At 41.3% G+C, this 141,062-nt stretch overlaps 12 protein-coding genes across 17 annotated transcripts in view; 7 read left to right on the top strand and 5 right to left on the bottom strand.

The window, feature by feature from the left end:
• The window catches only part of nfe2l3 (nfe2 like bZIP transcription factor 3), a 6,250-nt gene extending 4,895 nt beyond the window's left edge, over positions 1-1,355 (bottom strand). The window contains exon 1 of the mRNA XM_029514145.1: positions 487-1,355. Within this exon, the coding sequence (XP_029370005.1) occupies positions 487-1,002 (516 nt within the window). The 5' untranslated portion in view covers positions 1,003-1,355. The remainder of the gene's footprint in view (positions 1-486) is intronic.
• A 44,034-nt stretch (positions 1,356-45,389) lies between these two features.
• On the top strand, positions 45,390-46,519 carry npvf (neuropeptide VF precursor). The gene is made up of 3 exons (XM_029514845.1): positions 45,390-45,569; positions 45,809-46,185; positions 46,471-46,519. The coding sequence occupies exons 1-3, from the start codon at positions 45,390-45,392 to the stop codon at positions 46,517-46,519; spliced, it is 606 nt and encodes a 201-aa protein (XP_029370705.1).
• A 1,842-nt stretch (positions 46,520-48,361) lies between these two features.
• LOC115051055 (cytochrome c-a) lies at positions 48,362-50,739 on the top strand. Its single transcript, XM_029514324.1, has 3 exons — positions 48,362-48,521; positions 48,867-49,044; positions 49,994-50,739. Exons 2-3 carry the CDS (start codon positions 48,876-48,878, stop codon positions 50,137-50,139), a joined length of 315 nt encoding a protein of 104 aa, XP_029370184.1. The 5' UTR covers positions 48,362-48,521; positions 48,867-48,875; the 3' UTR covers positions 50,140-50,739.
• Positions 50,740-51,176: 437 nt separating this feature from the next.
• LOC115051054 (acetylcholinesterase collagenic tail peptide) lies at positions 51,177-58,709 on the top strand. The gene is made up of 18 exons (XM_029514323.1): positions 51,177-51,826; positions 52,362-52,481; positions 52,575-52,684; positions 52,804-52,923; positions 53,136-53,180; positions 53,316-53,342; positions 54,237-54,308; positions 54,455-54,517; positions 54,619-54,645; positions 54,748-54,792; positions 55,008-55,043; positions 55,112-55,192; positions 55,435-55,531; positions 55,649-55,785; positions 55,886-56,005; positions 56,509-56,638; positions 57,210-57,312; positions 57,828-58,709. Exons 2-18 carry the CDS (start codon positions 52,379-52,381, stop codon positions 57,895-57,897), a joined length of 1,386 nt encoding a protein of 461 aa, XP_029370183.1. The 5' UTR covers positions 51,177-51,826; positions 52,362-52,378; the 3' UTR covers positions 57,898-58,709.
• A 180-nt stretch (positions 58,710-58,889) lies between these two features.
• LOC115050714 (peptidyl-prolyl cis-trans isomerase FKBP14-like) lies at positions 58,890-61,402 on the top strand. The gene is made up of 4 exons (XM_029513709.1): positions 58,890-59,158; positions 59,740-59,891; positions 60,358-60,485; positions 60,810-61,402. The coding sequence occupies exons 1-4, from the start codon at positions 58,965-58,967 to the stop codon at positions 60,966-60,968; spliced, it is 633 nt and encodes a 210-aa protein (XP_029369569.1). The 5' UTR covers positions 58,890-58,964; the 3' UTR covers positions 60,969-61,402.
• A 267-nt stretch (positions 61,403-61,669) lies between these two features.
• wipf3 (WAS/WASL interacting protein family member 3) lies at positions 61,670-68,846 on the bottom strand. Its single transcript, XM_029513707.1, has 8 exons — positions 68,590-68,846; positions 66,966-67,060; positions 66,206-66,341; positions 65,140-65,301; positions 64,338-65,045; positions 63,058-63,201; positions 62,854-62,955; positions 61,670-62,760 (listed from the first exon to the last, which is right to left on the bottom strand). Exons 2-8 carry the CDS (start codon positions 67,041-67,043, stop codon positions 62,720-62,722), a joined length of 1,371 nt encoding a protein of 456 aa, XP_029369567.1. The 5' UTR covers positions 67,044-67,060; positions 68,590-68,846; the 3' UTR covers positions 61,670-62,719.
• Positions 68,847-70,505: 1,659 nt separating this feature from the next.
• On the bottom strand, positions 70,506-70,889 carry LOC115051447 (proline-rich protein 15-like protein A). Its single transcript, XM_029514844.1, has one exon. It carries the CDS (start codon positions 70,887-70,889, stop codon positions 70,506-70,508), a length of 384 nt encoding a protein of 127 aa, XP_029370704.1.
• A 3,459-nt stretch (positions 70,890-74,348) lies between these two features.
• On the top strand, positions 74,349-83,096 carry oxnad1 (oxidoreductase NAD-binding domain containing 1). The gene is made up of 9 exons (XM_029513708.1): positions 74,349-74,417; positions 75,967-76,177; positions 76,679-76,791; positions 77,232-77,298; positions 77,405-77,508; positions 79,208-79,349; positions 81,005-81,250; positions 81,408-81,516; positions 81,724-83,096. The coding sequence occupies exons 3-9, from the start codon at positions 76,685-76,687 to the stop codon at positions 81,879-81,881; spliced, it is 933 nt and encodes a 310-aa protein (XP_029369568.1). The 5' UTR covers positions 74,349-74,417; positions 75,967-76,177; positions 76,679-76,684; the 3' UTR covers positions 81,882-83,096.
• Positions 83,097-83,102: 6 nt separating this feature from the next.
• rftn1a (raftlin, lipid raft linker 1a) lies at positions 83,103-103,968 on the bottom strand. 3 transcript variants are annotated; one of them, XM_029513706.1, is made up of 11 exons: positions 103,769-103,968; positions 98,117-98,268; positions 91,596-91,779; positions 89,837-89,945; positions 87,031-87,439; positions 86,719-86,973; positions 86,413-86,616; positions 85,908-86,017; positions 85,571-85,674; positions 85,079-85,154; positions 83,103-84,780 (listed from the first exon to the last, which is right to left on the bottom strand). In XM_029513706.1, exons 2-11 carry the CDS (start codon positions 98,262-98,264, stop codon positions 84,364-84,366), a joined length of 2,016 nt encoding a protein of 671 aa, XP_029369566.1. In that variant the 5' UTR covers positions 98,265-98,268; positions 103,769-103,968; the 3' UTR covers positions 83,103-84,363. The 3 variants fall into 3 exon arrangements, with proteins under 3 accessions (XP_029369566.1, XP_029369564.1, XP_029369565.1); XM_029513704.1 differs by having other exon boundaries at positions 86,719-87,439; XM_029513705.1 differs by having other exon boundaries at positions 86,719-87,439; positions 98,117-98,289; positions 103,769-103,838.
• A 2,492-nt stretch (positions 103,969-106,460) lies between these two features.
• On the bottom strand, positions 106,461-109,345 carry dazl (deleted in azoospermia-like). The gene is made up of 9 exons (XM_029514843.1): positions 109,319-109,345; positions 109,096-109,218; positions 108,629-108,720; positions 108,326-108,377; positions 108,177-108,243; positions 107,924-108,063; positions 107,342-107,422; positions 107,031-107,081; positions 106,461-106,505 (listed from the first exon to the last, which is right to left on the bottom strand). The coding sequence occupies exons 1-9, from the start codon at positions 109,343-109,345 to the stop codon at positions 106,461-106,463; spliced, it is 678 nt and encodes a 225-aa protein (XP_029370703.1).
• A 2,395-nt stretch (positions 109,346-111,740) lies between these two features.
• dnah3 (dynein axonemal heavy chain 3) lies at positions 111,741-134,329 on the top strand. Its single transcript, XM_029514842.1, has 61 exons — positions 111,741-111,758; positions 112,016-112,117; positions 112,219-112,416; positions 112,744-112,872; positions 112,975-113,167; positions 113,334-113,529; positions 113,701-113,826; positions 114,760-114,955; positions 115,077-115,256; positions 115,337-115,467; positions 115,569-115,674; positions 115,776-115,954; positions 116,043-116,227; positions 117,271-117,394; positions 117,677-117,830; positions 118,039-118,183; positions 118,334-118,545; positions 118,697-118,788; positions 118,894-119,008; positions 119,223-119,339; positions 119,820-119,999; positions 120,094-120,230; positions 120,532-120,733; positions 120,879-120,971; positions 121,119-121,229; positions 121,357-121,471; positions 121,566-121,764; positions 121,918-122,026; positions 122,120-122,233; positions 122,815-122,991; positions 123,126-123,217; positions 123,329-123,548; positions 123,646-123,780; positions 123,862-123,973; positions 124,068-124,309; positions 124,469-124,569; positions 124,664-124,769; positions 124,899-125,028; positions 125,117-125,353; positions 125,448-125,551; positions 125,623-125,917; positions 126,000-126,179; positions 126,261-126,384; positions 126,480-126,636; positions 126,725-126,868; positions 127,008-127,674; positions 127,763-127,928; positions 128,017-128,233; positions 128,330-128,512; positions 128,627-128,825; positions 128,905-129,418; positions 129,529-131,156; positions 131,227-131,452; positions 131,551-131,795; positions 131,945-132,061; positions 132,276-132,433; positions 132,688-132,855; positions 132,987-133,129; positions 133,271-133,475; positions 133,742-133,879; positions 133,976-134,329. Exons 1-61 carry the CDS (start codon positions 111,741-111,743, stop codon positions 134,327-134,329), a joined length of 12,042 nt encoding a protein of 4,013 aa, XP_029370702.1.
• Positions 134,330-137,378: 3,049 nt separating this feature from the next.
• LOC115051363 (inactive phospholipase C-like protein 2) overlaps positions 137,379-141,062 on the top strand; it is a 19,838-nt gene continuing 16,154 nt past the window's right edge. Inside the window, exon 1 of one of the 4 annotated variants that reach the window (XR_003841271.1) lies at positions 137,379-137,820. Coding sequence is in view for 2 of the 4 variants with exons in the window: in XM_029514762.1 (XP_029370622.1) it covers positions 137,560-137,820 (261 nt within the window). In the remaining 2 variants the exon portion in view is untranslated. The remainder of the gene's footprint in view (positions 137,821-141,062) is intronic. The other 3 variants (XM_029514762.1, XM_029514761.1, XM_029514763.1) reach the window with 3 other exon arrangements.

Here is a 141,062-nt window from a genome sequence, read left to right as displayed (position 1 = left end):
GTGCTGTACATCAAACTTAACTGTCTCTTCAGCTGACTGTTTGGATAAGTCAGTTATTTAAAAGCAAGTTAGCTGTTTTTAAAACTGAACTGGCAACAATGCCATGGTGAATGGACATCCCCTAACTGAACTAGACAAGTGCAACCCATAGTAGACACAAAAATGTGAAAGTGAATGCGCTAGGTTTAGGCAGCGGGTAATGATGTTGTTCATGTACCAGGAAACTTAACAGCATAATAGGTTACCTGTTAAATGGACAGTCATCGTTGTATAGTATGAATCAGTGCTGCTATTTAGCAAATGAAGAGTATTAGCTGTTGAGGTGATTGTTTTAACTCTAGCTTAGCAAAGCCATAAGTCTGTACTTTACTTTAACTAGCCGGCCAACCTCTTTGGATAGTTGTCTTAAAGCCTGTTTAACTTTATATTGCATTGCACGCACGCACACGCACGCATACACACACACACACACACACACACACTTGCCTCTTTAGAAAAGCGACTGGCTCCAGCGCTACAAGGCCCTTGTCCCAGTTCAGGGGTTGTTTGGCACACCTCTTGGCCACTGTCAGGCAGGTGCTCACTGCCATCTCTGGCTCCTTCCCCAGGGCTTTCTAACCCTGAGCTGGTGTCAGTGTTGTTGCTGGTTGAAGGCCCACAGTCAGCCCGGTTAGAGGCAGACACTTGGTGCACCAGCCAGGCCGTCAACTGTGTGGGGAACCGCGGGGAGCCGAGGGTCCTCACCTCATCTAGCAGGCGGCGGCTCGCAAAGAAATAGTCCAACTCAGGACATTTTGGGTGCACACTGTATCCGTCAAGGGTGTCTCTCAGGTTATGAAATGGTGTCTGGATGTAGGCTGAGCTAGGACCCAAGTTAATCTCTATCAGAGGCGTGTAATAGCCGCTTAGGTAGCTGTCGATGTCTACACGAACTCCTATTAAACTGAGCAAGATCGTCAACTGAATCAGGCCTTCTGTGAAGTATTTTTTCGCGATTTGCATTTTCTAAATACTTTCAGAACTGCAGATAATTGTGAAATCCTGACCCAACAGTTCCTCTTTCCCCACCGGACAAAGGGAAAAGCCTAACAAAAGAGCACGCCTTCCCCTGTCAGACAAAGAGGTCCGCCTGGACCGGCGAAATTGTAGATAGCTATGCTAGCTGTTAGCAATTAGCTAGCCGCTTTAATTACCAGTTAACAGGAACTTCATAGCGAACCCGTTGCTCTTCAGTCCCTCACAATGGATGAGTTACTCATCGGCGATAGTTCGCAGTGAAAACCTCCCTTACGCTGTTACTTAAAAAGAAAATGAAACATGAGGGAAGCTAAATGCTGTCAGCCTAATGTGCTGCTACTGGGGAAACTTCGTTTGAGATTTGCATGGCTCATGCAGATTGGTCCAAAGCGTTCACCACAACGCAATATGATTGGACACAAGGGCCGTCAGTCAACATTCTGACCAATAAGAGCGGGATACATCCGTTATATACCACCAGCTCCCACCCCAATTACAACTGCAGACATTATTTTCAGGAAAAAATGCGAGGAATTGAGCTGATAAGTGCTCTAAAATACACATTACACTGAATTTTCTTTAATTAAACAGTATTTTCGCACAAACTGCATGTTATTGACCCCAAAGGGATCTTTCAGGAACACGGGTAAGCCGCAATTCCGGGATTGTGCTACTGACCTGCATTTCATGCCATGTTTGACCTACTGGTAAGTGACTGAATTACAGTTTGAACTTGTTCAGCAAATCCCCAGCAAAGGGGAATACAAGCAAAGGAATCCAGACAAAACACCGTACCTAAAATAAACTGCACTTTTCCTGAGCACCAGTTACACCAACTATGATGTGACTGGACAAGTTCATAGGTCATATATCTGGACACGAGTGGTAGTTTGTTGTGAAACACACTGGATTTTTTCTTTCCAGATTGAGTTTTCTGATCTGATTTTGATGGTAAAAGTTGGAGGGAGAAAAAACAACCTTAACCTACAAAAGGTCTGTAAGGTATTAAATGGGAATTGAAACATCAGTTCCTCTCAGATCAGTATGTACTATGGTTAGTCTTTGGCCGCTTGACTGCCCGAATTTTTTCACTGGTTTAATAGTCCAGAATTTGTCTATCTAATCTGGATCATAGTGTTTGATCAGAATTAGTGGCCTGTTAAGGGATTATAATTGCTTTGTATTATCATTGCTCACACTGCTCATATAGATTCCAGCTCTCCCCTCGAAACTGGTTAATCAAGATCAAGTTCCCCTTTCTAACTTTTTGAGGTTGTCTCCTCCAGCTAAAGAAGATTGATAACTACTAAATAGGTAAGGTACATACAGTATTTATGCAATACCTATAGGGGCCTGTACTTGCACTGCAACAGAGACACAAGAGGAATTAGGTTAGATAAAAAATGTAAAATGATGTGTGGTAATTTTGCTTCCTCCAAGACTTCAAGCATACACTATCATGCAGGTATCAAGACAACACAAGGGATTACATCAAACAAATGTCTTGATACACAAACACATGCACTACACAAATGTAGTGCATGTTCTCTATCTGTTCTGAATAAGACTTATTTGCTGATACCTTGTTATCCAAGATCTGTTTGTGCAGTCTTGTGCTGTATCAAAAGAACTGAACTAGGAAAATTAAACACAGATGCTGTTTTCATCTTTAGCAAACTTTTATTGTTACATAAATCAGTGAAGCACATACGGTACGTACTGTGAAGAAAGCAATGAAAAAATCATTCTTTTAGTTAGCCGAACTAAAAATTATAATACCACTATTCAAAATGACTTTGTTATATGCATTACTAAGAAGAGATAAAAGATGAAGTTATTCATTATGTGGAATCATATCTTCCAGAGTCCTTTGGTTATTTTTAGTCATGTTTTACTGTGTTACTGGTGATGACTTAATGCTGAAGCAGTACTTAAGTGATAACTCTTGGCCAAGGTTGTCCTAATTTCATACTGGATAGTTTCAACTATATCAATCTATGAGAAATCACATTGCACATCACCGTGGCTGTCAAGGACAGATGCAGACAAATGATCAGACGTATAAGCATTAGGTTAACATCAAATAATACACATATCTAATATACTTCCTTTACCGTGTATATTAAATATCTGCGGTTGTTTGCTTCAAGTCACTCTGGGTAGACTTTGCTAAAGGCTGATAAACATGACAAGCCAATATGGCTCAATTGCGACTCCTGGTGACGAATAATGGTAACAGACAGCTTTTCTAATACTGAAATTAAATCAAAATGGGTTTGAACGTGTCTGCTACTTCGTAAACAGTCTTTGGTCTTGTAGACTCATAAATCTATCTTTGCAAAAAATTGCATATCAAGCAGCTTATTTCAGATAGTTTCTTTCTTTTTTTTTGCGTTTAAGTGTGTTTTTGATGTAACTGTAACGAAGACTTTTTCTGCATATAGGTTGCATTTTACGTGTGGAATAACCAGGTTATATAGGCCTCTGATCTTTTTGATTGAAATACGATTGTTGATGAAATTTGCACATACCAAAGCCCATGCATTACTCCACCCTATAAAAAGAAAGGGATTCATGCTCACACGCCAATTCATGTTCATGCTCCATTGGATAAAAACACTTTTTATACTTTGCTGATCCATTTACTCCGGAATGTAGCTGCTGGGTACTGCAACTGTTCTGTGCAATGGAAATTCTCACAAGCACTACACAATTTTTATGTGCCTTTACACCGCCAAACTCGCATCAAATTACAGGAACAACAAGGAGTGGATGTAGTGAGTCTGGTTCAACACAACAAGTTCAACTCCCATTGCCTATGTCAGCCTGGCCGTCTCAGCGGCAGACAGTCCTTCCTCCTGAAGAATAACTAGAAATGTAGTGCATGGCAGTCAGGCGTGCTGTTATCTGACAACTGGCTGCACTGCACTTCATTTAGGAAGCAGCTGCTACATTGTTACAGACAAAGTGCATTAATGTAACATCCACAGGGTGAGCAACTCGAGACTGATATGGCTATTTCAGATTCAATAGGCTCGTCCGTCACTGGAGTGAGTGTTGTGTAATAGCGTCCTAAGCTGTTTATGCAGCACAAAGCTACAACAACAACAAAAAAATCTTATAAAAATAACAAGTGACACCGCTGTCCGCCTCATTCAAGATTCACAGATCGCGTTGGTGGCCCGACAAATCCAGAGTCTGAGCGCTCCAAATCGCTTCGCTTTAACAAAGTTGTGAAGAGTAATCTGCTCCAATTGATGTGACGCCAATACGCAACCACTTGATTAATCCATAAGTATTTTCATAACGATGTGAAACACATTTAAATCAACTTTGTGAAGTTCTGACAGATTTATTGGGGCAGAGCTCTTAAATCACCTTCTCGCACTCCTCTGAGGACGATGGTGATTGGTCGAATTATGCATGATGTGTGGGAGGCTAATGCGCATGCGCCCTTGTTTTGGTCCTCCCGCAAAGACTCACGGGTAAACCGAAAGGGCGAAGTGACTATCATGGGACTACTTTGTTGTCGTTTTCCTGTTTTTTACTGAAGGAATTAGAAAGATATTTAAAGGCATTCTTATACAACAGGGCCAGATTTAAGGTCGTGAATAGATTAAAGCTAATATAAAAGTAGTCTATTGTTAACATAGTCTTCAAGTTCTTGCCAATTCTGACTTAAGATACTTTTTAATTTAAAAATACAATATGAGGCAGATATGACTTCTATTCTTCATTAAAAGAGAATGAGAAATATTAACTGTGATCACAGGCTTAAGTATGGATTCATTAATATATATGTAGGGCATAATATATTAACAGTGAATCAACATATTTTTATCAAGTGATTATAAAGTGAGGTTTGAATAAGCAAACTAGACTCCATACTAAATATATTTTATCAGAGATTTTGCAGTTGTTGTAATTTACATTGTGTATCGTGTAATATTTTTAATATTAGCAATTATTTGAATTTTTTGGGATAAAAATTAAAAAACAAATTGAATTGTTTGTAAATAAGCCTGTACATAATTTCTAAAAAAAAAAAAAGACCCAGCCATGCTGGGTAAAATTGATTGTGAAAAAAAACCCTAATTAATGTGGGATGCAAATAAAAATATTTTTTTCATGACGTTTAAAATAATTATCCAAATTCCAATAAAATATCCAAACGATTTACATTCATTATGTTGGTACTTTTATTATTATTTGAAATATTACACAAATTGTGTTAATTCATTGCTAAAGGTTAATTCGTAGTCTGTCATTTGGAGTTCAATGAATAAAAGAAAAATATTGGAAATGTACCATAAATATCTTTAAATTAAAATTAGGGAGCAAATTTATATGGCTTTATATATGCATATCAAAAATATGGAAATATAATATGTAAGTTTTTCCACACATCAAGTGTAAAGTATTGCTTTGTGCAGTTTGTGTCTCAGTAATAATATGTGTGTGTGTGTGTGTGTGTGTGTGTGTGTGAGTGGATGAATGGGCTCAGGACCGGAGCTCCGCTCTCCAGAGAGAAAAACAACCGAATGGCTGCGCTCTGCCTTCAGACCCCGGTGCTCCTTGATTGACAGATGCGTGCAGCCAATCAAACCGATGAATCGCAATCCTCCTTTCCCATTGGTTCACTGGCTGCGGTTTGAGCGGCCCACACTGACCAATCACAGGACGTAAAGCATCATAAGGCGGTTTGGCAGACTCTGTGGCGCCCCGCAGCGGAGGCATATTGAAGTCATTTTAAATCGAAGTCGCTCTCTGTAAATTGAGTTGTAATAATGACAAATATGCCGCTCTTTCTGGGCTTTACGTCCGTTTTCCTTTTCAATGCCGTTTTTGTTTTAAGGCTGATTGAGCGAGCAGACTTGTCTGCCTTATGTGTCCCACAGGTCTACAGGAATCTGAAGGCTTTGTGCTTGTCCACTTAACACTGTTTCTGCCTCCATCCATCAGCAGTAATACTTCTCTTATTGACAGCATTATTAGGCGGCTGTTTTTATTACCACACTAAAACACGTAAAACACATTCATCTCGAACTTTAATTCCCGATTTCCTTACATATCAAACTATTTTTCATTGCTGTCGTTTTGTCCTAATATTGCTAAAGCAGCGTCGATCACAAGGGGGCGCTAATGTCTAAATTATGTTACAGATGTCATGTGGCCTGGCCTGTGGGATATTCACCACTCACAACTGGAATCCGTATTCACTAATTGCACCCTTGCTACCCCATAAGGCTCTGTGCTGCAGTGCTATACAGAGACATGAGTATGATAACGTATCACTATGAATTAAAACAAAGGAAAGCTGCTGAAACACTTTATATCACTGCTTCACTTTCCCTTCTCACCCTCTCCTATTCTCACAATATCCTTCAGAACCCAGGCTCTGAGGGGTCAGCAGCAGGGAAAGGCGCTCAATTTTTTTTTTTTTTTTTATGAGAAGCAGTCCTGAATTTGATGTCAGAGTCTGAGATGGCTGCCTTGATAAAGTTGGTCTGGCTTGCTGAGATTGGCAGCCATCTCCCTGGAAAAGAAAACAGAAAGGGCCTACATAAACAAAGGAAAATGGCCGTGGCCGAGCAGAAAAACAGCCATGTATGATGTGACCTGGTAAGTTTGGAATGATATCAGAATCAGATGTACACTGCCCACTCCTACTTTATGCACACACCATCTAATGCAGTGCTTCAAGGATGCTAAATGATCCTTACGTGCAACTTTGGAGAGGACAGTGTAAGGTTTAAGACTTTCTGTGCATATTATAAACAGGCCATTATCCAGGATGTGTGTTTCCAGGCCTATCATTCCTCTTGCATTTTTTTTTTATGCCTGAAGGAAACCTCCCTGTGTTTGCTCTGCTCCTGTATCTATTGTGTCTACTTCACTAATGGACTCCCCTCACCCTGTCTCCTTTTCCACCCTCTTTCTTCCCCTCCTTTTTCTCCCATATCATATCCATGTATCCCCTTGGGGGCTGATTAAAAGGCTTTCTAGCTGGGGTGAGGGGAGACAAGAGGAGAGAAGAGAGGAGATTGGGGGCGGTGGCACTGCAGAAGAGTGGTCGTTATTACCCCATATGTCTGGACAGGAGAGAGCAGAGAGGAGGTCCTCTTCCAGTTAATCAATAGAGATACCGTCCCTCTACTATCTGTGTATGTGTGTGTGTGTGTGTGTGTGTGTGTGTGTGTGTGTGTGTGTCTCCCTGTCTCCTTCCCTCTGTTTCCTTCCCGGTCTCCCTTTCCCTCCACCCACAGACTCTCCCATTAGAGATAATGTGTCTGGTATTGACACTGTGAGGTCTGGGTACTATGGCAGAAATACAGTTCTCCATGGTGAGGCCGAGTTCCACGTCAAATCTCTGTGGTCGACAAAGCAGCCTGAGTCATCGACTTGCTGTTTAACCTGGTTCACTGCATTACATCCTCTCATTGTTGGCCATTCACTGATTTACCACTGAATCAGTGCAATTGATTTCACAAGCAATTCTACATCTTGGTCTTCAATAGCTTTGTTAAAAATTAATGATAAATTCAAAGAGATGTAAAATGTTTACAAATAGCTAGAGACTCATACATTCAATATTGGGAATAACTCAGATTAATCTGAGAAAAAAAACACAAAACCGTCACAATTGACTGTATTGGCATTTTTTCTTAACAAGGTACCTAAGATATTTCAGTATTCCTTCCAAGAAACCCTTTGTAAACCTCTTATTCTATAAGCCACCAATTTATCATGATCACAGTCAATTTTTTCAATACTCTTGTCATGCTTGTCTGGTTGAAATATGAAGCTAAGCGTCAAATATGTACTTTTATGGTGACACACACCAATTCTGTATTAAAGTTATGGTGATGGCACACTGCAATTAGGAACCAAAATATAATTTTAATTTAAACAAAACTTTCACTGTAAAAAAAAAAAAAAGAAAGAAAAGGAAAGAAAGAGGGAATCCAGTTGCATAGGTAAAACTTTAACTGAATGATCCATTTAGTGAAGTTGCATTGTAACAGTAGAGCAGTCATATTGTAGAGCCTGTTATCTCTAATGCCTCCAACGTAATGAGAACTTGTTTTCTTCACTGCCATGATGCATAATTAACAAATGCAAAGATGCATGTGAAAATAATTCTTTGGAGAAACAATTAGCCTGATGAAGAACAATGACTGCAGCAGACTATCGTTGACTGTGAGGGGAATCCTGTCTCCCCTGGTTGCCAGAGGGCTGTGGGTGTTGCTCTGTAGGGCCGCAGGGCCTCAGACACAGAGCCGGAAACTTCATAGAGATGCCTGGGGTAACTGTGGGGAGAATGACCTTTGGCCTCTAACCCCCCAGCCCCCCCATCCTCAGGTCACAGAAGGAGGGGCTGGCACTACAGGGGATAGGCTGTAATTGATGTGGAGAGGGCGGGAGACCTGCAGGGCCTGCTGGAAACAGAGAGTGTTAGAGGGATCGAGGGGAAACCTGAGGCCCCAGAGAGAGGCAGGAGTGGGAGACCTGATGAGGGCTCTGGTCTGTGTTCAGGGGTCTGTGGTACTGGTCTGGATCCCATGGGAAGTAGAATTGCTGAAATAAGTATGCCTGAGTAGATTGGAGATTTGATAGTTTAAACAACCGACACATCTTGTTATCTGAACTGATTAAACAGGAATGATTAACACAAATTTTTAGGATTCAAAAATAATAATCTGTCTATTATATGCAACAGCTTGAATTTCCTTGCTGGCATATGCAATTAAAATTCTTTTTACAGCGGAGTTTTTGACAGATGAATATAGAGCAGAATCTGGTCATTTCTATGTATATATATTTATATAAATGTATAGATATATATATAGATATATATATATATAGATATATCTATATATATCTATATATAGGTATATATATAGATATATAAAGCTTTGAAAAGACTGAATAAGTGGCAACGTTTCCACTCAAATTCTGCAATAATCACTAATGTTCTCTTTCCTGGACTGTTAACCATAAGCCAACCAAGCATTTGTTGTTGTGTTAAGGCTGATTTATCCTTATACAGACATGTAGATAAATTAGGTCTCCTTTTTGTTGTCAAAGAATTTAAGTTTTGATGAATTTTTTGGCAGAAAGTCACAGTTGCTCTTTCTCCAGCTGAAGGTGAAAGAGCACAGTGAATTGCTGCGTCGGGGGAGGAGGGGTGAATCAGAGAGGCAATGGCTGACAGATGTTTACAGAGGCTGTACTCTGACCGTAAGAAGGGAAAAGGATTTTCTGTGTATGTATGTGCTTATGTTTGGCCATTGAAAAAATCCTTTGCTGTGCCACAGAAATCCAAGCTCAGTCTCCTTAGACCCCTACTATAACCAGATGGTCCAAGGCCTAGTGGGTCCTGTGTGGGCTTCCTACACCATTCATTCCATCGATTTCTGCCCACCCCAGCGTGGACTGCTTTCTGACTGCCTCTCTTTCACAGCCATGGGATTCCTCAGCACTCCGTGTTCTAGCAGGCTACTCTCAAGTTACTGGCAACCTGGCACAGATCGTGTCAAAGCTGTTATTTTAAAGAACTGGATGAGGTGAGGGGAAAATGTGTACAATGCTTGTAAGGGAGAGAGATTCAGAGTTTCCTGTACACATCGTAGCGCTCATGAGGATTCTAGACTTGTCATGGTGTCAAACATAAACATGTCCTCCCAAACTCATAAACACACATGCTCACAGAAAATCGTTTGGAGGTGTCTCAGTAAAAATCAGTGTTGCTAATCCGCTTTATGCTTTGCCATGTCAGCCTTAAAAATTTTAAAAGGAATTAATAATTGTTAAAGTTAATATTTCAAAACTTCCATTTGAGCCATCTCTTTTTTTTCTTTTTTTTTCTTTTTTTTCACCCTGTTACCACCAATGACCAAGGAGGTTGTTTGAAAAATCAAAGGGAAAGTTTGGTATACAGAGAGTTACATTTTAGCGTTGATAAATTCACATAACCTTAAATGGCCAGGAACTTGCGTGAAGACTTTGGAGAGGGACTTAGCATGCACAGATATTAATGATGATGACCCCTGATTGGCCATGCTTGACTGGAAGAAAGCAGATGGCGTTATGAGGGAAAAACAATTTGGCTCGCAGAGTATGTTCCTCACTCCAAGACCACTGGTTCGTTAGGCCACTGAGACAGTCCAGTTTGCATGTTTCCAACCCCTGAGTTTCAGGGTGGAAAAATGGCAAAACAAACAAGCAAACAAAACCTCTTTGGAAAATATAAGCCGTCAGCCAGTCTGGCCTGCTTAACACAGGACTTTCACTTTTTGTGTTGTACATTGGAAATTGATATAATTTCTTCTCCCTGAGATGGTAAAACAGGACCCCACAGTATAGCTGTAAAATGAAATGAAGTGGAGAGAGCGCTTTCCACTTACATAGAAAGGGGTGAGACCTAAGATGAAAATAAAACACAATTACAATATACACCTGGAGATGATTTAAATGCATTGAAATTGGGAAAGATGTTTCACGAGTGCAGGCAATTTAAAGTATTTGTGTTGTTACATTACTGTCCTTACAAGCCAATTTGAAAAGGAAATACATCCAATAAATGGAGACAAAACTTCAAAGGTATTCATCTGCAGTTGTTACATGATAGCACACCCTCCTGTCTCCTGTTTAAAGTAACTGATCCCCATAGCTAATATCCATGATGGGCCACTCTCTGTGTCTCCATGAGTGCCACAATTGTTGGAGAGGGGAGGAGGGATGTGTGTGCACAGGGGACAGGCTGCTGGTTTCACAGGACTGTGACCAGTGGAGTGTAACGCAGATGAAGTCTTCATCCAATCTGCTGTGTTCATGATAGGAGAGCAGAGAAAGTAACCCCTGTCATCCCCAGACCTCTCAACCCCACCGCACCATCTACTTTCTTCATTCATCTTCTTCTCCTCTGGTTCCCTCACCTCCTGCTTTAACCCAACATTATACACTTGTACAGTCAGTTTATGCATAGGACCTGCTCACAACTCTACCCAGCCTAAAGAAAGTTGCTCAGTCAATGTCATCACTCTGATTTTTAGTGTGTGTTCAGTCCCAGTGTGCTTTAATGACCTCAACGTTGTTGTGAGAGTTTTCTTGGCTGTAAAATATTAAAACTTTTGTGTTACATGCATATACTATATGCATGGGTGCAAACATGCCCACGTGCACCGATTATAACACTCATGCATTAACAGCATTTATGCAAACATAAAGCGTATCTCCACCTTTGTTTGTGAATAGTAATGGAGCAGCTCCTAAAGGGAGATGGAGGGGGAATAAATGGAGGATTTTCAGCTTGTTAAACGGGGCATTAGAGGGCTTGTGACTAGGAGTTGTAGGCTATAAAACCCAACAGTTCGGCTGCACTCATGTTTTAGTGCGCTGGCTCATGGGCTGACAGCTATGCTGTTTGGGTGTCGTTTTGGGCCGTGCCTTGGGGCATGCTTTACGCTGCTCATTTGGCACAAGGGCACTTTCAGGACCCACCGGAGACAGATTTAGGGAGAGACCAAGCCCCACATGGAGACCAGCTCCCCTCCACCAATCTGAGTGATATAAAACAGTGAGCAGAAGAGGAATGTAAAACATATATCTCACTCTTGTGGGTCATTTCTGCCTCGGAGACTTTGTGTCTCAGTTTGTCTTGTGTTTTTTATTTATCTCTATATTGTCACAGGATTTCAACGTCTAAGCCAGATGCAAAGCTAATTGAGTTAGCACAAGATATGATTTGCTATCAAGGTTTCTGAGAAACAGGCAGACATGTGTTTGAAATCTGCACATCTGAGTTTTCTACAAATGCAGAGGCATACATGTGAGCCTTCATGCATGTGCACACACATTTATTATTTTTCTCCACGAGGCCTGGAGGTAATTTTAGGGCTGCTTAAATGATCCAGGCCGCTATAATAATGTCCACATGCTGACATTTTTTCAGTGAAATATTCCTCTTGTCTGTTCTGAGACAAGAGACATGTAGGACAAAGCCATCTGGAATAACAACATCTTATAGCTAAAGAACCAAGGAGCAAAAAGAGACGAGGGAAAGAAAAGAAAGGAACAGAGACTTCTGTACAAAAGGCACCCTGCTATCTGCTTGTATCGGTGGTGGAACATTTCCACTCAGCAGTTCCTACAAGAAACTGCTGGTTGCGTCCGTGCCGTGCATCATTTTTATTACTTCAAAGGTCACCGTTGTAAGAGTACAAATTTACAGTCATCAGCTTGATTGCATTCAGCTAATATGTCAACGCATAAAATCCAAAAGTTGCATCAATCAATAGCAGCATAGGAATAGCAGGATGTCCTTTTGTGAGCAGAAACCTCATGTTATCCGAGTGGGATGTAGCTGTGAGCAACAGTGTCCTGGCAACTATTCTGAGCCCTCTGAGCATCCATGCAAGGCACTCAAAGAATCTTTGGACTGTCATGGTGTATGAACAGCCTCCTGGCTGCCTTCGACAATGGACAAAACTGTCAGCAGGCAACACATCACAGGCAGGCAGGACATTCAGCAGAGCAGCCTGTTCTTTCCAAAGAAGCTCTGCATCCCTGGATTTGATTGGAGTAGAGTGAAGACCAGTGGGGTTATACAAAGACAAGAAACATTTTTCATTCAACATCACTACTATGAAGAAATGGTTGGGTAAACTCCAATCAATGCTGAGATGAAATAAAAAAAATAATATAATCTGAGTGGGCCCAATCCCTGCAACATCACCCTGCTATGTTTAACATTTACACTTCAATCAGTTTATCTTAATACGGCCATGCCTGTTTATTTTCCTTCACCACCTTTCAAATGTCACCTTTTGAACCCAATACAGAAAATCAGACACAATCCAGTGAGACTGAGATAGAGAGTAGTCAGACCTCAGAAGATACAAGTGAGGAGAGAGAGGGATTTCCTCTCTAAGATGATACAGTCATCCATCACAATAGTTGTCACAATCATATGGTTCAACAGTTCCCATTTCCCATTTGCTGTGTCTGTTTGTGTATTTGTGTGTAACATGAGCCTGCTTGAACATATTTGTGCGCCTGCCTGTCTATGTCTATGAACACATGCCTGAGCTCATGGAATCTGAAATAACAAAAATATTTGAAAGAAACACAATATTACAGAGTTAGATCACACAATTCACCAATTTAATATTTGTATGTCATATATATGTAATATATTGCATGACATGGTTATTATATTCTAAATATTATATATGTATATCCTGATTTGTACTTTTGCAAGTTAACCTAATTGCATGCTTTTTAATAGTTAAGCACATTTCATTAAATTGTATTTTATAAGCTGATAACATTTGTTGCTTCTAAAAAAAAGGAAATAGATTACAAGGTGACAATTTGAGTTGTAGAGAAAATACAACATGTGGCATTTAAATGTTGGCAAGTACACATGAAATAAATTTAAACACTCATCATTGTGCTTTTGGGAAAATAATCTTTAAAATACTATGTTTTTTTTTAAGGCTGAATCTTTATCACAGACAAAGCTATACTTGTCAAATAAATTAAAGCAATGGAAAGCATGTAGCTGGTATTTCATTACTACTACATCAACTCCATTATATCTATTGGGCAGTTCCAGTTACAAGTTACTTTTCAGGTAAAAGTATTACACCATGGATAACATGAAAAGATTTTAAAATAGTGCAATGTTAAAGATTAAATCAGTATTTCTCCTCTATTTCTCTCCTGACTTCTGATGTCTTACAAAAACTTGTGTGCTGTCAGTGTATAATTATAACTATAGTAAAATTATAATTACTATAATTATCTATTAAATTGTTTACAGCACCACCACTTAGGTTTCATTCAACAATGATCTAGAAAAATTTGCCTGTTTTCTACAGTGAATCATCTCATGGCCTCTCAGATTTATATGGTGCCCCTGTATTAAACTAAATGTAAAGCAGTTAACACTTGTGCCACTTCCAGCAGCTACAATAATAACATGCTGTTTACACACTGATTCTTCAGCATTCATCATCTAAGGATATCGTATATAATTATAAGTCAGTCAGAGTCACTACTTGCACTTCATTATTTTAGCTGCTAAGACTTCTTCTTTAACAAGGACTCTTTTAATAGTGAAGTATTTCTATGTCGGTGTTTTGATAATGCACAGTGTCAAACTTCTTTCTCTATGAAGTCTGATGTCATGAAACAGCACGGGGTTATGGGAATTGTTTCGTGATTTTGATTCTTTCATCATCAGTCATAGTGGAAAGGAAGAGAATAAAGTATTCTCACATTTAAAATCACTGTTTCACCAACATTACATTGCAACACAGGACATCAGGGAAGGACTGGGAGTTAAGAATGTTAATTCAACTGGTAACTGCATACTTATGAACAGAGCCTCCGGAGGTTTTTACTGGCAGCCAAATTATCCAGTCTTCCTTTCCACAACAAACAGCCCAGTGGATTAAAACCAGTACAAATTAGAAATGAAAAAGTTTCCGTCTTCTGTGGACTCAGGACATCTTGGAGTGGGTGGAGGTGAGATACTGAACATTTGCCTGTATGCTCTCACTGATAATCTAATAATTAGATGTTTGATGATAAACTGCCTTCATCCAACTAAAATACGTAGTTCAAAAAGAAAATGAAATGTAATGTGTAAATGTGTACAAAGCAAGTCTTTGAGAATGAACATAGGGACTAGGATGCCACTGACAAGTGATCAAATGAAATAGACTGTTGCCATGGTTGAAATCATACATTATGCCGGGTTTGAGAATTTCCTCCAGGTACTCCGGTTTCCTCCCACCGTCCAAAGACTTCATGTTTGGATTAACTGGTGACTCTAAATTGTCCGTAGGTCTGAGTGTGAGTGTGAGTGGTTGTTGGTCTCTGTCTGTCTGTGTGAGTTGGCCCTGTCATGGACTGGTGACCTGTCCAGGCTGACCCCGCCCTCACCCAGAGTAAGCCGGGATTGGCTCCAGCACCCCCCACGACCCAGAAACGGATAAGCGTTAGAAGATGAATGAATGAACTGTGAAGCCGTTCTTTCTGTAGATGCTGTCACCAGAGCAAAGTGACATACAAAACCCCCTTTGAATGGTCCCCACACAAGACAACTGCACAACTGAAGATCACATTGCACTAGTTTATATGTTCCCATGTCCCAGCCAGTGTGAGCCAATAAAGGTGGACGGAGTAAATCATATACATGAGCACCAGAAGTGTTTTTCACTGGACAGTCACTTCATCATTATTCACAAGACGGGCCTTTGTCTCCTTTGTTTTAGTGTCCATGTTAAATTAGCTTGAAACAGATGGGTGCTGTCGCAATGCCAAGCCGTCACTTTGAGAGCTACGTGTGTGTCCTCTGTGTATGTAGTCCTAGTGTGTATGTGTGTGTGCCAGTCACTTAGGTAAGCAAGCCAGGGATTATTAATGTACTGGTTTCCTTCTGTTTTATGTATGTTGCTAATTGCTGCTAAGATGTATGCACAAATCTACTCTTTGCTCCTTGGCTGTCTAACTGTCCAGCTGTTGCACGTGTGTGTATTTGTGTTCTGGTGTGCAGATGTCCTATGGTTGTTGTCCTACCTTTAACAAGGGCTTTTGGAGAGCAAAGTGGAGGGGAGGACAGCCAGTAGACTGGCAATGCCATGGGGTACAGTCCAAGGAGGGAGAGCTGGGCGTCTGAATGCAAAAAAGTATTAATGGTATGTCATTTACATCGTCCAAATTTCCAAATTTAACATGTATGTGTGTATGACACGTAGTCTGCGCGTGCTCCAAGCCTGATCTTGGATGATGTCATGCGCAGCTGTTGCGTGGCTGACAGACAGTTTCCGCACCACAACATGGGGCCCTGTGGTCTGCCTGTCAGGCCGATTGGCAGGTGAATGACACCAATGAGAGCCAGCCATCCCTCCCCCTAGGAGCCAGGCACTGAGTGACAGCCAGTAAGCAGCCAGAAAGAGCCTCTCTGAACCTGAAAGTAATCTCTTTAACTCACCCTCTTTCTCTTTTTCTGTACTACTCACCACTCTTTCTCCTTCCTTTTGGCCTTCCCTTCCTTTTTTCTCTCTTTGGCTCCCTGTCACCTTCTCACCCTCTGTTCAGTCAAATCTCTTTTTCTTTCTCTCTCCCTGGGCATTTTTGCTTCAAGGCCTCTGAACTGAAGGCCTCTGTTTTTCCCCCTATCTCTCCTCCTCCCTCCTCTCCTCTCTTTCTCCCTTTCATTCTGTCTGTCACAGCTCTGAGCTGTTTTCTATCGCTGTGTCACCAAGTCTTAAGAGCAGCTTGACTGCCTCTCAGTCAGAACTGGGAAGAAAAGTGTTTTAAAACGAGTCAAAGTAACCGCACAGTTGAGTGAAAAAGACCTGCATTTGAATGTGTGTGTGTGTGTGTGGTGGTGGTGGTGCTTGTAATGCTTTGCCACCCAGACTCAGATTTTTCTGGGCAAAAACTTTACTGGAGCATCATTTTTTGGAAACATTACATGAGTAGGTTATTTTGATGCCGAGTCGGCTGTATCCCCACCCTTACCCACCGGACCACCTCCACCCCCAGCGCCATGCTCTTCTATCCCATCAAACCCACAGTGAACCCACCCAAGTGTCATTCAGCCTGGCACTATGCCCAAGACCCACACACCCGTCTGACCTCATAGCCACGGGCCCTTTGGCCCTTTTTGCATGCTGTGACCCTTCACCTCTTGACCGACTGTCCCACGCTCTCTCTGGCTTTTTTGCCACCTTTTTCAGCCCACCACTACCACCACCATCCCCACCAGACTTCAACCCCTAAATGCACAAAAAAAAAACCTTGTACAAGTCAATTTTGGCCGTGAATACATTTGTGTGTTGATTTGGTATTTTGGGTACATCTCTACATGTGTTAGAGAAAAATGGGTCTCTACAAATTTTTAATGAGGCCTGCTGGTATCATTATTGACAGGAGAAAGTCTGCTTCTCCTCTCTCTCCAGCTTCTCTGATGTTTGCCAATTCTTCTTCAACTTTGCCTCCCGACCTCTTAATGTCAATATGTTTCTGTCTCATTTGTCCATCACATCCTTTCAATCTATTTTTATCTGTGTGGCGTCTCTCACTCGTTCAGTCAGTCAATCTCCATGCTTCGCGAGAGTTGACGTGTCTCTCCATAAGTCCCTTGCTGTCTTTTTCTTTGTTGTTTTTCTCTGTGTGCCTTCCTTTTGCCTTGTGAGAAACTCTTAAGGGTCTTTGTCACAAGTTTGAGTCACTTCCATGGTGACCAGTATTGACTGACAGCTCTTAAAAGGGCTCTCTTCATTGCAGGGGCCAGGGAAGGTAGGGAGGAATGTGTGTGTGTGTGTGTGTGTTTGTGTGTTTGTGTGTAAAAAATAGAGTGTGTTTGCGGGTGCATTTTCACATCTGTCCATGTACAAGTAAACATGTGCGAGTAGTTTCTGCTTACCAGTTTGACTGTTCTTCCTCTCATGGGTTCATTTTTCTTGTCGAAGGGTTACTGTGATGTTTATCTCAGTGACATAGACAAATAAACCAGGGCAGAGTCAATCTAAGCCAGGCAATCAGTGCAAAGCCGTCTACGGTTCTGCAAGTCTGTTTGTTTATCCTCAGTGTTTCCTTTGAACCCCCCACCCCAAACACACACAGATATATGTGAACTTATATAACCCAAAGAAAAAAAGAAAACTCAGAAAAGAGGTTAGTGTGTGTATGACGCAGAACAGGGGATACACACAGAAAGACGGTTAATTGGGTTAAAAAGACTACAAAAACAGCCAAACTTTCATCTCATTACCATTCTGAGGTTCATCCAAAGTTAGGTCACCATCTAGCTTTTGTGGCTGTGGTTATTTCAGTCCCTCTCAGCTCCAATCCAGAGAGAAAACCCTGCAGGTACTATCTTGGAAATCTGACGAGGTGAAACAGAAGGAAGCTTTTATGTGAAAGTATTTTGGAGTAATTATTTCAATCTTCAAAATGCTCAAAACAGCAAAAGACTATGCTCCGCATTTTATGCACTTTATCTTGGCTGGACTTTTTCTGGAACAGGCCTCATTATTCTCTGTCAGCCATTAGAGCTGAATATCTGTGCAGTGATTTTAATCAAAACGATAACATCAATTGCTCTGTGGAATGGAAAACAGAATTGTTGAAATGAAAGGCCATGCTATAACTACCTTAAGTGGACTGAACGATAACAAGAGGCGGGACGGGACGTGGTCAGAGGTTGACCTTTTGACGGACAGGAGCCCCAAGGTCTGATGGACAAAGGCAACACAGCTCTGTATCTCACGAATGTCGGATTGAGTTCAACCTGAAGACCAGTTTAATTTTCCACATTTCGCCATGTCTGTAAAATGTCTAAAATCTGGAAACATGTGTCCGTGTACCTCAGCCCAAGTCAAACATCAACACCCATGCAGTCAGAAACTAAAATCCATACAATAACACAACCCATAGACATTCCATAGCACCCAGTGAGAGGGCTTGAACTATTGCAAAAACATTCAAAATATAGAGAAACCCCAGCAGATATATTTAAGAACTTTACTCTTGAAATAATCTGGAGTCAGGAATAAATGCAGGTCTTTCCTTCCTCTAACGTAGAGCTTGTGAACCACATTACCAAAATACCCAACCGTCAAAAGAGCGGATTGATTTGTGGTAAATGGCTGACAATCAAAGTGGTCTCACACGTCTTTGAAAAGCAGCAAAGGAAAACCATCTTGAACTGGCAGCGGTAAAGGCACACGTTTTCTTGAAAGTGACAGCCTGCTGCCCCATCTCACTGAGCTATCAATCTCCAGGGCATTCTAATTATCCATAATTGGTCATAATTGGATTTAATTGGCTTTGATTGGCCGTAATTGGAGCGATGGGCTAATCTGATTTGAGATCAGAGGGCTGAGGGTCCTGTGTGGTTCGTGAGTGAGTATTCCCTTGCCCCTGTGCTGACCCGAGATGCACACATCAAACGTATTCTTTTGTAACACAGCTGATTGCTACCGGTCATTGCCGTGTGATTTGTGTAGCTGAGCTACACAAGTTTTTATGTGTTTACATTGTTAAGCCCCCCCCCGCCCCCCTGGGCAGTGAGCTTATAGGACTTCAGATCAGAATAAATTCCTGCTGGGTAAGTGTGTACATCATGTGTGTAAGTGTATTCATGAATCCAAACATACACACACACACACACACACACACACACACACACAAGCTGGCCTCAAAGAGAAACTGAGAGGGTGTGAGATGGCAGGAGAGATCATAAGTAAACAGTAATGTAATACAGCACTAATTTGAATCACATTTTCTTGCCCAGAGCCGCTGAATTCCTAATTGTGCATGAAACTGTCCAGAAGTCATGCTGAATTATAATTTCCCGGGCAGAAAGAGCAAAGTGACTCTGCAGCATTTTGACTTTGTCTGACAAGGGACTTTGAGAGGAGGAGAGGGGAGGGAGCAGACATGTTTGTATTGGAGAAAAAATCTCTCCCGCCTTCTCTTTCTGACTCGCTCTCACTGTCTTTTGTTCCTGATCTCAGTCTACCCGGTGGCTTGACAGGCAGATGGAAGCGATTATACCGTAATAATAAACCATGGGAGGAAACCATGGGAGAGACGGAGAGATGACAGAATGGGAGAAGGAGGAGGAGAAGGGGGGAGAGATCTTCGGAGTGCTCACAGGCCAGCACACGTGTCGATCAGGCCCACGGATCAGCGCCTGTGCTCATTTCCATCACCTTGATGGCTCAGACCTACATTACTCCACAGGGAAGGAAATCAGGAATATATCCACCCAGTGTATGCAGCTCCTTTCCCAGAGATGTGAAATCTTTGATCACAGCCTGATTAGACTTGATTCAGTGTGCACATGTTTCATACTGTGACATGAGATCTTGAAAGATGAACTACTTTGCATTACAACAACAAAGTCATTTCTCCTTCCTTGCTCCTCTCATTCGCAGTGGCAGGTACTGCATTTTTTTGTCAGTTTTGCGCTGCGGCCGGGCTCTGACAGTAGCCCTGTCTCTTGCTCTGTCTCCCCTCAGTCACAGTGTGTTTAACATCTGGCCCCACAGGGTTGCACCTATCGCAACCTTTCAGCACCAGTTGTTTGGAATTTGGCAGAGACTGCAGCTCCATGATGCCCTGCAGTCATGCCGAGAGCAGTCCTTATCATTTCCAACTCCATTGACATGATTGCTGAGTGCTGCATCATCATCAAATATTGACCAGTGCTTGTTAAATATAATAGCGACAACAGTAGAATGAGTAAATGTCAAACTGCGACCTGTAACCTGGAAAAGATGTGTGAAAAAGAGGTGAATTTTACTGTGAAAAGTCTTTGTTTAAAACAGGGAAGGGAAGCTGGAGCTTTGAGGGACAGAGGTTGCGTGGGTTAATGTGCAGACTGTTTTCACGCACAGACATGGGTGTTCATGTATGCCTCAGGGGCAGCTGGTGTACGGATGAGGGAGTGGGCAGTTATCCACAGCCAGTCCCCACCCCCTGCAGCACCACAGCCTCCCCATAGCCTCTAACCTCTCACCCTTCACCCTAACAGCCGCATAATACGTCTGCTCAGGGAACAGGGTAGGCAAGGTTGTTTTCTGCTCACATCAGCATCCTCCCTGTCCTCCAAATTACCTTTGAAAACACTGAATGCCACCAGAGTGGATCAGTGGGCTGATATACCCTGTTTTGTTCTGTTTTGCATGGTTGCAGCATTTGCTTGGCTGAGACAACTACAACATGAAGTGTGGAATCTATTGTGTAATCCCACTGAGATCCTGATGATGTGGTCAGAGAGAGCAGAGCCAATTTTTGAGGTGATTTGCAGATTGTCAATGGAAAACCAAGAGTGGGCTCAAACAGCCACATATTGACTCTCAGTGGCATGATCTGAGTCAGAGATGTGTGCGTAAGATGTTGTAAGCGTTTCAACTCAAACTATAAAACCTGTATATTTTCTAAAGCTTCATGGTTCCCGATCAGGAAAATGAGAGAGGCCCTGGGTGATCTCAAGAAGAATTACATTTCTTTAAATCTATCTTCCCTCTCGCCTCATGAGCTACACAGTCATATGGTTAGTTACTTGTACAATTGGGACTGTTTGGAGACAGTAACCTAAGCTTCTAGATCAGCTTAAACACATTTCATCCAAGTTGGCGATTTAATGATGATTAGCTTTTAAGGATCACTAACTGCTGGCGTTGGCTTGTTTTCATGATTTCTCATCTGAAGGCAACAGGGTTCAGTCTTTTCCCTACATTCACACTCAGAGATGAAGTGAGACGTCTGCTGTCTTTGAGAGGAATCAGTTGTTGTAATGAGAAAATCGACAGTGGCTTTTATAGAACATGCACAGTGCTACCCTTGTTTTCCATTGGAAAAATCTTGAAGGACTCGAACATTTTGACATGACTTTGGAAGTATGTGGTGAGTGAGGACTTTCGATGTGACAAGCTAAGCACTTCACTGGCCAGCCAGTAGTAGAAAATAGTGAGGTCTCCCTCAGTAGTATGATAATTAATAATTGTATGGTTCTGAACTGAATGTGTCACTATTGATGATCATAAAAATCGACATTTGTGCTCCTGCCCTCTCCCAATCAGCTTTGTCTCTCAGGTCCAAGGAGTTGCTGCATTCATCACAGTAAAACAACCATGATTTCACTCAATATTCCTGTCATGTTTCAACAGGCTGTTTATTAAAAACCTTCAGTCGGCCAGCAACCACACTGCATGCTCTCAGCCACAGTGCCCAGAAACACTCTTTCACATCACAGCCGTCATCTCCAATCTCTGTCTTTTCCTTTCCATTCATGCTATAGCTCTTATTTTCCTTTAGCTGTCCCAGCGGTGGTTTCCGAAGTATGACATCATCACTCAGCACCTGAGTGATGGCTCAGTGACCCATGGTGCACTTCAGATGCAACTTGAGTTGGACTTATTTAAAACAAAAAAAAGGAAGAAATTTTATGTGGGGGTGATGAGTCATTGACTGTATTTCTGTCATATCTCTCAACAAGACGTCAATTACTGCGATCCAAACAAACCCACTGCAGACCACACCTCACATTCAGGACAGGATCCTACAGTGACTGGATTTAGGAATGATGGAGGATGGGAAAGGCAGCTTTCCTTTTCCTTAGATGAATAGATGTCAGATTGGCGCTGAGGCCACAGTGAGGCCAGCTGCACAGTATCAGACAGGCACTTCCTAGAACAGGGTTTCCTTCCGGCTCAGACAAGGGCCTCAACTCTGATTAAAGAGCAGGAGGAATGAGGGACACCTGAAAGAAACAGCAGCTAATCAGACAGAGGACGTACGCACTAACACACACTCAAGAAAAGTTAACACGTCCATACATGCTGACAACACTGAGAAAGAAACATGTCATCAGCAGAGACATAGATCACAGAAGCGTGCAGCCTTTAATCAAGATGGGTACTTCTTATGCCAAATCTAGTGTGTGTGTGTGTGTGTGGGCTGTGTGTCAAGCTGAACTTGATTTCCCAATGCCTGCTGCTCCGGATACCACAAAAACACCCTATTGCCTCTATTGTCTGCCTCCCAAGGAACTCCCAACCACTCCCATTGCTTGATTAGCAGTGCACTCGATCGCGTGATCCTCACTTGACTGTCTGAGCATCCTGGTGTGGAAAAAAACATGTGCTGTTCAAACAATACAAAGTCCTGCAACAGCATGTGCACCCAATTTGCCTCCACAGATGAACAGAAGTCCATGGGAGGAAAGAAGAGTCTGAGGAACATGTCAGCTATGCGCAACGTGTTTTCATTTGCAGAGTGATGCGTGAGTGAGCACCCAACCTCCCCGTAGTGACCTACACAGACTCACCAGCCCACATGTGGGGATAGACACTACCTCAGTTTATGGATCTGCTTTGTATTGATTACATAGCAACTGTGTGTCTATTTTGATGTTAGCATTTGTGTCGCTCAGCAGGACAACACTTGATCAAGGCAATGGAAAAGTTCAGCTTTAGATCATTTCCCTGTTCCGAAGGCTTTTCTTCATCTCCTCTAATTGCGATTTACACCTCTTCCTTTCAACTCTCGATCGTTCCATCCCGCCAACCATCTGGTGCCCCTTCCCTACTGAGCTGAGTTCGCTACTAACAACCCACAGCTGGGCTCAAACACACACTGAGACACACATCCATTTATTTCTAAACTTAGTAGAATTGGCCAGAAGCAAGTGATCCCCAAGTCTATCTCTGAAATGCTTAGCTAAGGAGACAGCATGGCCTCAGGGTTAGGGTGGCACTGGGTTATGCTGTCCCAGTGATACTTAGGGTTTGTCGGGGGCTGATTGCTGGCAGATGCTGTTTTCATAATGGCAGCGGGTCAAAGCGGGGTAAAGCGGGGGTGACAGCAGCACTGCAGCTCTGCCGAAAATTGAACAGACGTTGTAGGCAACTGTAGGACGAATGAAGAACATAGAGCAGGTCTCTTCGGTCATGAGTAGAGATCCGAACCTTGGTTCCTTCTCCTGTCAGGACCTGGGGCCTGGACACTGTCAGCCACCGGAGACAGACTCGCAGAGTATTTTCGCTGACTGAGACCTTGTTGTAGCCCTTTCACACCTCTTAGAGCCATTTCCCCAGATCCAAATCTAACATGTCATGAAGCCAGAGGATTAATTGTTAATCTTAACAGCCATCATTATCTGAGATAATTTGAAATTCTTTCGTCCTTGCCAGCACATGTGTCCTGTCTGTTTGACTGCTGAGGAGATCCAGAGCACTTTCTTTTTCTCCTAACTTCTCTCACTCTCATTTTTTTCCTTACTTTTTGTCTTTCTTAAAGATTCTGTCTCCCTCCTCTCACTTCCTGGAGCTAATTTTCAGAATGATTTCATGGCCGCAGAATGTCCTAATTGCGGAGAGCTGGTCTCCTTCGCTGCGGGGCTACTTTTTAGGCCTGGTATTTCAGTGTGTGTGTGTTTCCACATGTGTGTGTCTGCACAAAGGAGGGAAAGTAGGTTTTGGGGTGGGTCAGGGAGTTTTAAGGCAGGGGTACCTGTCATTTTGATGGACGTCTGAGGGACCTGACTGCCCTTGCGCCCCTGACCTCCTTCTCCAACCTTCCACCGCGCCGACATCTCACTCTGTCAGACAGTTAAATCCAGGTGGGGGGACAAGATGTGTACTTGCGTGTATGTGTATGGGCCAAAGAGCAACATAGAACAGGGGCTCCTTCACAGAGAGACCCCAAAAAGGACAGAATAAAGCACTTGAACTCTGCTCGTAATATCTCGGTCAACGCCTTAACGAAACACAGGTCTGCTTTGCACAACCTGCTGAATTTCATCTTGATAAAATCAAATCATAACAATGCCCACTATCCTATTTTTTATGTTTTTTAATGTCACTTGGGGGCAAATCTATTCATTCAGTTCACTTTTTCCTATTGTTCAGTTTGAAGGCAATGACTTCTGTCTCTTGGCTTATGCAATAGCATGCCTGTGTGTTCATATGCATTTGTTCACGTGTGTGTTCCCTGTGTTGCACGTCATTATTTACACACCCCCTTTCTAATTTCACACTTCACACACTTTCTGTCATCATCTGGAAATAGAAAAATGAAAGAACAAAAAACAAAAACGGCGGCTGTATTTGATGAAAGTGAAATTGAAAAATTTAAAAAAAAAAAAAAAAAGTCAGGTCCCAGGGAAGGGGGGGGGGTGCTGTCAATGGTTTAGCCCTTAGATGCATGATGGAAACCAATCACCGTAGAAACAGCACAAATCAGCAGACTGCAGTGTAACCCTCATAAACGTGTATGGTGAGTGCACAGACGCTGACCCACCCACCCTCATAGGCATGTTATGCTTAGTATTGCTTTTGCCTGAGATCTGTACTGTTAAATGAACATGATGGGCTTCCCCAGCTGCTCAGAGGTTCCATTAAACACACACAGTCACTCTGACACACAAGCACACACAAACATGAACGCAGTGCATTGTAAATAGGCCTTGCATGTATCTCCCTGTGTGCTATTCTTTGGCTGACTTTTCTGTTTCTCAACCTCAAATCTGCTTGAATTATTCTCTCATTTCTGCTTTCCTTCTTCCTTCTGTCCATCTCCTCCTCCTTCTTACCCAGCATTTCCCTGTCATTGTTGAGGCAGGGACTAGCAGCCTGGTGGTGGGGGTCCCGTGGTGAAGAGAGAGTGTGTGAGGCGGGGGGGAGGGAGGCAAGCTATCCCCGTTTGTTCCTGACAGGAGCGGAGCTGCCTTTACACTGTCCAAACGGGCCGAGCCGTCACTCCTGATTAGCCCTCGTGCTGCACAGAGCCAGGGAGTCGGGGGTCTCTGGAAGCCATTACTCAGCCAGTGAGTGAGTACCCTGTCCATTCCTCTTACCCCTCCACCTCCACCTCCACCAGCTCCCACCCCTCTGGCTCAACTTAATCACTCACAGCTGAGGAGTGCTCTGGAAGAGGAGGAGGGAGAATGGCGGGGGGTGGAGCTGTGGTTCAATCATCAACAAGTGCGATTGATTCCTTTTTGTATGCGTGACTTTTCATTCCCACTGGTAAGAGAACACACACATGCACGAACACCCAAACACAGACATGCTCACAACAGGAACATTTGCCTCCCATCGGTGAGCTGACATGTTCTGTAGGAGGAAAGTCTGCCCCACAGGAGCAGGAAATGAAGGAGTAGACACGTATATACTGGCTGCCTTGTGTCACTCTGCGTAAAAGCATATACACACAGGCATACACACACTTATGCACACTCTCACAGTGGCCTATGTCCACCCTCAGCTGGAGCTTGTTAAAATCAAGACTTCTGGGCCAGCTTGTCTTTGTCAGAGCTCTGATGCCACATACAAGCTGATGGCTGGGACATTTTCGTGTGTGTGTGTGTCTGTAGACTGGCAGCAAGGCCAAAGGACACTGAGTGATGCTGACACGCCAACCCCAGGCCCCCGTGTTTTCCCACAATCCTTCTGTTCCGTTAGCAGCTGTGATGGCTGCTGGGTGGGCAACGAGTCACAGAGAGAAACCTTAACCTTCATCACACATGCACCAATAAGCCGCTCAGACACAAACAAATTCACAGTTAATGGTAGGGTACAAGTAGACCGTTCCAAAGTCACCAGTTGAACCCGATACTTTGCTTAAACTGGGCCAAATTTGTGGGTTCCTAAACCTAACCAAAGTATTGTTGTTAGCTTATAAGACAGATACTTGGAAAACTCAGACAAATGACATAATGTTTCTTTTGTACTTTGTCCTTCTTTTGTCGTGTAATTTGGAAGAAATATTGGGTTGAAGGCACCAAAAGGTGGATAAGTCATCAAGTCTGCTTAGAATCAGGGACACCCCACAGGTCCGACAAGGTGTGGGGGGGCCTAAATGCAAGACCCGTCTGATGATGGATCACATTTCCCTCTCTCCTCCACCTCTCATCTTCTGCTTTCTGCTGTCCCTTTTCCTTTCATCTTTAAAGTGCTGAGCCCAGGTGCAGAAAAAAAGATGCATTTTACTGTGTGTGTGAGTGTGTGTGAGACACCCACAGAGAGACAGAGGGGTGAATGAAAACATTCCTCACCTGTCGGTAGAGGAGCATGGTTCAGTTGACAGCTTATAAAGTGTGACCGCAGATCAGTTTGTTGCTCTTTGGGGTAATGGTTCTGCAGTCAAAGGATCATCAGCCATAAACCCAAGAAAGGGAGGCTCTCTGGGAACGAGGGAGACTGAAGAAGAACAGACGAGGGAGGAAACGGCCGCAAAGATCGAGGAGCAGATAAAAGGAAGCTTGTTTATCTTCCAGTTTCAATTACTGAAAACCATGGTTGCATTATCCAGTTTTACGTGTGACACTTCATTATCTTTAGTACCTGGATATGTTTGAATCCATTTAGTTTCAAAATCCATCTGCAATTTCTTTGAGAAATCTCACATGAATTCACATTTATTATAGTGAAACGGACAGCAACAGTGATGTTTAACGCCTTGAGTCGATATGAGTGTGGCTTTTCTGTTTGTTTCTTCTTTTAGGTTAACATTGAAGTTTCCATGTCTAGAAGCAGAAGGTGTTACTACGATAGACTTTCTGATCCATGTCTGTTTTTACACGTGAACCACAATAACAGGAGTCTTTGTATTTGACGCTTCTATGGCGACATTTCAAATGAGACGTGTAGCGGCCGAGAAAATGAACTTAAAGGTTATATATTGTAACAAATTGAAAATAATAAAAGTCCCGTCCTCTTGTCTCTCTCCAAGGGTTACCGGGCAGACAGGGTCCCTGGCTGCTGTGGGACTCGGAGGCCAATTAGTGCAGAATTTGAGTGTTGTAATGAGTCTCTGGGGAATAAAGGGAGTTTGATTACAACACCTAAACCTTGCTGTCGCCCCCAGGCAACACCCTAAATGTCTCACTGACAGCCATGTCACAGCTGGGGACACTGGCATAAAATACAGCAGCCCACATTAGCCCCAGTACTGTTCAGTACTATTTGTGAGTGGGAAATCAGTGATATAAAAAGGAAGAGGTACCCAGTATTACTTTAAGTTTATCTTTCTGAACAAGAGGCTTATTGAGGGAGCGACAGACAGAAAGTGGAAGAGAGGAAATATACAAAGCATAAGTGCCTGGTTTTTCCTACAAGCCTGTTCGTGCTCAGGGTTTCATTTGAAATTCATGGCATAAAAACCATAATAAACAGTGGGATTGAATCATTCAGCAGTACTGATTTGCTTGGCCAAACGCAAGCTTGGAGTTTATTTGTCTCTGTTGTAGTGAATCAGAGCTGGAGAGGGCTGGATTCAGTCATCCCTGTTACAGAGACAGAAATCAAACAAACACAGGGCTTCCATTATTTGGAGATCTTTGTAAACAACATTGTAAAAATTGAGTGGATTGGCACCCCATCTGTGTGGGCTACATGAATTTTTTTTAACAAACATGACATGTTTTATGAGGTCTGGATTTGATTCTGCCAAACTCCCTGATCAGACCACAGAAATCAGATGGAAAAAAATATACTAGTATTTCTTGTCAAGTGGAGTTTTAGACATGAAGCCTGGATGTAGGACGTTTCAGCTTCTAAGTTTGTCCACCTATGGCTCACACACACCACGTGGATTTGTTCCCTGGACGAGGCCCAAACTCCTGCAAAATCCAGGAAAAGATCAATTGGACCACTGGAGACTGCCGTGCCCTAGAAACGACTCGACCTGGCCACCTCAGATGTCATCATGTTCCACTGTAATCCCGATGTGATACCAGCACCAAAGGATTCTCTTAATGCCAATATTATCCTCAATGTCAGCTTGGCTCTGCCGTCAGCCCTCTCCTAATGCGCAGTGACAGCAACCCCACTGCGAGGACCCCACTCTGTCTTCTGATCAGGCAGCCAGATGGACAGCTCAGCAGCAGGGGGGGACCTGATATCAGTGTCAGCAATCAGATCTCACCCTTTGAGAGCTTGTTTGTGAGTTTGTCTATATGTGTGTGTGTGGGAGAGAGAGAGAGGCAGGGTGCACAGTGCCAAGTGATTGTTGGGAGCATATGTGCTGACGGCGGCCAGAGTGTGTGTTGAAATGAAGATTAATGAATAAGAAACCTGAATGTGTGTGTTTGTGTGTACGAGAATGAAGGGGTCAGTCGGCATGTGGCACAAAGTGCACAAACCCCGGCTTACGTGTACTTATGGTTTGTGTGAGTGTGCTAGATTGTGTGTCTGTGTGTGTGTGTGTGTCAGGTTATACCATATCTTTTAAATTTTCACCACCTCTTTTCCCACAGCTGTGAGGTGCAGAGTGATGTGATAGAAACTCACTAAGCTTCACTACAACCACACAATTCAACAACTTCTAACCGTCTACTTTTCTTCTGGGTGGGTTTGTGTGTTTGTCTGGTTTGTCTAGTTTATCTGTGAAAACAAAAGAAAAGACATGATTATTTGCATGTGTGCGTTTGTGACAATTTCACCATCAAACTCACTGGCTGACAAGCAGCACATTCCATCTGCTCCTTTTCCTTCAGTGAGGAAAGAGAAAATCTTCTTTTCTTCATTTCTCAGGTTAGAAGTAAGAGTCATGGCTGCAACTGAGATTTACACCCAGCAAAGAATGAACCAGTCTCTGCATCAAAATAAAATGGCATCCAAAATGTTTTTTACACAATATCATTGGCAGATGTTGGTCTAAACAAGCAGTAAATCAGAATAATGCTGAATAACCCCTCAGGGAAGCAGAACTGCACAGCAAAGCCAAAGCCCATAAACTTTAAGAGCGTAGTAAAACTTTATCTCTCCCACAAATGTGTCGTTGGTACAGAAGAGTTTGTATCATTTTATAAGGAATGATAACAAATAAAAGGCATAATCTTTTTGGAGCTGATACCAAGAGACTTAAAGCATTTTTATGACCTTTGACTTTTGAGCAACAAATGTTGCTGCTGTTTGTTTTTTTTTTTTTTTGTTTTTTTTGATGGAGATTTGAACTACAGACGCTGTAATTTGCTGTAGCTACTGTAATCTGCTGCACAGTTTTTACATGCACACACCACAACTAACGATCACTTTATTAAAGTTCTCAAAGCTTTTCTAATAAGGCATGAAACTACAAAACCGCTTCTCATTAGTTTAACTGGACTTTTTGGGGGCGATTTTAATAATTCATGTCCCATACTTATGTGTGAAAACAAGCAATTGGACCACTCAAAAGAAGTCATTTTGTCTGGCAATTTAATGAAGATCCGTACTTAGTTGTACGTCTTGCCTAATTGTTGTCAGTGTGACTAAAAGCTGTGAAAATATGTTTTTCTTTTATATGTGATACTAAAAAGAACCAGACTCCTGAGCCACCCTTTAAACTTTTTTCACATTGTCTCTGCTTTGTGCAATCTTGTAAACATGTTAGGTTAATTAGAAACAAAGCTGGTTGAATTTTATAGTTAAATTTAGCTCATTTGCAAATTTGCTTATCGAGTTTGATGAAGCAGACCTAGTGACATCGCGCCAGGATGCACTAATCAGCTGCACAAACAAATTCAGCATGTACATTTGGTTGTACTATCTTCTTTTCTTCCTGAAATGAGCATGCTGGCCTCAGTCCAGTTGGGCGTCTCATCACTCCAATACCATGTCAGTGTAGCATCTAGTCTGAATGAGTTGTGGTGCTCAAAGTGCTAAGTAAATGGCTGTTGGAGCTCATAAATAGTAAAACTTACAAAAAATAGCCCCTTTGAATGCTTCCCTCTTTATTTCTATCACAGTACAGGCCGTACTCATCAGACTAAAATGAACAATTTCAACCAAAGTTTGGGCAGTTACAGCCAACTTGGAGCCCTCATACAAACATGAGTCACAGAAAAACATAGGCCAGTATTGTTATGCTGGTAGCGGCTAAGGTTGTGTTGAACTGTTCACCTCAAGCAGAGACGAGGCGCAGGCTGATAAAGTCACCTCTTTCTAGCACCACTTTTCTTTTTCACACTTGCTTTCAGCCCCGACTGATGCTCACTCTATTTCTGTCACTTGAGGCAATTTATCAAACTACAAGCAACTCAGCAAAAGGCTTACCCTGACTTTTTTCAACACATATTGACAGATACGGATGTGTAACATCATTGGACTTCCCCTTTAATCCTGAACTGTAATTTAAATTTTGGGAAAAAGCGAATATAGAAAGCTTTATGTTGCTCCACAAATGTGTCTTAGCTTAGCTTAACTAAGTGGTGAAGGACTTGCATCAAAATAAAGTTTGAAGGGTTGTAAAATACAAAGATTTTAGTTGTTCTGGGGCGGCCATAATTGAATTTGTGTGTACATTTTTTAGCGGATATGAAATTTAAATGATTGTACGTGGTGATAGTTACAAGCCAGAAATGTAATATTCCATTGTTTTTATGTGATATGACTGTTGGGTGCTGGATACATACTTAATTCGCTCTACGATGATTAATATTGCACCTTCTACACGATAGTTTGTCTTAAATGACAAAAGACAGCCAGCCAAGACAACAGCTAAAACAAATGGGTAACACCAGAGACATAAATAGCAAGACGTCGACACTCACAGCAAGACACAGTCAAAAGCCTTTTGAGGGTTAGAGCCACGCAACATAATTATGAAGTACAGATGTATTAGTCAAATTTCCCCACCCCTCCCCTTCCTTACGTGTTTGAGCCTCTGAGAGCTCTGTTTGCTTTCCCGTCAACCACAGCATTGATAGATGTGACGGGTCCGAGCAGGGAAAGAAGAAATCGACCCTTTTCAGTGTCAGATGGCTCTATTGAGAGGAAGCAAGGGAATGCCAGCAGCCCCCACACCCCCACCCACCCTACCCCTGATCTTACCCTGCCTTTCTGCCCATTCTGTCAAGCGGAAGAAATCGGAAGTTCAGTCAGAGACAGAGAGCCAGAACTTGTTTAGATACTGTTTCTGTTTTACCTCAGACCCTGTCAACACTTCAGACCAGAATGTGTGTGTGTGTGTGTGTGTGTGTGTGTGTGTAAAACATGTAAAAAAAAAAAAGAAAAAATAACTTTCAGTGCAGTCAGTCAGGGTATGCAGTCATTGTTTTCATTGCTCACCGGTTTGACATGATGTCTTCTTTCTGCTAGATCATTTCTCTTTCTTCCTTTTCTTGTTCCTTTTTGTCTTTATTCATCTTTTTGCTGTCCCCTCCATCTGTCAATCCATCCATTTATCCAACAGCATCTGTCATTTCTCTTGTCTCTTAAATCATCTGTCCATTAGACCATCTATCTTTCTGTGCATCTCTTTTTCATTCATCTGCCCATCCTTTCTTTTGTGATGTTATTGTGGCTGCCGCTGTGATCGCAGCTTCTATTCTGCTGAGTTATGCTGACAGATCGAAAGAAGAAAAGCTCAGCTGACAAGACGCTCGCATGCTTGGGTAAAAGGCCAAACACACCTGTGCATCTCACAACACACAAACACACAAAGAAACATACTGTGTCCCATGACCTTGTTTTTCTGTTTTCACTTCACATGCCAGGTGAGCCAATGCAGCCTCATACACACACATGCTCGTTTATACACACACTGAAGTGTTTCAGTAAACAGGTTGTGTAATTTCTTTGAATTCTGTGTTTTGCTGGCTGAGGGAGTGAAGTCAATAGGGAGGACGAATGTGCTACGTGTGTGTGAGAGTGCTTGTGTGTGTCTGAATGTATACTTTGGTTTGACAAGGGGTTAGAAGCCAGGGGCCTCTCATGGTCACTGTTGTCAGCTGGCGAGGGAAATACAGGCGTGGTTGTCAAGGTGACAGGTCTTGACAGCGCACTCCAACAAAATAGTCAACAGCCTTTCATCAGGGATATTGAACGCATACACAAATATCCCTCTCCGTTTTTCTTCCTCGTCCTTCCACATTGTATTACTTTTCCCTGAGTGCTCATTTGATGAATTTGAATTTCTTTTTCCAAACTCTCTTCTTGACTCTGACTCTTGTGTCCACATATCTTCCAACTACGTGTTCGTACTTGGAAAGCAGCTCTTTGCACTCATGGATCAACTTCTGTCATGTTTGGGCAGGTTTACAAAACTCAGAGCACTTGAGGAGTATTTGGATTTGCCTGTGCAACGCAACCGGGTGCTGCAATTTTACCATTTGTCCAGGTGACAACCAGGTGTTGATAAATGAGAAAGCTAAGCGGGAAATCATATAAACCAAGGAAACGAAGAAATGAGAGGGGGGAGGGAGAAAGGAGGAGTGCAGGAGTTTCTGATGATAATTCTTTATGATAATGTTTTGTCTTTCTGTCATTTCTATCCACCCATGGGCTCGTCTCTCTGCTTGCTTCGATGCCCCTCGTCTTTGGTTTCTCGATCTCCGGTTTCTTTGGTTTGTCTGTTTGTTTGACAGCTGGGAGGTCTGCCACCATGACGTACCTGTCAAAGCCTGTCACAAACATCTTGCTGCCCTGCAGGTACACACACACACACACACAAAGAACAGACAGAGAGAAAGACTATACATTTTATTTTTTATTTTTATTATTATTTGAACATTTTATTTGAATTTATTTGAAGTGTTGGATGACAGCTAGGGTTACACCAGAGAGATCAATTCATCAACTCAGGATTCTTCTGCCATGTAAGATTTAGGAAAGAAGGATATTGCTCAAACTGTAACCAGCAGTTTTTTGATTCCAGACTGTTGCTTTCAGTACACATTAAATACATTCTGCAAACTCATTCCCATTAGCCTGCAAACTGAATTCATACCCACAACTGTCATCGCAAGCCGCTGGCTGGACTCAAGCACTGCTGACCTGCTTTCCTGCTGATTAACACTGAGGGGAATATTGTCAAATTGTAAATGCATTTGTTCTGGTAATGCTGTGAAAGTTTCCATGTTGAGTCATTTACATTTTCACAGGCAGAAATGAAATTCCAGACCTGCTGGCAGTAAGTGACGGATTGAAATCACCTGCACGAGATCTGAAACACAGAGGTGTATTTACAGAGAGGACATGATTTATCAGCTGATGACTGCTATCTATACTGGAGAAACTAAATGAAATGCACTAATTGATTTGTTTTACTGACTTGCATATAGGATTCTGGGAAGCTTTAATATATATCAGCCCGCTGACCTTTGTACAGCTTAATTTTGGCTCCTTCTCCTGAAGTGATGGGAATTATTAAGACTTAGTTGTTTTTCCACAGCTGCTGTCAATAATTGTTCCCCTGGTGATGTTTTTCAGTCAAAAATGAAGTGAAATGATATGAAACACTCAACGTTTCTTTTCTCTCTGCACATCATCGCAACATCCGTCACAGAGAGTGATGTGATGCAGATGCTTAAACAGATATGATGCAGCTTCGTAATAATACCAGATTTGCAATCCATGCAGTTTGGAATATACTGTAGAGAACAGATCCCTGGCTTGCAAAATAATTTATTACATATTAAACACCAAAAGATCTGCCGATCTGCAATCACCCTGTTTCATTTGAAACACCGGTTTAATTTAAAAATAACAAATTATTTCCATGTGCATGTATTTGTTAGTTTGCAGCTCGTGTGTTAACATATAACCTCTAGCCACTTAAAAGCCACCTTCACTCCCGAGGTGAGCTGTGTCGGCCTTTGGGAATCGGTTGACTGAGAGACTCCTTCATTAATCTGAGGCCGCTGACAACTGTCTGTCAGCAGCTGAGGGGGATTTCCACAGTTTCAGTCACCGGTTGTCTTTGAGAACAAAACCATTCATTAGTACAAGTCATAAATTTTGATGCAGGATCTCACATCAGTGACTGGCTTGACGTCCAGTGTCTCCAAGTTAACTCAGGTGTTTCCCTGTCTGCGTTTAAGATCATAAATTAGAGGCACGTACCGACATTCACACCTCTTGGCAGACAATCCTCACTAAGTCACTTTAAACTCAGACTTCAAGCATTGCAAGGCTGTCTGCACAAACACAAAATGTCAATAGTCATTGACAGAAAACAGTGGATACACAAAAAGCTTTGAGCTCACAGTGTTGACACTTCAATTACAGAATTCATTGAGAGCAAACACTGACGTGTCATTATTATGTATGATAGTTTATAGTTTAACAACAGTTGTGAATGACACTGTTGGTCTATGAGTTTATCTTTGGCTACATCGTTGAGCATTTGACTGCTAACCTTGTTTTTCTGCCATTTGGAGCTGGGAAGATAGGTTGCAGTTGGTTTAATAGAGCCAATATTTACATGTTATGGTGAAGAAATGGTGCTCATCACTGAAGATGAACCAAAAGAGGAAGATCAGTGGTTTCAAAAAAAAAACCAAAAAAAAAAAACCCTGTGCATTGAAAGAAAAATGCACCATAAATATGAGGACACGGTTTGTTGATTAATCTCTGAGGGAATGTCTCTAAGAGCAGCCTTAATACTCATTTTTATTTTTTATTATTATTTCTGTGACCAAAGTCTGCTGTCATGCATCCATGTTCATCAACAAAACAGGCCAATAAGCTTGTGCTATGCATTGTCTGAAGGGGAAATTCCCACGCTTTGAAGCAAAGGATGAATGTCATGTGCATCCATGGAAAGTGTGTTTCTATGTATTAATGTATATGTGGCATGCAGGCCCACCGTGGTTGCATGCTTTTGTGCGATGAGCGGGGGTCTGCTTCCATGTGAGTGCACCACTCTAGTTGCCCATCCCAAACTAGGATGTTTGATCTCTCTTTCTGGCTGCCTTACTATCGTGCTATGTTGTAAATAACTTTATTGCATAAATGTTCACAGTACTGAGGCCTACACCCGTCATTACTCGAGACAGATCTGTTTCTTCAGAAATCTACGTGAGGTCAAATGAAACTCTGCGTCATTTATTAAGTCACACACATGAGATGAAACAAAATTCAAAGGCTCCTGCCCTCTGCTTATCTTTTTTTCTTCTCACGCTTCTCTTTTGTTTCATTTTCCATTGCATGATAAATGGACACTGTTATTTTGCAATGAGTGTGCATCTGTGCTTGTGTGCTGTATGTATACATGTCTGCATGCATCCACACTCCCTTTCTGCTATCCTGTCCCCCGGTGTCGGAACAGTTGCTCTCTTTTCATCATCATTGTTGCTCAGAAAAACACCACACATGTTATCATTCCCAATGTAGGAGGTTTATGCAGCGTCACGTGCCTGATTCAGCCATCACCTCTATTGTGTTGGCTCACGTTGTGAAGTTTTTCATTTTTATTCATATTCTTATATCCTGATTCTAATATTATGCTGATTTCAGACTGCTTGTCTTGCTGTATTTTGGGGGTTCTGGAGGTTTTGGGGTCCCCTCTCCCACTCACTTTCACCAAGAGCAGATGGCCCTGGCTGGGCTGGACTGGGTGAATGAGCCCCTATTGTCTATGGATGTAGCGTAGCCGCCTAGCCCAGATGGCTTTTGTACCTTTTGTGTCTACACTGAATTTCTGTAGAGTGAAACAGTGTGTGCTGTCTGCATCAGTGGGTGGTAGCCCTCTGCTCGCTTTCATTAGCCCCTCTCTCTCTGTCTCTTTGTCTCCTGGTCTCTTGTTTCTCAACATGTCAATTCAGTTCATTTCAAATGAGCTTTATTGATATAATGGTGAAATAACACTGCCAAAATAAAACATATTAAAATATATCTAATATATGGAATAAGAATAATAAATAACAAGAATTAAAGTATTTGCAGGCGTCTTGTCCCCACTGTACTCGGCCAAAAGCAAGCGGACAGCTAAGCATTGCACCTCACATTGATATGCTGCAACAACAACATTAACTTGATCCTGGAGGCAACAATTCCCTCTCATTCATCCACAAGATAATTCAGGAGGTTGAGCACTGAGGCAAGGAAATACAACCTGACTTGAGTTCCAGTTTATTCGAAATTGTGGTGTCATATTTTTTTTTCATCATTTATTATTTCAGACCTCTGAGCATATCAGTGTAGTGCTCTTACACTAAACTTCAAAAAGCTTCACGCACACAGTGAATTGTTCTGTTAAAATATAAAAGGATCTTTCACCAAAATGCCAGTAAGACCATATTTGAATCTATAATAATCATTTATGGTATTTTGGAACAATATAATTTAGAAATGGTCTAATCCAAACCATTAACAAAGGCTCATGATAACAAGAACAGAAAGGTAAGTGGACAAAAGTTTCCACATACTTTTGGCTTTATAGAGTCATAAAATTGTTAAACTTAGTCAGTGCATGACAAGAAATACAGCGCATAATAGATATCCAACCACCTGCTTTCCCACATCACATATTTTACTTAACTTAATGTCAGTTTCAATTATGTGAATCTCATTTGTTTACCAGATCATTTAACATATTTTGGTCAGGGTTGAGGTTGATATAAGTGCAAGGTTAATTTTCACTGAAATGATAAAAGCCTTTCCTTTGCTTCTCATTTTTGCTGAAGTTGATTTTTTTTTTTTTTTTTTTTTTGGTAAAATGTTCCGATCACTACATACTTTGGTCATGAATCTTAAACTATTTTTAAGGGATTTTTTTAAATGTAGAAGTTGATCTGATTGAAATACCCTAAAATCAGAAAGCAATCAAGAAATAAAAAATCAGATTTCTAATAACCGTGGTTACTGTTAAAGAGTCAAACTTTATCATTGACTTCATGGTTCACTTTTTCTCTGAAAGATTAAACCATCACATGGTGTTTGTCAGTAGATGAAAACTTTTTCAGACAAAATAGTGACTATGTCAATGGAGACAAAAAGTCCCATTGAGAATCTGTTCAGTGTTGAAAGCTTAAAACAAGCAAGTAAGTGTATGCAGTACACAGTACACAGTAATGGAGAGATTCATTTTGATCAGGCAAACTAAGCAGTGCTGTTATCACTAAGGTCAAATGTTTATTACATATTATGATGCAAATATATTGGCACAACTGTATGATTCAATGTGGATGTCCATGACCTATACAATGTCTGCTCCTGTTATTTAATGAGCATGAGCAAATGCTAAAAGCATCCTCAGTGTGCGTGTTGTTGTCTGTCTGTGTTTGAGCCCAACCTCCCTAACATGTTGTTTTGTTCAAGCCATTTCGTGGAATTCAGTATTTGTGGTGGTAATCGCTGAGTGTGCCATTTAAAGCTTTACTTTTTCACTACGTTCTGGCTTAATGGTGAAAACCACAGACATGCACACACGAACACACACACACACACACACACACACACACACACGCAGACACATACAGAGAAAGTGTAAAAGATAAAAAGATAAATAAAGACAGTCAAATTGAAGTCAACCGTGCTGGTTGATTCATATAAGTGTCCTAAGAGCAGTGGAGATCTATATGTGTGTGTGTGTGTGCATGTATGTGTCCCCCTCCTGTGTCATCTTCACTAAACTGCAAAAAGTCACATCAGTGCACTACCTCGCTGCTCTGCTCTTTTCCATGTACCCACTAATTTACCGCTCAAATCAAGTCGGGCATCTAATGAATCTGCACATCTACGCCAACAGAGACCAAGGATGACCTCTAACGCACACACACACACACACACACACACATATATAAACGACTATTAGCGTGCACTGCTCTCATCATAGGGAGGAATCATGTGTTTCCTCATGCCCACAGGGCCCATCACAGCACAATGCCAGGCTTCACAGTGTTGGCTAAATCCCCACCAGAGACAGTCAGACTGTCTGCCTGGCAGGATGGCACTTCTGCCAACTGTATTTACAGCAACCTCTGGAAGAAAAGGATCTGATTACCACAAGGAATATATACAACGCATCAATCAGCAACCAGGCCGAAACGGAGAGAGCCAACAGGAGGCAAACAGAAAGAGACAGAGAGAGGAGTGTGGTTCAATGTTGTGTTTTTATTGGTGCTCTTAAACCTTCACACACACATATGCACACAGAGAACTCAGACTTTTTTCTGGCAGAGGGTCCTGAGTGCAGTGTGGTGTTTCACTTTCAATCCTGCACTCAGATCAGATAAATGCAGCAGTCAGCATCTAAAGATGATGTCACTATCCTACAGCTGTCCCTACCACTCAATGCTTCACCATGCTGCCTGTGTGAGTGTGTGTGTGTGTGTGTGTGAAAAATCTCTACTGAGGTCAAATTGGGCTCTCTCTTTCTGTCTCCCTGTCTTCTTTCTAAACTCTGGGGATCCTGCAAGCCGTGCTGAAAGCTATGGTCCAGATCAAGTTCCCTCATACACATAGACACACATAGTGTATATTCCAATTCTAGCTGCCGGGAATGGCATGAGAGGCGAGTGGGAAAGGGAGGGGAAAGGGGGAGTAGTGGAGATACTTTTACAGCAGAACCATCACAAACTATCAGCGGGTGAGAGTATTTTATTCACACATAACCGAGCATGTGCATATGTGAAAATAAAGAGAAACCCAGCATGGACAGTACTGTTTTCAAGTGCATGTTCCTCTTTCATTCAGTCTGGTCAAATGAATTTTCCTCTTTTTCTTTTCGTTTTCCCATCAAAAGATGATGAACATGGTGAGAAATTACACGATACAGAATAATCGCTAAATCAAAATTAGAGCACATTTAGCTTTTTTCAATTTTAAAGAATGTAAAATAAAAACAATTGCGATGATTAAACTGTTTAAAAATTTATCTTAAATATGTTAAAAATCCCTGACTTAGTTTATCTTTTTAAGCGCCATATCATATCAATATTCTGGCTTTCTTCATGTACTATTGTGTACTTTTAGAAGCTGGCTGCTCACATGTGAATATAGGAGAACTCCTTAGATATCATGATTCGCTTTAACAGTGTTGCTTTAAATGCCACACATCATGAAATTCAATTATCACCTTTAACTTATAGAAAGTGTTCTACAAATTCGAAAACTATGAGCTTCCCTTATTATCATTTTGTTTTAAAATGTTTTCAAAGCAACTGTGAATTCCATTTTGGAAAATTTGTTTTCTAACATGGTAACACTAAAAGAAAGAGATTAAACACACTGCAGCATAACTGCTTTATGCTCTTAATTTATGGAGGTTAACGCATCAGAGGTTGAAAGCTTCCTGGAAGCGAAACATGAGAGTTCATGCTGTAACTGTGCACAGCTGAGTGCATGCACTCCAATATTTGGATTTAAGCTGTTTTTTTGAGTGGATGACTTTTAGATGGCAGTTACATTATAACTGCTTTAATTTGATTATGGCTTTTGTGTGTTTCTCTCATCACTTGGACATACAGCGCATACAGTGACGTACAATCAAGCAACAAAATGCAAAAAAATTAAAAGTTAAAAATTAAAATTTGCCATCACCTAACATTGCAACAGCTTAATTTTGTGTTAGTTGATACACTAACTAAAAAGAAAAGAAAACAGCACGTGAATGCACGAGATGATTATTAAATTTTAATATTTTTTTTTCTCAGAAATAAATTCATTGATAGGCCAAGTCTGGCCTCCACACCACATTTTTTTCTGCTGATGAACATAGAATCAATGAGAAATTATTTAAAGCTAATTATTAAGAAGAAAAATATTCTTTTGAAATCAGATTTTGATATTTCTTACTTTCATGCTTTTATTTTTCTGTTTCCTCCCTTACTCTTATAAAGAAATATAAAACAATAGCCAAATCAAAGCCACACACGTTCCCTCGTCTTCTGAAAGTCTTGTGTATTGAATTCGTGATAATGTTGAACAGTTGCACCTCCAGAATTATGGTTAAATTCGGGACAACAATTTGTAAAAATCTGCGAATATAATGAAATAAATAAACTTTTATATCTTTCATCAAACATATTTTTCCACGTGGCAAATTACGAGATGCTCAGATTAAAACGAAAAATGTGCTTGCAGGAGGAAACCAAATCAGATTTTTATGCGTTCAAAAATGCAGCGTCGCCCACTCCCTCTTCCATCCTACCACGCTATGCTTTAGGCGCTGTGCAGCTGCATGACAGGGAGGGGTTGAAGGTCACGCTGTAGCTCTCTGTGTGGGTGTCTAGGTTGACTTTTGACCTCCTCTGACTTACTGAAAAGTGGCCAAACTGGTCACCTAACTGGGAGCAGAGGGAAACCCCAAAGGTCAGGCGTGACAGAGGGAAAGTACATCTCCTTAGGCTCTTTCTCTCCCACATTTTCTGCTTTTCTTTCTTCTTCTTTTTTTTTCAACCTGTCACTGTAACTACACTAAATATTTGAAAAGTCTAACCCTTTCATTTAGCAACAAGAGTGAAATAAAAGATGCTTATTTTCTTTCTGACGGTGTTTTAGGAATTTATGCACCTGGCTTTTAAGAATTTCCAAGGCCCAAGGCTCATTAAACTCTCAACTGATAAATTACCATGTAAACATTCAAATTGAGTAAAAGGAAAACTGCACAAGTCTGGCACATTAATGCTTTATTACCAGACAAAGTCATTATATTTTCCTCCATATTTTACTGCTTTCTGTTTTCCAGTAACTCACTTCTCTATTTTTTTCATCACCATATTTTTGTACCTTGCTGCATTTTATTCCACTCAATCTCTCATCTTCTCCATCATCCAAGTGCTGTTTATCTCTTTATACTTGAATGGACTCTTTGCTCTTGTGTCTGGGAAAAGGAATATCTCTTTTAACAAAACATAAACCATATGCTATGGTTTTTGTTTTGTTTTTTTCAGCCAACCCAAGACTTCTTCTTTTAGGGCCCCTGTTCATCCCCCCATTTCTCCCATCCTCCACCCCTTCTCTCTCATCACGGGGTCATTTGCTCAGTTTTCTGACTCCCTCTCCTGCATTTCCCTCTGCATCTCTGATTGGTGAATTTCTTCAAGAGTTTGATAGGTTGGTGCCTACAGCTCCTCCCCTTGTTAGCCAGCCATGAAAACACCTCCTCCTTTTTGTGATGGGCACTCCTTCTTTCTTCCAGGATGAGCTCCTCCTCTGATGCACCTTCTCTACAAATGAACCAGTGTGCTGAGAGTGCCACCTGGTGAACCACATCCCCCCTTTGCTCAAAGCGCCTTCACAACTCACACTGTTCACAACTAAATACAACTCAAAACAAATCACCTCAACTATTTAGACTGTAACCTGGAGAGATTGTGCGATGAATGATATGAATGAAGAATAACTGCTAAGCCGAGAAAACATAGGTTAATTTAAAAAAATAAATAAGCAGCTCAATTGTGCACCCCCTGGATTTGACCACTCAAACCAAGGGTGCCCTCTAGTGGTTTTCTAATCAACCTAACCAACAGCTCTATCTATTTATTCTGGTAATCTAAGGGCCAAATTTGCCAATCTTGTGTTTATTTTTATAATTATTAACACAATCAAGGAAAACACAAGTAAACTATTAATTAATCTCACAAACACGTACTGTCTGAACTAAACATCTAAAGCGTCATTGTTCCATTGATCTTCATCAACAGTTATGATGAGTAATAGAATTAACAAATGTACTATTAAGATTTTTCTGAGGAAAATCTTCTAAAACTACATTGCCCAAATAAATTCTACAAGATGCTTGATATTTCCAGCCAAAGATTTATGTCTTTAGTAGCAACTAATCAGGTTGGGACTGAGAGCCATGAGTGAATGAATGAATGAACATCATTTATAACAGGTTAAATACTTGATCATAAAACTCCTGCTGTCCCTCTGTGGAAAGAGATAAAAGCATGGCTCCCTGTCTATACCAACATCTGTCTCCTGAACCTCCAATTAGCTCAAAGATTTTATTCTGAGTCTCTTTTTATTAGATGTGGTCATATGAGAGCGATGGATCCATCACCATTCACCACAGTCACAACAACACAACTTGGAATTGCACTGCCCACACTGACAGTACCGTAGTATGAGCCTGTGTGTCTGTCTGCCCGGCGTCAGAGCATCTTCTCATATATCATAAAGCAGTGATCCCACAGAAATGGATTTGATCATTGATAAAACTATAACCTGTCACAAGGGTTTGACAAATGTGCCTCCCTGCTGAGTGTACGGGCATGTAAAGTGTTGTGATGATGACCCGGCTGATGTCTAAGTGAAGGGGAAGATAAAACTGGGTATAAATCAGTTCAACGGGGGGATAACAGCACATTCCCACAAATCATCTTGGGAATCTGAGGGTGTCCCAGGCTTGGGGAGGAATTCTGGGAGTGCTGCCAAATTGCAGACACCAAGAGACAGGCGGGGATCAACAGTGTCATTGTGGTCTGTTTCGCTCGGCTTCCTGTTTCTGTCCCTTTCTGTCTCTTGTTGGTTCTGTCTGTATTCAATTTGACTTCTGCCAGTTTTCCCTATTGACATGTTTTTTCTGGAGGCCACAAAAAAATTATTTATTGGAAAAAAAATTTAGGGAATTCAGCATATCTGCATGCCTCATATACAGAATATTGCCTACAAGAATGCAACATTAGTCAAAAAAGGAATTTATGGATAGGTTTGGTTTATTAAATCATGAACCCTGCAGGGCAGTTTTTCAGTTAGGAAAATATCGTCTGTTTTTAAGCCAGTGGACGACATGGAGAGGCAGAGAGGAGGGAGAAAATGGAAAGATGAAAAGGCTGCTGGGGTGGCGAGGGATGTACATTAAAAACATTAAGAAAAGAGAATTACACTGGCAGAGAACAAGGTCTTTGGGGGAGCGCTCAGAGAGCTCGGCAAAAGAACAAAGGGAAAGCTTGAAGCATAGGAAAGCCCTCGGCGGATAAGACTCTGGATAAGTGTTGGAGACAGGATCGTAAATCCTGAACTCCACAGTCTGCAAGCTGGGGCCAGGGTCATTGAGAGAGAGCACAAAGAGAAAGGCTAAGGAGGGGTGGGAGGTGATAATATAGAAAGATAGACTGAACCATAACCATAAAAAAACATCTTAAGGTTGATACTCAATGACTTAAACCAGATGCAATTCAGTTACTTCACCGCTGGGATACTTTCAGCTGCTCTGCTAAACGTTTCTCTGTGCTCAGAGCTGGGACCGAACATGGCAACCTGGCAAATGGCAATAATGTCAGGGTCATGACGCATGGATCAAATTAAGGGCTGTCATTATCACCCTGTGTCTCACACCAGACATTCCTTACATTCTGTCTTCCTGGACACACAAATGCACTTCCAATGAGTCATGTGTTCATGTAAATACGCTATCAATACTTTGAAAACAGGAAGGTGGGCAGAGCCGTCGTTCCTACTTGTTACAAATAGATGTCAAAGCCTAATTGTCCAATTAAGCAGTGTTTTCTTAAAAAAAACAAATGTTAAAACAAACAGAAGAGGGGAGAAAATATCTCCTCTTATGCTCTGTGCTCTTTCCAAAGAAGTTTACGTTCGTAAAAACTCCAGAAACTCACGTCTGTAACATTGCGTCAGTATAAGCAGGTTTAGTCAACTCACTACTCTAAATGACAGCTACACAAATAAAAGGGGCTCACAAAGAGATTTGACAAGTCTGAGCAAATAATTCCAATCATAATATCGGTTATCTCAGTCAGGAGAGAAAATAAATAACAATACAACCTGAACAAAGTAGAACATGAAGGCTGATGAATGATGTGGGCGTTCAGTAGACATGGGCTACTATAAGGAGTGTTTTGGAGATTAACCATAGCTGCCATAGCTATGAGCACTTCAACATCAGTTGGTACGTCTTTTAAAACTTAATGAAACATAATGATAGTGTAAAGCTGCATCCCTTCAGTAAGGATTTACTACTTAAAGTACTAAAAAGATGTCATAACTACATATAAAAAGAGTCTCTTTATAGTCCAGTTCGAGTAGCATGTTCAAAACCTATAATGCCAAATTGGCATTACTCATTTTGGCATATTAAACTAGTTATGTACGTATGATTGATTTTTTTAAGATTTCAGCTTATTTAATCTTAACAGGAGTGAATGGAACTGCAATATTCAAGAAGGGTTAGTGCATAATTTTTCATGGGATTTGTTAACAATGACAGAAATACAGAATATTACTCATAATCCCCAACAACTTCTTGTCAGAGCAGGCCAGAGCAGTTGAAATTTCCCAGAGACAGTGAATTATCATAGGTAAATATCCCCCTTTTGACAGGCAGTTCAAAAAATGATATATTACTAAAAGAAGAATGTTGGTTTTAGTCGTACATTTTTTGATTGTCAATATTTAAAGACAAATAAAATAACTGTATTACTCTGCCTCCATATTATCAAAGTGTAGGAGTGGTCTCAAAAAACAAGTTCCATAATGTACGTGTAAATATTTTGCTTTGTTTTTTGTGCTCTTCTTGGTATGATTGGCCTTCACAGCTACATATATATATACTGTTTGGAGAGAACGGTAATAGAATGTCATTGATTCTTCCTTGATTATTGATTCAGTAAAGCTTCCCTGTAAGTTTCAAACGAATCTGTCAAATGAGAAACAAAAAGATAAACCAAAAATTGCAAAAAATCAATTTGCAAGTGCCATCAGCCCATTTAAACGCCTTATTAATTGGCCCAGCTTATTTATTTAAATGACTAGAACTTTTCAGTATAACTGCTTACATTTGCCATCAAGGGAAAACATATTAGATGAACTGGTCAGCAAAAGTTACATCATATAAATTTAGTATATATGGCAATTGTATTCTGTATGCTTTTGGTTTGGTTTTGTGATCATCGTGTTTCTGCTTTGATAAAAAAAAATGCAGCCCAATTAAGACATGCATACCCTTTCAGATTTATTCTACAGAGCTCCTTCATTACTGAGGCAGGAATTTGTAGCATTGTGTAAGCTGAGGCTAACATGTATGTGTTTGCATCAGTTTGTGCATGTGCGTATGTGTGTGGGTGTCGAGCAGCCCAGGTGACGTATGTTTCCAGGGGTCTTTAATCGAAAGGGACAGTGTGGTCAGAAAGAAATAAGGAACGTGTCTGAGTGCTGTCCTGAGAGAAGATGTCTCCTGCTGTTAATAGGTCGACCACAATGTTTCTGTCAGCACTCCTGATGCTGAGGGGTCTTGATGGGGCAGCAGGATCTGACCTCCAGGTCAATGGGAAATTAATCCACAGTACTCAGACTTTGCTGAGCAGTGAAGATGGAAGACACAGTGTGAGGAAACAGCAGCATCACGAGGTAAGAAACATTAATAAACCACAGATAGATTTCATTTATAGCATCGGCTCCTTCTTTAAAGATGTAACAATTAGATTTGATTAACTGTCTCTGAGTCCAACTTCTCAAATCAATGAATTGATAACTGGACAGTCATATTCAAATACACTGTTTTTACATAATAACACTGGAACAATTGCTGTTTTGTTACCAAGCAGATTTCAAGTAGACTGGTCATGATAACATGTTTCTCCTTTCAGGCAAATAATGAAATCAGCAGGAGTTTGGATCACAAGAGCTACAAGGTGCATGTGACTCCAACTACCAGTAGAATTAGCCTCCCCACCATCATCAGGCTCTACCCACAGGCTGCCAAAACTCCACAAAGGCACACCAACATGCCCATGCGCTTTGGAAGAGAGATCAATCCGGGTGATGACAGGGCACCAAACTCAACCCCTAACATGCCCCAGAGGTTTGGACGGTCCTGGGAGGTGAACCGAATGTGTGCTGAGTGTACTGGTGTCCAAGAAGCACCAAACCCAGTTCTGTCTGAAAGATTAGAGAAAACTATTCACTTTTGGAGCCTCCTAAAGACTCTGGCCAGTCAACAGTTTCTGAACACTGGCATGCAATGGTAGGCAACTATTTTCCTTAATGACATTATAAAATGTGTTTTAAATCTTTGTTTCCAATCAGTATAGTCTCAAACTCCCTGACTTATGCAAAGGGTCATGGGGGGAGCAGTGCCCCATCATACATCATTATTTAGCAAAGCACCTTGACAGTCATCACTGGGCTAATGTTCTTACTCTAAAATCTAAAATCCTTAACTTTGATTTCCAATTTATTTTCAGATCCATACATACTTATTTATGTTTTCTGTTATGAAATACACAAGCTTTGCATTCCTTTCCCACAGGACTAAAGATTTGGACTTTATAACCAGCTCAGAAGAGGCGGGATGGTAGAAGAAGCCCTTAAAGGAAGAAGGGGGCAGCACAAGTCTGCAGAGATAATTCGTACAGCGTGTAAATATCATCATTCATCGTTGCTACTGTAAGGATAAAAAGTTGAATGTGATTCAAATAATGCAAATTCTTCAGTCCCTTTAGCACAGTTATATTATTGTGATGGATATTAAAAATTTCAAGTTAGCTGTTTGTGCTTTGTTTGTTTGTTTGTTTTTCTCTTTGCATTGTTATTACACTCAACTAAATGATATTGAAAATCTATAAGTAAATTACAGATGGTCAGTATCCATGTGATTTAAAACCTCCTATAGATTAATAGATAGTGTTTTAAAGGTTGATTCTGAGCAACCACCAATGTTATCACTGTCACTCTGGCTTGATAAAGGAAAGCAGCAGGGAACCGGGCCTCTGCTTACTGAATCACATCAGTCAAAGCCTGCCAAATTACTCTGACTATGCCAAAATAATAAGTAATTTAAAATATTCTTCATTTAGGATTTAAAAGGGTGCTATCCTTCAAATCACATTTTCTGCAAAGTCATTTCATCTTAATTTCTTAAATTTATGCAAACTGAAGGTCTGCATGAGTACTGACTATGACAAAACAGCAAACTGTCATCCAGGGATACCCAGTGAAACACTATGAATGCAACAATGCTTTGTTTCCCTTTGTCATCAGCGATCTGCTCGTGTCTTTTGAATAGTGCAATTAAAATAAAAATATTATTGTAAGCACATTCTATCAGAGCATCCCAAAATATAACATGAAAGGCATTTGGAAATATGTTCAATATGCCTTAAAAAACATACCATACCATACCAAAGCCATAAAATACCTGCCATTAAGGAACCATAGAGCCTTGAGTATTTCTTATTTAGTACACTAATATGCCACTAGAGGGAGAAAAAACACCACGTAAAATGTATTTCTTATCAAATTTAGTATATACTGCCCTCTGTCTGTGCACCTTTATCTCTGTGATAACTAAAACGTGATTCCGGTGCCCCATGGAGAGCTGATTCCTGGACAATAAGTGTCCAGGTGAGTCTAAAGTGAGTCTATCAAACAAAAGCAGAACTTGTAGACCCATCAGCGGAGAAATGAGGAGACAGTGCACACTGGCATCGATCAGTAACTTCAGGTGAATATTTTCAAATATGCTGCCAAATGGTTGAGTCCACATAATGACTGAGACGAGATTAATCTCAGCATTTATGATTTGTCCTTGGTAGTGAGGCTGTGTGTTATACAGAGAGCCGATCAGCAGTAAATATCACATTACGACTATAAAACATAGTCAAAGCAGTTCGTTCACAGCAAACATTTTGGCACGAAAAGCACACATGTGATTCATAACATTAATATCAACTGCAATCCATTTGGTGAGTCAGTAAAATGTATTTGAAAAAATAATATATTATATTTATAGGGTCTGTTGTTATTTGCTTCATGTTTAATGGATTGGACCACCGATATTACGTTATTTATTATGCTATTTGACGTCCTATTAAATTATTTAAGCTACATTTACAATTTAACAATCTGTCTGATGTATAAAACATGTGAGGTCTAAATGCAGGGACTGTGGCTCCCTGGTGCGTTTAGGGTCTCAGGTTAGGGTGGGGATCTGGACAGGTGTGTCCTTCAGGGTCCTGTTCCTGTCAATAAATCCACTGAAGGTAAACCCGCTCTGTTGCTACAAACACACATTTTCACACACTAAAGATGACTCATGATAGGATCATTTCCTAACTACACCGGTTTGCGTCTACACATTTTGGAGATGGGTGTGACCCCCCCCCCCCCCACACACACACACACACACACACACACACTGTTCCTGCTAGTTGCACAATGTGCCATCCCGCCCTGTCCGACCCGACGAGCTCCTGCTGAGGTTCAAACCCAACACGTTTAACCAGACACAAACCCACAAACGCCGGGGTTGGTTTGTTTAAAAAGGTGAGGACGCGGACTTGAACGACACAAACTCATCAGGTATGCTGGCATTTATCTTTATTATGTATGCCTGTTTGTTTGTTTTTTGTTGTTGTGTCTTCCTTAAACTTGTCGCTAGCCTGATGCTGCTGTTTTGAACCCCCTTCTGTTGTGTTGTACATGCTTTGTGTGTTCGTCACTTTTTTTAGTTGTACTAGCGACTTTGTTTCCTCCGAGCCAGTAAAGAAAATTATTTATTTAAATAACTCTTCCACTCCGGAAGTCGGAAACTTTTTTTAACTGCCCATCTGTCCCGAGTCACTTGTGTTTATAAAATTGCCTAGTTAGTGTTTCCTGTTGTGCGCTGATATGAGTGAGTGTCACCGTGATGTCCTTCCCCATCAGCTGCAGCTCATGGGGGACCTCAAGAAGGGGAAGAAGGTGTTTGTGCAGAAATGCTCCCAGTGTCACACAGTGGAGAAGGATGGGCGCCACAAGGTGGGACCCAACCTGTGGGGTCTGTTTGGGAGAAAGACTGGACAGGCACCCGGTTACTCCTACACACAGGCCAACATAGACAAAGGTATGAATCTTTGTCCGTGTGACACATTTGTATCCGCTGATAACTGAGAGCCAAAGCTGCCTCTCTGCTATTGTAATCACAGCAGGAACCGCTGTTGTATGACAGACCTGTAGCCTAAAGAACAAAGATTTTCTCGCTTATTGTCTGAATTATTTTTGCAAAGACACGTACAGCCAAGAATACTTTTGAAAAATGTTACAAAAGGTTGATGGCTACATGGTAAATGGAGATATCAAAACCATGTCCATCATTACTCACACCTTGAAAATGAGCAGACTAGTGAACTCAGCTGGAGACGCTTCCATTAGAAACATTGGAAAAGCAAGTAGAAGACTATAAAACACATACGAGGGTAATATGCTGCCGGAAGTTCAAGCAGAAAAATTGGTGCATATCCCCACAGTAGTAGTTTTCCAGGCCTGGGGTGGGGGGAGCTGAGTGGAAAAGCTTGAGCTATAACTCAAGACACCAGAAATAGTTGAGAAAGTTATGTTCTTGGATCTGAACATAGATGCTGAATCCAACGCTGGATTGTACCTGAGTACAAATTCAAGTAAACAGAAGAGATCAGGCTTTCAGGATATAAAAGGACTATGGGTTAGGGTTTTCTTTACATTTATTGATTTTAATATTCAGGAGTTTATGATTTAAAAGCATAGAAAGATGTATTTCCCCCCCCACTTACTGGAAAACACAATGGTTTAGTCTATATTTATTGCTTTCATCAAGAAATATGCATCAGGTTTACATGAACTGCATAACTCACATGGCCACTGTTCAGAGCAGCAGGTCTGAACAGGTACAACAGCGCCTCAGCTGTGCTCTGACAAGGCAATAAAAAATAAACACAGGTGATGTGAGGGGAATGCAGATTTGTGACAAATAAGATGTGTTTTAACACATATTGCCGGTCTTCCAATGTTTTTAATGTGCATGTTTGTTGTTTTAGGTATTATATGGGATGAGGAAACTCTGAACGTCTACCTTCAAAACCCCAAAAAGTATATTCCTGGAACCAAGATGATCTTTAGTGGGATCAGAAAAAAGAAAGAAAGACAGGATATTATAGCTTATTTAAAAGACGCCACCTCCTAATACACTAACAACATCAGACTCAAGTGTAGATTGACAGAACAATGCAAACTTTACTTTGAGTTGCAATATTTATATCATTACATTTTGTGTCATTGCAACATTGCCCCCACCCTGTGTGTACTTTTAATACTCTATCTCAACTTTTTGAGTTTTCCTGGCCTTTTTTTTTGGGGGGGGGGGGGGCAGAGTTGTTTACAGTAAAACCTTATCAACACTTGCAGAGACACTTGTTTCACATACTTTTTTTTTTTACATTTTATCTCTTATTTAATTTTTTTTCGTTCTATTGTCTATATGTACTATCATATCCAGCCAACAATTGAATCAAATGTAACTAGACTTAGGAATTAGGTTTGCCAAAGACGCTTCGCCTCCTTATCCCAGAGGCTTCATCGGTATAGAACGCATTAGTCAGACTAGTCCTTACTAGTCAGAGGAATAGTCTGAAGTCCAGTTGCGTTCGATTCAATTGTTGGCCGGATATGACTATGACCTGGGTGAATGAGAATATGCACAGATGTGTCTACTATTAGTTTCTTCTCCAGTCCAACAAATGTCCTGATAGCCTATGATAAAGTGTTTGTATTAAACGGTACTTAACATACAACTTTATCTTCACTTGTTTTTGTTAAAGCACTGGCTGTCAATTCATTTTGTTTTTATAAGATTGTTTATTGAATCCAGAAAGTTGTTTCAGTTGTTCAGTTTTTGCTGAATTACCAATTTCAAATACAATTTCTTGTAAGAGTGATTATACTGCTTTATAAATCTGAACTGGGTGGCTTTGGATCAGTCAAAAGCACTTTAAGGACTTCATCCACACTTAAAAAAAAAATACAATTCCATAAAATGTGAGTAAAGTGTAGCATGAAGCTACACTGCACAATGCCTGACATTAGCCAAGTGTATTGGTAAAATAAAGTGAAAACATGTCAGTAACATCAGCTATTATTTTATAGAATAGCCTACAGGGCTAGCATGAAGTTAACTAATGCAGTTTCACAAATATTAATTAGCTTTAGCTATAGCTATCACTGACTTAATGAACATGAAACAGCAACAGTTAAATTACATAAGATGAAATCAAACTTACATAAGCTGCTGCTACATTTTGGAGAAACATATTATTTAGCAAATCAAACATAGTCATCTGAATATTGCAACTAGATATTATTGACTTTTTCTCTAGAGTTTTCATAATGGACAGAGAAGTTATGTAAGATTGTTGACTATTGATTGACTATTTGGTATGAATAAAAAAAAATCCAGCAGAGGGCAGCCTTTCGTTGCTGAAGAGATCATCAATAAAGCGTGCCAAGCGAGTCCAAGCATGCAGGCCTGAAGTGTTAAGAGCCGTCCCAGCCCATTCAAGCTGCTGGGCTGAAGTGGGTCCGGCCCAGTCTGCCTCTGATCCAGACCCGCTGGGACTGAGCTGCCCTCCCCGCTGCCTCGGCTCCAGTCAGTGACCTCTGCTGGGCGTTAGAAGAAGGCCACCCTCCGCACAACTGTTGTATTGACCGGTAGAGGGAAAGACGGGGATCGATAAGAGGATCGGATTTATTGGTGGTCCGGATTGGCAACGGTTGAGATGTGAGAGGAGCCCCGGTGGCGTGTGACTGCACACCGGGCTCTGCATTCAGGGGAAACCAGCGGCAGACTGCGAGTGCGGCACAATTTCAGGTGGAAGGTAAGAGATGTGCTGTGTGTGAAAAGCTGTGGATGTGCATGGCATTGCTCCCATAGATTGTCAAAACGCCGAGACAATATGTGCATCAGTCTAGTCTGATTAAAATAAAAGTGGCTGTGAGGCTACATCCGATGCAGCATCTTCTCACATCTTCCAACACGGGATTTGTGAATTTAGTAGGTTTTGTAGAATCATCTGCAACCAGAGCTGGCCTGCAATTCGTCAAATAAAATCCAAGCATGCTTTAAATGTTTTGTGTGAATGAGCATGTGTCAGTCCAGCCTGCTTGTTTTGTGAGTGAGTGGTGTAATTGTGTCACTTGGCCGAAGGATGTGGGTGCACACAGCTGGAATTACAGCGGTGGCTGCATGTGCTGCAGTGAAGACCTGCAACAAGTTCATCATACTGTGAGGAGAGGGAGGGGGGAGAGGCTACAGGATAGATTAAGGAAAAGAAAGTGGCAGCTGCCAGTAACTGCATTAAGCTCAGACGAGTATAAATAGTGAGTGTGACACCTTGGTGTTGTGTGTTTTAGAAAAGTAAAGCAGCAGAATGGAGTTGGTCCAAATTGCAGTGTCCCTCCACATTCTTCTATGTCCTGCATGGGCCTTATCACATCGCCCCTACATGGACAGCATCCTGTCAGCCCAGTCAGGTAAGACATACAACTTTGTATGAGTGCACGGCAAAACTGAACACTTCTCTGGTTCACCATAGCCAGCTGCATGCTGGTCTGTTTTTCTCTCAGCTCTTAGGTTCCTAGACGAGCCAATGAGGTTTGACCCCTGTTGCCTCACGTCACCGCCTCCGCCACCGCTCTTCCCCCCACCGCCGCAGCTGTGGAAGCGTGGCAGCCCTGTAGGTCCAACACTAGTCACGCACACCTGCTTGAATAATGCCCCATCATCGGGGTGCTTCCATATTCCCACTCATTGAAAACCTACTTAGTTTTTGTTTGTGTTTGTGTGTGTTTGAAGGATGGTATTAGTCTGTTAGAGCAAAGTGGAATTGGAGACAAGGAGCAGCAGAAAGAAAAAGTTGTAATTCCCGGGTGCTCACCTGGACCACCAGGACCTCCAGGACCCCAAGGCCCAGAAGTAATGCATTGCTTCAAAATAAAACACTACACAGTTCTCTAAACCTCAGTTAGTGGCTCTACCACTTTCTAATCTTTATTTAATCAGCGTATCAAATGCAATCAACCTGTTGAAACCATTTCAACATAGTGGATAGAAATGTCGCTAAACAAGTGTATTGATTTTTCTCCACATGTATGTGCTGTATACATATGTTTGGTGTCATTTTTCAGGGTACAGGTGGACTACCTGGCATACGGGGACCAAAGGGGGAAAAGGTGTGTGGTGTTTTTGTTATTTATTTTTTTTCCAATGTCTCTGATGTCAGTTTTTACAGATACATTTGTGTCTGTGACCTTGTGTTTTTCTCTGCTCTAATGAGCACTGCTTCTCCTCTCTGTGTCCTTCTCCAGGGAGAAATTGGACGGCCAGGGTCAAAGGTGAGTTACTCCTCCTCTCCTCCATATCTTGTTCTCTCGCACATCTCTCTGTGGTATGCCCTTGGAATAAGGAGAGGATTTCTCCCTCTCGCTGTCTTTGACTTACTGTGTCCTCAGTCTCTGTGATTTGATTTGTCCATTGATGTGCTCAAAATATCTTCTGCAGCTGCTAAATGGGTCATGCTACATTAGTCTCAGTGTCTGCTGTAACCAGGTAGCAAACCTTGGTCCATCTTCCTGTTCCTCATCCCTCTCTCATTCTCCCTTCTTTTTCTTCTCTTCTGCTCCTTCTTTCCAATTCTCTCCCTCTATGCTTGGCCTGTCTCCATCAGCCATCGTACTGGACTCCAGCCCTGCTGATCCAGCCTCTCTTGTACTGCACTTCTGCACTTTAATCTGCCAAAGTGCCTTTGCTGTCTATGATAAATCATTCGACACAGCAGCAGGTCCACAGTGTCTCTACGGCCTGCTGTTTTGATGACGGGCAGCTAAATGAGAGCACGTTGCTAGCATAGCAGCAGCTCTGGGATATTTGCCCAGGTGTTACAGAGATGTGAGGCTGTTGTGTAATATATATTTGCTCTGCTGCTTGCAGGCAAAGCTTTATTCCTGTTCACTCACCAGTAAATCTCTATGGCATTGTTAAAGCTTTGCAAGGTAGGTAGGTAATCATAGGAAGCCTGTTTGATTTTCAAAACCTGGATTGTTCTTTTTAAAACATGAAAGAAGTGTCATGATGAGCACAAATTGTTATACAGATAGGTATCCAACTGCCTATACTCCAGGAAGTCGGGAAACCCATCCTTTACAAACTCTTTCCAGGTGTAGGCGCTGCAGCATGTTTTGTACCAAGGGAAGAAAGGATGGCATTGAAGTACTGGTTTGTGTGTTTAGGGTCGTACAGGAGCTCCAGGCCTCCCAGGCAAACAAGGATTACCAGGATGGCCTGGTCCAGAGGGAACCAAAGTAAGTCTCTCCGAATCGCTGACAGATTTTTGTTCCTCGTTACGGGTGTTATATTTTATGTTAAACATGCTGATATGTTAGTGTATGGCATGGAGCAAACGTTGGACAGTTATTAATCGTATTGTTATTTATTTTATATCAATTAGGGTGAGAAAGGGGATCCAGGACTCATGGGATTACCAGGTCTGAGGGGACCTCCAGGGACAAAGGTCTGTCACACTTTTACAGCATCATGCATACAATCATATTGGACTCATGTTGGGCTTCCTTTTGTTCAATCTTCTGTTAAATTCATCATCCACCTTTCCAGGGTTTACCTGGTTACAAAGGAGAAAAGGTAAGATCAGACCATATGCTCTATATTAGTTGCTTTTTTCTTCTTAATTTATTACATGTAACACAACAGCGTTACCTCCCTTTCTGCTTTCCTTTTTAAAAGGGGGCTCGTGGGGACTCAGGATCAGCAGGACCAAAAGGCGATAAGGTTGGACAGAAATATGTCTTCCATGGTTCTAATCATTTGATCAGAGTGTAGAATCCTGTACAGTTGCTTCTTTAACCACTGATTGCAATTCAAAATGGTTCACAAGACACAATCAGGTCTTTTTATCGTGATGTTTTAATAAAGATTAAAAGAACACGAAACACTTATATGTCTGTGATTTTCTAATGTTGAGTTCCTTTTTTGTCTTCATTTAGGGTTCCATTGGCTTGCCTGGGATGCTTGGCCAGAAAGTAAGTATATCTCAGCTATGGACTGATGGATTTCACTAGATAAGTCATCAATTTTGTTGCTCTCTCAGGGTGAGCAGGGACCACGGGGAGAGTCAGGGATCTCGGGAAAGAGAGGACCAACGGGGAGGCCTGGGAAGAGAGGCAAACAGGTGAGGGAAAGAGGAAGAAAAGTAATGCTTGTGCACAAGGTGGTTGACTCCCAATAGCTGGGTCACTCAAGCAACTCAACTAACTAAGTAACTTCTAACTACTCAGCTTATCCACACACACGCACACAGATTTTTTTTCAAGATTTTCAAACCTATGCTCAGGTAGTAGTGGCATGGAGGATGCCTGTCTGTAGCACATCTGTATGTATTGTTAATATTGTAATGTTTTCTGATTTGTCAAGGGTATGAAAGGTCAGACTGGAGGCCCAGGAGTCATGGGACCCATAGGTCCTCCAGGTCCAAACGGCCAGCCTGGGCCACCTGGGCCACCTGCCTCAGGTAACTCATACATATCACAAGCACACTCATGCAAACACCCTCAATTTGCCATTTCCATACCATCAAAGTAAGGTGTAGGCATGTGTTTCTTACCTACCCTCCTTGTTTTTCTTACAGGTCTCTATCTAGTGGGGGAAAAGGGAGAGAAGGGTCTCCCAGGTCCACCAGGTCATTGTGAATGTGGCACTGCACTTGGAACTAATTCTCCATATGGAAGCTTCACACAAAGGGGGGGCCCCAGTAAAGTCCCTGCAGTAAGGCCCTCTCCCTCCAAAATACAATATTTTATCATTCAAACTGACTGTGTGGCGTTGTTGAATTAATCATTAACTCATCAGTTGTCATATTTTGTAGATATTTGTGGTCAACAGTGAGGAGGAGATGGGCCATCTTCATCTGGAAAATGCATTAGCATTCAGGAAGGATCAGAAGATTTTGTACTTTAAAGATAAAGATGGATGGAAGCCCGTTCAGGTAAAAGTAATGAATAAGTATAAGTAAGCAGTAGGATTACAATACTGAGCTGTAATCCTACATGCATTCAAAATGTTGCTGCTGTCAGATGTAATATTTCAAACAATGCAACAACATTGCACCGTCCATTAAAGCAAATATTGCTATATTTGAGCATAAATATTTATTTTTAATTTAAAAAACAGTAATTAAAAATAATAATTGAAAATCTCAAATGAAGGTCCTTTTTTTATCTTTTTCTCCCAGAATTTATTAGTAGATGGAGTTTGCTTGTTTTATAAAAAAAAACACTGTCATGGAAATACATCAAAGTCTACCTGCCAAGAAAAAGCTTCAGTTGAAAGCTTTTGGAAAAGCCAATGGATGTATTAAATAAAATAATAAATCTTTCCAGCCTTTTAAACGTAGTTTTAGCTTTCATACCTTCTGTCTTTTCACCTGCAAACCGAATCAATGTCTTACAACTCTCTTTAACACTTCTTTTGTCTTTACAACTTGTCTAGCCCTTCCAGCCATTCCAGTCAACAGAGAAAGTCCCGGACAAAGTTGGTGTGTGTGGGGATGGAAAGGTGCAGCCCCAGAATGGAGAGGAGTGTGACGATGGAAACCAAATTGTTACTGATGCTTGCCTTAGTGAGTAAATACATTCTGTGCTCATGTCCAGCAATGTAAAGATGAAGACAGATGGTAGAATGATCTACAACCCATGACGCTAATGACTACTTTTAGTGTCTTTTAAAAGACCCTATTATCTTTCTAGTCTCATCATATATACTTTTTACCTGTCATTGTTGCAGAGACTCTTTTATACGTTGCTCTAAAAACTCTCTAACTACAAAGTAAATTGTGCTTTTTGTTGCACAAACATCATGCTGTCATATACACAGCAGCTCATTAGATGCCCTGCAGAGCCTAACTACAGTATACCACTGAGTCTGAGCCCCCTCTGCAGAGGATAAAAGCATTAAGCACCATGAGACCTTTGCTTGATCTTTCATTAATCTCACCCTCTCTTTTGCTGCCATCTCCTCACTACTCTCTTCTTGCCTGTTCAATTAAATTAGGAGGAAAATGCTGTATTGGCATTATTGAAACACAAGAGTGCCAAAGTAATTAGTAAAGTCTTTCCTCTCACTTCCTTTCCTTGTTCTCTCTTTCCATCTGCAACAACCCTCTCTTCATCTCCTTCCCTCTTTCATTTCAGACTGTAAGTGGGCCTACTGTGGAGATGGCTACCGACATGACGGCATGGAGGAGTGTGATGGAAAGGACTTTGGTTATCAGACCTGCAAATCCTATCTTCCTGGGTATGCTCAGTCACAAAAGGCAGAGTATGATATATACATACAGAGACTAAGTGTTCATTCATTTGGGTACACTTTGCTGCTATAGGTCAGCAATTCACAGAGATTGTCTATGGCAAGACAGCACAATGAAGCTTTCAATCAGCAACATTTTATGCCACGACCATCAAAGGATTTTTACCATGGATGTGGGAGGGGACTAAGCTGTTTTCACTCCCCAATCCCATCAACAAGCCTTGCCCACCCATGACCCTGTTACTGATTCACTGATTTTCATTCCTTGAACCACTTTTGGGAGGTACTGACTACTGCAATCTGGGAAATGTGAACAAAGTAGCCAATTTTTCCAGCTTGCAGTGCATTAACTTTGAGGACAAAATGTTCACCACCTAACAAGATGATAAATGTTATTCTCCTGTCAGGGGTCATAATGCTATGGTTTTAAAGTGTAGTTTGATAGAGAAACACTTGAGACACTCTGTTGAACTTGTTTAAGTTATTTTCTATGTCTTCTGCAGGTCCTTTGGGCAGCTCCGATGCACCAACTCCTGTCTGATTGATTCCACTGGCTGCAAGTACTTCACCTGAACTGAAAAGTTACAAAATAGCAAATAAGCAATTCCTCTTTATGGTAGCAGGGGATAACACTTGAGGTTTCTACCTAAATCTCACCCCTTAAAACATAACTAATGGACTGAAAGGGGACTTTAGGGAAGCTCTTGTGCTTGCTCTGAGTCATGAACAGTCATGAGAGCCAGCTTTGATTAGACTATCACCCAATGGAGGTTTATCTTTTTTATTGGCCTCAGAGCGCAGCTCCTTGCTACTGTCACACCACCGGCTGCAGCACTGTTATGAGCACTGATGGTGAATTATTGAAACGTTTAATGATTGTAACAAATAAAATAGTTACAATGTGTATGACTTGCTGACTGTTAATGCAGATATAAGCTGTGTACTGAACTTCTTTTGTAGTGAGAAAATAGAGCCTTTTCCAAATGAGGCAATTATATTATGATACAATATGTACTGTAGTATGCAAATCAGGGTTGTGTAAATGTTTTTATTTCCGTGCACTGCATTAGAAAAGATAGCTATATGAAGTGCAGTGCTGTGATATTGCATGTAAATGTCTTTCGGTGCACAACAGACTGCTTTAACGGGTGCTTTAAATGTACTAGCCGAAGTGTGGACCTCTAGAAATGAATGTCCAGATAACCCGACAGAAGGAAAATGAATGTCATATTACAACAACAGCAGAACAAAGTACCTTTGTTTATCCTGGCAGCATGAAGAACCTGATCTGTGACTAAAAAGAACACTCCTAAGTAAATTCAGGAAAATGTGACAACTTTATAACCTGCCTGCATGACTGTACATTTCATAAAACCGAACAATAATAAAGATTAGACCTAAACTTCAAGAGTCCTTTCTTCACTTCACTCCAATCTGGGGACTGTGAATGGGCGTGTCTGTGGGCGGGGTCCCCAATAAAAACTGACCAATCAGAGTAAAGTGGCTGCATCCTCCTATGTGATCAGACGTCACTGCCACGTAGAGGACCAGCTGCACACGTTTCCGCCGACTCTGCGCCGTTTGAACAACATCTGCCGGCAGTCCGTGTGTCTGTCCTGTCTTTTCCTCAGACAGCCGCCATGCTCCTGACCGTCCTGAGCTGGCTCTGCTCCTGTCTGCTGGCCTCCGTCAGCGGCGGGAAGCTGCCCGAAGCTGAGGTCCAAATAGAAGTCATGTACAGACCTTTTATCTGCCACCGGAAGTCGAAGTATGGAGACATCCTCCTGGTGCATCACGACGGATACTTTGAGAACGGGACCATGTTTCACTCCAGGTATGTTTGACACCAGCTCCGCTCTCCTGAAAACTTCAGCTAACTTGGAAATACTTGGCATGAAGAATGCAAAATATACTGTGTTTTATCCGAGTCTTTGTTATTGCATTGCAATGTTGGTGACGCTTCTGCTGGTCACGTGAAAACCAACAGCGTCCACCCCCCCCCCAAAAAAAACTCATTGAGCCAGTGAGTTTATTAGGTTTCCTTGTAGTGGTATTTTACCTTTGCCTTTTCGCATTTCTGTTTCTTCAATTGTAATCAACCAAATGTGTTCCTGTCATCCTGACTTCTCTAACTTTCTCACTAAAACTCCAATAGCAAAAGGTTTAAAGAAAGGTTCCTTCCCATCGTATATATTAACTCTCTGAAGTCCATTTTTAATCAAAGATCAGGCCTATGTTTCATAAAATAGACTAGACTGTGTTTAGTCATGAAAATATGAACATTGTTTTCAATTTTTATTGAACATTAAAGAGGGTCTTTTTCTGGGTGCACCTGTGGTGCTGCTGTCTCTTTCATCAAGTGGACAGTTTTTGTTTATGTCCTGTACTTTGGCGATGTAACTTTCTACCCACCAGCCGAGCCGAAGGTGACAAACAGCCAATGTGGTTCACCCTGGGCATCAGAGAGGCGATTCAGGGCTGGGATAAAGGCCTGCAGGACATGTGCGCTGGAGAGAAGAGGAAACTGGTCATACCTCCGGCGCTGGCTTACGGGAAGGAGGGGAAAGGTACCGTGGTGGGATCTGTATGCTTGTAAGCTGCGCTGCATGTTGTTTCACAGGTACACTACATCCTCCTCTACTGCTTGTGGTTGTACACAGGATGAGACTCTAAAGACACTATGCATGTTTTTATATGTCTGTCTTGTTTTGAATGGCTTTTTAGGACTCCTACACTGAATGACGGTTTCATTCAGTAACGTTAGTCCACATTTTCTCAACCTGGAGCATGTGAAGTGTAGTATGCCTTTATCTTGGTAAGCACCACTACACTAACCAGTAACATCTCCCCTCCACCTCTGTGGCCCTCTGCTATGAGAACAAAAAAATATTAAGTTATAACATGACTAACACCAAACTTAGTTTTCCTAATCTTTGGAGGAAATTACCAAACCAGTTTGTTTACACAAATCATGTTTCCTAAATTAGGTTTATGTCCCAATTTTTAACTGACCTCTTTACCTCTTTGCAACAGGTAAGATCCCACCTGAAAGCACGTTGACCTTTATTGTCGAGGTGCTTGAGATCAGAAATGGACCGCGATCACACGAGTCCTTCCAGGAGATGGATCTCAATGATGACTGGAAACTGTCCAGACAAGAGGTATACATCATGGCCTCAGCAAAAAAGTGATGCCCCGTGAGCAATCCTCTTCACTGTTTGCTTTATTTTGAAATCTCAATTTTGTTTATTGTTTTTTTGTTTTGTTTTTTAAATAGCTGGTTGATGACATTACTACTACAGTTACAAACAAGTCAGGCACTCCAGTAGTGACCAACACCAACTATGAACTCAAGTTAAATAAATTTGGAGACAGACTGAAAAAACTGGCCATAGAACTAGATTTGTCTGCTGAGAGTACAGTTTTCTTTTTTTACATATCCTAATCATTTTTTTTGTCTCACTCAACCTGTCACTGTCTGCCAGGTCAAGGAGTACCTGAGGAAGGAGTTTGAGCGTCATGGCTACCCCCCCAATGACACACTACATGAAAACATGGTGGCAGATATTTTTGCCAAAGAGGATGAAAACAAAGATGGCTTCATATCCTCCAGAGAGTTCACTTACAAGCATGATGAACTTTAAAGTCTGACCCAGTGCCATGACTCTCGTGCTGGAAACACTTTTGTCCAGGGTTTACTGCAATGATTCTCTCAGGTTTACCTTTTTATCAAAGCTTTTTGTACAACTGTGTGTAGTGGGTTTTGAGCCAGTGAGTTTATTAGGTTTACTTGTAGTGGTATTTTACCTCTGCAAATCTTTGCCTTTTCGCATTTCTGTTTCTTGAATTGTAATCAACCAAATGTGTTCCTGTCATCCTGACTTCTCTAACTTTGTCTCTCTAAAACTCCAATAGCGAAAGGTTCCTTCCCATCGTATATATTAACTCTCTGAAGTCCATTTTTAATCAAAGATCAGGCCTATGTTTCATCAAATACACCAGACTGTGTTTAGTCATGAAAATATAAATTTTGTTGTTTTCCATTTTTATTTAACATTAAAGAGGGTCTTTTTCTGGGTGCAATTGAGGCTATTTTATGGCACTTAATGTGACTCCCAACAGCACAAGTGGTTCCTGCTGAAAACAGTCAAACTTCAGTCGTCATTTGTGATGCGCAATACAGACACTGACACTGGTGCAATTCAATGGACTCTAGATGTTATTAGAGACACCTGTGAAGTCAAACTGTCTGTGAGAAAGGTTCATTACACTTGATGTTAGTGCTGAAATGATATATTGTTTGAGTTTTCCTCCCTTCATGTGGATGTATCAAGACTAAACTCAAAAGCAGATTCCCATATTATTTTCTATTCTTAACTAAATGGGAGTTAGAAGGTGGAAATATTTTTTTTGAAAACAAGTTCAGTTGCATACTGGTCCATTACACCTTGCAGTGCATTACACGCTGCACCAGCAGGTGGCATTGTCATCAAAGGCATTAGAATTATTGACTACAGAGGGAGACAGGAAAGTTGACTTAATCTATTTATATCATCAAACACGTGTGTAAGACTGATGCATTCACATACTCTTCACAATGCAAGTAATTTTCACATCAAATTTGTTTTCATATTTTCACATCTTATTTAGGTACGAAGAAAATAACACAGTAGTATACATAATGATTTATGGCCACCCAACTGTGTGAGTGAACAGTGGAAACTAGTTGGCTCGACAGGAGGAAAACATAGAGCTGCAGAGATGATTGCCTTGCTTGCATCAAACCATAAATTAAAAATGTAGCATAAGGGCATTTTGCATCACATTTAAAGAAGTGCTTGAGGATAAAGAAGTTATTGCTCAATTACAATTTGTGTATAATGAGGTGATCTTAAAGCTCGGTTTATTAATGTTTAATGTTTGCTGGTTTCATTCATACTTAATGTGCTGCTAAATATAGCATGACAAGAGAGAGATACCCCTCAAGACAGGAAATCAAAAATTGCTAGACTTCATATAGATACTGAAATACCTCGCCTTTAAACACTGTGTGAAGAAGCATGTTAAATATAGCCTCTAGAAAACACTGCCTATAAGATTGTATGTGTGTGTGTAGTCTGTACTTTCTGAGCATGAGTAGGGAGTGCCCTCCTCCTCCTCATACACATTCAAAACATTCCACACTGGATAAGGTCAGAGGTCACATAGTCAGTATGAGGCGGGTGCCTGTTTGACACTAACATGCAGAGACTGATATACAAACCACAAGATACATACAGGGTTTGCGTCGATATAAATCCATGGCAATTATGCGATTGTCACAAAGTGTCTTAAGAAAGAGGTGGAACAGATGGAGTGTGTGGGGGGGGGATAAAGATCAGGGCGAGGCCTTGACTCATCTGAGGTGTGTCCTGATCCCAGGTGGTTTGGGGTTCACTGAACGAAAAGAAGACCAAAAAAACAGTTCAACAAAGGAGACTAAAGTCATGAAAAAAAATAAGTTTGAAATAACAAGCTCTTGGCTGCTACCTCTGCTTTCTTTGCTAGGGTAGATCCGAGGGAAAGGCTTGAATTCATCAGGAGGAGGTAAATCTTCTACAGGGTGGAACTGGAACTTGGATTCAAAATCATCTGCAAGAGAAAAGTGAGGATGTAGTCAGTTAGATAATTGTCTGTTTCTTCTTAATTGTTGTTTTAATTTCTCATAATTCCAAGTTGTAAAAGTTGTCTCACCCAGGCTCTGCAGGTGTCCGTTCCTGAGACTGGATGGGGGCAGGGGAGGTGGTGGTGGTGGAGGAGGAGGAGGAATGCGAGTGGACAACTCAGTGGTGGGAGAACGTGCCGGAGGAGCTGGTGGAGGAGCGAGCCGACCTACACCTGCCACAAGGGGGTGAGAGGAGTCTGATAATATTAATGGAAGGGCAGCATAAAAAGTAGAACCACATCTCAACTGCTAATCTCTACCTGAGAAATTACACTGATATATATATATATATATATATAATTGCGTAACATACTGATTCAATGACTACTTGCAACAGCTGCCACAATTTTCAAACCTGCAATTGACAGTTTCAGACATAGAAAAACAACACAATCATTTCAACTTTTTGAGCAGGTGTTTTTGTTTTCAAAATTTTTGTGTGCTTGTGTTATATCTGTGTATTTTGTTGGACATAGTCGTATAGTTAAATGCCGTTCTATATGAAGTTATCAGCTAAATGTTTACGAAACAAAACTTAATATCATAAATGGCAAATTTTCAAAACCTCAATGTGGATCCTTTCCAGGTTCAAGCTTGGTTTAAATAAGGTATAACTATGTTTTGCTGTTGCTACATATAACCAATGCTCGTGTGAATAGTTGTTTACTGACCATTAAACAAGCGCTTAAGTCATAGTTGTGATTACAGAACACCAGGTCAAAAAAAAAAAAAAAAAAAACACCCTTTGAGCAGCATCACCTCAAGTCAGACTGGAAGATAAAGTTACTGACTCGGTATAGGAGAGTGACAGGATGGTGTGGGCCAGATCAGTGCTATCTGGGATTATCTAGGATGCTAATTTCAAAAGAAGAAAAGTGAAAGAAATATGAACAAAACAAAAAGGATGATTTCCACCTCTAGAGACAGTAAAACTGAGTAAAAGAGTGGAGTTGGATAATGATCATAAGGAAATATGTTTCTTCTACACAGCTCTTAATGTTAATGCTGGCTATGAAGCACTAGCAAAACTTAATAACCTAATACCTTAGTATCCTATTTTGGTTAAATCATTTTTTTGCAAGCCAACTTTTTATATTATCTGCAACACCAGATTGTAATTAGCGCTGCTCTATAGTGGGCTACCTATTGTTTTGCTGTTTGTTTTGTTTTGTTTCTTTGTTTGCCACCATGATGGGTGGTTCTCTTACTGATTGAATAGTCAAAAACAGACCATGTATCCACATTTAACTAGAGGATGTTCCCTGGACCAGCTCTTGGTTATTGGAAAGAAATGGAGCGTTTCACTGACCTGCATTTCTGGGCACAGCGGGTGGCCGTCGGGTGGGAGCATTACAGGGATATGATGGTGGCAGAGAGCACATGGCTAGTGAGGGCACTGGGGCCACCTTGGGCGGTGGTGGTGGAAGGGTTGATGGACAGGTATGGGTGAAGGAAGCTGGCACAAGGGGAGGAGGGGGTGGTGGAGGTGGTCCCAGAGGACTTTCCCGCATGATGGGGAACCTCAAGGGTTCAAAGTGGATCGGAGAGGGGGGCAGAGGGTAGAAGGACCCTGAGGAGCGGTCCCCTGGGACAGTGGAGGAGGGTTGGAAAGGTGGAGGAGGGGGAGGAGGAGTTGGAATCAAGGGATGGGATATGTTGGTGTAGTGAGAGTGCTGGATGGGGAGCCAGGTAGGCTTACTGATCTGGGATGGAGGTGGAGGGGGAGGACAGGAAGGGAGGGGCGGAGGCCTGTTGGTTGGACGATCCTGGAAGGCTTGAGGTGGGGGAGGTGGGGGAGGAGCAGAGGGAGGGGCAGGGGGAGAGGAAGTGGGGAAGGGAGGTGGGGGCCTGCTGCTGTGAGACGGGGAGGGAGGAGCAGAGGATGAAGGAGCAAGTGGCCAGTGAACGGCGCCCCGGAGCTCCACCGTCCTCTGAGGCTCTGGGACGTTGCTGGCATCTGAAGGTGTGGGTGTGTTCCACTGTGGCTTCAGGGACACGGATGAGCTTGAGCGACTCACTTAAACACACACATGCACAAGAGGACTCAGAGTTACTCTTATTGTAACTGAAAACACAACACTGATCTAGTAAGAAGGCGCCATCTTACTAACCTGAGGACTTCCCTGCTAAATCTCTTTGTCCTGTAGGCCGTAGAGTGGGAAACCCTCCAGCAAATAGCCCACTCAAAGTGGGTCCCATGGGTGCCACCACTCCTGCTTGACCTTGAATAGCACCAATGCTGCTGGAGGCATCTCCAGTGTTGGCAATGGGCTCTAGGGAACAACATACATATAGACTACAGATGAGTACCCATAACAGACAAAAGCAGAAATTGATCATGTAATTGATCATGGGTTTTTGTTTTTAATTTTTGTTTTTTTTTAAATACAAATACTTAACCACAACTCCTTTCACTTATTGTTTAATTCATTGAGAATGAATGTGCTCTTGTTGATTGTGGAAAGAAAACAACATTAAGATGAGCGATCGCACAGGCAGAAACATATGTTAACTTTGCACCACCCAGATCATCTGATCTCCCTGAGGGCCACCTGAGCAGTCTGTTTCCACTGGCCTGGCTGTATACAACGCACATACCAAAAGGTGCCACTTGGCCCACCATTCAAGCCCTCATCTCTGTAAAAGCTAATTAACTGACTAACCAAATTTAATTTTTCAAGTTTCTTTTTTACCTGTAACAGAAATGTGTTTTGTACAAAATGAAAGTTTTGAAATACTCTAAAAATTGAACGAGTGCCTTATTACAAAGGTGCTATGGAACCTTCATACATTTTATTGTTAAACTAAGGATAAAGTGGAGACACACATGTCCTCTCTGCTGTGTCTGCCACTGTAAACAGTAGTTTCCTACATTGTCTGTATCCTTATCTGCCAAAGGGCATTCTTTCCTGAAGTGAGCCCTGGATTGTGTGTGTGTGTATGCATTTGGATTTTTTTATTTATGTATTTTTTTTTTCATCTTTCTGTCATTTCTTGTATCTTCTTTTTATCACGACATCTGCTTTCACTACAATAGCACTATCTACACACTATTAGACCCAATTCCACAATGAGAATGGATTAGTCAGTGACACAAACACCATGTGAGTACCATTAAGTGCCACACAAAGACTAAGTGTGTCTGTGCTGGCAGGATGGTGAGGTTTTTTCTCTTACTATCAACAACAGGGGCACTGCGGTCGTTGACCTGTGTGACTTTCCTGAGCCTGGTTCCTCTCTGGATGTCAGCCAACAGGGCATTCCTTCCACCCCCCCCTGCACTGGACTGGAGTTTAGGAGCCTCAGATGGACACTGTCCAAAAGAGAAAAGGTACGTTTATATGACATTGGCCAGTGTTTTTACAGCACAATGTATGGTTTATATGTGACCAGTCTGCAAGAGCACAGGAATTTGCCCAGCAATTTAAGCATTATTTAGGCATAATTAGTCTCCAACTATTCTGATAGTGATCAGTTCTTATCTCTGTACCCTTTAAGAAGCAAGGAGGTGAAGTGAAAGCATGAAAATGAAGACAAGGATAAGAAAGTTAGAGGAGGCCATTGAGAGTGAGGAAGGAAGAGGAGAAACAGGAGAGAAGCATTTTGTCTCAGGTTATTGTTTCTCTCACATACTTCAGGTTATTGCTTCATCCTGAAGCTTCTCTGCTGTTTATCTGCAGTATGACCCTGTTTGCTGGCAGCAGGAGCTCACTGAATATGAGCCTGATGTGGAAACGTAACACTCCTCTGCTACTGAGACTCTGCTTAGTGCCTTACTGCGCGTGTGTGTGTGTGTTTGTACATGCTGTCTGGATGTGTCCCTTTGTGTGTGCCCAACCTCAATCAATAATGCAAAAAAACTCCTCCAGGTGTTTGGTTGATAGTTACTGAGAAGAACACAAGTGAGTGTTTGGATAAGAAGAGTGCACAGTCCTACCTGAGGCAGGGCAGCACAAGGAGGTGGTGGAGGTGGGGGGGCTGCTGGGGGAGGCGGGGGAGGAGGGGGCGCTGGCATGACTGAGCCTCAGATACCTGCAGAAGACAATGCACACCCTATAACTAGAAACAGACAGTCTCCATCTTATTCAAGCACTGCAGCCACCGGACCAGCCATCTAGGGCTTTTTCTTCCTCCAGTTCTAGGAGCTGCTACTGTGACAGGGAGCAAACTGGAAGATCTCCTGCCCTATTCCCTGAACAGGAAGAGCTTTCACCACTGTGCCGTGCAAAACAGGAAGCAGCAAGTGCTCCATCCTTTCCAGAGAAATCTGACACATCCCCCCTAACCCTGTCCTCTTCTTCCCACAATGCTCTGTGGCAGGACTTCAGAGAAGAACAATGACTCTTGTGTGTTGAAAAGTAATAGACCCGCTGCCCTTGAATTTCTCAGTGATCACAGGCCTTTTCTGCCATATGAGTGGAAAACACATTAACGAAAGGCATCAGGAATATCCCAAAACATGCAAACACATTGCTCTTTACTCTCACACTTTCAAGTGCAACTGGTTCAGTAATCAAAGTCATCAGCACCAGTGTCTATTGCAATGACTTTCCAGGATTTTGTCAACAAGTTTCAATATCAACGCACTGTTGAAACAGCTTGAGGTCTCTGTGGAATTTGCACATGATCCCCATAAGAAATGTAACAAAACACAAGGTCAAAGCAGTTATTGATTCAATTTTAAATTTTTCTTTTAATTTATTTATGCGAAGTTCAGGCCATATTTTTCCCTCTATGCAAATGGCAGAATGGCCATGGCTATTTCTGTCTTCATATCTGTGTCAAGTAGCCTCTGTGACGGTGCCAATATAGATGTTTAAGGGGGGCAAAGCTTGACACTGGATAGCCGAGCTCTTGCAGAACAGGTGCGGTACAAATACACTTCTCGCACACAACAAGGTATTCTCACACTTTTTGTTTCAATGGTGTGCAAGAAAGGTTATTTACTTGAGAGCATAGGTCCCCAGAGTTGCAGTGTGAACCAGCAGAAACTATGATATTCTGACTGTGGTCCCTGTTTCAAAACTCATCAATACAAACTGGCATCATGTACATCACGGTCAAATACAATAGCTTTATTCTGCTCTATGAGTGACTTCTATTGATAATTGCATTTTTTTTACACAGCAATACCCTTTCCCCAATTTCGTTCATTTTCATGTTCATAAAAAAACTTAAAATATCCTTGTAGGGAAAGTACTTGATGCTCCTTTCTTTCTTTGATTTTCACCTTTATAAATTTGAAAGGAAAATGTTCAAAGACAAACTGATTGATTAAACTATCATTACTTTGCAGGAATGAAGAATTAACAACCAGCCTGTTTTTTGTAAATGTACTAAAATGAATCGGTTATGGAATGGCTGCTTTTTCTTCGGCCCAAATATAATCCACTTCATAGGTCAATGCGGTGATATTTAGCAAAATTCTCTAAAAACAACCATGTATATTTATTGTTAATGACCCTTAGTGGTATTTTACAGGAATAGAAAAATAGAAAACTACCACGACCTACCGATCATATTAGTACAACCATCTATCATAACGGTGGAGTTGGTCTTACCCTCAGGAAGTGTCAGCAGTCCACCTGTTCGCAGGGAAAGCCTCAGTGGGAGACTGTCCTCATGGTCCGCTGCTCATAGCGCCTCACAGATACTTTGAGTCAAATGAGGACTCCACTTCTCCTCCGTTTGAGCGACTTACTACAACTTGAGGAGCTCCTGTCAACAAATTAGCTGTGGGTCTGACTTTGGTTCTGGCTGTTTACATTTTGTCCCCCTTTTGAGTTGACTGCAGGAGACGCACAGTGCAAGGCCACACCTAAACTGGCTGCTCAGCATGGGACCAATGGGGACTGAGAGAGAGAGACATAAACAGAGACACAGAGGGAGGGCCTCATCGCCTCAGTTTATGCTGACACCAAAACACTTTCCCTCACCTTGAATCACACCTGTGGATCAAAATGAACATTTGGCCTCCGGGGGTGTTGTTTCTGATGGAGTGGGGGATTTTTTTTTTTTTTTTCCCTCTCAGCTGGGTATATTTTAGTCCCATTCAACTCTTTTAGGTGCCCATGCTGGCACATTCCTGCCCCCTCGTGTGTAAAATATAGCATTGCAAGCCGTCCGGGTTCAAAGTCAAACATACTAATACCTGCTTTACCAATTGCCCCATAATTAAATGGCTGCTATGATAACAACAATGTATTAACTTTGACAATGAGAATAAGGTTTCATAAACATACATACTGTTAATCAGCCATGACACATTTACTTAAAATAAATGTTTAGGTTCACACACACACACACACACCTCAACCAGTAACATAAAGGAATGTGGTGTCACCAGCATACTCCTCCTTTTAAATGTAATTTACTACTGGCTATCCCGTGCACTGTAGACATTATATGTTGAAAACACTAACTTAGTCCAATTGCCTTTTTTTCATAATCACGTATTTGACCCAGTTGAAGGTTGACTTTTGAGCTAAAGTTTATTTATTAGAATTCTCTCAGCTCACGGGGACTACACAAAGCTTTCCTCGCACTAGTTCATCATACAAAGCACATATACACAAACACACTAGAATTGATTTTAGAAGTAATGAGATTTATTTCACAGGTAATCCAAAATACAGTAAAGCAAAATACATCATTTATATGGCCATATCTCCTTCAGTTGGACACATTAACTTCTTACTTCAATATCAGTAGCTTCATTTAGGAGCCATTATGTTATTAAACATTGTCGGATTTCTTCCTTCATTTAATAGTTTATCCATGGCAAGTATGTCCAACTAAACGCTACTGCGTAACTTCTTCTGCTACCTCATTTTGGTCATACATAAAGAAATCATTTGCACCTCATAAAAAAAAAAATCCTTCAAACCCTTTAGAATCAACATGTTTTTGTAAAAGTACTGTACTTATCCTTCATAATTAAACATATATTATTCTTATTACAGGGACAATGTAAACATCTTAAAGACAATATCTCCTTGAAAGGTACCTCAAAAATCAATTGAAACTGACTTTCAATGATTGCGGTCTCTTGCAGGATAATGTTAATGTTTATGAGTTATCTAATGGTGATGATGATGGTGTCCATGATGAAAAACCAGGACACTGGTAGCTACATTTAGTTTTTAAGTGCTCACAGCTGTATTTCCTCAGTTGATATTTAATTTTGTATTATTGCTCAGAAAATGGCTCAATAACCATTATAAACAAATGCAATCCATTTTTCAGGTCACATAATATTATTTCTGTAGCTTGTGCATCCATTCGTTTTCAAGATTTCTTGTGCCATACTTCCTTATTCCTGCAGTATTGGGCCAAAAGCTGAATGTTCCTTGTTATCCCCTATGAAACATTATGGAAAGTCTCAAAAGTTTCAAGCATCTTCGTGTACCCAAAACACTCTCCTTCTCATCAAGCATATTTGTATAGTAGTCCTTGATCTCTCATCTGTTCCTCCTTGTCACCGTATGTCCTCTGTCTCTGGTGCCACATTCTCTGTCTCTTTATTCTGTATAGGGAGGCTCGAGCGCACCCTCCTATTCTCTTTAAATCGGCCAGAGCGGGACACTTTCATTTTCCGACGACACGTTTGCTCATTGAAGACTGACTCTAGACGGGAATCATCAAACGTTTCATCGCTGAGGAGGCTGGAGTTCTTGCCTGAGTCCTGGGACTGGTCACCAGTGGCCTTGGAAACAGCTGCTGCTGGGTCTTTTTGCTTCTCTGGATAGGGTGCAAAGGGGTCAAAGTCTGGGCCAAAGGTGTTGGATGAGCCTGCATCCTTGGGACCACCTGTCTTCCTCTTGGTCAGGAATGCCTTCCACCATGGAGTTCTGTCTGTCATCTTTGACCTGAGGGAGGAAACTGGAACCGAGAACAGAAAATGTCAGTACATCTCCCCTTTAAACAATTTAACTATTTGCCTTTAAAATCAGTTGAGCATGATTTCAGAAAAAAAAATCCATGCTCCATGGATCATCATTGTACCTCTTATTTTCACAAATAAGCCTGAATTTAAAGACGTGCTCTCATAGCCATTTCCTACCAGTCAGCCAACTAAATCAATGAATAACCAGTGTAACCATGTTAATCTTTTTTTATTATCGTAAAACTGGTTTGGATTAATGAGTCATGAAACAGAAGAACAAACCCAAGTCGTGATTCACAGGAGAACCATGGTCACAAAGAGAAAGAGAGAGAGAGAGTGAAAAAGATCAAGAACTCTTACCTGAGCTGCAGCAGGTGAGTGAACTCAATCTCAAAGTAAATGTCACACTATCTGAATATGCTGAGATTTAAACTCGGTTGTGCAGTTCTTTTTCCTCAGTGGTGAAGCACTCAGGGCGACCGTGACAGTCCCTCAAAGGGTCGATCCAGTATCCATTTTACGCACGACTCAGGTGTCTCGACTCTTCATAACCCCCACCTCTGTAAAACTTGGATTCTCCTATTTTCCTCAACTTAAATAACTCCACTGTTCTCCTGTTATTCTCCAATAAAGCACAAATCAATTGCCACACTTATAAAGAGGAGCGGCTGCGGTCTACTGAACCAGCAGGTTTCCGCCTCCGAAACTCTCACCTCCAACTACCTGTCCTCGCCCCTGATTGGATGGAATCTCTTAGTTGGTCACGTGAGCGCCACTCAGGTGAATCCACAGCAGTGGTAGGTGGGGCTTGTGGTCGCATGGCAACAAAACCCCATGGGAGCCTGCGCCTCTCCGGTGGCCCAATAGTTTAAAAAAATAAAAATAAATCCGAACCCTTTGTATGAGCCAACCCAAGCAACAAGGCATGGAGCCAGAGGGTAGTGGAGTTTTTGACGCCCAGCAGTTTAAGAGACAATGTATTGGCATACAAAGAGAGGAATGGGGCAGGGAGACATTTAGTCAGTGCGGTATTAATAGCCCTGAGGTCGCTACATAGTTTCAAATGTTGGTTGTAATTGCTTATTAGTTGAGGGGACTGCGACAGGAAGAAGTCAGCAGTCTGTGAAAGTGGCATTGCTGCAGTCAGATTTCTGCTGTTGTAAGTTCGCATTAAATGATGGGAAGCAGTTTGGCCTGATCCTTGTGTTAGCCCCCCGACTGTACTTATAATCTAGTGCCAGTTTCTGTAAGAGTTTGCATAGTTTCCACACCAGGCTGTCTGACAAAATGAAGATATTTAACCTACACATGAGCATGATCACATTTCCTTGGGTGATACAACATGTGACCCCTCACCAGCATCCTAGTGTATGTAAATGATTCCAATCCATGCACAGCCAGCATTTTTTGATCTTTCAGTTACGATTATAATGACATCATTAGAAAATGTTTAACAGATTTGATGTCATCCACATGATGTAAGGTCTAATAAATGAACTATTAAAATTGATTTACTATTCCCCGGCAGATTAGTTATGCTCTAGTCTTTGTGTTGCCAAACTAATATAAAAATAAATAAATAAATAAATACTAGTGGCAGTTTTCACAGTAATAAGTGGTCAGCAGTTTCTCACTGGTTAATATCCTAATACTTAGCTAACAATTATAACAGTTGACCATTTATTCTGCACTTGTCGAAGATGATAACGTACATTTGCTAATGTAGGTTGCTGTGGTCACTTTGTGCTGTTTGGTATTCTTTTCTCCACTTCACGCTACTATTGGTATCTGCAATCCATGATGGCCCTGTGAAATATGATGATTTTAAAGTGACAGGCATGCAATAAATAGAACTTATTTTGTAATTGAGCATTTTTCAGTTAAGAAAAGCAATTTAAATCCTTTCCCATCAGATTTGGTTGATATTTTTGAGGAGCGACTGCAAAAAAATTTGCACTTCAGATTTGTTGACTCAAATTCAGATCTAGCTTAATTCATAGCAGAGGTCATAAACAGCACAAAAAACATTATTGCAGGGTTAACATCCATCAATCTGGTCATAAATATATTTTGTCTGAATGAAGGAGAACAACCCTCAAAAACTCAAAGTAAAAAGTACTGTGGACCTCAAACGCTGAACCTTGAAATAGATTGATATTATCTTCAACTTTTGTTTTTATTAAAGCCAAGTTTCAAAGTGTCAGAGGATCATCATTATTGGGGGAAGTGCATATTTGTGATGTTATGCTAAGAATCTCAGTTTCTGTTGGTATTACTTTGTAATGTCTGGGCAAAAGTTTTCTTTATGGATTGATGCCAAGAGGGAAGACCTAGTCTGAGCTGTGCAACCAAAACAGATGTACAGACAGAAACGGAGAGAGGGAGGGAAAAGGGAATGCCTTTAGTTTCCCTCTGCAGCTTAGAGTGAAAGTTGGTGTGGCAGCAGGAATGTTTGCTGTTTCTCCCTCTCTCCCCTCAGTAGTGAGCAGCCTGAATACCTGAGGGACTCCCTCTTCCGTCATTTCCCACCCCAGCTGAAACTCAGTCATTCTCTTACATCACAACACAAAAGAGAATGGATCAATAATGAAATTTAAACAAGTCATTAAACATTGCATTTAAATCAAGATTAAACAGACTAATTTATGAATAAAAATAAAATATTTCAAAGATACCATACCATACCAAAGTAGACCACAGACGTGACCACAACATCATAATCACTTTGTCATGTTGATATATCATCCCCCTTTTCGTTTTGCTTATCCAATATTTCCACATCTACTTTCTTCACCGAGATAATACAGGTAGTCTCACTGAATGTGATCATTAACTTTTGTTTAATCAGACAAACAAAAACATTTCTGAAGATTAAATATCCAAGTATTTGCCCACTGAGACTGAGAGGTATGTGTGGAATGTGTTGTCAAAATGAAATGGCATTGTCAAAAGATATTTAAACAGTGACTGGGATTACGTAAGCAATCTTTCCACCTGTATTTGGTTCCTACTTGGAAACGAGTGACTTTGTCATCACACACAATGTGAATCAATACACCTTTTATTCCTAACAACCACATGCAGCCATAATGGATAAGTTGCCTACTCTCAGCTTGGATGACTGCTTGAAATAAAAATTTCCTATTCCAAATTGTTTCCACAGTAACTTTCAAACCTCAAATAATACCTGCTTATAATACAGCTACCTCATTCGTTGACACACTGAACACATAAATGTGATTCATTCAACCGTGTATAAATGTTTGCATTTACCCAGATGCGCCCAGTTCAAAGCATGTATGCATGTTTCTGTCTACTGCACTGTGCATGTAATTTGTGCGTATGAGTCTGGCGAAGTCATTGTGAAATAATGAACCTGAAAATCTCTTTTTGTCATTGTACAGTATTGAACAACAGGTTGAACCAAGGTGTGCTTGCTCTGGGAAAGAGTGCAGGAAGGCAGCCAGTTGGACTGGTGGAGTCAGCTCAAAACTTTCGAAGGAAGTAAGTGACAAATGTAACTGAGTTTAGTAACTACACCCAAACAAAGGCCTGGTTTACAAGATGTTTCAGGCAACACATATTATTAGAGGTTTTTGAAACACTGGTTACAGCTCAATGTGCATGTTCAAGCTCATGCTTAAGATAAGATTGGAGGCAACTATCTAATGTCCATAGCACTTGGCTGGAGCAGGTCCAACTTGTGCTCTTATGAATAGATTGAATTTTAATTAATTATATTTTATGGTTTTTTTTTTTTTTTTTTATTTGATTATCACAATTATTGGTCCTTTGCTTTTTAGCATTGTCATACAATGCTACAAAGGTCATACTGAGTAAAGCACCTGAAACTCACCTGAGCTCCAGCTTTTATTAGTTCTGGAAACACCAAAGATGAAACACTCAGGAATGCAGAAAGGAATCTAACACTTACTGGTTATTTTCTTTGCATTATTATGTGCTCTTAAGCATATTCTTATAATAGACATGCAAATAAAAGAAAGACATGGTAATAAAAAAAAACATACTACTATGCACACAAACAGGTTTGCATACAGTCCTTACAAGGACCTCGATTACAAACCTGAATCCAATCCTGCCCAACTATGTTGGAAACCAAAGGTCTGAAGGCTAAAACCAACCTTTTGTAATCCTTTCCCTTTGCTGTTTTATTTTACTATTCCTCCCTAAAATACAGAAGTGAAAAAACGACTACAAAGACATTTAATATTGAGTTGTGATCCCTTTTCTTTTGTGATCCTATTCAAATAAACTTTTGCCAGCGATAAACACAGATTCTGCCATAAATCCCCACCAGTAGTTGCAAAATAAAAACAGGAAAATATTGCTTTAATGCAGGATGCCATTGTCATACCAGCTGACTCCTCCATACAACTTTGAACCAGAGCAGACTATATCAAGGGGAACCAGCTTTGGGATTGCGCATCTATTTTTAACTCCATATATCTCATTTAAAAAGGCAATCAATATAATCTGCCCTCTGCTAGTGTTCCTCAAAAATGTGTTTCGTCTTTTGGCAGAAAGCAGTCACAAATAAAGCCTTACACTCCCATTTTTATAGTAGCCTAACTTTTCCTCTAAAATAACATTGAATAAAGTTAAATGTAGTGACTTAGGAATTTAGTCCATCGCAGAGTTTTCCTCTCACCACCTTGTCCACAGTTACATAATAATTTTATGAAGATTTAATCACCTTTCCTCATCATATGGTATAAAACTATGTCTTATGGTTTCTGGTATAAAGCTGTGCACAGAGAAAGGGTTAACCCTGAGTAATCTTTAGATACTGGTATCTCAAGAATAATGTACTTTTTGGCTATATGTGGATCACGTCTTGTACAGTATTATTGCACTTCATCAGTCCTGACAACAAACCCCAACCAGCGTGGGACACCACTAATGTGCGTCCATGTGAGTGTGGAGTGTGTCCCGTTATTTAGTATTTGTTATCAGAAATATATGTATATATATGTGTGTGTGTCAGAACTTTTTTTATGTATATCTACTTGTAATTATACAATTGACTTGATAGGACACCCAGTCATTTGGTGGAGCGCGCTGCTGCAACGGACTGAATGTAAATCGTCCAAATGTGCAGAAGAAGACGGCAGCTGCAGCACAACACCAACGAAGAAGAGACATCACCCGTGCCATGTAATCACAACATGTCCAAGGTGATCCCGCAGATGCCCTGAGGAAGGCATGAGCGACATTTGACACGGACAGGGCTTCTTCTTGTCTCGGTGAGAAACTGAGCTCGTTGTTTTTTGTTGTAAAATGAGTCCCAGAGTGAATATCCTCACCTGTGATGCTAACAGCTGCAGCTAATGAGCTAGCCGTCATCCGCGTGACGGGAAGAGTTCACACCAAACTCCGTTTAAAATGGCAACAACTATACAACTTGTCAGTTTTTCACTTAACATTGGTCTGTATCTTGCTGTCATCCCGTGGATGGTAGTGAGCTGTATCACGGACACCGGCCTCTTAAAGCAGGTTTTGCTCAGTTAGACGTTTTTAATAGTCGGCATGAACCTGAAGGTTTAGTCCGCTATAATGTGAGCAGAGTTTAGCTTGGACGTTTTCTCGAAAGCACGCTGTGGGATGACTGCGACTGAATGCACTGTTTAACCAGAGAGGGTTCGTGTATGGACAAGGACCACAAAAGCTAACGTGTGAATGAGTCCGTTGTGTTTGTCGGGCGTGATGCTGATATGAGTTGTTGGCTCCTTTTCGATGCACTGCAGGTCGAAATGAACGTCCCGTGTTTCTTGTCCTCCGCGGCCCGAAGCCTCAGTCCGACCTGCTCCGCCGCCCGCCGTCTCTCCAGCCGGCTCCTGGGCCCCAGCACAGCTGATCGGTCAGTTTCATGTCCGTCCTCCGGTTGTGTTTGTTTGTGTTTTGCTTTTCCAGGTTGCTAGCTTCCGAGGCAGGAGACTGACTACAAGAAAAGAGCATTTTGACTTTATCAAGGAAAATGTTGATCAATGGTCCAACCAGATCTACTTCCCATTTGTCTATTAGTTTTACCTTACAGTGGCAGTTCACCCAATTCACTCAAAAAAAAAGGAGAAAAAAATGAAAAGTAGGAACAGCAGAAGTATTAGAGGCCAATAAAGTATCATTCAGGCACAAAACACCCAAAGCACAATTTCCCCAAAAACCTCACAGATCACAAAATGTGTTTATTGGTAATTTGGTAACTGGCCCTTTAGGTTGGTTCTAACCTACTGACTGAGGACTTTGTCCATTTGTTTTTTTCAAAACTTTGAATGACAAACCTGTCTTTTTTTGTATCAGAAGGTACATGTCCTCCAAAAGACAAATGGACCATCTTGAGAGGACGGCAAGCAACTCAAGACAAAATGTAAGTTGATCTTTTGCGATAAGTGTGTTGTTCTTGACTTCTTGACTCTGTTCACTGAATTATATACTGGTCTTAGACAGTCCATCTATTTGTTAACTCCCAACAGGCTCTCTATGCAGCTCAAGTATGTGGAATCATAAATGAGTCAGAGACGGTGAAACGGCTGAGGATAGCTGTCCATCCAGACTTCAATTTCAAAGCAGGGCAGTGGTGAGTGCAGGCTCATACAAAGTTATACTGTGTTGTGTCGTGTAAGGTGTTGGACAAGAGAGACAAAGAAAAATAAAGCTGTTACTCTGGATTACATGTGTCTCAATAAACAAATTTATAATGTCCCATCTTAGGCCAAATTGGTTAAATGAATGAATTTAATAATAGTTATCTCCTGTTCTGATCATTCTGCTGACATTGCACAAATTCAGCACCAGCCTCCTTAAAGTTTTCTATGATAGGTTGGATATAAATCAGAATTTTGCTTCTGTCATTAAACAGATTCTCATCAATTAAAAAATTGCCTGTAGTCATCCTTGTGGCCACAAGGTGGTAGTGTTTTGCTGGATTTTTCTAAAAATTGCCCTGATAGTTTTCCTTTCTTTAACCAAACTGTTATCATAAACAGTTTACATTCTTATACCACTGTTCAAGATCATTGTTGATAAGATGAAGACAATGGAATTCACCGCATCAACTACAGCAACTATCAAAGTACTTTGTCAATTAAAGACTTTGCAAGTATGAGTGAACGCAGGTTTTTGTAGGAAACTGTTTAAACACAGGGTTTTTCTGTGTGTTCAGCTTCGATGTTGCTTGACATGATTGCTGGATGTTGACTGTTTGGTTTTGTTTATCGTTTCCTAAAATTCTCTTTTCTTTGTAGCAATGTTCATAGAAGTATATGTAGAAAAAAATAAGTGGCACAGTATATTAAATTACAAGGATTTGTTTAACAGAGCTGTGATGGAAGATCTGGTGTGGAATGTGCTTTCGAGCAGAATTTGTCATCTCTCATATAAACTACAAAAATTACAAGTTTACTGCTTGTTGATCGAAGCCAGAGCTTTTTTGCTCAAGTCTGTCTGTCAGTCTGTGTTGCCAGTGTTAATGAGTGTACCGTGCAGAATATGTATATGAGCCCATACTGTAGGTGGGTGGTGGTGAGATAGAAAGCCACCAGCCAGTTGCCCCTGCGGCCACAGATAATGAATTTAAATAGATGGAAATGTTTGAGTTTTGCTGTTTTTATGAAGGAAAAGGATTGTTGAGTTGTTGGTTTCCAGGTGGGTGAGGAGGAGGAGGAGGAGGAGGAGGAGGAGGAGGAGGTGGGTGGCACATATGTGTGCATCATCACAGCAGATCCATATTTATTATGCCTCTGAGGGTTGAGGAGTCAGTCTCTCTTTAGTTTAACAGTGGGTCATTGTGTTGGTGGAACATTAGCCCAACTGTTGCTGTTTCCTTCTTGGGGGTGGGCGTACTCCACACAGCTTGTTGATGGGCAGATGTGACCACATTACACAAAAAAACACTAACAAGCAGGCAAGCTTTCATCTGGTTTGGTTTTGTTTTCCTAGCTTTCTGGAACTTTTGCCCCCTTCATTTAGGTCAGAGGTCACCATTTTACCTTCATTCACACTTTAACCCTTAGTTCAGCATCTTTTTACTCTTGACTCAACTATTGTTTAGTGATCTGAAAAGTCAGCTGCACATCCAGCACCAATAACATAGTGGTTGTGGAACATACCTACAAACATGTTGAACAATTATTAACACACTTAGCACAATGCTGTGCAGCTACATTAAAAAAGAACTAATCCTCAGTTTTTGGTTTATTTTTTATTTTTTTATTTTTTTAAGCTGGTGAGGAACATGATCATCATCTGACTGACATGTATTATGATTCCATGTGCAGGGTGGATTTCTTCATCCCTGGTGTTGAGAAGGTGGGAGGGTTCTCCATGTGCTCCTGCCCCGGTCTGCTGCAGAAGGAGGGGGTTATTGAGCTAGCTGTAAAATACACAGAGCACCCACCAGCACACTGGGTCCACACAATGGTGAGTGGGACTGTCACTCTTTCTGATATATATAGTTTTATTGTAATGTTAATTATTTTATTACCATGTATGATCAATTTTACAGATAAATTATTTAAGTTAGTGGCAAAGATTGTTGCCTTTGAAGAGAAATATTCTTCAGAAGCAGATTTGGTCCACAGGACTGTCAAGTGTGTGTGTGCACAATTTCATGACCATGGGAAAACGAGAGAGAGATGGACCTGATGAAACAATTTGAAGGTGTGAGTGCAGTAGCAGAGATGTGGAAAGAAAATGAATGGAGCTAAAGGATCAGGGTGTTGAGAAGGGGAGGTGTTATATGGGTAGAAAAATGAAATATCACTATATAATCATGAGTCAAAAAGTGAAGCAAAAAAATGACAAATCAGACTGCACTTTCAGGATGAGTTTCTTTCTGTCTGTGCTCTGTGTTCAACACTGCTGGAACATTAACTGTACTAAAAGGTGAACAAGTTACGTTTCAGGCATTCATCTACTGAAATAATTACTTATATAATTAGCTTGTTTTTTTCCTCTTTTTATTTTTCTTTTTTAAGCCCTATTACCCCTGATGTGTTTTAATTTTTTAAACTCCTAGTTGGGAGTTAGTTAAAGTGAGTTGCCAATATGAAACAGGTAATAAGTCTGATAGCGAGGAACTGTTATTAAAACTGGTGTTTGTGTGTAGAAGTATGTCTGTGAAGGTTCTCAGTCATCCAGGTTGTCTTGTTGGAGTATTTATGGGGAAGTAACTGGACTTCTTATCTTGTTTGAAGATGTTTCACCTCTCATCCAAAAGGCTTCTTCAGTTCTGAAGTCTTCAAACCAGATAAGAAGTCCATTTGCTTCTCACTAAACACGCCAAGACTGTGTCGAAGAGGACACTGAAATATGTAGTTTTGCTCAGATGTAAGGTTTGAAAAAGCATTAAGCATATAAAAAGAGTTTTCATGCAAAATATGCAATCAATGTGTAGCTGTATTGTATTTACCGAGAACATGTAGTTCAATTATGTTTTGTTTTGGGTTGTTTTTTTTTTTTTCTCTCCCTATTGATTTACTCAAAGTGAACAATGTTCTTCCAGCTCGCCTTTCCCTCTCTGTACTCTGCGTGTTTGATGATGGCTCCTAATAAATAGCTTTGAGCTGCTGTGCCATGTGTAAATAAGTAACAGAAAGAGCGAGTGTGATGTGTTTGAGTATTCTGAGGCTTACAGCTCTCAGCTCTGGGATCTTTTGATGATCCTTTTGTTTGATATTGCGCTCAGACTGCTCTCTGTGAGGCGGTACAAGTGTTGCGACCACGATAACGGATTAAGAGAGTGAGTGCTGTTGCGTGTATGTGTGCTTGCAAGCATAAAAAAAGCAAATGAAGGCATGTTTACTGCTCCATTCGACTTCTAAAGATGCTCACGGTTCAATTTGGGAAATCGCTTTCACCTTGGTGTAGGTCTGTTGTGTGTATGCACACTGATCTATTTACTATTTCCCGGGGCCTGTTTTGAAGGAAGTTAAAGCAACACTACTTGATGCAGAATTTATGTATTTTTTGAGCACAGAGGGAAGTTGGTAGTAAAAGTATCTGAGTTCACCTTTATGCTGCATTGTATTATTTGTCTGTACTTTGACTGCTTTCTCTCTTTTCTTTCGCCTCAGTGCACAGTGGGCTCCCATGTAGCCATGCGTGTCGGTGGCGACTTCTTCTTTGACCCGTCACCTTCTGACCCCTCAGTAGATTTGCTGTTGGTGGCTGGCGGTGTGGGGATCAATCCTCTGTACTCAATTCTGTTGCACACCGTTGACCTCTTGCATGCCAACAAAGCCTCGGGTGGTCGGGACTACAGCATAGGCTCTGCTCACCTATGCTACAGCGCTAAGAACAGCCATGAGCTGCTCTTCAAGGTGTGTTCCTGAATTCTGTCTTAGAAAACTTACATTACGTTTCCTGCTGAGTTGTCAACATTTTTTTTGTAAACTCTTAGTGTCTTCAATTTAAGAGTAGTTGTATTACATCATGTAAGTGTATTAAAAATGTACCACCTACGTTCTGTGTTCCCAGAACTCCATCATTGAGGCATGTCGGCAGTTCCCTGACAAGTTCTCCTATGATTTCCACGTCACGCAACAGAGCGCAGATGTTGACCCACACCCCCAGTCATTTATCAACCGTAAGTAATGCCCATACACACGCACGCTTACATGTAGACTTTTCATTGTTTAGCTTGGGTGATTGAGTGACTGTCACATTGTAGCACAGTCTGTCGGTGTTGATTTATCTGTGTCATCATATAGAACAGGCACTACCAAAGCTGCACATGGGAGACACAGAGGGGAATAGGTGCTGATTAATTGATTGACTTCCCTTGTCTTTCCAGGCGGGAGAATCACAGAGGAGGTGTTGCGGGATCATGTGGACCCACAGAGGACTTTGTGTTATCTGTGTGGCCCCCCGCCAATGATCGAAGCCATATCAAAAACCCTCACAGACCTCGGCCTCTCCGAAGAGCGGATCCTCTTTGAGAAGTGGTGGTAAAGCCACCCTTATTCCCTCTGTAGTATTGCGAGTGTATGGGGTGTGGTCAGAATGAAAAGAAACTGAGATATTCCAGTGATGTGGACATGAATATGGGTGTGAGAGCAGATGGGGAAATTCATCCTCTGATCTCTGCTGCAGCAACCTGTGCCTGGTGTGTGTTCGACCACTGGGACCGCCCACAGTTCAGCTTGCAGCTGACTCAGAGGCAAAAAAGATTTTTACTGGGTGACTGTAAAGCCATTGACTTCAGGACATGTTTGATAACCCACCAAATGTGTTTGGTGGCCGCATCTTGACACAAATGCACAACTTCATATTTGACATAATTCCCAACCCATCACTGCTTGAAGTTCTGTTTTGACAGGTTAATAGGTTGTTAGTTTTAACCAGGATTTTCTCAGACGTTTAATCAATGCAAATATGTTTTATTTAGGGACTAGATTTTTGGAAGTGAGCTCATTCACTTTTCTCCCAAGAGTTAGAGGACCAGATTGACAGCACAATGAAAAGTGAACATAGAGCAGTAGCTAGCAGCCAGTTAGCTTAGCATGAAGTTCGTAGATGGGGAAACTGCTGTATGGCCTTCGTCAAAGGCAACTGTGCTCTCTCACCATTGAACCCCAATCATTGGCTGATTGGGGTTCAATGGTGCACATGCATATTTCCCAAAAAGATGAACTATTATTTTAGTGCAAACAATGGCAATAAGTACTGTGATTTCAAACTGCGCACAAGTGTTTTTTATTAATATACCTCTAATGCTCACGGGATAAAATATGGTGTAGACCGTGTGTGTGCTTGCATGTGCACATATATATCATAAATTATGATTTTTTTTTTTTTCTCACATGCAAACTTCACGTAACAATCTCCCCCGTATCCAGCATTGTCCCTGCCTGTTATACTCAGTCACACTGTTACATACGTACACAGTGCCTATCTCCCACACATCCAAATACCCATGAACAGCTTCACATCCCAGAGGAGTGAGTATCCCATGGTGCAAGGTAATGGAATCTGTAGGTGGTCTCTGATTGGCTTGGATCACTGAACATCCCTCAGAGATGGTTGCGCGTTCCTTGTCACTTCTCAGTGGGGGTTGCGCTGTTGAGACTCATTTTCGAGTTGTTTTTGCGTTTCTTCCTCATATGAGGAAAACAGTTTATGCTGGTAATGTGAGATTTGAAATAAATAAAAAAATGTTTTTGATCAACTCAATTTGCTTTTACACTTTATTGGGCTCTTCATTTATAATAAAGACATACATGTTATGTTGCTTACACAGAAGAAATACAAATAAATATCTTATTTCTAATGTATACATTTTCTGGCGTGGAAACAACCAAGTGTTCCGTTCACTCAAATTACAAAAAAGCCTTTATCCACCCTGTGGCAAAGTCACAAGTCAGACAAATATGACTTGAGTTGACCAGGTTTTGAGATAACACCAATACAATGGAGGAGGATGTCAATAGTTTTTGATTAATTTAACAGCAAAGTGTCAAAAAATGGACCCAGAGTATCAGATACATTACACCACAAACTCAAACTACATCACACTGAGGTAGAGACAGACATCCCAAACATGTACATCTCAAATCCCTGCCAAAACAACCCCAAACTATCTGTGTAGCTAGATTCTGCGAGAGTTAATGACAAAATATTTATCTGTAGCAACTTAGATGAGTGACCTTCTATGTTGTACCGCACACTTTCCAAGTACAGTGTACAGCCTGTCAAATACTGCCAGTTTAATCAGTTTTCTTTTTGATGAGACAAATTTAAATACTGTGGCTGACATTTTTGCAATTTAAATTTGTGATTCCCTTTACATAGTATTTGGAGAAATGATGATGATCAAAGTACATTTGAAATTTAAATTCATGAATTAGGTGTTAACAGATGACCTCAAACATCTTTGGCATATCTGTCTTATTTCTTGATGATTACTGACCAATGTATAAGCAGATATTGATGTCTGCTAAAAGATCAGTTTGGCCGATTCAGATGGCTCAGTTGGACTTTGATGCGGTTTACCTCTCCCTTTTTGCAACTTCTTTTCGATCATAACTAATGCACTTTACATATAAAAATACAATGAGCACAGTGAAATCATTACTCCCCTTTTAACAATCTTTAAATACAACAATGGGCAGGAAAATAATACTTAAGGCTTAGACTGGAGACTTGTTCTGGGTTTTTGTCCTCTACAGTCTCATGTCAATTCATATAAGGACACATTAAATAACAACACTGGCCCAAAGCAGAAAAACTGCACAACACTCTCTTTACAGGCTCTACAACCTCAAAGAATCCTAAAGAGAGCCGACTGAAGCGTTAGCAACAGTACATGTTATAAATACAGTATATATGACCACATCTGGAAAGGCCACAGATGAACTCAAATCCAGAACAACAAAACACTCCTTTAAAAGGCTGTTTGATAAACTAGCCAGGTTTCAGGTTTGTGCCCAATGTGTCAACAGACACCAGAAAACAGCTGGCGTTTGATATGCTCTTCTGTCTTTACCTCTTCCTTGACCGCTCCGTCATCTCTCTGACATACATCTGTCCATCTCACCAACTTCTCCTGCATGGACAGCAGGATCTTGTCAATGTTAGTTTCCTCCTCCTGGTCTTCAATGGAAACGCCACTCCCTGAGAGAAAGAAAGGGCCTTTTTGATGTTGTGCGTCCTCTTCTCTCTGTACTCTGCCTTCCTGAAGGCTCGCCCTTTCGCTGCCCCTGCTGCCCCTCGGCTCTGGTGCCTCTTCCTCTTCTTTTGTTTTTCTTCCTAACCTGTCCATCTCAGCATCCATCACGGGGGACCTGTTCTCTCTTTCCTCATCTCCTGTAGAGTTTTTCTTTGCTTTGTTCCGACCCCTAAGGCTCAGCATCTGAAAACAAATAGATGTGTCTGAGACAGTTTTGTCTTTGTGTCTTGAGTCTTTTTTCTTTCTGTCTCTACAGACACCTGACAAAATACAACAAAGCCGCTCTCATTGATGCCTTTTTCCAGTAATATTCGCCTATTATTAGACTTTTTCTAGGTGGGTTTATATTTGCTGTACATCCCATATTTAGTAACATGACTTTTTAATGGCACTTTCTGTGGCATAAAGTCATGTATCCTAGAGGCACAACAGAAGCAAGTGACAGATTAGCTGCAGAGAGCGAAGTAAAAGGGGAGCAAACCTTGAAGTCTTTTCTCTTGCGTTGCAAAATGGGTCTCTGAAGGAAGAGGATCTGCTTGGTCGACAAACTCCCATCGCTGCAGAAATAAAAGAGCAAGCACTTTTACAGCCGTTACCTGTTATGTTAGGATCTGACGAGCCTGCACAAAGGTACGTTTCGAAATCCAGTTTCTGTTCGCTGCGGTTTGTGAAGTGGCAGGTTACAAGAAAGGAGCGTTTCTGTGACAGCGTTTTTGTTCGCAGCTTCGACAGATATCAAAAGTGGTTTCATGTTGAGATGAGCATATGATTATGATTTGTCAGATCTCAAACCATCTGTCCTGTGTGTCTAAGATACACTGTCAGTCCCAATCCCTAAACAGAACGAGACAATAGCGAGGACAAAAGTGTAAAGAGCCTGAAGCCAACAAAGTAGTAATTAGTCTTAGCTGGTTTTAAATCAAGATTTAACTGTATGGTTGCAATTGTGATATCTTTATGGTCTCATTTGTACCTGTTGGCCTTGACAATCGGTGTGGGTAACACACACATGAGCCTCCATCCATATGGTGCTAAGGATTGCAGCAGCGGGATGTAGTCTGTCTTCACCACGACACCCTGGGGATGAGAAAGAGACATAATTTAAGAGTACAGTATACAATCATAATACAGACACAATGCATAAAGACATAGCAGAATACATGCAGGTGGGCAAAATCAAGCTCAGCCACAGACACACACTGCTTTCCTTCATCTCCACTCTGACAAGGGTTTGACAGAAAACAGCTTTAAGCCTCCAGTCACAAAGGATTTCACATCTTTTCCAGAGTATTAAAAACTCAAAAACCCACATCAACAACGGTCCACTGTTCAACCACGATGGCATCATAGGACGTGTTTGTGGTCTCCTCTGAAGAGCTCTGGAAGATGAACACACTATCCGCAGTTGAAACCCCATTGTCTGGAGAGAACAGGACAAATTATTTACAGACTGATAAACACCAATGCGTGTCTCTGATTCAGGCACTTGCCAATCTCTCACTATTGATCCCCCTCTCCTACGGCTTAAGCCTACTTATTCCACGGGCGACTGAGCAGTGATTTGTGGTGTAAGCCGCGGACTTTCGTCACGTAGCTCCATGCATATCATCCATTACACAGCAGCGAGGCAGTGCTCTGCAGCCTGAACAGCTTTTTCCTCTTGTCAAACAACTGGTGCATCTAAACTAGAGAAACTCCCCAAAGAATTTGGAGCCATCCATTCAAGAACCCACTCATCAACTTCCAACTTTTTCTTTTTTGTCTGCTCATGACATGGGATCACTACATATATGGTTTATTGCCCATGAAACATACCGTTGTCATCTCCAAGGTGGAAAAACCCATCGATGAGGTGCGCACCACTGGTGAAATGCTGAGTCATGTGGTCAAGCCAGTGCGCATCGACCTCTGTGATAAGTCCAGCTTGCTTTTGTACCCGCAGAGGTACCCTGAGTGAGTAGAACCTCAGAGAAGTGTTCAGCTCCCCTGTATGATTGTACAGAGCAAAGAGCTGCATTCCTGCATGAGCAAAGAAACAGAAATTCAGCCACTGGAGAGAGAAAGATCTGTTTCCTGATGGTTGATCAAATTAGATAACAAATATAAGATGGGTTTACTTACTAGCCTGCGGCGGAGGAGAAGTTGTATTCTTATCTTTCTCTGAACTCTTGAGCCGAATATGGTTGTTGTTGTGCGTTGTTTTGTTTTTTGTGTCTGCACAGACAGAGCTGGACCTCTTTCCTTGGTTGCAATCCAGTTCTGGAGAGCTGAGCCAGCTGTCGGAGCATAAACTTTGTGTTTCTCTCTGGTGTGTGAGGTCAAATTGTTTCTCTGTAGATTCTTTACGCTCTGGGAGTTTAGGGTCCTGCTGTCTGACTGTCCCTGAAGGGCTGCGACACAGCTGGCTCCCCTGGATATCTGCAGGGTTTTGACTTGGACACCGCTGAAGTGTGTCTACGCCAAGCTTACTGTGTTTTTGAGGTGTTTCAGTTGACTCTAGTGGCTCTTTGAAACTGATCTGTGAAGTGTGTTCACTAGACACTTCTGCTTTGAGCTCTGAACTCTGGTTGGCTGCCAAAGGCTGAGAGCTACATTTTACATTTTCATGATCAAACTCTTGAGGTTCAAAGGGAAGATGCAGAGCTTCAGTGCTATTTTGATGTACTTCTGCTGGATCTGTCGGGCTCATGTTGGCACTGAAGGGGTGTCGATGTATAGGCGAAGGGCTTGAGTGCAAGGAGGACAGCTCCTCGGGATCCCAGTTCCCGAAGAAGCAGGGTCCACCACCTGGCTGCTGGAGAAATCCCACAAACATCACCCCTTGCTCTGCTACATCCTGGATCTGTAGGAACAACATCCATGCACAACGTTATCACCTGCATGCACCCAAAAAAGAAAGAAAGAGAAAAAAAAAAAAAAAAAAACCCTCATTTGAGTGACACATGAACAATAAAGATGTCACTCATAACCCCACTCGCATTCAATCACAATCTCTTCTACAACAGTCTGACAACAATGGCTCATAAAGGCTGACGGATGCAGAGGGGATAGCCCGCAAAATAACAACCTACCTAATCATCTGCAAAGATCAAATATTCAAATGACAAAGGGACCTCATTATCGCAATGCATCCGTGTGTGTGCCTGTCTGTGGCAGTGTGCGTGTGTATTTATGTGTGTGTGTTTCTCCCTCCCATGGAGATCTCTTGGTTAATTGTCAGTTGATATTTGGGCTGACAGTTTTAGACAGACTCAACAGAAGAGAAATCAGATTGCAAACTGCCATCAAACAATAATGAGACACATCTTCCCCTATTACCCACCACTTCACTCACCTGTACACACACACACACACACACACACACAGACACAGACACAGACACAGACACACACACAGACACACAGACACACAGACACACAGACACACACACACACATCTGTAAACATCTGTCTATTTCATCCAACACACTTTTATCTGATGAGTTTGTCTGGGGGACAAATTGAGAGTGGCTGGGCTGGTGGAAAACACAAGTATAGGATAAAATCCTATACTTGTGGCATCCTGTCGCCCTGCCTGCCCAGTACTGCTCGTGGGCTCTTATCGCAAACTCTCTGGCAGTTTATGATCTGATTGGTTATTCATGTCACGCTGCCGGAGCCTATCACATTATACTCCGTGATGTGCATTTCCATCCAATCAGGTTTCCCTTTGTGCTCTCTGGGTGTTCAGATGCAAATCTATTCAATAGAGCATATTTTCATTTCCCATTGTAAGACTGTTGGCGAATTCATGAGTAGAGACTAAAAGTGAGTTTTCCAGCTGATAAATGCCAGTAATGATGGTGCAGCTGCCTGGGGATTTTTAGATTAACTCTCATTATAGTTTACTCCAACTACAGAAATGCTCCATTTATCATAGCGCTCTTACCTGTGTTTCCCAACTACAGGAAGATGAACATTGCGTGAAATGCATAAAGACATAAGACATAAAGACATGAAATATGTTTTGTAGGTTTCTTTTCCTCTTTGGTTATTTTTATTTATAGCCCACTTGTCATATTACAATTGTTTTACATTATTAAAATCTTCCAACTTTACAAAATTTGCAACATTTTGAAATGGAAAACCACCAATCAAGTGTGCTCCATCTGAATTAGAGAAGTACTGCACGACAGGACCAGAGGCTAAGTTACCATATGGCACCGGCAGGCAATTATAAGCAGTTGCCTGGAGCCTTTTGAGCCCCGCAATGTTTACTTCTCTGGCACAACAGCACTGCACCAACATGAAAGGCACACACAAAAACACAGTGCAACAAGTACTATATGTAGGGACAGCTGGCAGGAGTGTGCTTTTATTAAGGGACTGCATTGCACGGCAGAAGGAGGAAACTTAAAATATCTAATTGTGCCTACATGTGGAAGCTGTGTTCTGTAAGCGCTGCTTCCTCAGAGATTAAAATCCATAGCATATCCTCCATAGATAACTAATTCAATATGCTAAATCAGTATCAGGCAGGTATTGAACTTATTTAAAAGATTGTGAAGCTGCCACGATGTAAAAAATCCAGTTTCTTGTTCACTATCATCATGAAATTTTGCATTTTTTGTAATCAGCTGCTTTCATTGAGCCACAGCTGGCCACTTTGTCTGGCTTGCCAAACAGTGCTGCCCCTACATCCCTATTGGTTGGCTGCCTTACTTCTTTTTTACTGGGGAAAAACCCCATCCTTCATCCCTGTTCCTATTTTGGCTGACTGAAAGGCATACTTTTTTATGCTAAATTAGAACAGATGAGTGTGTGGATTAGAAAGTTAAATGTATCTTTCAGCAAGTTGCATCCTCAACATTATCATGTAATGCAATTACAGCAAACTATACACCTGGTACCTGTTTGCTGTCTTGGGGAGGTGGTGTCAGACTTTTGGGCCACTAAAATATGGCTTGTGTATTCTGTATCATTGGACCTGTCTTTTTCACTGTATCAGCAGTGAAGGACCTGTGTAATCCTGACTACTGTTACACTGGATTAATCAGAAAAGATGTCAGGGCCCTTCCCCAAAATAATCGGTAGCAATGAGAAACCCTGCATCCTAAAGAGTTGTCTCATCACTGAGATCCTATTAAGACGACAAGATGAAAGTACAGGCCCCTAGAGTCTGACCATGGCTATGTGAGGACAGAGATTAGATCTTAACTGGATAACTAAAGGCCAAGTGTTGGCATGACTCTTCAACTCACCCTTTTGACGTAGCTCTGGATCACCTCTGGGTCGGCAGCCTGGTTACCTGCCACACACACATCTGTCTCCAAACGATGACCTGCCCACCTCAGTTGGCCTTTCTCTGAACTACAGGGTGAGAAAAGATTCAGAGTAAAACATCAATCTTTTGTGCCCCACTTCTGTTCAGTTCGGCTCCCATGAACCAAAAAGTTTTAAATGTACTTGTCTTTTTCTGGAATCACCCTGGACTGTGTACTTTAGGTCCTGCTCCTGTTTATTGCCAGAGCAGTCCCAGCACCCTCTAACATTACAGTCGAAATGAGCCTTGACTGCCAATTCAGGCAGACACGCTCATGTTCATCAGCAACCATTGACCCAGAACGATCACACCACAAACATAATGTCATCTCAGGAATGGGGTGAATTTTTCCATTTAAAGGGAGCTCACATTCACTACAAACACAATAGTCTTATTACACAAAAGAGGGGACTGAATTTCTTTCAGCTCTCAACAAGATGCCATCATCAAGCGAGAATTCATATATTCCTGCTCAAATTGGATTGAGGTCAGTGGGAAGGCCGTGGTAATATCTTGTGCTCTGAGGCATGAGTGACATCCCAAGCTACATTTGAAACAGTAGATCTGTCAGATTTTTCTTCTTTCACTTTTATGGTTTTTGATGAAAGGGGGTGGCGGTGATGGGGAGATAAAAGGCGGAGTAAAGGGGACGAAGTGGGGTGACAAGGACAAAAGAAAAAGGGGGTGGGGGCATCACTGAAGAAAGCAGATGAAAGGGTGGAGAGATGGTTCCTCTCTTTCAGTGTGCCGTTCCCCTCTGGCGAGCGCTGATGATGCAATCAGCCGTCTCCACGGTGACAGGTGCCAGGAAGCAGCGGGACAACTTGGCAGGAGGGGCATCAAAGGAGCAGCCTGGCACCTGTCTGTGCACTAAAGAGAAAAAGTGTTTGTGTGTGTGTGTGTGTGTGTGTGTGTGAACTTACTATTCCTTGAATTCAGATTAAAAGAGTGGATTGAACTCAGGAGGAAGCCTGAAACAAACTGTGGACTCAGCAAAGTAGCATCCTTAATTGCAAAAATTAATTGACAACAAATGACAGGTTACATATGTAATTATGGCCCTTTGAGGCAAGGACACAAAGACGGACCCACAGGGGTTCTTCATTCACATTATCATAAAGTTTCAGTCAGCTGAAATCAGATTGAGACAATGTGGAATGTTGGATTGTTACATATATTGTGGAAATTTCAAAATAACTCTCTGTTGGGAAATGTTCAGTGATAAGTTTGGATCAGAGCTGTCAGCAATGTACATGATAACAATACTCTGCTCAAAAATGGTGGCAAATACTATAATTTTTAGGATAAGAAGACAGAGCGTTTGGGGGAAAAAAAAAAAAAAAGATTTGGGATGCAGAGGGGATAGCTCCACAGTACAGAGGAAAGACAAGCAGTATATTATAATTAAGAATTAAAAATGAAGGAATTGATAGACTATGCCAAGTTCACAATATTTTGTGGCTGACTCGTGTTATTTTTACATCAAGAGAAGGAGGAGAAGCACAGAATTTTGGTTGTGATACTGTAGTTGTGATTCATTTGGCTTCCAAACAATGAAGTCACAAAAGCTGCTACCTAGTAACAACTCTAAAACTGGCTGCAAATGAATCATCTCATTCATCTTTATCGCTCTCAAATGTTGAATTTCATTGTTAAAATTTCTTCAGCAAAGTGATGCCAGTGTTTAGTTTGTTTACCTTGGCGTCTCTCGGACCAGCACGGCCCGATGAAGCTGGCGTTGGATGTGTGCGTAGCGAGGGCTGCAGGGGTGAACAAATGGGTGGACAGCAACCAGGACAAAACCCTCAGCGTAGAGTTCTCGGACCTGAATCGGTAGTTCTCTGACCGACGACAGACACAGCACCGAGGACACCGGCACTTCTGCAGGGAGGAGAACGGGTGTGATGGAAGGAGAAGATAACCATGTCATCAAGAAGTGATAATGGGACATTAGGCAAGCATGTGAGCGAGGAGGAAAAGCAGAAAACGTTATTGGGAAGTGTATAAAAGCTGGTACAAAGAGGAAGAGGGGAGGAAAGAATAAAAGGAGAAAGAGGACGTGAAAGAACAAAGACAAAGAGCATGTTTCATTATGATAATGCCCACTGAACAACAACACATGGCATCTTCATGCTAAATGTGAAACCAATTACACCAGAACTATTAGCCCCTGTCCTCAGTGTCACCAACACAGTCTGGCTTTTAGAAAAGACACACATGCTGACATACATGAATACACACAGACATGCACTTGACATACTCACTGGCAAGTGCCAATTTACAATACACACTCAGACACAGATTTAGCACATTCACCAGCACTAAGTGACCCACACACACAAACACATGCATCTGAAGATTTGAAAGACAATGCTATCCCATTGCCTGTTTGTTGTGTTGTATTAGCAGCAATCACTAACGCAGAGCTGTTTGCCTTTATTAGCCAACACAATGGAAAGAAAAGTACTTCTCTTCAGTGGGAATGGTTAGTGGAGCTTATCTTATCGAAGCAAACTGTCAAGGCAAATCGCAATGTTTGCAAGATCCACCCTCATAGGCTCTGTGCATTGTAGCAAAGGCCTCTCTCTTTCTCTCTCTCACTCCCTCTCTCTGTTTGTCAGCTTTTTAGGGGAAGATGTGCATGTGTCGCTGAGTGAGGTCAGGTGTGTGTGCGTATGTTTGTTTGTTAGAGAGAGAGAGAGAGAGAGAGAGAGAGAGAGAGAGAGAGAGAGAGAGATACAGAGAGGAGGACAGAAAAAGAAATGAGAGAAGTGAAGGAAAGGGAGACAGAACGAGAAAGAAAGAGGCAGTTAGGCAGAGCAGTGCTGGAGAGGGAGAGATGAGGCTGTCTGTGCATGAATGCTTGTCATCCTTTTCCATTCAATCTCATTTGCATGGGTCTGGAGAAGAGAAAATAACCTGAATAAATTAACTAGACCCACACAAGAACACACACACACACACACACACACACACACACACACACACACACACTCATACAGGGGGAAAAAAAGAAAGAAAGAGATGTGCAAACCATCTCATTTTCAATTGGTTCACCATCATCTGGTGTGTTCACTCATACGCACACACACAAGCTGGCCAGCATGTGAGGATACAAGCACATGAACACACACTCCTGAAGCCCATCTTAGTGAAACAATGGGAGAGAAAAAAAAAGACTCCCTGAGAAAATCCAACCATCACATTATCTTGGAACCAGGCGAGCCTTTCATCAAGCAAACGCTTAAACCGGTGTCTGTGGGGACTTATCAAAAGTAACGCAGTGATAATAATAATAACAGCTGGAGACTGGGTTGGCGGGCGTGCGGGGATAACAACGATGCTGTCAGTGTAAACAATCATTAGCCGTCATTAGCTCTGCACGGCTGGCACTCACCCACTGACGAGTTGCAGGCCAGGCATCGCAGCTAATTCAGGCAAGGCATACAGAAGTTATTTAGGGTGTTATGTGGTGCTTTAGGCTGGGAAGCGACTTCATTTATACTGTCTGCCACTGTGGGATTTAAAAGGGAGGCTGGGATTCTGCTTCAGAATGGGAACAGCTCAGGGCAGGGTTTTATGGTGCCAGCTAGAGAGGGCAGGGAGGTGTAGAGTTAAGAGTGAGTGTGTGCAAAAGTGGGGTGCATATGTTAAAGAGACCTGGAGATGTGTGGTGTAGCTGGTTCTTTTTCTGTATGTGCACGTGTGCGTAGATGAGGATGTAGTTATACAAGAGAGTGGGAACAAATGTGTGACAGTGATACACACTGACATTGTTATATACGGATATGAGAAACAGCTGTTCAGCTGCCGATTCCTGTCTCAGCCAGCAGCTTTGACCACATGACAGCCACCGTGTTTTTATAAGCAAAGACTCACTTCTTGACCCTGAATTTCACAATCTGTACATGAGCAGTGGGAGCCATTTGAAAGGGCTTATTAATTCCTTGTACAAATCCCTGAATGTCTGTGTGTGACTGTTGTGGGTTGTGCGTCTGCCACAGTATCTCAGCAAGCGCGTATGGGCCATCTTTTTTGCCTGCGTTGTCTAAGAGTTTGCACTAAGCCTGCTAGGTGGTGCATGAGGATTACTACTCACAGCCACCCTAAAGGCTTATCCCTCTGCCTGGTGGAAGTTCACGTTTATTTAAATAGCCTTCTAATGACTTGCAGAGGTTTTAGGCAAGGATATGTGCCAAAACAGTGACTATAAAATAATCAACTTCCTGCCAGCTAGCAGCTCCCCACTGGTTGGGGAATGTAGCTAAAGGCTATGACAGTAGTTGGTCAGAATCTGAGCTTTGTCGAATTTTGTCATGAGGTCTGATCTCCTCAGTGTGCGCACTTTACAAGAAATAACTCAGGCAGAGCAATAGGTTCACAAAAATGGCAAAAAGTACAAGCTGGGGAAAAAAGGTTTGTGGTGAGAACACAGTGTAGTGCTTAAGGCACATACACTACCATGTACTTGTGATTGTGTGAATCCTAGTCTGGCTCACTTTTGACAACCAGCAGCTCTCTCCCATCTCTGCTGGCATTTACCGCAGGGACTTTTTGCCAAAAGATTCCAAAGACACTGTGAAACTGTCCAGTAAAAAGATCTGAACTGTGCAAGATCAGCATTTTCATCAGTCCTTTGAAAAAAAATGTTTGCCTGGAGAAGTGCATCTGACAGTGCAGATGTCACCAACTAATGGATTTGTGCTTTGGCTGCTCCCTGAGCCAAAATACATCACGCAAAGATTCAGATAGCAACAATATATCATGTAAGGTAAGAGCAATATATCAACTTTGCCAGCAGACCGAATATCTATGTCACACACGCACACTCAAATCCATACAGTGTACACGCGACCGAAAATAAATTTTCCCACAGTTATGCACACGCACATACACACACATCTGTGCATTAGACACACACAGGTTTTAATGAGCCAAGTGGGTCTCTGTCTCTGCAGGGCAGCAGAAAGTCATCATCACAGTTCAGCTTCTCACTGTCTGATCCCGAGACCAGCGTTAGTCACACAGCATCACACCTAACTTCCTTCCTCACACATCCACAGACTCCTGACTCCCGCTCACTCCACACTCTCTAGCTCTCTTCCCCTCACGAGTGTCACTCCCCTCCCTCCCCACTCCAGACCTGAATAATGCTTTCTGTATCTTTTGTTTCCATGTGGTTTTCATTCCCTCACCTGCAGTTCTCCGTTCCACTGCCTTGACTTCATTTTTCTTCCCTTTTATTTCGCTTTTCTCTCTCTCCACTCTACCTCTTTTCTCTCTCATGTTTTCCGTTCGCTCTCCATTTTCCTCCACTCATTATCTGCACACAGCTTTGACACAAAGGAGGCTGGGTTAAAATGTCACACTGTGGCTGTTGCATTTCATGCTCTGCATTCATGCTGTCTTGTCACAATGGGGGTAATGGAGATCACAGCATTTTTGTAAAGGCAGGTGATGTGTCAAGATACAGCAGACTGGTGGTCAAAGCGTAATGAGTAAAATAATATGGTTGTGGGTTATTTGATGAGATGGAGCTGCAAGCCAAATGACTGGGCCCTAATCCTGTCTCCCTAAATTCAGCACAGGGTCGCTGTGACCCAGTGTGAGGGACAGCACTTAATCATATGGAAATCTTTCTCAGGCCAAACTTCGCTTCAGCTCATCGAACAAAGGCTGAGACAATATCATCAGCCACATTGTTTCTGGGGAGTTTCATCATTCACCAGGTCAAAGGTGAAGTTGGAGACCAATCTGTGCTCCTCTTCAGTCTGATCATTAAGCTCCTCTTCGTTTTCAGGAAGAGACAGTTAATAAACAGCCATCGTGTTTCACATAACTCAGAGGCACTAGCAAAGATATTTGTTTTTCATTACTGAGTGGGAGCCATCATGTCACACCAGCAGGGAAATAATATTATTAATGGGAGCCAAATTGAATTAAAGCATGGATTTGTCCGTGGGTTTCCTCAATGTCATGGACTGACATACAGATTTCTCTGCCTCTGAGACTACATACACAGACACACACACACACACACACACACACACACACACACACACACACACACACACGCACACACACAGATACACACAAATACAAATAAATCCCTTTGCTGGGAATGAGGTTTCTCAATCTCACAAACAATCAGATAATCCTCCAGGAATCCTTCACTTCTCTTGGTCTCTCTATCACAAATGGAGAGAGGGAGGGAGATGGAGAGAAAGGCAAGCGTACACCCACTCACAGCCACACACAAACACACATACCCTAACTCACGATCAATTCATAGTAGCTCTGTTTATCCTAAAATAGAGTATACTCCTCTTAAGCAGCTCAGGTGGCATCACTGAGTTTACCATATAAATGACCCGCCTGTTTGTTGAACGATAACGCTAACTCTGTTGACGAAGTGCTATAAAATGTTTTAGGTACGAGTGTGAATGAGCTACACATGGCTGCTTGTGTGAGCATTGTGTGTGTGTGTGTGTGCGCGCGCGTGCACAGTCTTTCTATATCTATATATGTACTACTGGCCATGTGTCTAAACAATGTATCTCCCATTTACTTCAGCAAAGAGAAAGACAAGGAATCCTCATGTCTTATTGTCTGCTATGGTCACCGTCAACCATTTTGGATTGCCAGATCTCTCTCTCAGCCAGCACTACAGGCTAACCCATTTGCCAAACATAACAGGGCTGGCTCAAAGACTGGCAACCGGACGATTGCCACTTGGCTGTGGTGCTGTGCCTGCTCTCTGCTACAGTGTTGCAGTGGAAACGCTTCTAAAAAAAGGACTGCATTGAGCCCACTTGCACCTGCTTCAGTTTATTGGATGACAGAGTGCACAGTGCTGGATTGAGGAAATATTAAGCCATAAGGAAAAAAAGAGAGAATGTCTTAAAAAAATATCAGCTCTAACATTGGTTTGTCTCATCCCTCGTTCCATCCTTGCCTTCTATCCCTTCACAGTCCAGCACCAACACAATGGAAGAGCTTGTATTTTTAGAAGCCAGATGCCTCTGGAGGATTCTCAAATATTTTCAAGATACTGCAAACATGAACACACACACACACACACACACACACACACACACACACACACACACACACACACTTTTCATATTTGTGAACAGATACACACATAATTCTTGAGACAGCATGCAAACACGCATCAGCTTTGGTGTATTCTCATTGTGTGAGAGAGGTAGAGGGAAGTTGGAGGGCATGACAACAGCGTGTACAATGTAGCTGAATCTGAGAATTAGAGAACTCTTTGAACTCCCTGCAACAGGAGCCGCAGACAGACACAACTTCAGCCCATAAGCCACTCTCTACCCTCCAGATACTTACAGTATAAAAAAAAACCCAAACTGTTCCATAATGTTGCTGACCTAAACGTTTCATTTAACTGGTTAAAGTTGGAACAGCACCTGTGGTTAGAAAGCAACCTCATTGTTCTTCAAAAACACAACAAAAAGATTATTCTTATGAATCACTTTTGCGTTTCAACCAAAAGTGAAGACACAATCCTTAGAGCCTGTTCCCGCCTCCTGACTGGAACTGAGACAAATGTGAATCAGATCTGAATGAAGCTCATCTGCTGCATCCAATGGCCAAGATTTGTTCTTTTTAGTTGAGTTTGTGTTTCACCTCTTCTGCCACACATTCATTCTCTGCTTTGCCAAATTACATAATAAACATTAAAAAAAACTACCTTCCTGGAAGTGATGTGAGTGATTTCAGACACTAAGAATTCTCATCACAACATCTGAGAAGCACAAGTGCTGATGAGCTGTGAGATTTTTCTGTAGTTAGTTCATATTTTAAAATTTATGAGGGAACATTTGGTTTCACAACCAATGAGGTTAATGGATAAATGCTAGCGCTGAAGAGAAGAAAAAGTCAAATTTGATCATAAATACCTTACTTCCCAACCAAATTCCTCATTAGCAAGATAACCTTCATTATTTTTGAGTTAATTATCGTTCATAGAGGACATGACATGTTAAAACAAGGAATACATTACAATTTGAAATATGTAATTATGGGAAAAGTCAAGTCGCATGAAGCATCCTTCACATCCCAACAGGTTTTGCAGCTCCAGCTCTCCAAAAGGAAAAACCATTAACACATACAGAAGCAACATGTGCTATATTAGGTGCACTATTAAGAAAACCCTGTTGACGGTATATTTACTCTCTTTTACTATCCATACCTTCTTTCCCTAACAAGAAGTCAAGGAAGTGGTAGGTGTAAGCCACACCCACTTTGGTCTCCACCTGAGGCCGTCGGAGGGTGGAGTAGATATTGCCTGGGCTTCGCCTCTCTTCTGCCTTGCGCAGCTTCGGGAGCCTACAGCCCATGTTTCTGTGATAGAGGGAGAGGAGGCTACAACAAATTAAGAAGAAAAACTGTTTTCAGAGACATGACAGCTTCTAAATATACAGATCACATTTTCACACTTCCAGTAGAGAGTGTGGGATAGATATTTATGGGAAACAATGTGTGCATCCTATTCTTTCTCACGCTGCAATACTGCTAAAATATGATTGTCAGCCATTACCTGCTTGGTGGACTGTGATACGGGTATCTCCTAATCAAACTGAGCTGATTGGGAGCGACATGTTTGATCAGATCGAATTAAAGCAGAAATTAGAATGATTTCCTGCCCTGTCTAGCAGAGCAACATGAGACTTGAGAGGAGGGAAGGAGATGGGAGAGGGAAAGAAAATGAGCATTTTTGTAACCAATACAGTAAACATTGTTGTTCAAGTGTAGCCTTGAAGCACAGTCTTGGTTATTTTCCGACTTGTACAAGAACCAGTAGATATACTTCAGTAGCAGTTTGAGGGGGGCTTGAAATTTGTTTTATTTTGTCTTTAAATTTCAACAGCCAATTTAAATGCATGATGAGAGCTGCATGAAAAGAAAAACAGCTCAGATTTATGAAAAGTGACTGGGGTTAGTAAGCAGAGGAATTACAAATGACTGAATGTGCAAAGAGAGGACAAGACATGGGTAAAGAGAAAGGAGAGAAAAGGTGTGGCCAAATATCATCAAGGTAATCTGATGTGACAGCGTTGGTACCCTCAAACCATCTCCACAGTCACAATTAATATCCCTGTCTGCAACAGGGTCCAACAGCCACAACACGAGGTGCACATCTGCATGTGAGAGATTGTGTGTGTGTGTGTGTGTGTCTGTCTGTCTTCCCCAAAGGTAGGTCTATATCCGTATCTCTGCATCTGTTTTGGGGAGCATGGAGAATGACACAGTAACTCCCATTGGGCCAAGTGCATGGACGTTAACTCGGCTAACGATCCTAACAGGCTACATTAAGTCTAGTGTGTGTGTGCGGGTGGGTATGTGTGGATGTCTTACAGCGTTTAATACATGGTATGTGTAATTGTGAAGGTCAGGAAGTTGCATAAGACACCATTTTTGATACATTGTTATAGATCATGTCTTGAGAACGTAAATGCAAGCAATTAAGAGTAAGTATTTCTTTAATACAACACGGTTTTTCATAAGAAGAAAAAATGAGGAGACAAGAAGGGCTGACACTGTGGGAGAGTGAAACAACATACATCTTCCTCCCACCACACTTTTCTCTTCTTTGACCTGTCTGTTCACCTCATAAACCTCATACCATTAAATAATTTTCCCTAATTTTTGTTAAACGTCTGACTCGCCCTTTCTCTTCTCTGCTTCCGCTGTATTTTTCATCCTTGATTAGGACGACTCTCCACTTTCTATTGTAACAAGTCCCTTGACTAGACGTGTTGAAAGTTGTCTTTCTTTTTCTTTCCCAACCAACTCATCATTTAATCCCGACTTTTACTCCATCAACATTCACTTTGCCACCTCTCCTCCAGTCTTCATCAATCCGTTCCCTGAACCTCTCTCTCCTCCATTCAGTCTCTTAACTCATCACCATCATTTCATCCTTCAACCCATCCTGTCATTACATTATAGTGATACATTATGCGCTACTCTTCTTTCCATCATTCCCTGCCAACAGTTAATTTTCCTCCAACCTTCACCATCCATCTTACTTCCTTCTGTTCATTAAGACCTTTTGTCTGGTGACTCAACAAGTTTTTAGAGCCGAAGTGGCCCCCTGCTGAGCCTGTTAAGTCCCATAAAACTATTACAACGTCTCCAGACAGGCAGTCAGCCAGCCAGCCATGTGGGCCCCAAGTTATGTCTCAGTTAGACCATGTAGATCTGCTCTGAAACATTTCCCCCCAGGCTTGCACTTTCATATGGTCTGTCTGCTGAAGCCAGTTTAATGTGACAGTGTTTAACAAACTTCATCTCTGGTTGATGAAAATTGTGTTGAAAGTTGAGCCATAATATTGAGGAAAAAATGTGGTCACAGTCGTTGATTCACTGTCCTTGTTCTAATCTTTGCGTAATGCATTATACAGTGGTAAAAACTCATGACAATTTGCAATAATTTGCTTATTATTTTCCTTGTGGCAATTGTTTTTTAATTGCTCTAAGAGAACGTGATTGGTTCTGGTCTTGGTCTTGACTAGCCTACTTTATCATTTCATCCAATCTATTTGATCATCTTTTTCAGTGTACGCTGACAGTTTTGGTTCAAAACAAAGGCCTCACTTTACCAGATGAACCCCTGTCTGAGGTTTAGAAACAGATCTCTGTAATTGGACACAATGTCAAGTGAAAGGTAGAGACTTCAGCAAGTTCGAGACTCAAGGCCTTTTTCTCTACATGTTGACATCAAACAGAATCTCTCACTTGCTCTCACACAAACACACAGGCAGAAAAAGGCCTTGACGGGAAACAAAAAACCTCCATTAAACAGGGAGAGACGGGAGTAGGAGAAAGATAAAAGAAGCGAAAAGGAGAGAATGTAGTGAAGCAGGAGATAGACGGGGAGTAGCAGAGGGCTTCTCATTAGAGAATCTCTTGTAACAGAGAGTTTCAGAATGACAGCAGATTTGCGTGAGAGCATAAGCCGTCTGCACTGTCCCACCACTGTAATACCCCCTGCACCATTCTGGGTGAGAGGGGGAGCCTGCCCTCCATGAGGCAGCATTCATCTGTCGCATTGGGAGTGCTTCAGACAGACATGGACTTGGGAGCGTTCACTGTAAATATACATAGAACACCAAGGAGGCTCTTTAATGGTGCAAGAAAAAAAAAAGGATTTAATTCAAAATCATATTTTAACTGTCTTCCTACTGAACATGTTATATTATCCAAGTCACTGTTTTTATTTTGTTTTGTATGATAACCAGACAATTGGGTTGACTAGCTGCAGAAACATGAAGAATTAAAGCAGGCAGATTTAATTGTTGGTACCAGGGGTTCTGAAAGTTCTACTGTGCTCACATTGACTAATTTTACCATGCTGATAACACAATAAGACATGCAAAGATCAGTGATGGATCAATCAGTTGATCAATCAGCAAGTGCTCAGATAATCCATTGCCTATTTGGATAATTAACTGATCTTCAGTAAAAAAAATATCCCTCATTCAGCGGTATCAATTTCTCTAATGCCTCCTTGATATAATTTTAAATTACAAGTCTTTGAATGGTTGCTAAATACATCAATATTGATATTTCTGCAATAGGATTATATTGGTAAATGTATCAGCATAGCTAATTTCATATTATACTCTGTCCCAATATATTATTTTTAACGACCGATCCCAACATAAGTGCAAATCACGTTGAATGGAGTATAACCGACAGCCCTGATTTGCCACCTCAGGTTTGTATACCTTCATCAACTAGACACGTAGCAGGAAATACGATGACAGTCTCCCATTTTCCCCTTGAGTTCCTGTGTTGAATAAGCGCCAGAAGTGTTTTTCCAAACATTAGAATATCACAGTGAGTTTGACCTTTGATATTTTGGATACAAAATGTCACCGCTACAACGTATTCTATCAGAGATTTGTTTTAAATTGTGTTGTAATGATTGTATGAATTTTTGAGTATTTGTATATTATGCATTACATCTCTGGCCACAACTGCTGATGGCATGGAGGCATAAGAAGGCTTTTGCTCATAATGCATGCTCATTAATGTTTGCATCAAGTTGAGCATTAATATTAAGGGAAAACAAGAAAATGTGTTTAGCAAAATAAAAAGGGAGGGTCAGAGTGACTAGAATTCCATGTGATTTGTATTACCCTGTTCTTTGCTACACCTCAACGAGTTTAATGGCATTTTTTTTTTTCAAAATATATTTATCTTAAAAATGGATGAGAGGCTGCGATAGACAGTTATTCACTATTTCATGGTCTTGAGTGAGCTGTTGCCACATTGCACAGAATTTCTGCCATCTCCCGACAACAACCACTGCCAACCACCTGAGGTAAACGGGTTGTTTTTGCTGCATGTAATATTGTTTCTTGTCGTGTTTATCTTTGCACCTGATGCGCTAAACTTACTTACAGCGAGTATCAGCAAATAAAACTGTCACTGTTGGTCAGTACTCTCTTTTATTATTCCTCTTTATGGGTCTGCTTGGGGGCCAAAAGTCCCACTGCTTGGAAGTGCATGCCAAAACAACTGCTATATATGCAAGGAATGTTTGCCCTGTAAGTGAAAACTGTGGCATTTATTGTTGTTATTAAGATCAAATGTTGCATTGCATTTGAAAATTGGAGGTGACAGACTGGGTCCTGGGAGTGGGAGTCTCTCCCACAGGGCTGGAGCTTCACTCAGTCGCTATCCAGAGATGAGGGGCGATGATGATAGGGGAGGAGGGGGAGTACAAGAGCAGAATGAGGAGAAAGAATGAAAGGAAGAGGAGGAGGGGGCAACAGAAAAAGCAAGACAGACAGAGAACAGACTGGGAGCAGACATGTCAAGTTGCCTTGAGGGAGGTGCGGTTCCCCCAAGCAACAACATAGTCACTTCGTACAATGTTTTAATGAGGCTGCGTGTGGAGGATAAAAACCAAATTGTGACTTTGATGTACTGGTGTGTTGTGTTGCTCCTTGCACAGCTTATTTAGCTGTAAAAGGAGGAGTTTATGAATAGAGGTGGACTGTTAGGACTGGGGCATCAACATCAATTTACTAAACCCTGACTCCGGCTGCTGAGGTACTTGAATCCATCATGTAACTTTGTAAACTCAATTTCTGAGGAGTAGGAATAAGTGATGAACATAAAGTCTGCGGTTTGCAGGCCTGTGTGATAAACTGGATGTCATTCACTGCTAATGACTGCATTTTCTAATACTTCCAAATAGATTTCGCCGTTATATGTGGAACACCCACACAGTCATATAACTAATTGATGCTCCGTGCATTTGGTGGGTGCAGCCTGGCTTGAAATTGCATGTTTCTGGCACACACACGTGGCTAGTTGTTGGTACCCGTTAATGACGGTAGTGTAGTGAACGGGAAATGATGCATGAGCCCCCCCCGCACACACGCACGCGCCCGTGCGCGCACCTTTCCCCTCTTCCATCTGCGCTCGGCACATCACTCCGTCACGCATATCTTGAGTTGACTTCTACCTGTGACAGCGAGCGGGATGCTTATTTATTTGGTTCCGCCAGGAATAAAAATGGCACACAACATTTCACAAATCACATGACTGCTTCGGCTGTCTAAACCGGAGGATTACTCGCTGTCACAGGTGTTTTATTGTGAAAGGGCTGCGAAGACTTTTTATTCAAATTGAAAATCCCATGTGAGAAAATGCACGTACATCAGAAAGCCGAAATGTTTTTTTTTTTTTTATTTAAAATGACTTCTGGCGTCTTATAATAACAAGAGTCATCTAACTATCTTTAACCGAGTTATACTACATATTCCAAAGTAGCTTGAACATGTTTTAACCTAAATGAATTAACAACCAAAAGAGTCAAACTCACCAGTCAAACCGGCTCAACCCTTCGTAAGTGGTGCTGGATCGAGAGCGTCCCTCGGAGTCTTCAGGGTCTGTCCCCGTCACGGCAGCAGGAATGACACACAGCGATCGCGCTCAATCTGCGATCCAATGGGAAGACGAATCCTCCATTTAGAAACTACGACCACCTCTGTCTGTCTGTCAGCTGCGAGCTGGAGAGGTGGTTTCCTCCATCCCCTCCTCTCTCCTCCGTTATTACAAATTGGCTGCTTGTCTGAAACACTTGGGGAGAGCAGTGTGAATCGCATTAGACTTAGTGTTGATAAATCTAAGTGATGGGAGCACAAAACACCCCTGGCGGAGAATGTCGTTTATGGTATACAGAATACAATGCAGATACTACCTGCACTGTTCCCACCTTTGCCTTGAAAAGGAATAAACTCTTTCTTTCAGTGTGCAAGTCACTCATAAATATGTCTTCTACCAAGGTTATCAGGGTTAGAGATGTTTATGTTATTCAATAGTCTGCTTTTAAAAAAATTCATATTTTATAAGAAGCTACCCAGACTTATCCATAATTCAGAAACGTCTGACAGGGGAGTGAGTTGGGTGGTCACGGGCTGGACGGGGCGCCCCGGGGAGACCAGTTGCACCAGCAGACTGTGACAAAAACAAAATGCTTTGTGGCCAGGAGATGATGGGCTTGTTGCCAGGTAAGACAGACAATTCAACCCTGAGTGAAAATCAGCAGCTTGCTGACAGAGGCTGAAGGATAGCAGCACTGGGCACGCTGCTGTCTTTACAACAGGCTCCAACATCACCTGATAAACCAAAATGGGTGAAATTAAGAGCAAGTTTTAAAATTTACATTGCATATTATGCACAGCCAGCGTTAAAATGATGTAATGAAAACTTCAGTTTAAATTATAACAATGTTAACTTTTATTTTTCAAACAAGAAATATCAAAACCCTGAAAACAAGAACACCAATAACCCAAATATAACAAGTGTGGTGCCCAGGCTGTCTGAACAAAACAATCAGATATGTCCATAAAGTAGACCCTGAGGTAAATGCCCATATAGTACACAGAACTGGGTGAAAGGACAACAAAATCTGCAATGTGTATGATACACCAATTGTGCTAACTAAAATTAAACTTCAAACATACCAAGTGCACCTACTGAAAGAAAATGTATAAACGTGTTGGTCACACATGCAAATAGCTTTCTGTAAGATTCCCTGCAAGTAAATTAAAACCCAAAATGTTACTATTATCTGGTATAAAGTGAACCATATACAGTGAATACCTTTCAAATAAATGTGATGATAATGCACTTTAAATCATATCCTTAATTTTCAAACTGGAGTCAAACTGCTTTCGGCTGCCCCCGCCCCCAAAATAAGAGTTGGCCGATGAATAATGGTAAACAAAATTGATGTCGTGATTATCCTTGAGCATTCACCTGTGGAACCTTTCCACAAAGGGTGGAAACAGGATCAGACAGCTTCAAAGTGTAATACACAGATGATCAATGCACCACACTTAACCTTCACCAATATGGGGTTTGACCATGACATGAAATCAGTGATACAGAACTGCCTTTCACTTACCACCTCAAATGACACCCAATGAAATAAAACAGCCACAAAACAAATGCCTGTAATTAATGTAATGACCAAGTGCCTTTATGCCAAATGACTAGTTACTGAAAACTCAAATAAGATGAGTATTTGACCTGAAGTAGAGCTTTAAATGCTCAAACAACCAGACTGTTGTCAAGACATTGTTATAATGTATACAAACAGATTATGTATAGAGAGCCCTTGCAGGGGCTAAAAGCCCCAACCACACTAACATAAAAAAAAAAAACAAAACAAAAAAATAAATAAAATATAAAATATAAAAGACACAAAAACTGTGCTTAAAAGTCTTTTCTATCTTTTGTTTTGAGAAAATTTACAAAGGAAAAAATATTGAAAATTGTGAGCCCAGATATCAGCTGGTATGGTGAGGGTGCTATGGTTTCCCCTGTGTGTTTGTTACTGTGATCCGTGTGGGTTAAAAGCAGGTGATGCAGCACAACTCAACCCTACCAGTTGTGGTCAAAGTGAGTATGATTAAATTAGTACAGTTAAAGTCAAGAGCTCCTGTTGTCTGGTGTTAGAATGGGTCTCAGAAATTGAGGAGGACAGAAGAGAGATATAGTCTGAGGTGGTGAATTGCTTCCATCTGCCCATAACATCAAGACGTAAACCTGCCTTTTGACTCTCAGTGGTCAGCATAGCTTGTATCTGAGGGAGCAGAACATAGAAGGATGTTATAATAAAAATCAATCAGCCAAATTCCTAAGATTGGCTGTGTTCATACAAATGGAGTGAAGAATTGGAAAAAAAAAAAAAAAGAGAAGCAGAAGGGGCAGAAAAATTAACAGAATAAGGTTTGTATGTTGGTATAACATAACAGATGAAGGAGCAGCAAAGTGTGAAAAGGATAAATGTGGATACACAAATATGTGAAATTACTGCATGCTGGGTTTTTCCCTCCAACCAAACACTACAGCATTAAGTTATTGCACAATACAACCTCTTTCTCCTTGTGAAAAGAACAGCTACGCTACAGACTCTTGATGCACTTTTGCCTACCGTATCTCTGGCACTATGGCATTTGTTTAGAGTTTTAGAGTTTCACCTGGCAGGGGACTCAGTAGCGGTTGGTCTACAGCACAGTCAACATAGTCTGGACTCCACAGTCCACAAAGCTCTGGAAAGTAAGTAATTTGCAAAATTAGCTGACGAAGAATACTCTTAGAGAAGCAAAGAAAAAAAATCAGCAGTTGCAATTAAGGAAACTTGACAAAGTGGTATAAACGTCAAAAATTGTCAAGTGCAAGATCATATGAAAAAAAAAAAAAATTATTCACAGTTGAATTGGATTTCATCTTTCAAGATGTCAACACTGGCCAAATACCACCATCCAGTGGCAAATACAGAGACTGCATTTTGTGAACAATTGATAGCTACAAATACATGTGTACGTGTGTGTGTGTGTGTGTTTGTGTGTAGGGGGGGGGGGGTATACAAAGAGGTGACCACTCATACACTAAGCTCATAAATAAATATAAAAATAATGGTAATTACATAGGTTCTGAGACTCTTCAATTTACATTTGATGTTTTCAGCCCATGGCCTGAAAAAGCTCATGTGACATTCTCAAATTGAATGATTTCAGCTGCTTTGAAACCCAATTACTGACATCTACTTTCATTCCAAGTAAATGCAGAGTCACCTGATTGACAGGCCTTGTCCTCTGGTCCGCTGTCCAATGAGGTGGAGCACACTGCATTGGGAAGGGGAGAGGGTCAGCCGTCAAATGGGGGGCAACAAGCAAACCTAGACTCAGCCTCTAATTGAGGGATGAATGGGTGTAGCATGTAGGATGGGCAGGTGCAGGTGGACCTGAACCAGACTGAGCCCTTCATTTCATATGAAGGTGCACATGCGCACAGCCTAGGAGAACATGCACAAGTAATTGGTGTGTGTGTGTGTGTGTGTGTGTGTATGTATGTATGTGTGTGTGTGTTCGGTGTGTGTGTGTACCTGGTAGGCATAAACATTCTGTCCATAGTTCATTGGCACCTGTGGTACCATCACCCCTCCGAAATTGGAATAGGAATACGGCTGTAAAGGGAGACAGCGGGAATGCTCTAAACCACAGTACAGGGAGCTTTTTGAAGCTGAGAGTGCAAAGATCTTAAAATACACATGGAAAATGAAATGGACTGAAAACCTCCTGTAATAAGTAATCATCTTTTGCTCTTTTTAATGCCCTTGCAGATTGGTTTTCAAGGGTGATGTTTTGGACAATTAGTACTGGTCTGAATAATTCAATATCTTGACTATTATTAGAAATAGCATTTATCATACAATGGCAAACTTTATTTTTTGAATCCTTTCTTGTAAAGTGAAAAGTAAATTGAAGGCTTGTCTCCACCTTGCACCTCTATTTTTGGCAATGATAATGAGCTAACTTTCTCTCTGAGGATATAAGGCTCATTTTATGTTAACATTGAAACGGAACAGGAAAGTGTGTACACAGCTGCATTTACTTGGTTGACATCTTTGTCTGCCTACCAACTGAAATTATATTACTAATAGCCTGTCTATGGGTATGCAAGATACCTGATTGTAGGGGCCACTGCTATTGAGTATGGGTGATGGTTGCGCCACGCCCGCTCCCATGGGTGGGCAGCAAGCACAGCAAAAGTACTGAGTGGGGTTCATCCAAGGTGCTGGGCCAACGAGACGGGATGGCATGGATCCTGAATTAAGATGAAAAATAAAATGTCATTTCAGAGCAACATATTTTATTCTCCCTAGGAATCCATCCACATCAAAAAATCCTAATTGATTTGAAATGCATCTTAATACATACGGGAATTCCTTTCTTTCATGATAGCAGGGCCAAGCTTGAGTTTTCGGCCCTTAAAACTGATCTGTTGCTGTGCAAAAAAAAAAAAATGCAGGGAAAATATTACTTTCAGCTGTAAAAAACATGCACTGCACAGACAGCAAGACACTCACCTCAATGATTGAATGAATGTTGACTTCTTCACTAAAGTACACAAAGCCATACCTAGGGGCAGAAAAAAAAACAAAACCAAACATAAAATACAAATGTACATTAACTCAAGAATATTCATTGTGAAACAGGAAAAAAATAGCTCAGCAAAAAAAATAAAGATAAGCTGATTTGAATATAAATGGAGGGGAAGACACAAAATGTAATGATTCAAAACAATTTAAGGTTGCATGACTGCAGTACAATACACAAGTACATAGCTTTTTATTCTCATCATTCAAGGTAATTGTGTCAACTAAGCAAACCCTTTGCAGATTCCTCCACGGTAAGTGATAATCTTTACTTCTTTGACTGCACCGAATCTCGAAAAGAAGTCCCGCATTTCATTTTCATTCACCTGAATAGGAAATGCAATTAAGTGATTAAATGCATTTAAGTAGATGGTTCAACACCCTTCCCTCCATATATTGAGACCCCACAGCGCAAAAGTGGTACTGGCAGTTATGGTTCCTTGCATGGTTAATAAAATTCTTCAATAATTAAGCTTTTCTACCATTTTAGTGCTTCCAGTGTTTAAATGGTAAAGCTCAGCCATGGCCTAGGTAATTGGCTATGCACATTTAAATGCCATATCTAATGCCTTTTAAAAGTATATAACTGAGCCTACTTTTGTGTAAAATAACTCCTCTTTTTAGTTCATTGTGTCATCGTTGCTGGCCAAACAATTTCTCTTTTTAAACAGGCACAGTAAGCACCACAGGTTCGCCCTTACCTTCATGTCTATCCCACCAACAAAGAGGGCGTTGGGAGTCAATTTTCCCTCAGGAAGAATGTAACCATTGGACAGCTTCTGTGAAGGTGAGGTCTCAATGATGTTCCTGGGCTTGTTAATATCCTTACAATAAAGCATTTACATTTTGAAGAGAAAGGGAAAACATGTCTGAAGCAAGTTAAGATTTAATTGATGACTTTTTCCATTTAATGACCTTCAGTACTGGAGTACTGGCGATGTTTTCAGCCATGATCTGACTGAACAAAGTTAACATTGTGGCTCGACATGTTTTAGTTTCTAATATCAACAGAACTGTCGTTGTCTTTTTTTAAATCAGTAACACGATTTCTGCGTAACTGAACTTGTTTAGCTTGTTAGCTAAATTTTAACTTCGTGTAACATTGATTTGGCAGTAAAAAGCCAACTTGAATTTATCCAGCTGCAGTTCTTACAACAAAAGTCAGTGAACCGCTGTAGTAAGTTGTAGTCACTGTTAGCCACCAGCCGCTAGTGCGCCTTTTTCCGTCCTCAAGGCCAGATTGACTAAGCTAACATCAACGTTAGCACACCAATTAGTTACATCATTAACAAGCTAGCGAATCCCTTCAACAAAGCGAACCGACTGTATGGTCAGAGCCATGGCAGTAAATATGTGTACCCAAAAAACAAAAATTTGTCGACAATACTTACCATATCTAAAATATTTAAAACGTATACAAAAGCCAGACACACTCAAATAAAGACGTGACCCCTCGATCTGCCCGACAACAGGGACTCAGACGAAGCCACGCCCAGTTCATCTGGCTAAAGGTCCTATCAACGTTGGACTTGCAACTGTCCGTCATCGCTAATGAATGGAAATTTCCATCAAAGCTAAAACTAAAACACTTAATAAACGATTCTTTGTCTTGTAATTCAATGCCAGCATATTTCGTGATATTTCATAGTAAAACAGATATTTCGTGTTTTGTTTTATAATCCTGTGACAGCATTCAAAGCGAACTTGTAAGAGTAACTTGTTTTAGTTGAATAATAAATAATCACAAAAGAGTTCATAGATATATAGTGCATCTATATAAATGCATGGTAACCACCTACTTCCTTTTCTTGTGTTTGGAGATAATAAATAAACCACATTGCAATCCTCCTCTAGCAAATCTCAGTTCGTTCTTTTAACGGTCGTTGTAGCTCAGATCCAAACATGGCCGCTCTGGAGAAAACATTCCAGAATTATCTTCACGTTCCATGTTTACTGTTGAGTCAGCTGAGATAGACTCCTCATTGTCATCGCACATTCCCGAACAACGACATTTCTGTTCGTCAGCATTCCTTTCTCACAGCAGCAAGCAAATAAGATCAGGTATCAAGTATAAATAAGTAGTAAAATACAAGTATTGCGATTTCTCGTACTGTTTATTTTTTGCGTCAACATTTGAATGTATTGTAGCGACCTGCAGTAATGTTCCTGTTATAATGTCGCGTATTGAAATGTTCTTTGAAATAACGCCAGGTTTGTGGTTGATTGAGTAGGTAGGGGGCGAGGGCGTGCGTGCGCGTGCGTGCGGCGTGTGTGTGGCGTGTGTGTGAGCGAGCTTGAGGTAGAGCTTGGTGCACAGTCGAACCAGCTTTGCTGTGTTGGCATGGTCACGGCCAACAGTAACCATTACTGTTCCTACAGTAAATGACTGACTGATTGACGCTTCGTCCATCCTTTCGACATGACCTGGCCGACGCTACAGTGTTAAGCAATTTAGTAATTTTGCAATTCACAATCCACTTCGTAAAAAAAGCTGGGTGAGCAATCATTAAATTGTTAAATTACTATTACTATCCTAGTCCGACAGAATAGATAATGTTTTGAATGAAACGTTGTTGTTGTTGTTGTTGTTGTTTGTTTGTTTGTTTGTTTGTTTTTTGTATATGTGACCGGTAAAATAAGACAATGATACATTATTTATTATTTATTTATTTTTTCCAATTATCTGGGGCCTGCTGATTGACTTCATACCTGGAGCCTGTCAGCAGGAGGCGAGTTTCCTCCAGTAGATGATCATGCTCCCAGGTAAACAATAAGGGCATCCCGCAGGTACAGTACTGCCCCAGCTAAGTGACATTATTATTTAGCTGTCGCCATATTTTACACAGTGAGTTCAGCACACAGGGCGCCGCCCACCGCAGCGTCTCTAATGGTAACAAGGTATTTGTTGTTACCAGGGAAACCTCCCCCGGTGACAATAGTGTTTTAGTTTACAGCAACGTGATGTGTTTTCCCCGGTCAGTCAGCACTGACAGGGCACCATTAAACTTCCACCAGCCTAAAACAATTCTGCTCTTTGTACAATAGGTGAGTGACATATTAGTAATAACTTACTCAGCAGCATCCGCTGCTGAATGTTACAACGTTTTCTCAGAAAAGCTGTTAAGCTAATATCACTGAGCAGTTAGTGAAGTCATACCGGTTTAACGTTACACCCACCGGTAGAGGGTTACTGATACTGATGGCACAGCCGCTTTGTCGGTGTTTTCAGTTCTTTCTCTGTCACGGTGTTTCTATGGAATAATTAGATATTAAATGTCTTTCCTATTCATTCACACATTCATGTTGTTTCGGTGTTTTCCTTCCTCTGACAGAAAAGCTGAAGAAGATGGAACGGTTGAAACAGGTATCATTAGCTTAATGTTTGCATCTGTCAAGTGTGTAAGTTAAACATTGAAATGGCAGTTTTACTAAACATTGGTGACACATGGGTAGAGCTGGACTGTGTAGCATCCTTAGAAAAAAGGAGAAATTAAAGCATGTTTTTATCACTTAAAGATGACACTAAACAAATGCTGCAATGAAGAAATGTACATGCATGTTAATATGGTAATTCATTCAGTGTTGTGTAGCTTTTTGTGACGCCCTCAATCTGAACTGCAGATGGAGGATGACTCAATGTACAATATGAGTCAGAGCAGAGGGTATCCTGTTCCACCACCTTTACCTATGACTTGTAACACAGAACCCTCGGAACTCTATCAAGTAAGAATATCAATTACTGTGACATATGAATGTTTTTTTCATATATTCAATAAATTATGTACCCTTATTCTGCTATCTTAACATTCAGTCTGTTACCTCAGATGGTCCTGAAGCACAGCCATTATCCACCCATCCTTCAGAGCAATTCATGGACTTTGGCAATTCCTTTTAAAGAGCTGCGTCACCACCGTACTCCTAGTGAGTCCATTGCAAACAACTATCGACCCCATGCTCAGGACCTGAAAATCAAGAAACTCCAACAGAAACGATACACCTGCCATCGATTCTTTGCAGAATCAGTGAGGGCTTGTATCCTTTGACAGTCCTTCATATCAAACCATGGTCTATGGGAGACCTGTCTGAGATTGCAATTTAATTTACTTTGCTATCTGATGCTAATTTAGAATGTGAACCTTTCAGAAGGGATTTTTGATCTTAATGAAGCTTTAAGCCTCCATCCCACCTGGAAGAAAACAAGCAATTACCCCAAGGAGAAGGTAGTTAATCCCTTAAAGCAGCTAATTGCAGCAATATCTTATCCCTTATGATGGCCTTTTTTTTTATGGATTTGTTGATGATTTCACAGGGGTGCATCCTCTCCTGCTTCACTTTCACCTCGACCAAAGCCTAGATCGAGAAACCTTTGCACTCCCGACAGCCAACCAATGAGTCCTGAAGAGCAGCTATATATCATGCACAAGCAAGAGGAAAAGATGAGGGCAATTCAGGGAGAACCTAATGAGAGAGACCTGAAAGTGAGTATCGGTGAATTCAGATATGAAGTTGTCACTTGCTGATTACAAGTTTGTCTGTCTCCTTTTTCTGACACATGCATGATTTTGATATAACCCACACAGAGGTACATTTACTACATAACCACTGGTATACCCAGCTCTGTGCTGGCCCCACAGCCACGCCAGCAGATGATGAACATCCTGCACTTGTTGCCACCTGCCACTGAGGATAATAGCAAAAGCATCCAGATTCTGAAGGCTAACATGGAAGAGGAGGTCAAAAGAGACTATTACTTCAACCTCAAGAAGAGCATCGGTATAGAACAAGTCTTTGGAATTCTCCAATTAAAACTCCAATTAAAAACACCATTCCTCTATTTAGATACTGCAGCATATGCGAGTTTGACATTAAACATTAATTTTGTATACATTCTGTCAATTTGCTGCATCTGATTTTAATCCTCCATTTTATTTCTTGTTAGTGAACTACATTTTGAAAGACCCTTCTGAGCGCCAGAGACTGTCCATAATCAGCATCCCCATGCCCTTCCCGAGAAGGGTGATTTGTGCACCAGTGCCCTGGGAAACCAGTTACAGGGAAGCTCGTGCATGGCAAAGCCAACATCTTTTTGCTCTCAGACATATTATGATCCGCTTGCAAGATGTATGGCTTAACAGGTAATAAAGACATGTAATGTATGAGCCATTCAAAAAATTTTTGATTTTATTGTATTTTACCTGAATCAATAAACAGCAGTTACTATGTTCTTGGGATGTGAATTTAAGAAAAACTGCTTGAATAATAATTTTTTATTTCTTTTTTCTTTTTCTTTTTCTTTTTTTTTTCAGATTCTCATCCTTGAGATTTGTCAAACTCAAGGACCTCTTTTCCACCAACCTCCCTCTCCTGCCATCTGAATTTGAAGATTTTGTCAAGAGACAGTGCCAAACCACCAGAGAGGAACTAATCCAAAAGTCAGTATTGCCACTTTGCTAGTCTCTGTAAGTGAGAGCTGATTTCAGGCTTAATTATTGTAGTGTGTTCTCATTGTATAGGTCTGCAGTATGTACACAACCAACATAGCTAATCCTGTTGTAGGTGCAGGCTCATGTTTCTGCTTCATCCACTTTGTCAGACCCATGTCAGGGTGACTTTCAGGAGATTGCTTTACATAGTGCCTCACTTGAGAATTGCATTGCGTCCTTTGTTGCATGGCTGTTGTATAGCCTGTTTGACCGTGTACCAACCCAGTCAGGTCAGGCTGCATAAAGTGAAATAGGAGACACAGTAATATGTAGAAATTGACCTCTGTTTGTTTATCATTATGTATGTAATTGGTCACTGCTTGGATACCATCAGTCTGCTATTCAGATGTACAGCCAAATTCAGTTCAGGGTACATTGTGATTGTTCAAAGGGCTGGTTAAATGTCAGGGAATGTTTCAGGTTCTCTGCTGTCTTTTATTATTTGCAACAAGGATTATAAAACAGAATTATGACCCCCAATGTTATGTGACATAAAATAAATCCAGTCCGGGCATACATTTGATTTGGATGCACAAATTTTAGTATTTATGATAAATAAGCAATAATATTTGAAAGCAGAAGATTGGTTTTAAACCAGTTCTCTGCTTATTTTCTGCTTTGAGTTACAATCAGTGAAGCTCTTTTGCAACTGTGTACTTAACACAGTGAGCAGCAGATTGCATACATACTTAACAAAAAACCCTTGAAATAATTAATATGCAGAAACGTTACATTGTACATTTCTACATTAGATTTTCAATTTAATGTTATGCTCTCTTTGTGTATAGGGATTTGTGTTAATATGAACTTAAGGTTATCTCATGTTTATGTGTTAAACAAAAAATAATTACAACAGAATGTATTGCAATCATCTTCCTCTAGGTGGCTTCCCCAATGTGCAACACTTTTTGACACCTGTCATGATCTGTGGTTGCCCCTCATACCCAAGTGTGAGCAGGTTGCTCCTGTTGGAGTCCAAGAGTTCTTCAATTGTGTGGCTGCTCTCATGTCATTGCAGCTTCGAAACCTGGTCACAGAGTCATTACAGGACTTCCTACATTTCTTCACACTACATAAGGTTAGTTAAAACTGTGACTGAAATTACCCAAATGTACTGTTGCATTCAGAATTCAGGACATGATTTCTGAGTCAGTTGTGATCCTCTATTTGCCCTGCCTTGTGTTCTGTGCCCTTTTTAGGAGGGCAATGACTTTGGTGAGGTGTTTGATGAGGTCCAGTATGTTCAGTCTCAGGTGTTGTTAGTCAAGCTGCAAGTGAATGAGGCTGGCATTGACTTTAGTCCGAGCTTTCAAGAGTGTTGGGAGGTTGTTCAGAGGGCCTTCTTGGAAATCATCAAGAGCGCAGACAAGCTACCAAGGGTACAGTATTCCCTCAGCACAACAAACTTCAGCCCATTTTATGCTGCATACAAAATTTTACACAATGCTTGTGTGGCCAGGTGGAATGTAACCTCTTTCCCAATATCAAGAATTTCTACCTACGTACCGTCAGACCAAATGAATGCTTGGTCACAGACCTAATCAACAAAGCTAAGGGGGTTTTCAACAGGAACACTGTTGGGCCTGAAAGGTAATGACACATCAGCTGTATTCCTGTGTCCTCTATTTTTAAGTTAATTTGATGAAACAGCACATGTAAAGGAGCTATGATAACAAGAACTTATTCTTTAGGTATTTGAACGCATATCAAAAATACAGTAGTCTACTGGACAACACGGCAAAGCAGGAGATATCAGTGTTCCTCAAAGAGAAGCACTCTTTAGAGGGATTTATCAGGGTAATAAACTTGGACATCTAAAATCTGCATACTTTATGTTTTTCTGGCACTTACTGTCTATTTGCTTCACCAAAACTATCTCCCCTTTACTCAAACTACAGAAAATTGAGAGTATTAATCAAGTGCAGAAGGAGATTGCTTCACTGCCCATTATGGTTCCTCTATCCATGTTTTGTTTGTATGCTGGCAAGCTGAACGAAGACTTGTGTGATCGTGCTCAAAAATTGAAAGACAAGATCATCATGTTTGAAGTGGAAGAGAACCGAGAACTTAACAAAGGGTGAGAAAAATTTCTGTGGTTTAGAATACTGTATGCACTGTCATGTTTTCATTTACCTTGTCAACTACTAGCTGCAGTTTTTTCCCAGGATCTGTCAAATGTATGAGGAGATTACAGAGACTGTCAGAAGCACTCCAGAAACCCCAGAGGAGTTGGTGTCTCTCCACCAGTACATTAAGAAGACCTGTGAGGTCACTACTCACAAATTGATAGATGAAATTGATGAAGCCACATATCGCCTCAGCTTCCTCCTAGACTACGCTACTCTGACACGTATGTAAAACCTCTGATATAGTGTTTGCAATTACATTATAAACAAATTTAATATAAGGTTACCAAATTGTTCCATTGTCTGTCTATGTATACATTTGTCACTTTTTCCTGAATATGACAAGTCTGTAATGTGATGAGGAAATTTTTTTGGCAGTTTGATGCAAACATGTACTTGAAAAGAAGGATGAACTGATTAGAATTAGTAAAGGTGAAAGGTCAAGGTCAAAATGTCCTCATAAAATTATTATTTAGACCTTCTTAATGCAAAATCATAGGATTTCCTTCGACAATCTATTCAACCCTGGCATTCAAAGCTGAAATAACTCAGTTGGGAGTGTGTTAGACTGAAGAGCTCAAGCTCCCTGGTTCAATCCTGGGTTTCAGCAGCTGTTCACGCTTCATCTTTGAGACAAGTTGTCAGAACTGTGAAGTACATCAGCCGTTTATATTTTGTTGAACTTTTATGAAAACATTCCAAGGATTGTTTACTACATCACTCTCATCTCCTCGGGGCCGCTGCCTTCTTGCACCAGAATTAGCACTGCCTACAATAGACCACATCTCCTGCTGAAATAGCTCAGCTGGAGTGTTAGACTGAAGAAGATCCCTGGTTCACTCCCTGGTTTTAGCAGAACTTCTTGTGACAAGTTGTTGAGTTTGTAAATTAGCTCAGTCTATGACCATCACTAGGTCTGGGTTGCCACAAATGAATGTCGTTATACCTTTATGATGGTTTTTGGCAGGCCTTCTTTTGAGAGGTTGATGAGGTTGTCAGTTGGCCTCCTATAAGCCCTAAGTCCTCCTGTAGGAAGGTTCTCAGAGACTTCCATAATGTGTGTTCCTAATATTAGTATATTGGGGCAATAATGCCATGAAATTAGATTCTGGTGGTCACACAGACTTTGAAAAGCAGGTTGTTGCTTATAGAACACTGTATTTCTTACATATAAGCTACACTGAAACCCTATCCATGTGATAATATTTACCTGTATTGGAGGGAATTAACAATAACTCTCTCTTTTCTTTGGCCACTCCTTCTCCAGCTAATGACTTGAGGCTGAATTCCCGCGTTTTCCAGTGGCCCAATCAGATCCTGACTGAGCTTGAGGACAGCAAGTGCCGTCTGACCAGGTTGAGAGAACAGGCTGAAGACTCTCTCCAGAAGAGGTTAGAGAGTAATCACTTCCACATAAAGACAACTGCAATAGCTGGACATGGTGTCTGTACCTCTTCATCTTCAGCCCGGCCTTGACAGTTTCTAGCATAAGAATTTTGTGCACCAATATCATATTCATTATCTCCTATTTTTTACCGCCCATTTTAGTGAGCACCAAATGACCACTCAGTATGGAAGAAATAATTAAACTCAGTGTTCCCAGACACACTGAGCTAAAATTAGCATCTGTTCATAGAAATGATGACTGCCATATCTTCATTTCACTATCTCAGGATATTTGATTTTGACCAGAGGCTGCAAGATGTAGAGAAGCTGATACAGGCTTTTAAGAAGAAAGATATGATGAATTTGGAGGAGATGAAGAATAATGTGGGAAGTCTCTCTGAAATCACTGCCAATCTTGATGCAGCTGTCACCGAACTAGAGGTGAGAGACACTGCAATCTTGCAGTGTAATGCTGTGACACATTTTAGATACCACAAACAGTTGTTTTTGTTGTTTGTTTGTTTTTTTTAAGCACAGTAACTATATATATATATATATCCAGACAAAACACAAATACATGTTTCTTTATCCCAGAACCCTTATTACAGATGGGAGTTGGAAAATGCTAACAGTACTGTCTTTTCTACAGAATATTAACAAAGAGCAGACTTTGCTGGAGAAGGACCAGAGCCAGTTCCCAATTCTACAAATCCTGATAGCTGACAAACAGCCATATGAACAGCTCTGGAACACAGCACTGAACTTTCAGAGCAAGTCAGAAGTGTGGATGAATGGTAGGTAACACAATTTTAGATTTTATCATAGCCAGAGTGTGTCTGCATTTTAAAGCACATGGACACAGAGTAAGTACTCAAAGAATGCACACTTATTTTCACTTAAACAATTCTATGTACTTAATACCGCCTTAATCATTAAATCCCTAGGTCCTTTCCTACAGCTGGATGCTGAGAAAATTTCTGATGAACTGGATATCATGTGGAGGACCATGTATAAATTGACAAAGTCTTTGTCTAGTCTTCCTGGCCCTTGTCGTGTGGCAAGAAGCTTCAAAAGTAAGATAGACCAGTTTAAGCAGCACCTACCCATCCTGTCAACTATCTGTAATCCTGGCATCAAAGACCGCCACTGGGAGAAGGTCAGCTGAATCAATATTATTTTGCTTCATTAGCTCATCTGGCATTGATAGAAATCCAGTGTCAGATTCACTTTGTAAGGGTGAAGGCTTGAATCTCCTGTGATCAATGAAGCTGATGTGAATAATTAATGCCACTTTTGTCTGCCTGCAGATGAGCAGCATAGTGGGCTTTGAAGTCAGACCAAATGTGAACTGCTCACTGCTTAACATGTTGGACCTTGGACTGTCCAAGTTCTCTGAGAAGTAATTAATTATAGCATGTAAAATACATGTAAAAATCAAACATGGACGGTGATTAGAAAATTCTGATTTATAGTAAATTATGTATTATTCTTACCTCTCTGCTAGATTGGAAGAGGTTGGAGCATCAGCCAGTAAGGAGTACTCTTTGGAAAAGTCTATGGAGAAGATGAAGAATGAATGGGAAGACCTCCATTTCTCTTTCACTCCATACAGGGACACAGTGAGATATACAGACATACATATTCACAATGCACTTACAGTACACAATAGTCATACCATACACTGGGAAGGCTGAAACAGTGTAATTTCTTCCAAAGCATTATATCTTGAATGTTGAAGTACACATGGCCCTCACTACCTTTTATTCAAACTGCCAATGAATCTTATACTGTATATTAATACTAGTGGTAAATACACTTAATATTTTGTCATAGGGTACCAGTATTCTATCAGCTGTGGATGACATCCAAGTGCTTCTGGATGACCACATCATTAAAACACAGACCATACGAAGTTCCCCTTTCATTCAGCCAATAGAGGCTGAATGCAAGGTAAGACATAGCAGTGCGAAAGATGCTTGGGGCAATTAAGAAGGTGCAGGTTAGTGATAGAAAAAGCTTTTCCGTGGCAGAACAGTAAGGAATGAAAACTAGATTTAACCAAACTAATTTTGGTTTTGAGGCAATAACCTTAATCTCACTTTTCTTTCTTTGCTTAAAGAAATTAACAATTGTCCTGGCAGTTCAGCTATAGCAACATCCAAAAGATGTATGACTTTTGTGCAATTAGACAAACCTTTCACACAAAGCAATACGGATGAATCACACATATCATTCCAACTGCTGTATGATTTTTCCAGATGATTTTTCCAGATATCACACTCCTATACTCCTACATACAAGGAGGACATTGGTCATTGTGTATTTTTATTTGATTGAATGTGGCTTTTGGTAAACTATGCTTGAGAAAAGTCACTGCAACTGTATACAGCGTTAATGAAAAAGCTGTTGTAATACAATTTTTCTCTTTAGCAATGGGAGGACAAGCTGTTGAGTATGCAGGACATCCTAGACGCAATGTTAAAGTGTCAGGCTACGTGGCTCTACCTCGAACCCATCTTCAGTTCAGAGGACATTATTGCCCAGATGCCCGAGGAAGGACGCAAGTTTTCGATTGTGGACAGCTACTGGAAGAATATCATCAGAGAGGCCGTAAGATCTTCTCAACACACACATTCCTATTTGAGTTTGCGTAAACGGATCATATGCACTGCACTTTGACTTATTTGTGATTGCACTGTTCTAGGTTAAAGACACACATGTGCTGGTGGCTACAGGCCAGCCCAACATGCTGAAACGCCTGCAGGAGTCTAATGTGTTCCTAGATGATATCCAAAAAGGCCTCAATACCTATCTGGAAAAGAAGAGGCTCTATTTCCCCAGGTAGTACTACTAGTACAAGTAGTAATACCACTAATGATAGTTCAGATTATTTTGTCTATAAGAAAAATTTCTGCTGAGCAGAACATCAACAAAGTATTCACTGTCCTCAAATTGTACGATATACTTATAAGAGACAGCTTGAAGCAAAGGCAAGTCATTAATGTTCATTATGAAGCTATATTTATACATTCATAGTATTAGTAGTATTCAGTATATATTATAGTCCAAACAGAATACATTTAAACTTAGCACCAGAGGACATGTTTTATTTCTATCTTCTTCATCTTTATCACATAAACAGGTTCTTCTTTCTGTCAAATGATGAGCTACTGGAGATTCTGTCACAGACCAAAGATCCCCTGTGTGTGCAGCCTCACCTGAGGAAGTGCTTTGAGGGCATTGCCAAGCTGGAGTTCACTGAAGACATGGAAATCACGGGCATGATCAGCTCTGAAAAAGAAACTGTCCCTTTCACAGAAAAGATTTATCCAGCCCAAGCCAAGGTACAGAACCAGCAGCTTTTGTCATTTGATTTTAGATCAAATTAATGCTTGCATAATCATTATTTTATATTCTTATAGCTCTGTTTTCTGAACCTAGCAGGATAAAAATACAGTGAGTGGTTCACTGCTTCAATTTTGGTTTTAGGGTATGGTAGAGAAGTGGCTGCTGCAGGTGGAGACCCTAATGCTCAGAAGTGTTAGACATGTCATCCATAAAGGAGTGACTCAGTATGCAGAGGTATAGGACACCATTAACACTGAAATAGTATCTCATCTTATGAGAATATTTTTTATGAAACCAGCCATGAGTTCTTTGTTGACAGAAAGTCATTGTCAATATTTTCACACCATATAATTTCTTGAATACTGCAATGGTTTTCTGTAGGTGCCCAGGAAGAAGTGGGTGTTGCAGTGGCCAGGCCAAGTTGTCATTTGTGCCTCCTCTATCTTTTGGACAAGTGAAGTGTCTGAAGCCATCCAGACCAAATCCCTACCTGTCAGTCTTTAGAGCCACCTATATATTTACTCCTTACCTGTAAATTTGCTGTACATAATCAAAGATAACCATATACTGCAGTTGTCACTCTGTAGTGTAATATATGTTCTGAATTTCAATTCTAAAGGCTTACGTTGAGAAGTGTAACACCCAGATTGCTGATATTGTTGAGCTAGTGCGTGGGAAGCTCCCAGGGGGAGCAAGGATGACCCTTGGTGCCCTTACTGTGATTGATGTTCATGGTAACCAAATATCACATATTTAACCTATTCATATTTATTTTTAATATAGTTAAGTGTATTTGCTTCATTAAATCCAACTTATTTCAACTGCCAGCTCGAGATGTTGTTGCAAAACTGGCTGAGGACCGCATCACCTCACTGAATGACTTTGCATGGATTTCTCAGCTACGTTATTTCTGGGAGGGTGGAGATGTGATGCTGCGCATGATTACAACATACTTGAAATATGGCTATGAATATCTAGGCAACTCTCCTCGTCTGGTCATCACGCCACTTACAGACCGCTGCTACAGGTAACTTTACAGCAACTGGTCTCTTTATCTGCAGTTAAAAAGCTGAAAAATACAAAGTCATGGTAGGAAGAGCTGATTCATTACTACGGTAAGTTACAAGGTAAATATATATTTATATGTGTTTTTTTAGTATGATTTAATTTAATACCACAGAACTCTTATGGGGGCTTTGAAGTTGAACCTAGGAGGAGCTCCTGAGGGTCCAGCAGGAACTGGCAAGACTGAGACCACCAAAGATCTTGCAAAAGCTTTAGCTAAACAGGTACTTAAAACTGTTTAGCTGGAAAACAAAGAATCTGCATTTTATGTTTGTGTTTCTCTTAGCAGTGACATTGAAGCTATTATTTGTTTCTAGTGTGTGGTTTTTAACTGTTCTGATGGTCTGGACTACAAGGCCATGAGTAAGTTCTTCAAAGGACTGGCTCAGTCAGGAGCTTGGGCCTGCTTTGATGAGTTCAATCGTATTGAGGTGAGTGCTACCATTGTTATTATGATCCAATCTTTGCATATCTGTTAAATTTGATCCAAATTACATATTTGCTTAAGCTTGTGTTAAGATTAATTATCACATATCTTATTAATACTTAATCTAGTTCTCTAGGAAAATGTCAAAAACAAAAGCCTGCCTGGTAAAGGATAATGTTTAAAACCTTTGAGTCATAGATTTGGAAAGAAGTCGACATATCCACTTCAGAGATCAAAAATCAATTTCCTGCATCTCTGAGTTAGCCAAGCTCAGAGGATTTCCAACTAAGAAAGCTTTAGCATTTCTTCATTTGCATTTAAAATTTATGAAATAACTGCAGATGCAGCAACTCCATCCACAAAGAGAGCAACTGACAAACAAATTTTGTCATACAAAACACTGAGCAAACAAGGATTTAAATAATTCCAATATATTATTGTACATTGCATCTATTGCCTTATATAACACTTAAAGGACTGATTTCTGAAGGCATTGGTATTCTTTTATTATTCGTTATATTCTGCAATATGTATTTAATATATTTTCACTTTGTGGATCACTTCATGTTTATGTGTGAGTCACAGGTTGAGGTGCTTTCTGTGGTGGCTCAGCAGATCCTCTGCATACAACAGGCCATTGCCAAGAATGTAAAGACTTTCCTGTTTGAGGGGACAGAGTTGTCACTTAACCCAACTTGCTCTGTCTTCATCACCATGAACCCTGGTTATGCTGGCAGGGCTGAACTCCCTGACAACCTGAAAGTATGTCACTGTAGCATTGAAGTATGGTTTTAAACACCACAGCATGAAACATATTCTGGTGAAAATTATATAATGAACAATTGAATAAGATACTGGACCTAGATATATATTTATAGGTCAATCTTGTCTTGCAGGCTCTTTTCCGCACAGTGGCTATGATGGTACCAGATTATTGTCTTATAGGAGAGATCTCACTATACTCAATGGGTTTCATTGAGTCTCGCAGGTATGAGTGAAACAATGTCTGGCAGAAAATATTTTTATTGAGTATATTGTTTTTAAGCAATAATTGATTTGTTCTTATACTCAAATACCTTTATTCAAATTATACTCTTAGTCTGGCCCAAAAGATTGTGGCCACCTACCGCCTGTGCTCTGAGCAGCTGTCCTCACAGCACCACTACGACTATGGTATGCGAGCTGTGAAATCTGTACTGACTGCAGCTGGGAATTTGAAGCTGAAGTACCCAGAGGAGAACGAGAGCGTGCTTTTGCTTAGGGCACTGATGGATGTCAACATGGCCAAGTTTCTGGCACAGGATGTACCATTGTTTCAGGTGACAGATTTTCTACCAAAACAAGTTGCAGCTTGTGCATAGTCTTTTTTCTACGTACTATTCAGTTCAACTCTTTCTCTCCAACTGCTGCCCACAGGGAATTATCTCCGATTTATTCCCTGGGGTTGTCCTTCCTAAACCAGACTATGATCTCCTCCTCAAGGCTCTCAGTGACAACATTGTTAAAGTCAACCTTCAACCTGTTCCATGGTTCATTGGCAAAATTATCCAGGTACCATTGGAGATAATTGTTTTTTAATGCAAAAGATGCATCAAAGTTGTTTAACCAAATAAATGTGCTGTGATCATGTAGGTGTATGAGATGATGTTGGTACGCCATGGCTTTATGATAGTAGGAGACCCACTTGGAGGAAAAACTTGTGCTTATAAAGTCCTTGCTGCTGCCCTTGGAGACCTTTACAAAGGTAGTCTATCCACTAAAAAAATGTGTTTAATAGATGTAATAGTATTATACAATTACAAAATAATTTTGTATTGTTCCCAATTCTCATTATTAAGCTAAGCTGATGGAGGAGTTTGCTGTGAATTACTGCATCATTAACCCCAAGGCTATCACCATGGGCCAACTGTATGGCTGCTTCGATCCAGTGAGCCATGAGTGGTCTGATGGTGTATTGGCCACTTCCTTCAGGGATCAGGCAATCTCCACCTCAGACAATCGACAATGGATCATCTTTGATGGGCCCATCGACGCTGTCTGGATTGAAAATATGAATACTGTGCTGGATGACAATAAGAAGGTATTGGCCATTTTGATGTCTTTTTTGTTTTCTTCTCTAGAGAACTGCCAATAACATTGTCATCATATTTTTTCTGAAATTCATGGTTTGCAAAGAGTGTCCTGTTTGATTTACCACACTCAAACAAGAAATCTCTCTATTCTCTCTATTCTCTGCAAGCTTTGTCTGATGAGTGGTGAAATCATCCAGATGAGTTCCAAGATGAGTCTAATCTTTGAGCCTGCTGACCTTGAGCAAGCATCCCCAGCTACTGTCAGCAGGTGAGCAGCACAAACAGAGGTTGCACCAACTACTGTGTATATGCACTTAAAGCGATACCAAAGGTGACTATATCATGTAACCTTCTGTCTATAGGTGTGGAATGATCTACATGGAACCTGAGCAGCTTGGATGGATTCCTCTCAGAGACTCCTATATGAACACACTGCCCGAAAGCCTGAGCAGTGAACATAGAGAGATGGTGAAATTACAAGCATGCACATCATGATTGCCTGCATCAATACTGGCCATTTAGGTTTTTGTTACTTTTAGGTACTTTGGGATCTAATCAGAACTTATCTTTTCCTTCTTTGTGCTTAACAAATCATAGATAGTGGACCTCTTTGATTGGTTAGTTCAGCCCTGTCTGGACTTCATAGAAACAGAGTGCCAATTTGTGATTCCAACATCTCCTATCCACTTGGCCCAGAGTCTGATGAAGCTGTATACCTGCCTGATGGGTTCGTAAAATTATGTTTAATTGCTAATTGATAATTGATAAATCAAGAAATTTTTTTTTTCTAACTGTCATGTATGTTCTATGCCCAGATGAAATTTCCACATCAGGAGTGAATGGCTCAGAGAACATGCCCAATCAACAGATCACCTTGTGGCTTCAAGGCCTGTTTTTATTTGCGGTTGTATGGACTCTGGGTGGGACTATCACTGGGGAGAGTCGTAAGAAGTTCGACATCTTCTACCGTAATCTGATAATGGGCATGGATGATGAGCATTCTCGGCCTAAGAGTATAAAACTCAAAAAGAATAACATCTTCCCTGAGAGAGGTTGCAAAATTGAAACAAATTAATTTATATTATATATATTATTAAAATTATGCTTTTTATATCAGTAATGAATGTTGTGTACATATTTTTGCAGGCAGTGTCTATGACTACTATTTCTGTAAAGATGGACAGGGTCAGTGGAATATATGGACTAATTCAATTGCAAAAGAAGAAAACATCATCCCAGAGGGAGCCAATGTGAGTGTGTTGGGGTTTAGAGAGGTTCCTTCCCTGGACATGTTTCCTGAAACTCCTAATTTTTTTTCAAGGTGTCAGAACTCATCATTCCAACCATGGAGACGGCCCGACAGTTTTTTTTCCTGCATACCTACCTGGAACATGAAGTACCCATGCTGTTTGTTGGGCCCACTGGCACAGGCAAATCTATCATCAACAAAAGTTTCTTGATGAAGCTTCCAAAGGAGCAGTACATACCAAACTGTATCAACTTCTCAGCCCGCACCTCAGCAAATCAGACACAAGAAATTATCATGGCAAAGCTGGACCGGAGAAGGAAAGGCATGTTTGGACCTCCTGTGGGGAAGAAGTGTGTCGTCTATGTTGGTAAAGATTTCTACTCTTACCAAATAAGAAAATTATTTACTTTGAATATACAAATTGTACAGATATTTTCTTTTCTCTATAGATGACTTGAACATGCCAGCCAAAGAAATATATGGAGCCCAGCCCCCAATTGAACTACTAAGACAGTGGATTGACCACAACCACTGGTATGACAAGAAGGACACCTCTGTATTGAACATAGTGGATGTGCTGTTTTTGTCTGCAATGGGGCCTCCTGGTGGTGGGAAAAATGACATAACAGGTATAAATGCTTTGTAATATTTATGACAAAGAAAGCAGCAATTGAGATTTACTTTGATTAACAATTGTTTTCAAATGCTAGGCCGCTTTACTCGTCACTTGAATGTCATCTCAATTGACTGTTTTGATGATGAAACACTGACAAAGATATTCAGCACCATCACTGACTGGCACTTCAGCAAAGGGTTTGACGCCTCTTTTTTTAGGTAACTTATTCAGTCTATTTTTGGTTGCTGTACAGGAAATAAATGTCATGAATTGTCTATGTTAAAAAAAAAAAGGTTTTTGTCTTATGTCCAAGGCTAGGCAAGATCATGGTTCAGGCCACCATGGCGGTCTATAAAGATTCCATGGAGAGTTTTCTCCCTACTCCATCAAAATCCCATTACATATTCAACCTGCGAGACTTTGCTCGAGTGATACGAGGTGTACTCTTGGCTCCACACACACATATGCAAGTAAGAGTGAAGACAATAGCAAAATATCTGAATGAATTGTGAATTGCTCTCTCACCCCTTACCCCTGAATTTTGTGCATTTTTGCCAGGATGGAGATAAACTGATCCGCCTGTGGATCCATGAGATCTACCGTGTTTTCTATGATCGACTGATTGACAACGAGGATAAGCAGACATTCTTTAGCATTGTCAAAGAAAGAACATCAAACTTCTTCAAGCAAAGTATAGAAAAGGTGCATTCACACACAATAATGGAAAGTTGGGCTACTAGGCAGCACTGCAGTAGCTAGCTGTACTACCACTGTACCTGTGAACAGATTTCAAACCTAAGCCATTGTGTTCAATTCTCACTTTCCTCCATTTTTTGTCTAGCTCCTAAACCATCTCAGCCCAAATGACAAGGTGGTGGATGAAAGCATCCGTAGCTTGTTCTTTGGTGACTATGCCAATCCAGATGTTGACACAAAGGCCTACAATGAAATCAAAGACTTGGATGCTTTGCAAAAAGTGATGGAGTTCTATCTAGATGAGTACAACAACTGCAGCAAGGCACCCATGTCTCTAGTAATGTTCAAGTTTGCCATTGAGCACATTTCCCGCATCTGCCGTGTACTGAAACAAGACAATGGCCACCTTCTACTTGTAGGCATTGGTGGCTCAGGTCGTCAGAGTGCCACAAAGCTGGGAACCTTCATCAACGATTATGCTTTGTTTCAGATTGAACTGACCAAAAACTACAGCATGTCAGACTGGCGAGATGATCTGAAGCGTATAATGGTTAAAGCAGGTATTGAGGGCAAGAGCTTAGTTTTCCTGTTTAATGACAGCCAAATTAAGGATGAAGCCATGTTGGAAGACATTAACATGCTGCTTAACACTGGTGATGTGCCGAACATCTTTGCTGCTGATGAACGTGCTGACATCATTGAGAAAGTGCAAGGAATCGCTAGGATGGAAGGCAAAAAGGTTGATGCTACTCCACTCTCAATGTACACCTTCTTTATTGACCGTGTGAAGGCCAACCTTCATATTGTACTAGGTATGTACCCTGTCTTTTTCCTTTCTTTGATTAAAAAAAAAAAAAGAAAAAGAAAGTAGCTGTAACAGTGAATCATCGTTTTGAACAGCCTTGAGTCCCATCGGTGATGCATTTAGGAACCGTCTTAGGATGTTCCCCTCCCTTATAAACTGCTGTACCATTGACTGGTTTCATGCATGGCCGAATGATGCTCTGGAGATGGTTGCCCACAAGTTTCTGGAGGATGTGGAAATGGAGAGTGAAATTAGACTACAGTAGGGATATGATCACAGAAGAAAAATGTGCAATTATACTAGCGACATACAAATGTACAGTATGCCCAATTTTTTTTGTTTATCTTAGGGTGGTGGAGATGTGCAAGACCTTTCAGACGAGTGTTGTGGAGATGTCTCAAAGGTACTTCTCAAGATTAAGAAGACACAACTATGTCACACCTACCTCCTACCTTGAACTCATCCTTACTTTCAAGACTCTGCTCAATGTCAAGAGGAATGAAGTTAACACTGCTAGGAACCGCTATATTGTTGGTCTTGATAAACTGGAGTTTGCTGCATCTCAGGTGATTCCCCCTTTAAAGTAACAGCACTATGAACTTGTTTCTTGGACCGAATTAATGGTACTTAATACTTATGTTATCTTGATTCTATGTTTACAGGTGTCAGTCATGCAGGAAGAGCTGACAGATTTGAGGCCAGAGCTCATACAGACCTCAGCTGAGACAGATAAGATGATGGTTAAGATAGAGGGGGAAACAGTAGAGGTCGATGCCAAGAAGGAGTTAGTCTCAGCTGATGAGAAAACGGCCAACGAAGCAGCAGCTGCAGCCCAAGCCATTAAGGTATGCATGTAATTTTTTACACTTTTTAGGTCAAATATTGTCAGTGTTTTGGTTTTACAGCCATTTACAGCCACTTATTGGGACACTGATAATTATATATCTGATGTCCTTCAGGATGAGTGTGAGGGAGACTTGGCAGAAGCAATGCCTGCATTGGAAGCTGCTCTGTCAGCCCTGGACACCCTAAAACCTGCAGATATTACAGTTGTTAAGTCCATGCAGAACCCACCTGGTCCAGTCAAATTAGTCATGGAGTCAATATGTATCATGAAGGGCATCAAACCTGAGAGAAAACCTGACCCTGGTGGCTCAGGTAAAATCTTATGTGCTATGAAATAATGACCTTTGTAATGTAAGAGTGGTAAAAAAATTGTACCGTGTTTGTGTTACAGGTAAGATGATTGAGGACTTCTGGGGCCCCTCTAAGAAGTTACTTGGAGACCTGAAGTTTTTAGAAAGCCTCAAAACATATGACAAAGATAACATACCTGCCTCTTGCATCAAGAAAATCAGGGATAAATTCATCGAGAATCCTGACTTCCAGCCCTCTGTCATCAAAAATGTCTCCTCGGCTTGTGAGGGTCTCTGTAAATGGGTGCGAGCGATGGAGGTATATGAGCGTGTGGCCAAAGTCGTAGCCCCAAAGAAGGAGCGATTGAAGCTGGCTGAGGATGAGCTGGCTGTACAGATGGAAATGTTGGCTGTGAAGAGAGCTGAGCTGAAAAAAGTCGAGGACAGACTGCAGAGCCTGAATGATGACTTGGCGGCCATGATTAGCAAGAAGAACGAGTTGGAGGACAACATTGAATTGTGTTCACAGAAGCTGATCAGAGCAGAGAAACTAATAGGAGGACTGGGAGGAGAGAAGGACAGGTGGACTGAAGCTGCAAAGCAACTTGAGATTAGGTATTTCAAATTATACACAAACCATATATTTATTTATTAGCTATGATGCATTGTGTCATCTGCCTGAAGTTCAACATTAATCTGATTGGTACTATATTTTCCTTCTGCAGATATACCAATTTGACAGGTGACATACTCCTCTCTTCAGGAACTGTATCATACCTGGGAGCATTTACAGTTGACTACCGTGTAGAGTGCCAAGAGCAGTGGCACATCCTGTGCCAAGAGAAGGAAATCCCCTGCTCTGAGGACTTCACCCTTAGCAACACTCTGGGTAACCAAGTGACTATCAGGGCATGGCAAATTGCTGGGTTGCCAGTGGACTCCTTTTCAACAGCCAACGGTATTATTGTGTTTAACTCCCGACGTTGGCCCCTGATGATTGACCCTCAAGATCAAGCCAACAAGTGGATTAAAAACATGGAGAAAGCGAATAAACTTGCTGTCATCAAGATGTCTGATGGAAACTATGTAAGAATCCTGGAGAACTGCATCCAGTTTGGTACCCCTGTTCTTTTGGAGAATGTTGGAGAGGAACTTGATCCTGTACTTGAACCTGTGTTGCTGAAGCAGACCTTTAAACAGCAGGGTGTTGAATACATGAAAATAGGAGAGAATATTGTGGAATATTCTAAAGACTTTTTGTTTTACATGACCACTGGGCTGAGAAACCCTCACTATCTCCCTGAAGTGGCTGTCAAAGTCTGTCTGCTGAACTTCATGATCACTCCACAGGGCTTGCAGGACCAACTTTTAGGAATTGTTGTAGCAAAAGAAAAGCCTGAGCTAGAAGAAAAGAAGAACCAACTTATTCTTGAGAGTGCAGCCAATAACAAGCAGCTGAAGGAAATTGAGGATAAGATCCTCCAAGTACTCTCCTCTTCGGAAGGAAACTTCCTGGAGGATGAGACTGGAATTGAGATATTGTCTTCTTCCAAGATCCTCTCGGAAAAGATTTCTGAGAAGCAGAAAATTGCCAGTGTCACAGAGAAAGAGATTGATGACACTCGCATGGGGTACCGTCTTGTGGCTGAGCAATCCTCCATTTTGTTTTTCTGCATCTCAGAGCTTGCCAACATCGAGCCGATGTACCAGTACTCTCTGACCTGGTTCATCAGCCTCTACTTGTACTCCATTGCAAATAGTGTGAAGAGTGATGATGTGGAAGAAAGAATCAACAACATTGTTGAACACTTTACTCTCTGTATTTATAACAATGTCTGCCGGTCACTTTTTGAGAAGGATAAACTTCTCTTCTCCCTGCTGCTCACTGTGAGCATCATGCAGGGTAAAGGTCAGGTTGATGACCAAGTGTGGCGCTTCCTCCTAACAGGTGGCATTGCTTTGGATAACCCACACCCCAACCCTGCTCCAGAATGGCTGTCTGACAAATCTTGGTCTGAGATTGTCAGGGCCACCAAACTTCCAAACATGGAAGGTTTCTTTGAACATGTCCAAGACCAGATCTCAAAATGGAAGAAACTGTATGATTCAGGAATGCCTCACAAAGACCAGTTGCCTGATCCATGGAGTCAGTTGATGGGGATGGACCGAATGGTTGTGATCAGATGCTTCAGGCCAGATAAACTGGTTCCAGCAATACAAGATTTTATAGTTGATAACATGGGACAGGCTTACATCGAACCGCCTACCTTTGACCTGGCAGGGAGCTACAAAGACTCAAACTGCTGCTCCCCTCTCATCTTTGTTTTGTCACCAGGATCTGATCCAACTGCAGGTAATTAACCAAACGGTTTTTGTTTTTGAGTACCTGAAGTCGTTAATGTAACAATGCCCTGTTCCTCCAGGTCTACTGAAGTTTGCTGATGATCTAGAAATGGGCGGCAGTAAGACCCAAACCATTTCCCTTGGGCAGGGACAGGGACCAATAGCAGCTCAGATGATTCATAAAGCCATCAAAGAGGGCACCTGGGTGGTGCTGCAGAATTGTCACCTGGCCTCCAGCTGGATGCCCGCTCTAGAGAGGATTTGTGAGGAAACCATCACTCCAGAGAACACACACACTAACTTTAGGTAACAGACTCACCACATACAGCATCACTGAAACATTGCATGCATGCATCTTGCATACTAAAGATGATAAGAACAAGCATCTCTGCTCTTCTTCACAGACTGTGGTTAACCAGTTACCCATCTGACAAGTTCCCAGTCAGTATCCTGCAAAATGGCCTGAAGATGACCAATGAACCTCCTAAAGGAATAAGAGCCAACCTGCTGCGCTCATACCTGAGTCACCCCATCTCTGACCCTGCCTTCTTTGGCAGCTCCAAAAAACAAGTCATATGGCAGAAGTTCCTGTTTGGGCTCACATTTTTCCATGCACTAGTACAGGAAAGGAGGAACTTTGGACCTCTGGGTGGGACATATAATAAATTATTTTAACATGCAATCTGACCATTTGTTGCTTTTTCATTTAGAAGATTTCTGAATTTTGCTTTTTGTACCTTTAGTCCTGCAAATCTACATATAATATACTGCTGATATTTTTCTGTGTTCCCTCTTCAGGTTGGAATATTCCCTATGAGTTTAATGAGTCTGATCTGAGGATCAGTATCAGGCAGATCCAGATGTTTTTGGATGAGTATGATGAGGTTCCACTGGAGGCCCTTACATACCTTACAGGTGAGCGTATCATGCAGTAGCTGTTAACACAGTCAGGACAATTATTTGCATCACATTAATATGGACTTAGTGATAGGTATGCCCTCTGAATCATAGATTGACACAAACTGCTGTATGAGTTATATTGAACTCAAGCAAGTTGTGTCATTTAGTGGTGTGCAGTGACGCACAGGTGCACACACTCACCACCCCCACAATGACACTTTTTTCACAGGCGAATGCAACTATGGAGGCAGGGTGACAGATGACAAAGACAGACGTCTGCTGCTCTCGCTCTTGTCCATCTTCTATAATTGGGAGCTCATAGAGCAGGAATGCTACCACCTGTCTGAGGGAGATCTGTATTACGTCCCAGCTCATGGCCCCTATCAGGTATTGCCAGAGCCCTGGTCAATTCCTAATTAATGCTACTGAGTAAGGCTTCCATATCAAATATTATCAGTCATGTGATGACATGAACATATTGAACAATACAGAAAAACATGGCAGCAGCTGGTTTACCTGAGGGAATGCATTTAATATCTGTCTGAACTCAGTCTTTACAAAACACTGATGATAATCAGCTAAAAATCAAGTATTTCAATGTGATGTAGAAACAAGATTTTTGTATATATTCTTTATTCCAGACGTACGTTAACTACATTCGCAGTCTACCGATTTGTGCCAATCCTTGTGTGTTCGGGCTTCACAGTAATGCTGACATCACAAAGGATAATCAAGAGACCACTCAGCTCCTGGATGGAGTACTGCTAACTCTGCCTAGGCAGATGGGAAGCGGGGCAAAATCTCCTCAGGTTTGCACTGTGTGAAATCTGAAGCTGGCAGACTTTTTTAATCTCTGCATCATAATTTCCATGAGGAAACACTTGATGTAAACTTGTTGTCTCACATGCAAACATCATGTTGTGTTCTGCCCATATTGTAGGAAGTGGTAGATGAGCTTGCAGCTGATATGTTGTCTAAGCTGCCAGCAGACTTTGACATAAAAATGGTGATGGACAAATACCCTGTCATGTATGAGGAGTCTATGAATACTGTTTTGAGGCAAGAAATAATTCGCTTCAACAGGTACTCACAGTGCAATATGATTCACTATTCAGTTTGGAAAAGAGCAGCATTCTAACTATCTAAAAAGTTGATTAGCATGTCTGTGAAGTACACTCATGAAATCTTTACAAAGAATGATTAATCACACTCCCCTTCTGTCAGGCTCACACAAGTCGTGCGGGTCAGCTTGGTGAACATCCGAAAAGCTTTGAAGGGCCAGATTGTTATGTCTGCTGAACTCGAGAACGTCTTTAACAGCATGCTGTTGGGCAAGGTGCCTAATATGTGGGCTGCCAAGTCATATCCATCCCTCAAACCATTGGGGAGCTACGTGACCGATCTGTTAGCCAGGCTGCAGTTCCTACAAGTAAGAATCATGGTTGCTTCAGGTCACACAGACCTTGAATGAAGAGAACATGCAATTCACAAATTCTAAGTGCTAATCTGTATTTACGCTGTAGCAAAAATAATAATAATAAAAAAAAATAAAAAAAAAAATCAGGCAACTTCAGACCAAAAAAATTATTGTGATCTTTGCCTAGCAACACTGCATGTATAGAGTGAATGACATTGCTTATTTTTGATACACTCATTACACTGTTTGTTGAAAAGCTTTGTCATCTGTCTTGGCAGGATTGGATAGATAATGGTCCACCCACAGTTTTTTGGCTTTCTGGCTTTTACTTTACTCAATCATTCCTGACTGGAGTGTCTCAGAATTTTGCCAGGAAGCACACCATACCTATAGACTACATCGGCTTTGAATTTGAGGTACATGTTGAGTGTTTTTACTCATATTACATCAAAATAACATCATAATATGCAAATATTTTGGGTAAGCATTCATGCTCTCAATTTGTGCTGCAGGTAACCAAAGAAGAGAGTCACATGGATGAAAAGCCAGAGGATGGAGCCTATGTTAGAGGCCTTTTCATGGAAGGTGCACGCTGGGACAGGGAGAACATGGTCATTGGAGAGTCCCTCCCCAAGATCCTGTTTGACTCGTTGCCCATTATCAAGCTTAAACCTGGTGAGATGGCCAAATTTCTACACGAAAATATCTACGTTTGTCCTGTTTACAAAACCAGTGCTCGCAGAGGGACCTTGTCTACCACAGGCCACTCCACCAACTATGTCCTGTCCATCGAGCTCCCCTCTGACAAGCCCCAGAAACACTGGGTTAACCGTGGGGTGGCATGCCTCTGCCAGCTGGACAACTAAATGCTACACACAGCCAGACAACTTAATCTATTAAACTATTGCACATGCCAAAAATGCCTCTGTGTATTTATGCAAAAGTAAAATGCAAAAATCTTGAAGAGGACACTTTTATTCTTATATATTTTTATATTGAAGTTAGAGTTCCTATAGAAGTGTGTCACTGGCTTTCAGCTTTCAAGTACTGTATATCATAAGAGTGACCATGGACATTTTACATTACTATAATAAATTAAACAATAAGACAAACAGACAATATGGGTACAGTTTGCTGTGTCTCTTGGATACTGCCAAAGGGGACTAAGCATATCCAGCAGGATATACTGGGAGTTTAAACTGAAGTTTAAATTCATTTGGTCATTTTAAACACTAACAAGAGTGACAGATTTATTTATTTATTTAGTTTTTCAGATTTTTTAAGATAGTTATAGCCAAGAGTTAACACAAAATACCATTCATTATATACTGTGAATTGTTCTGTTTTACACAGTAGTCTGTCACTGTCACGTTAAAAGGCTTCTAAAGGATTCTAGTACTGAAAAGAACTGCTACTGATGTGTGTTTGTGCTATTATGCACTTTATTCCACAAGGTTATTTTCCAGATGGTTCTGTGGTGACAGGTTACTGAAAAGATTTAGAACTTGATTACTAATAAAGTCAACTTTATATCAACTCAGCTATATAATTGTCAATATTTACTTTGTTCTGAAAACATCAGCACGTTCAACCAAGTATATGTTTTTGATGTTATTGTTTCTGTTGAAATCTGTTCATTGTTGTATTGATAGTTCAGATCACAACTGTCAATCAAATGCAGACTTAATATAGCAAAATTCTCAGTTCCACCAGTTGTAAGTTCTCAAGGCACACACTTGATGGCAGCAAAGGCAAACCAGATTTTTTTTTTTTGCACTGGGAGTTGGAGCAGTTTTGTTGAGAAAACCAACAAACATTTCAAGTCTTGATTTATACTCAACATTTAAAGGCTAAATTAACAGTTGAGGAGTAGAGACATTTAAATTAATAACACTATATAGCATAAAATGTTTACTTTATTTAATACTGGTTTGTATATGCTTGTGTGTATGCCACTGAAATTTTAGCTCTTAGGAAATAAATGTCTTTCTGAGAAACACTGATCATTGTTGGAACATAAAGTCCCGCTCAGATGTGATGAATGGAAAATGCAGGAAAATAATGTATGAAAACAATTCTCTGGCCTGACAAATAGATATAGGACTTCGTTATTGATATGCTGCAGCTGCAGGTGCAGGATTATTGCTACTCCCTCCACATGGGCCACATGTTATAAGAAGTGATGCCACAAATCTCTGTTGAACCAAATTCAACAGAGCTTTTATGAAAAAGAAGATGTTAACACAAAGTTCCTGGCTGCAGAGTTTCTCGTCCTCGTAGCTTTAAGTTAAGAGCAGACAGCTGGTGGGTGGTGCTGCTGGGCTGATGTTACATTTATCCCGGTGACCCTTGATGGTTTGTGTAGTCAGCAGTTCTGGGTTTAAACATAAATCATCTGAATTCAGCTGCTGTGTCAATACCCAGTGCATACAATATTACAATACCACATCTATATGTTATAAAAATACAGCTGATGCCAGATGTTCTGAACTTCAGTGTGTGTTCAGAGTTGTGTGGAAGCCATATTTGTGCACCACAGGAATCTGTAAGGGCCCTCTAAAGCCACAACTTCAGTGTTTAGTCCAACTCCAGCTGCAATTTTCTGTATTTTTAAAAATCTGAAATTTCTGGAAAACATCTTTATGACATTTTAATGTCAAGTTCCTTTCAGTTAATGTATAAACACCAGAAATATCCCCTCCAACCCACCCCAACCCCCTTGAGAACAAGATGATCATGTCCCTCTAATTAAATTCAACTGGACTGAACAGGACGAGAGGAGCCAGACAGACATCTCTTCCAAAGCTTTATGAGGGTGTACACCTCTATTTTTCTTTTTTTTATTACAAAAATGTCACTTTCGTTTTCTGAGCAAGGACACTGCAGTGTACAGCTTTTATTGTGGTCGTGGCACTATGTTAATGTTGAGCTGATAATGAAATGGACAAAGCGCCTGTCTCCTTGATAAGCTTCCCCTTCAATGATTAACTCTGCATGCAGTGTTTTTATAATAGGAGAATTACAATGAAAATGATTTGAGCCTTCACTGGTCAGTACAAAGGTTATGAGTAAATGTTTCACTGACCTTGATAGATCTGAATCTTGGAATAACTGTAGGAACATGGCCATTTTCTTTTTCTTGCTCTGTCACCGACAACGTGGCAAAACAAACACACAAACAAAAAAAAACTGTGGAGTAAAACTTTAATGTCCCTGCAGGGCACTTTGCTTTACAGACAGTAGTCCACAAATGAATACAATACACACAGTATTTATAGACATTTTCAGGTATCCATCTCAGGTAAAAATGAAATAATTCATTATTATTTGGCATTTATCCCTGAGCAACGAATCACAATAACTTAGAGAGGCCACTCGTAATTTAGCTGTACAGCTGACCTGCAAAATGCAAAATCACCCATTCTCACAACCTGAAATCAGCCAACATCGAGAAAACATCACAATCCTGATTGCTATGACACTCAAGCCACTCTGTTGTTGTTCTGTGCACAAATATCCATTCAGACTGTATATTTGCACACTTAAAACGACACTACAGGGACTGCCCGGTCAGCTCTTTCTCACACCTTCAGAGGGAAAAAAAGAAATGAAGGCCAATATGTCAAAGGAAATTCTCGCAGTTTGGAATAATCTGCTCATTAATGGATTCTATCCGATTTTCACCGTGTTTAATACGGACAGCGAAAAGTATCTGTCTTTGGAGGGAGCTTAAAGCAGAAGCAGCGATGGGCCTGGTGACAGATGATGACTTGATCCACCCGCCCCGTTAGAGAAGTGGTGCCGCTGGGTGAGCTCTGTGAGGGGGCACGCAAGCGCACACGCGGCTGTGATGTGACGAGTGCTGGCGGCGGAGGACTTGTAGGTGTGTCGGTCACCGCTGCCCCCCCCCCCCCCCCCAAAACCAAACCCACCTACCGCGTGTGTGTGAGCAAGTTTCTCTTGGCGCGCTGTCGCCGCTCGCTCACTTCTCACGATGGCTCGTCGGTGTGTGTCCGTGTGTGTGTGTGCAGCTCAGTGTCGTCGGGATCCCGGCTGGTGTCTTCAGGAGGACCGAGAAGGCGCTTGAAGACCCACCATGGCTGATTCCGGAGAGAAGAAGAGGAAGAGCCCCGTCGGAGCCTTATCGATGTCCGGCTGGAGATCCGAGTCCGCAGACGCCGGAACGAGCCTCGATGCACACCGAGAAGAGCCGCTGTCAAACGGGAACTGCAGCGTGACAGACGCCGCCAAGAGGCTCCAGAAGGAGTCCAGCTGCGAGTCCCCGACGTGGGAGAGTACCGGATCAGACTCAGCCTCAGCCTCCAAAGCGATCCCTCGACGCAGCAGTCTGATCAAGGTAGGCCAGGATTTCCCTAAAGAAACATAATGTGATCTCCATTTAAAACGAGAGGGGGGGGGACTTTAACATTCAGTTCAAACTGTTGCATGCAGACTAGATTTAAAATACTACTGTCTATTTAATAGAAAAGGTTTATAAATTGAAATGTGGTTACTCAACAAAAATGTACAAGCCCCTGCAGGAATGTGGTACTTGTTGGAAACAAACCCAACCAAACAAACATATTAGTAAGTCATGATGAAATCACATTTCATCACACATACACATGCAACTCTCTCACACACATAATCATCAATCAGTCATATGAAATAAAAGATGACTGCTTCCTGTCTAACATCAGTCAGCCTGTTGAAGACCGTCAGAGGATGAGCCTGATGAAGTCCCAGTGGGGAGGATAGAGAGCCGCTGAGCACACAAGAGCTAAAATCATGCTCAAATTCTCTGTCCCAGAGTCTTTTAACAGTGTGTGTGTCATATCAGGCAAGGCTTTTGTTCCTGCCAGACCGCAGCAGGCGATGCCACTTATTAGCACTCCATCAAGCAGTGAGGAGGAGGTGGAACTAAGAAGTAAAGCCACCTGCTGTAGACTTTGATTAGAATGAGAAAATGCATTTACTCTGCCCTCTGTGGTTCACAGTTGAATGCCCCTGTCCAATTAACCCCACTGCCAGCACTCGTCTGAGCGTGCATGTCGGAAAAATGCCAAGGGTTTTTGTATTTAGATGGAAAATTGCAAAATATGTATTTATATGGAAAGCAAATGACATTTAAAGGAGTGTTGTATCACTAACATCTAATCAATAACTCATCTCCCTGTCTTTTCCCTTTTATGGGTTCTGCCTTTAGGCATAAGCGAGATCTTATTGATCTCCAGTTGTTGCTTGTCTTCAGAGCCACGGCCTGCAAAGACATGAGTATTTAAACATGGCTTCATCTGTGTGTGTCTGAGAGGGAGAGAGCGAGAGATTGGCTCCAAAAGCAAGAAAGGAAGCAGCGCAGTTGGCCAATTTCCTCACACAGTTTATGTTGCAATACTGCTATTAAGTCATGAGCAGTTGTGTAGCCCCCCTCCCTGCCTCAATGCTACACACACACACACACACACACAAATGTTCCTCATGTCCTTGCCCACACACAGGCCTGCTCTTGCCTGTCTCCTCTTAGTTTCAATGGTGCAGGACGCCTGATGGCAGGTATCAGGCATTTAAAAACACTGTGCTCCAGTGAAGATCTGCTTACTGGGTCAGAGCTGCTGATAAATAACTCCTGCCGATGGTGGCACCTGATATACAGTTCCATATTTGATGGGTAACACTTCATGTATCGAGCAAAAATGACCCTCCCTCAATCCCTCCCTTTGCTGGTAGGAGTGACAATGCAAGGCGGTGTCGTACATGCCATCCATGTACTGAAGCAGAAAGCGACATGCATTGGTGGTAGGATGATGTGTTTCAGTGTTGTTTGTTCAGTGGGCACGTTTAATGTTGAGAACATTCAGTGATCAGCGGACCGAGGAGTGCAGCAGTGCACATGCATTTGTGCCTTCACTATAAACGTGCTTGTGTTTTGAAGCATAAACTGCTGAGGCTTAAGATAGATAGAGCTCAGCCTGAGAGCCATGGAGTTATACATCCACCTGTCGACATAACAGTTTGTCTGACTGTTTGCTAAACTACCCCCACGGTAAACCCTGGGACTCCTCACAATAGGACTCCGGGTGGTGTGGAGGCAGATAAACAGGAAACATGGCATTCCAGATTTTAACTAGAGTCAGGGGATTCGTGTCCAATGAGTGTGTGTGTGTGTGTGCTTGCTCAGGTAACGAGAGCACCCTAAACTGTGTTTCATCGCAATGTACTTCATGCTGTCTGTTCTACTCTCATTTATTCTGTATGTCTCTTGTGCGTGTAAAGGAGTTGCAGAATCATGTGCCCACTCAGCTTGTTGTGCTGCTTTGAAGATGATGTAGATAACTATCACTCTTTCTGGGTTTTTAACACACACGCATTCAGTCTCACACACACACACACACTTGCACAGACTTGTCATACAGTACAGTTAAGCAGAATGCTTAGTGTTCTGCTATAACTTGTGCCAACGTACGACAAGCATGATTGATGTGTGTATGCATGCACCGCTCAGTTTGGGTGTGTGTCAATCACTTCGTTTTCTGCTGCTGAAGTTGACATGATAAACATCTCTCCTTGGCCACAGTCTGGCAAATTCTGCACTGTCCAAGAGCGAGTCAGTGGACCATCCAGTCAGCTCTGCAGAAGTAATGCTGTTCAGAGGTTACATTACAACCACTTGCATTGTAAGGGAGATGGTGGCTGGAGCTCTTGTCAAACAACTGTCACTATCAGCTGCTCCTGCCAAGAGACAGTGTGCAGCAGCAGCAGAAAGAAGCCATATTTAGGGGGGCACAGGCTGGTTTCCTCCCCCATGCTGCCAGCCTTTATACGAAACTAAACCAACCACCTTCTGTATTCCAGCATGTGCTGTACTTAGGAGACAGATACGTTTCAGTGAGGAAACACATTAGAGAACAGTTCAGCTGTTTCTTTATCAGAACAGCAAATGGAATAGAATATGTTTAAACAAGTGAGTTTACGTGTGTAGTAGCAACATATGATGCGCTTGTGTGATTTCTTTGTCTGTTTCCCTTTCATCAGACATGTCTAATAGGGGTGTGTGTTTGTGTATGTGTGAGTATTTTGGATGTCTTTGTGTGTCCTTCTCAGATTGAGGGAGCAGCATTAGCCAGAGGCATCAGCATGCAGCTGGGGATTGTAGATGTTTGAGTCAGAGCAGCCCTGAGCTCCTCCTGCAGTTCAAATCAACATCTTCAGTCTGCTTTAAACCACATTATGCTGAATGAGCACGGTCCTGCACAGCGAAGGGACTGGCAAAGATTCTAGTACTCCACATATACATTCATAGTACACATCTAGCCATGCACGTGCAAGGTTGTGCGTGCGTGCGTGTGTGTGTGTGTGCGTGTGTGAATTTGCCGGTTTCAAAGCCTCACTGAAGACATCTCTGACGCGTGTGGAAACTCCACTCTGATCGCTGCTCTCATTCGAACAGTCAGTACCCGACTCTGGCTTCCAGCTGCCTGTTCTTGGTTTTAGTGGCCCTCATGTCTCCAAAAAATGCATCAGTGACGTTCGTCAGCTCAAATTGTGGTTAGCTCTCGGACAAAATGACCTTTTCAAGTCAACCTTTAACTTGTTTCAGTG

This window comes from Echeneis naucrates, chromosome 11 (genome assembly GCF_900963305.1).
Source record: "Echeneis naucrates chromosome 11, fEcheNa1.1, whole genome shotgun sequence".
NCBI lineage: Eukaryota > Metazoa > Chordata > Actinopteri > Carangiformes > Echeneidae > Echeneis > Echeneis naucrates.
Note: the sequence above shows the minus strand (reverse complement) of the source record. Positions and strands in the feature narration are given on the sequence as shown.

Bases quoted from the DNA above. Each gene is read 5' to 3' on its own strand.
- npvf (XM_029514845.1), top strand. From the start codon at position 45,390: ATGTCTCCTGCTGTTAATAGGTCGACCACAATGTTTCTGTCAGCACTC. The intron at 45,570-45,808 runs GTAAGAAACATT...TTCTCCTTTCAG, and splicing joins GGAAACAGCAGCATCACGAG to GCAAATAATGAAATCAGCAG. The intron at 46,186-46,470 runs GTAGGCAACTAT...CCTTTCCCACAG, and splicing joins CTGAACACTGGCATGCAATG to GACTAAAGATTTGGACTTTA.
- LOC115051055 (XM_029514324.1), top strand. From the start codon at position 48,876: ATGGGGGACCTCAAGAAGGGGAAGAAGGTGTTTGTGCAGAAATGCTCC. The intron at 49,045-49,993 runs GTATGAATCTTT...TTGTTGTTTTAG, and splicing joins ACAGGCCAACATAGACAAAG to GTATTATATGGGATGAGGAA.
- LOC115051054 (XM_029514323.1), top strand. From the start codon at position 52,379: ATGGAGTTGGTCCAAATTGCAGTGTCCCTCCACATTCTTCTATGTCCT. The intron at 54,646-54,747 runs GTAAGATCAGAC...CCTTTTTAAAAG, and splicing joins CTGGTTACAAAGGAGAAAAG to GGGGCTCGTGGGGACTCAGG. The intron at 55,044-55,111 runs GTAAGTATATCT...TTGCTCTCTCAG, and splicing joins CTGGGATGCTTGGCCAGAAA to GGTGAGCAGGGACCACGGGG.
- LOC115050714 (XM_029513709.1), top strand. From the start codon at position 58,965: ATGCTCCTGACCGTCCTGAGCTGGCTCTGCTCCTGTCTGCTGGCCTCC. The intron at 59,159-59,739 runs GTATGTTTGACA...TCTACCCACCAG, and splicing joins GGGACCATGTTTCACTCCAG to CCGAGCCGAAGGTGACAAAC. The intron at 59,892-60,357 runs GTACCGTGGTGG...TCTTTGCAACAG, and splicing joins TTACGGGAAGGAGGGGAAAG to GTAAGATCCCACCTGAAAGC.
- wipf3 (XM_029513707.1), bottom strand. From the start codon at position 67,043: ATGCCAGCGCCCCCTCCTCCCCCGCCTCCCCCAGCAGCCCCCCCACCT. The intron at 66,342-66,965 runs GTAGGACTGTGC...TCTTTTGGACAG, and splicing joins CTTGTGCTGCCCTGCCTCAG to TGTCCATCTGAGGCTCCTAA. The intron at 65,046-65,139 runs GTTAGTAAGATG...TGTGTGTTTAAG, and splicing joins TTTAGCAGGGAAGTCCTCAG to TGAGTCGCTCAAGCTCATCC.
- LOC115051447 (XM_029514844.1), bottom strand. From the start codon at position 70,889: ATGACAGACAGAACTCCATGGTGGAAGGCATTCCTGACCAAGAGGAAG.
- oxnad1 (XM_029513708.1), top strand. From the start codon at position 76,685: ATGAACGTCCCGTGTTTCTTGTCCTCCGCGGCCCGAAGCCTCAGTCCG. The intron at 77,299-77,404 runs GTAAGTTGATCT...AACTCCCAACAG, and splicing joins CAAGCAACTCAAGACAAAAT to GCTCTCTATGCAGCTCAAGT. The intron at 81,251-81,407 runs GTGTGTTCCTGA...CTGTGTTCCCAG, and splicing joins GCCATGAGCTGCTCTTCAAG to AACTCCATCATTGAGGCATG.
- rftn1a (XM_029513704.1), bottom strand. From the start codon at position 98,264: ATGGGCTGTAGGCTCCCGAAGCTGCGCAAGGCAGAAGAGAGGCGAAGC. The intron at 86,018-86,412 runs GTATGTTTCATG...TGTTCTCTCCAG, and splicing joins CCACCTTGGAGATGACAACG to ACAATGGGGTTTCAACTGCG. The intron at 84,781-85,078 runs GTTTGCTCCCCT...ATTTGTTTTCAG, and splicing joins GCAAGAGAAAAGACTTCAAG to ATGCTGAGCCTTAGGGGTCG.
- dazl (XM_029514843.1), bottom strand. From the start codon at position 109,345: ATGGCTGAAAACATCGCCAGTACTCCA. The intron at 109,219-109,318 runs GTACTGAAGGTC...CTTTATTGTAAG, and splicing joins AAAACATCGCCAGTACTCCA to GATATTAACAAGCCCAGGAA. The intron at 108,064-108,176 runs GTATGTATTAAG...ATCTTAATTCAG, and splicing joins CATGAAAGAAAGGAATTCCC to GATCCATGCCATCCCGTCTC.
- dnah3 (XM_029514842.1), top strand. The intron at 126,180-126,260 runs GTATAAATGCTT...TTCAAATGCTAG, and splicing joins TGGGAAAAATGACATAACAG to GCCGCTTTACTCGTCACTTG. The intron at 133,476-133,741 runs GTAAGAATCATG...CTGTCTTGGCAG, and splicing joins CCAGGCTGCAGTTCCTACAA to GATTGGATAGATAATGGTCC.